The sequence below is a fragment of the Bos mutus genome, chromosome 29 (genome assembly GCF_027580195.1).
Source record: "Bos mutus isolate GX-2022 chromosome 29, NWIPB_WYAK_1.1, whole genome shotgun sequence".
NCBI classification, from domain to species: Eukaryota; Metazoa; Chordata; class Mammalia; order Artiodactyla; family Bovidae; genus Bos; species Bos mutus.
In genome coordinates this window covers 11,563,257-11,683,536 of record NC_091645.1, presented here as the reverse complement: position 1 = coordinate 11,683,536, position 120,280 = coordinate 11,563,257, and the positions used below count along the sequence as shown (strand labels likewise).

General features: G+C 41.3%; 2 protein-coding genes across 11 annotated transcripts; one reads left to right on the top strand and one right to left on the bottom strand.

The window, feature by feature from the left end:
• The first annotated feature begins 6,411 nt into the window (after positions 1–6,411).
• On the top strand, positions 6,412–64,699 carry ANKRD42 (ankyrin repeat domain 42). Of its 8 annotated transcripts, none has more exons than XM_070365194.1 (13): positions 6,415–7,467; positions 11,795–11,961; positions 21,922–22,029; positions 25,671–25,790; positions 26,609–26,744; positions 31,841–32,041; positions 35,900–36,025; positions 37,311–37,416; positions 41,369–41,544; positions 45,553–45,679; positions 53,109–53,253; positions 58,457–58,539; positions 64,030–64,699. In XM_070365194.1, the coding sequence occupies exons 1-13, from the start codon at positions 7,410–7,412 to the stop codon at positions 64,061–64,063; spliced, it is 1,587 nt and encodes a 528-aa protein (XP_070221295.1). In that variant the 5' UTR covers positions 6,415–7,409; the 3' UTR covers positions 64,064–64,699. The 8 variants fall into 8 exon arrangements, 6 of the variants coding, with proteins under 6 accessions (XP_070221297.1, XP_070221296.1, XP_070221295.1 ...); XM_070365198.1 differs by lacking the exon at positions 6,415–7,467 and adding an exon at positions 9,350–9,549 and having other exon boundaries at positions 11,798–11,961; XM_070365197.1 differs by lacking the exon at positions 6,415–7,467 and adding an exon at positions 9,350–9,549.
• Positions 64,700–65,988: 1,289 nt separating this feature from the next.
• On the bottom strand, positions 65,989–91,722 carry CCDC90B (coiled-coil domain containing 90B). 3 transcript variants are annotated; one of them, XM_070365200.1, is made up of 10 exons: positions 91,366–91,628; positions 89,522–89,665; positions 78,180–78,299; positions 76,029–76,132; positions 72,857–72,958; positions 71,840–71,881; positions 71,678–71,749; positions 71,523–71,576; positions 69,270–69,384; positions 65,989–66,199 (listed from the first exon to the last, which is right to left on the bottom strand). In XM_070365200.1, exons 3-10 carry the CDS (start codon positions 78,262–78,264, stop codon positions 66,144–66,146), a joined length of 630 nt encoding a protein of 209 aa, XP_070221301.1. In that variant the 5' UTR covers positions 78,265–78,299; positions 89,522–89,665; positions 91,366–91,628; the 3' UTR covers positions 65,989–66,143. The 3 variants fall into 3 exon arrangements, with proteins under 3 accessions (XP_070221301.1, XP_070221302.1, XP_005894698.2); XM_070365201.1 differs by lacking the exons at positions 89,522–89,665; positions 91,366–91,628 and adding an exon at positions 91,701–91,722; XM_005894636.3 differs by lacking the exon at positions 89,522–89,665.
• Positions 91,723–120,280: the final 28,558 nt, after the last annotated feature.

The following is a 120,280-nucleotide window of genomic DNA, read 5'->3' as shown; positions in this document are numbered from 1 at the left end:
CTAGAGTCCACACTGGGTAGCAGGCAAGGGTATCTATGAAGAATGAGCAGCAGATGTGAAGGCTTGTATTACACTGATGACCACAGGAGCCACTAGAAATTTTAAGCAGAGGCGATAGCCTATCTGCATCCAAGGTTGGTCTTCGTTTTTAAAGAAAGTGAATAAAAATTGAAAGATTTGTAGTAAATGCAGTGGGGAGGTCCAGTGAGAAAACTGGTCTCCACTAGATTTGAGACAAACATTTATGATTTGCGAGAGATAAAACATTCATATGTTGTATGAACAATGTCATGGAAGAAATGCTGCAGTCTAAAAATGCAGGCCAAGACTTCATGTGCCTTTTTGGGGGAAGACCATCCATAGCTTTTATCAAATGCTTATAAGTATGTCACAGTCGAGGAAGGGGACATTCAAACCTACATATGTATCGAGAATATTCAGGGAACATTAAAGACTCATAGGTGGGAAGGTGAGAAATAACCACAACTGAAGAAGCAAAAACCAGCAACTGGGAAACTGTTTTCCAGATAGGTAGTCCAAAAGGTCAAAAACAGAAAAAGTGAGAGGTATCCCTTACTGACTGAACAACAGTTGAGTATGGGTGAGAGGTGACAAGCTATTCTATGAAATTTAACTGGAGAGATTTGATTGTAGTTATATAAACAGATGTTAGCACTTAGTTTACTAACGGAACTCACTGGAGAGACAGACTGAAGACGGAAATGATGGAGAGACCAGTCTCAGCTGGAAAGAGATGTGGCAGAATAGCACAAGAGGACTTAGTCTGAGGAAGGACAATATTTGTCTTACATATTCACAGGTATCTGCAGGTGAAGTTGAAAATTCAGTTCCTAGTTTTTGATGTAGATGTCAGGTAGTGACTTAGAAGGATGGCCCTTCAACTTGGCTATGCATTAGAATCATGGTGAATGCTAAGAAGAGACTGCTTATCTCCAGTCTTACTTAGTAGATTCTCAGAGACACCTCTAATACGTAAAAAGCTCCAGTTACACCAAAACCAACGTTCTATGTCGATTACATCCCCATTAAAAAGCCATATGGTTAATTCTAGTAAATAGCCAGATCTGACAACTGATCTAGAAATCAGCAACACCTACTTTTTTGGCTGTTAAGAAAATGGAAAAGAGTTACACATACCATTAGGAACTAGAACCATTACTCTACACAAGAGAGTATAGCAAGGAAAGCTAAAGGAGGCCCCAGGGAAGATGGAATATTGTCTTTTTTTTTTTTGGTCCTGCCTCACAGCATGCAGGATGTTAGTTTCCAGATCAGGGATCGAACTTGTGCCCCTTGCAGTGGAAGTACGGAGTCTTAACCACTGGACTGCCAGGGAAGTTCCTGGAGTACTGTCTGGAAATAAGAGTTGGAAGTTTGTGAGAAGAAATAAAAGGAATATTTCACTGTTTATACCCTCTTTACAATATCCTCTGATTTTAACATAATTTACCTACTTTTAACTTCCAACTTTCATGTTCTGTAAAATACAAAGTAATTTGTTATTCAGCTAACAATAAGCTTTGGGGAGAAAAATAAGGACCTCATATATTAAAAACATAACAAAATAATGATATCAAATGTGTCGAATCTAAAAGATAAAACTAGTAAACAACAAAAACAATTTACAAATATAGAACTAGTAGTTAGCAGTGGGGAAGTGGGAAGGGGAAGAAGAAAGGTAAGAGTAAGGGATTCAGGGGTACAACACCTATGTGTACAGTCAACTACAAGCAAATACTGCACAGCACAAGGAATATGGCCAACCAACATTGACAATAACTATAAAGGAAATATAACCCTTACCACAAAAACTGTACATCACTGTTGTACATCTAACACCAAATGTCAAATATACCTCAATTTAAAAAAAAAACTAAAGGTTCTCAGAATAGTTCAACCTAAAAGACAATTTTAGATTTTCACTGTATTTTCCTGGATGGCTTTCTTTATGCCTAGTTAGCACTCATTGAATGCTTTGATGGGTTTACTCAGAATATTCAGAAAGATAGAATAAGGTCTCTAGGCATTGTTTGCAAATAGAAAGATATAGCTGACTAAAGAGGAGGCAGTCTGGAGGTGGAGACGGAAAATCAGGTAACTGTCAAGAACAGCCTGAACTTCTGTGGGAGTAGGAATTTTGCTCACTCCTATATGGGGTCAGCTCTCTGAAATAATGGGCACTGCTGGGCAGGTGGGGAAGGACAAGTTAATAGAATAAGAGCAAAAAAGCACCCATGGGGCAGCCCAGTGAGGGTTTAGAGGGGAGCACAAAAGGGAAGCCAAGAAGGTGTAAAGGCAGAAAGCAGAGATGGTTTCCAAAACCCACTTAATTCTTGTCCTGGGGTTGGCCCTACTCCCTCCTGTAGAACTAGATGGAAAGAGTTAGTTTACAGAGGATTATAGGAACAACCTGCTTTATCACCCCACTTTGCAAAAAATGAGATAGCCAATTTTACTTGTAATCACAAATTTCCTACTTACAAAGGGTTCTGATTCTCTGGAATGCCGATACCCACTTCAGTGTTCTGAAATGTTTCACTTGAGAAACTTCCTTCAGTTAGTCCCTCACTTACCTTGAAATCCTGTGCTTTTATACAGCTGGCCTATTTCATTAAAATTGCTCTCCTGAATATTATCAATGACTCCTTGCTAAAATCAGCGTCCTCTTAGCCTCTTAATCATTCTTGGCTCATATACTTCTTAAAAGTTTGCTTTATGTAAGAGTGCATGTTTTCCTGTGCTTCCTAATTTTACTTGAAAGTGAAAGTGAAGTCACTCAGTCGTGTTGGACTCTGTGAACCCATGGACTGTAGCCTACCAGGCTCCTCCCTCCATGGGATTCTCCAGGCAAGAGTACCGGAGTGGGTTGCCATATCCTTCTCCAGGGGATCTTCCCAACCCAGGGATCAAACTCGGGTCCCCTGCATTCCAGGCAGACACTTTAACCTCTGAGCCACCAGGGAAGCCCTAATTTTACTTAGGAATATCTAAAAAATAAAAAATTGATACCAGACAAAAATAGTTTCTTTTCATATCTTATTCTCTAAAGTAGCCACTGAGTTAACAATTTAGATCTTTACCAAACTTTGGAAAATTCTACAAACTAATTTTTAGAAATTAGATGAGATCACATATGTATTGTTTTGCCTTCTTTTTCATTTACTGTCTTACAACTATTTTCATTTTGATTAATGCATGGAGAGCTGCATTTCTCCTCATGTAATATTTCATTATATGAATATAACATAATTTATCTAGCCATTCTTTCCCTAATGTATATTCAAGTTTCTAATTTACAAAGTACTACAATGATTACTCAATATCTGGGTCAGGAAGATCGCATGGAGAAGGAAATGGTTCCCTACTCCAGTATTCTTGCCTGGAAAATTCCATGGGCAGAGGGGCCTGGCAGGCTATAGTCCACTGGGTCCTAAAGAGTTGGACAACACTGAGTGACTGAGCACACACAAATAATTCACTTCTGTTTTCAAAGTCCCTCATATCTGTAATATGTTCCCCTTGTTCCCGTTTTCTTTCCTTTTCTTCCTCAGATTTGCTATTTGTTCTTTTCAAACACCAGCTACTATTATGATCAATTTTATTTGTTTCATTAATTTCTGCTTTTATCTTTAATTCAAGTTTATTTTGGGAGATTTTCCTTTTTCTGCTTCTCTGTTTTCTTTCCTGATTCTTTCCACCAAATGTATATCAAAAGTGCGCTGCCTTATTCCCTCAGGGTGTTTATCCATACAACAGAGCAAAAAGGAAAGTCTTTACCATTATTATAATGTGGCTACAAACACTGGATTAATTTGGAGTCAGTCATAGTGGGTTCTAACTCCCTATCACCTAGCTATGTGATCTTGGCCAAATCTTGGTTTCTTCACCTGTAAAAATAGAAATAATAATACAGATTAAGACTATTTACAAATCATTTAGCATAAGAACTGGCCCATATTAATTAACTCAATAGATGTCTGATAAGACAAAAGGCCTCAGTTACACCATTTACAAAAATGAGAGGACTAGGCTGACTAATCTCAAATTCTCTACCAACTGAAAAATTTTGCTTTTGGCTTCACTGAGCAGCAAGTAGGATCTTTGTCCCCCAAGCAGGGTTCAGACCGGCACCCTCTGCAGGGGAAGCGCAGAATACTGTTAGGGAAGTCCCTGAAAAAATTTATGTTCTATCTACTAGTTCATTTACCGGACAATCAACCAAACATCAACCCACTCATTCACCCAAACAACAGTTAGAAAGCACTTCCCTTAAACTAAGTATTCTAGATGTTAGGAATGCCACGATGGACTAAACATATAGTTCCTATCTTCCAGGTCAGAGTCCCTAGGGGGTAGGAGTGGGCACCAACTGTTAAAAGGTAACTAATACAAGGTGATAGGAGAAGGCGATGGCACCCCACTCCAGTACTCTTGCCTGGAAAACCCCATGGACGGAGGAGCCTGGTAGGCTGCAGTCCATGGGGTCGCTAAGAGTCGGACACGACTGAGCGACTTCCCTTTCACTTTTCACTTTCATGCATCGGAGAAGGAAATGGCAACCCACTCCAGTGTTCTTGCCTGGAGAATCCCAGGGATGGGGGAACCTGGTGGGCTGCCGTCTATGGGGTCACACAGAGTCGGACACGACTGAAGTGACTTAGCAACAACAACAATAAAAGGTGATACTTGGTCTAATAAAGACCGTGGGAATTCAGAGACTTTGAGGAGTATGCACAGCAAAATCAAGACTTAGGTTGGATACCTCATGCGGGGACTCACTACTTACTAGCTGTGTGTGCTGTGCTGTGCTTAGTCGCTCAGTTGGGTCCAACTCTTTGCGACCCCATGGACTGTAGCCCGCCAGGCTCCTCTGTGCATGGGATTCTCCAGGCAAGTATACTGGAGTGGGTTGCCATGCCTTCCTCCAAGGGATCTTCTCAACCAAGGGATCAAACCCAGGTCTCCCGCACTGCAGGCGGATTCTTTACCGTCAGAGCCTGCTGCTAAGTCACTTCAGTGGTGTCCGACTCTATGTGACCCCATAGGCGGCAGCCCACCAGGCTCCCCCATCCCTGGGATTCTCCAGGCAAGAACACTGGAGTGGGTTGCCATTTCCTTCTCCAACGCATGAAAGTGAAAAGTGAAAGTGAAGTCGCTCAGTCGTGTCCGACTCTTAGCGACCCCATGGACTACAGCCCACCAGGCTCCTCCGTCCATGGTATTTTCCAGGCAAGAGTACTGGAGTGGGGTGCCGTTGCCTTCTCCAAATGTACCCTCAAAAATTAACTTTGGCGTTAAACTTCTCTGTCTGTAGAAAGGAACAGTAATACCAACCTGGTAGGTTATATTAAACAACACATCATTCGAATTCAACGAATGGAGGTTATTATTATTACAAGAGGCGATGAAAGGTAAAGAAAGGCATTTACTATATTTCAAGAGAGGAAAAGCAGGGTCAGGGGACTTTCCCAATTGTGTTCACAAAACAAAACCTGTGGCAAGGCAGTTAAGGTTGTGGGGGGGGGCGGGGAACAGGGTAAGAGGAGAATCAAAGTGTGTGATGCCCTTGTCCTTGGAGGGCAGAGAATTCTAATTTCTGTATTTTCAGATGCTAGCACAACACCTGACCCGTGTTTGCTATAAACACGAGTGGAAGAACACACGTCAAGCAACTGGGCTGCAGAGAAAGATCTGGGCCAAACTGTTCAAAGAAACCATTTTACAGTGAAACGAAATCTTGGGAGTCAGGAGATCTGGAGCAGTCTTTTGACTAAAGACCTCTCTTTTCACACTGGCTTTGCAACTTACCTGCTGTATGGCCTTAACAAATTACTCATACCTCGAATCTCCTCATCTGTAAAACGGGGAAAACACCTACCTTACAAAATTAGTGTGAGAAATTGTACCAAGCGATTATCAAAGAGGCTGGCGGTGGGCACACTCAATAATAGCACAGCACTGCAGCCGCTTAACTTCTCCATTAGGTCTTTTGTCCGTACTTATGACAGGGTAAGAATATACTTTCTCCAACGGTTCAACCGGCACCGAAAAAGTACACTAGGTTTCCAGAGGATGCAAGGCCCCGCCCGGTTCGCGGCACACACTCGGGTCACGGACGCCGACTGCAGTCCCGGATCCTCTCCACTCGCGTAGCCGAGCTCTGGCGGGCGCAACCGATACCAAGCCGTTACAGAGACGGGGCCGAGACAGGCTGGACGGGAGGCCGAGCGCCATTTCACCGAAACCCGTTCCATACCACCATGTCTAGAAGGGACGCCTCGAAAAAAATAAAGAGTACTTAAAAAAAAAAAAAAAAGAAGAAGAAGAAAGGGCAAGGAAGCCGGAAGTGACGCACAGCGGCGAGGAACCGGAAATTACCGCAGCACGCCGGAAGTTTACCCGTTTCCAGGGCGCCGGTTCCGCGTCCCGCGCCCCCCGCCCCCCAACTCTCTAACCAGGTAGCTGGTGTCGGGACGCTGGAAAGCGACTCAGTGGAGCGGGTGCTCGTCGACGGCGGCCGCCGCCACAGCGAATCTCGCGGAGTAGCAACCGAAGACGGCGGCCGCCGCACCAGCCAGCGCGTGTGGAGGATAAACGGCCGGCACGGCCGTCGCGGTGATCCGTCCAAGGAAAGAGTGAGCGAGGGCCAAGGCTCTCGTCTTAGCGAAGACAGAGAAAGAATCCGCGAGGAGAGCGACCGCCGCTGCCGGGTACCGACGGGAAAAGGAAGTGAAGACGTCGGCTTCTCCCGCGATAACTCGAGAAGGGTCAGCGAAGACCTGGGCCACGGCCGCAGCGTCTCTGAGGAGAGAGTCAGGGGAGACGGCGGCCACCGTCCCGGCAACTCTTGGGAGAGACTGAGGGGAGGCCTCAGCAGCGACGCGAGCTTCAGTGAAGTCGGAAGTCACCCAACTAGTGACTCCTCGGGATCCGTCAGAGACGACCGCGGCCTCCGCCTTCGCGGGACTTGGGAGGAAGTCCGGGAGGTCCGGGGCCCCCGAGCCAGCGACTCGGGCGAGAGGGGCAGTGACGACCGCCGCAGCCGCCTCAGTGGCTCTTGGGAGGGCGCGAGTGTGGATGGCGGCCGCAGCCTCAGCAGTTCCTGGGAAGGGGTGAGTGAAGATCGCGGCTACTTGGCCAGCGACTCCTCCGCGGTGAGCATCAGCGAAGACGCCAGCCGCCGCCGCTTCTGGGAGAGGGAAAGTGAGGACGAAGGTTCCCGCTGCCGGGCCTCCTGGGGGAGGACGACGGAGGACGGCGGCCCCGGGCCTAGCGACGACGAGGGAGACAGCCGCTGCTGCAGTGGCTCGTGGGTGACAGCGAGCGAAGACCGCCGCAGCAGCGGGGGCCTGGACTCGACGCCCCCCCGGAGTCCGAGTCGCCGCACCATGCCCGGGGTGTCCGATTCGGGACCGTCCACCTCCTCCACGGAGACTGCGACCCCGTGTGAGTCGGACCGCTTCGCTGGCCCTTGTCTCTGCCACACTCCACTTTTCTCACTCGAGCCCCTTCTTGGCATTTCCCTTTCTCACCTGTCACTCATTTCTTTCCCCTTAATCGACCTGTTTACAGTGGGTCCCAAAGCTCATCTGGTCATCTGGCCCCCATCCTTCCTCGTTTCAGCTTTCCTTACCTTTTTTTTTTTTTTGGCGCCCACTTGCGCCCATTCCTGAGACTTCGTTCCTAGGTGATAGCAACTCTTGTTAAAGTTTATGGACCCTTTTAAGTTCTTGGCATCTCTGCGGCATTTGACTCTGTGAAAATAGTATTTGTTTGTTGTTGTTTAGTCGCTGAGTCGTGTCCGACTCTTTGCGACGCCATGGACTGTAGCCTGCCAGGCTCCTCTGCCCATGGGATTTCCCAGCTAAGAACTCTGGAGTTGGTAGCCATTTCCTTCTCCAGGGGATCTTCCGGAAGCAGGTTATGGAACTCGCGTCTCCTGCATTGGTTCTTTATCTCTGAGCAACCATGGAAGCCCTGGAAATATTAGACTCACCTAATTTTCTTCCTTCCACTTTCCCGACTCTCCCTGTCTGTCTGTCTAGCTAGCTAACTATCCACGCATCCATCCATCCACCCTAAATTTTCTTCTATCCTTTCCATAAATGTTGCTTTTTTTTCCCTCCTCGGATAGTGCCATCACTGATGCTTTTTTGCTTGTTATGTTCTACGACTTCAACCCTACTGAATAATAATAATAACCCTATTATTCATTCAGTCATCCAGTAAATATTGAGTGTCTACTGTGTGCTTTTTCTTAAGGATACTGTGAGCAAAGAACACAAACACATTCCTTCCTCCTAGTGGGGAAGATAAATACTGAGCAAGTAATTACTAGCCTGATGAATATTATAAGAAAGAGTAGAGGGCCCCTGACTCCATTGTGGGATGAGGTTGGGGATCAGAGAAAGCTGCCTACTACTGAGACACAGGTAACCGTGAGAGCTCAGCTCCAGACCTCTCCTTGGAGCTGCAGACTTGCATATACAGTTCCCTTGTGGAACTCTTCCTTGGGCACCTCAAGATCAACACATTCAAAATATGATTTTGTATCATTATGTCCTCTCTGTCCTTTAGTGTTGGTTGTTTCAGTGGCCCTGTACCACTTGTGTAACTTAGTCACACACCTTGGAGTTGTCCCGTTATTCTTCCCTTATTTCACACACCAGATCCCTCCGAGTTCATTTCGTCCTGTTTGCCTAATATATGTTGAATCTGTTTCCGTTTCTGTTCCTACTGCTGTTCTCTTAGTTGAGGGTCTCAACGTCTCTGGTGGAGACTCCTGTAGATATCTTCCTACATGGTCTCCTTGAGTCTCTTCTCTTGCTGTTTTGCTCCCCAGTCCATTAATTCCCCTCACTGCAGCCAGCGTTACACATCTGATCATTCTTAGTCCTCTACTTAAAATCCTTTAATGACTCCCCGCTATCTGTTCAACTCTCACAAGTTCCAGTACATCCTGTCTCTTGTCTAATTCTAGCTTCTTTTCCTTTCAACCTTATGCTTCCACAGTAGGGTGGGTATTTTTATAGTTTCTTGAACTGTCCAGGATGCCTTTCCCTGCATGCATTTTCACCTGGAAAAATCCTGCTAATCCTTGAAGATTCATCTCAGATGTTACCTTTCCTAGAAACCCTTTTCTGCTCTCCTTCCCTCCTATCCTAGCTGAGTTAGAAGTCTTCTGCTTCCTAAGTTCTTAGGAATATTTCTGTCGTTGCTCTTACTACATTGTTTTGTAATTTGTATTTGTATATCTCTGTGAGTTCTTTGAGGATAGAGACCATGTTTTTTTTTTTTTTTTCAGGTTTCATCTTTTTAATCAACTGAGTGAAGGACATCCTAAACACTACATGAAACAACAGAATTTTTTTCTTCCAGTTTAAAAAAAATGACATACACAAGTATTTCTTAGAAAGTTCTATATAATCAAGGCAGAAATCTTGAATAAAAAACACCTATAAGTTATCATGCTTTTTAATTCTTACAGTTGGAAACTGCTTCCTAATCAGGATTCAACATTGTGTACAGGTTTTTAAAATGTTTCTAGATACATATTAGTAAAATAATCTGGCCAAACATTTCTTGTAATGTGGAGTGGGTGGATGAGTGGATGAATGAATAAACTGGAATGGCATGTGGTGAGAAAAAGGTTGTGAAATTAGATGGAGGCAAGTTATGGGAGGGCTTCGCAGGTGGTGCTAGTGGTAAAGAACCTACCTGCCAATGCAGGAGACATAATGAGATGCGGGTTGGATCCCTGAGACACAGGAAGATCCCCTGCAGGAGGGCATGAAAACCTGCTCCAGTATTCTTGCCTGGATAATCCCATGGACAGAGGAGCCTGGAGGGCTACAGCCATAGAGCCACAAAGTCAGACACGACTGAAGCGACTTAGCATGCAGCAAGTTATGGGAGGGCATAGACAGTCATACTGAGAGCCTCTAGATGAGCACTGGATAACCAGAAGCGGTTTGGAGTGTGGAGGCATGAAGTGATCAGGGTAGTGTCCTTGCATATGGTGGATTAGAGTGTTCCTGTATAAAATGGATGAAAATGGGTAGAATGTCATTTGTAGATCTTGCAGTACTTGTTTAAAGGAGAATAATGGAGATTTCAGGGTGATCCAGTGGTTAAGGCTCTGCACTCTCACTGCAGGGGGGCATGAATTGAGTCCCTGGTCGAGGAACTAAGGCCCCACTGCTCATCTGGAGAACCAAATACAAGCCCTTACGCCAAAGTTTAAAAGAAATCAATAAAGGAGAATAATGAAGGTTTGACCTAGGGGGATTAACATCATTAAACATTTACCAAGTAGTTTGGTTTTTTGTGGGATGCTTCCTTATTCCTTTGCCCGGATACATATATCTCAATCGTTCTTCAGAGACTTGCTCCACTGTTTCCTCCTCTTCCTCCTTTATTTTACCTGAACTCTTAGGATGTTACTGTCAGGCTTTTTATTGTGTCGAATTTATCCCAGTAGTTTTAAAAGCATCTATGGAAAGAAAATGTCTAAAATCCATGTCTGTTCATTGTATTATCATAATGCCTGGCACATGGTAGATGCTCAGAAAGGATTTTTGAGTAAAATGCATAGTATTTTGCTAATAGTTGGTGTAAGAAATTATTTCAGCTGTCAACTGATTTGAACTATTTACTTCTTCCCCAACTACTGTCTGTTCATGCTTAAGTACTTTCAGTGCTTCTGGTTCACAATGCACGTTAAGATATTTCACGGGACAGTAAGGCTGACGGTGCAGTCTTGATGTTTGGAACATGAAATTATAAAATATGAAACTTCATGTATGAAGTAAAAGTTGTGCCATCCCTTTCTTAGTGTAGGATATATGAGAAAGATATGAAAACCATTGATAAGATGTATCTGCCCATGTGAGATAAGGTTCTGGTTAAGTCTTTTCCACTGGAGTGTAGGCCTTTGTTACAGAGAATAGCTGGGCAGGTTTCCAAATGGTCACCTCTCTCCTCCCTCTACCGAAGACATGAAGCGATTTTTTTTTTTTGGTTTTTCACAGTGATAACCTGGTGGAGTTTTGAAGGTAAAATCTATGAAAATGAGGAGGCCTTGTAAGACTATTGCCCTGAGGAGTTTCTCACTCTTAGGCTAGTACATAACCCAGCCCCCAATAGTTTGTCAAAATTACCACTTGAGTGCTTCTGGAAGTTTGTGGTTCCAGTGGCTTCTGCTCCAGGTGAGCTGAACTTGACCACATTTCTCTTGACCTGTCTCTCCAAATTCAGGGTGGCTGTTTGCCCTGAGACCTGAATTCTGATGAGTCTAAGGAAAGTTGTTGATTTTCAGTTTGTTCAGCTTTTTTCCTGTATGAATGTACGTGATGACTTCTGTGCTCTTTACATATTAGAGCTGAAAATGAAGTCCGATTAAGATGTTATTCATGAGTATCTTTGTTAGTAAATTATTTGGAAAGCCAAAGTGACTTTGTACTTTCGGTTCAATTGTTGTTTTAGTCTTTTTTTATCTTAAATTTATTTTTTAATTGGAGGATAATTGCTTTACAATGTTGCGCTGGTTTCTGCTGTACAACAATGCGAATGAGTCATACTTCTATTTATGTATATACCGCTACCTCTTAAACCTCCCTCCCGGCTCCAGGTCGGCACAAAACGCCGAGCTGGGTTCCCTGTGTTATAGAGCAGCTTTCCACTAGTTACCTACTTTACACGTGATAGATTATATATGTCAATGCTTAGGCTTTTTTTAGTTTTGCAATATATTTTAAGCAATTTGGTTTTTCAGTAGGTGCCAGGAAGAAAGTGCATTTTGGTAGCATACATGATGCAGTACGTGCTGGAGACGTAAAGCAGCTTTCAGAAATCGTACAGCGTGGTGCCAGCATTAACGAAGTTGATGTTCTCCATAAATTTACCCCTTTACATTGGGCAGCACATTCTGGTAGTTTGGAGGTAAGAAACTATAAATTATTAAACTGGGTAAGTTTGGAGCTGTTGGCAGCTTTGTAAATTTAGCAAACAGGACTGAGGCCTTATGCTGGGCACCGCAAATGTTTTTCTTTTTTTAAATTTTATTGAAGCGTAGTTGATTTACAATGTTAATTTCTGCTGCTTAGCCGAGTGATTCAGTTATACATATATACACAAATATTTTTCTTTTCAATTCACTAACATTTGGGTGTTCTGGTTAGCTTTGTAATAAATTGTATCCTAAAACTTAGTGGCATAAAATAACTATTTATGCTTAGGAGTGAAGCAGGAATTTGGATATCAGAGACACCTTTGCTCTGCTCTATGATGTTGGGGCTCCAGCAAGAGGATTTAAAAGCTAGGGCTGGAATCTTTCAAAGGCCTGATCACACAGACATCTGGTAGTAGAGGCTGGCTGTGGGCCCTGGCCATCTTGATTCCTCTCCACGCAGGCCTCTCTGTGAGGTCGCCACATGTGGACTAGTTTGTGGTTCCTCTCAGTGTGGTGGCTGGATTCCAAAAGCAGCAGAGAGGGTGGCTTGCAGAGGATAACAGATTAGATCCTGATCTTTTTGCTGTAGTTGCTTCAGATTTTGGGCAGAGATGGAATCTCACAGATGCATTTTAAGCCCCTAAGCGCCCCTCCCAGGTGTCGTTTCTCTTCTTCCAACTCCAGAGGTAACTGTTGCTCTGAAGTTGGTGTTTATTATTACCATCTATGTTTCATGCTGTTATTACATATGATTAGATCATAGTTTTAAATGACATGTTTTATATGAATGTCATATTATTTGGATCATTCTGCAGCTTGCTTTTTTTTGTTCAACAATGTAGTTTTGACTTAATGAGGTGGTTACATATATGTACTCTGCTGCTGCTGCTAAGATGCTTCAGTCCTGTCCGACTCTGTGCGACCCCATAGACGCAGCCCACCAGGCTCCCCTGTTCCTGGGATTCTCCAGGCAAGAACACTAGAGTGAATTGCCATGTCCTTCTCCCTATATGTACTCTAGTTCATTTCTTTCAGCCATGTTGTAGTAGTCTATTCTTAGGTAAATATCAGAATGTATTCATTTTTTGGTTGATGGATATTTCGTTGGCTTTAGTTTTTCAATAGTATAAGCAGTGCTTAGTTAATATTTTAATGCATAAATTCCTTTTTTTATTGATATATCTTATCGAAGTATAGGTGATTTGCAATGTATTCATTTCTGCTGTACAGCAGTGATTCAGTTATGCTTGTATATATACATTCTTTTTCATTTCTTTTCCATTATGGTTTATCACCAGATATTGAATATAGTTCCCTATGCTATACAGTAGGACCTTGTTGTTTATCCATTCTAAATGTGATAGTTTGCATCTGTTAGTCCCTAACTCCCAATCCTTCCCTCCGCCCCGCCCCCTCTTGGCAATGGTAAGTCTGTTCTCTGTGTCTGTGAGTCTCTTTCTGTTTCATGTGCTGTGTGCTTAGTCACTTAGTCGTGTTCGACTCTTTGCAACCTCATGGACTTTAGTCCTCCAGGCTCTCTGTCCATGGAATTCTTCAGGCAAGAATACTGGAGTGGGGTGCCATGCCCTCCTCCAGGGAATCTCCCCAGCCCAGGGATGGAACCCAGGTCTCCCGCATTGCAGGTGAATTCTATTTCATAGATAAGTTTATTTGTACGCACAACTTTTTATTCTTGGGCTGTGTACAAAGCCAACTGGAATTTTCCTCATGATTCTCACTGTTGTGTGTGGGGAGCTTATTTTAGCTATTACATTTCCCTGTTGCCTGTAGGCTGCACTATGCATCTCTCTTTTTCCCCTGCCGCACAGTCTGCTTTCTATGAATATGGAGTCTCTGTGTGACTTCCTGTTTGTTTGGGCTTTTCTGCTTCTTGGAACCAAATCTGGTCCAAAGAATCTCTCTCCACCAGTTTGTGTGCCCCACTTGAACTGTGGGATTTCTCCTTTGCCCTTTTGGTGGCTCCCTCTCACCTGGGAGGAATGCGCCTGATGGTCTGTCTGTGCCTGCAGCCCTGAGTGGGGACTTCTCTCTGCTGTTTCCTCCCACATCCCTGATGGATCTACACTTTGGCAGCTTTCCCATCTATTTTATGGTTTCAGATGTCTCTTAGCTTCATCAACGATGGGATTTTCTTGCCTTTTTGTTAAAAATGATTTTGAAGAGAAGAGGAAATACTGATTTTAGTCTGCCAAATTAGTGGTTTTCTTTATGCCCTGCCAGTGGACTTTTCTCTTGTATGTTACCTCCAGGCCATTTTTAGACTTCCTTGTCTGATCTCTTCTGTATAATAATTCACAGAATTGTTTTCTCTCCAGAATCTGAATTGTGGTTTCTGCATACAGTGCTTATCAGCAGCTCATGCATACCTGACTGGCATCTCATTCAGTTGGTCTGAAACTAAACCATTATTCTTTTCACTCCCTTTCTTAGCTTTCCAGGCTAATGTTTCAAATGTCCTTTGAATCATTATTGAGTTGTCTCAGAAGCAAAACTCAGTATAAGCATTTGTCTGGATGAAGTGCCTCACGGTGCGTATGGATGTGGTGAAAACTGATGACGAGGTTTGTTGATTCTCTTCCATCTTTGACTCTTAGAATTGTCCTCTCCACCTTCATAGCCACTGCTTTAGAGCTACTTGATTTCCTTCTTGGATCGTCTACCTCTAGTTATAACTGACACACAAGATTACTGCTCTAAAACAGAAGCAGTAAACCTTCCTGAAAGAAAGTGAAAGTGTGAAAATGTTAGTCACTCAGTCGTGTCCGACTCTTTGTGACCCCGTGGACTGTAGCCCACCAGGCTCTTCTGTCCATGGAATTCTCCAGACAAGAATACTGAAGTGGGTTGCCATTTCCTTCTCCAGAAAACCTTCCTTAAGTCCCTGTAGTGACTCTCTGCTCTGTAGGATAAAGTTTGGGCTGTTTAATATGGTAGACGCCTCTTCAGCCTCCACCCCTGTCCCTCCACTCCTGTCAGACTTGTTTTATGCTCCAGTGCAGGCGACTGGCATTTCCCAAACCAGTCTACCGTTTGATATTATTGCAGACTGCCTATGAGCCATTTCACGTGTCTGGTCTCACCTCTTCCCAGTTGAAATCCAGCTCAAGTAGCACTTACTCAAGTAGCAGAGCCTTCTGTATTTCCCCTCTCAGTATCATCCAACTAGCAACTTTTCCCTCAATTTTATACACATTTGAAAAATTCTATTTATCACATGGAATTGTATTCTCTGTTAGATTTTGAGCTCTTTGAAGGTACCATTTTTTTCATTTGAGTTTTATCTTTTTTTCCCTCAATATCTAGTATAGTGTCTGGAATATTGGAGTCATGTTGTGGATTCACAATAAATGTTTGTCGTATTGCTAAGTTTGTTGAATTAAATTTATATTTTTAGTGTCTAGCACAGTGTATAGCAACTGTTCAAGAAATGTTTGTTGAATTTTAACAAAATTAAATCTAAATAAAAAAGTTTTGGTGCATTTCTTTGTTGCCATTTAAGGATCATCTCCTACTTCTCTACTTCGGTGTTGCACTAATACCTTTACATTCTGTTAACCTTTTTGAGATTTCTTAAGACTTGTAGGACTTATGTTGGTAGTATAAAATGACAACTAAATTAATAACTGGTGAAAACTGTGCTTTACTAGACTTCATTTTTTTTCTTTTATCAGATGAAATCAGCTTTTGAGCCCCTGTAGTTCAGTTCAGCCACTCAGTTGTGTCCGACTCTTTGTGACCCTGTGTACTGTAGCCCACCAGCCTTCCTTGTCCATCACCAGCTCTCGGAGCTTGGTCAAACTCATGTCCGTCGAGTTGCCATCCAACCATTTCATCCTCTGTCGTCCCCTTCTCCTCCTGCCTTCAGTCTTTCCCAGCATCAGGGTCTTTTCAAATGAGTCAGCTCTTCGCATCAGGTGGCCAAAAGTATTGGAGTTTCAGCTGCAGCATCAGTCCTTCCAATGAATATTCAGGACTGATTTTCTTTAGGATGGACTGGTTGGATCTCCTTACAGTCCAAGGGACTCTGAAGAGTCTTCTCCAACATCATGGTTCAAAAGCACCAATTCTTCAGCACTCACCTTTCTTTAAAAGGTCCAACTTTCACATCCGTACATGACTACTGGAAAAACCATGGCCTTGACTAGATGGACCTTTGTAGGCAAAGTAATGTCTTTGCTTTTTAATACGCTGTCTAGGTTGGTCATAGCTTTTCTTCCAAGGAGCAAGCGTCTTTTAATTTCATGGCTCCAGTCACTATCTGCAGTGACTTTGGAGCCCCCAAAAATAAAGTCTCTCACTGTTTCCGTAGATTTCCCATCTTTTAATTTCATGGCTGCAATCACCATCTGCAGTGATTTTGGAGCCCAAGAAAATAAAGCCTATCACTGTTTCCACTGTTTCCCCATCTATTTGCCATGACGTGATGGGACTGGATGCCATGATCTTAGTTTTTTGAATGTTGAGTTTTAAGCCAGCTTTTTCACTTTCCTCTTTCACTTTCATCAAGAGGCTCTTTATTTCTTTTCACTTTCTTCCGTAAAGTAAACTTTTAGTGCAGATATATTTTGTACTTTCAGAATTTTCTTTTTAAAAAATTCTCTTTTTTTCTATTTGATGAATCATTGTTGTCATCATACTTTAATTCATTAAATTCTTTAAAAAATAATTTCTTTTCATTCTCTGAAGCTATTTATTACAGCTTTGAAGACTAAGTTGAGCATCTGTATCCTCTCAGAGAAAGTTTCTATTTACTTCATTTTCCTGTGTATATATTACAACATTCTTGTTTTTTAATTAGGTCCCATTTGTTATTTTTGCTTTTATTTCTATTCCCTTGGGAGACTGACCTAAGCTAAAACGTTGGTACTATTGATGTCATAGAATGTTTTGCCTATGTTCTCTTCTGGCAGTTTTATGATGTCATATCTTATTTTTTTAAGTCTTTAAGCCGTTTTGATTTTATTTTTGTATATGGTGTGAGAGTGTGTTCTAACTTCATTGATTTAATGAGGCTGTCAAACTTTCAACATCACTTGTTGAAGAGATTGCCTTTTCTTCATTGCACGTTCTGGTGGATGTTTAAGATTGTATATCATAACACCTCTGGGTTCAGATTCTACTTCCTCTATCCCTCTTCCCTGGGGTGCTTGTTCTGTGTTTGTATGTTGGTTTGTTTGGACTAATTTTGTGGAATCTGTTTCCCTCACGGTTTGTGTGCACTGTTCTTTTTTTTTTTTAATTCTTTTATTTTAAAATATTTATTTAGTTTGGCTGTGTGGCTTGAGAGATCTTAATAAGTAGTTTTCCAACTGGAGATTGAATTTGTGCCCCCTGCAGTGAAAGAGCTGAGTCCTAACCAGTGGATCACCAGGGAATTTCCTTCTTATTTTTAAAGTCTGGCTTCATAGGGGTCACCCCTGGGACAGCATAGCTTAGTGGTCAGCCAGTGGTTAATCAGAGGCTGCGCTTAAATACCTTGAGCCACTAAGGCAACCACCTTGCTAATGATTCTGTGTATGGCTTGGGGAATGTCTTCAAAGTCCAAGCAGTTTACAAGTCAGCTTGCCTTTTTTTTTTTTCCATGTGTTTTCAGGCCTTAGCCAGGAATGTCCAGCCAGCTTGGGACCTCTTCAATCTTTCCTGGCTATGAATGACGTTGTACATGTACCCAACTTTTTAGACCAGAAAGATAAGTGGAATTTTAGCAAGGCTTTTGAATGTTGAGTTTTAAGCCAGCTTTTTCACTCTCCTCTTTTGCTATCATCAAGAGGCTTTCACTTTCATCAGCATTCAAAATCTTAGCAACTTAGGTTGTCTCATTTCTTGAATTTTTCTGTTGATTTTCTAGGAGGATTTTAGTTTTGTGTTTGCCCCAACCAGTATCATGACTGGTTCTGATGTTGGCTTTCCTAGATTGTTGTCACTGAGGAGTAGATTTGTTTTTAAAATGTGCCTGGGCAGGGACTTCTCAGTCTCTTCAGCAGGGCAGTGGAGCTGTCCACCTGGGTAGAACTTCTGTGTCATGAAGCTGGGGCTAAGGATGCTTGTAGTCCCAGGCTAATATGCCACAGGCTCCTCCTGTTCTTAGAATCAGCAGATATTTCTTGATACATGCTTCTCATTTTGTTATATGCCTTGCAGAATCTTTAAATTTTTTTTTTTTTTTTTTGGCCATGGCTACTTGGCATGCAGAATCTTAGTTCCCCTACCAGGGATCAAACCCATGTCTACTGCAGTGGAAGTGCAGAGTCCTAACCACTGGATGGCCAAATGGTTGTTTTTGACAGTTTTGTCGAGCTTTGTCATTTGCTTCTTGGGGAGGATTTACTACGCTCCTCACTTAGTCATTTCCGAAGTCCTGCTGATTGGTCAGTTGATTATTGACGGAGATGCAAATATAGTCCAATGGAAAGCAGTATTTTATTAAATGGTGTTGGCACAACTGGACAGCCGTATGTAAGAAAGTGAACCTTAATTCATACTTGGTACTGTGTGTGAAGATGTACTGAAAACAGATCATAAACACATGTGAAACTTAACCTTAATAAAACTTCTAGATGAAAACATAGGAACTTTTTGCAAATCATAAATATGACTAAGAACTTGTAGCCAGAATGTATGACTCTCACAATTCAGTAGTAAAATAAAAAACCCAATGAAAAATGGGCAAATGGTTTCAGTAGACACTTTCTCAAAGAGTATATATGACTGGTCATGAGCACATGAAAAAAGTGTTCAACATCATTAAATGCTAATTAAAACCACAATTAGATGCCACTACACACCTATTAGAATGGCAAAACAAAAAGAAAAACATAACCCAGAAAAATGATAATAGTAAATATGGACAAGGATATGGAGCAATGAGAAGTCTCATACACTGCTGGTAGAAGTGTAAACTGATACAGCCCCTTTGGAGAACAGTTTGGCAGCTTCTTGTAAAGTGAAACTTATCTGTGTCCTAGCAATCTCACTTGTACATATTTACTCAGGATAGAAACCTTGTACATGAATGTTTACAGTGGTTTTATTCCTCACTACCTATGCAGTGTTAGCATACACTCCATAAATATTTGTTGAGTAAAAACAAATGACTTACTGTGATTATTAGTGAGGTTGAGCACCACCCCCCTTATATTTTATCAGCCATTAATCTCTGTGATAGACAGATGATACCTAAGTTACTACCCTTTCCAAAAAATGATTTATCATAATGACTGATGTGACAGTGTATCTGAATGACACAAGAAAGAAACTTCTTGAAGGTAGACGACAAAGTTGAAAATATAAAGACAGTGACACCATATGTGGCACAGACCTCTAGTACTGTATTTGTTGAGACTTAAGTTAATTTTAAAAGATCTTAAGATTTATTTGGCTCCCTCCCCTTTTTAAATATGCTACTTATTTTCTTTTGTTATTCAGTCACTAACTCATGTTTGACTCTTTCTGATCTCATCGACTGCAGCAAGCCAGGCTTCCCTGTCCTTCACTATCTCCTAGAGTTTGCTCACATTCATGTCCATTGAATTGGTGATGCTGTCTAACCATCTCATCCTCTGTTGTCCCCTTCTCCTGCCTTCAATCTTTCCCAGCATCAGGGTGTTTTCAAATGAGATAGTTCTCCACATCACGTGGCCGAAGTATTGGAGTTTCAGCTTCAGCATCAGTCCTTCCAATGAATATTCAGGACTGATTTCCTTTAGGATGGACTGGTTAGATCTCCTTACAGTCCAAGGGACTCTGAGGAGTCTTCTCCAACTCCACAGTTTGAAAGCATCAGTTCTTTGGCACTCAGCTTTATAGTCCAACTCTCACATCCATACATGACTAATGGAAAAACCATAGCTTTGACTAGACGGGCCTTTGTTGGTAAAGTAATGTCTCTGCTTTTTAATAAGCTGCCTAGGTTGGTCATAACTTTTCTTCCGAGGAACAAGCGTCTTTTAATTTTGTGGCTGCAGTCCTCATTCACAGTGATTTTGGAGCCCAAGAAAATAAAGTCAGCCACTGTTTCCCCATCTGTTTGCCATGAAGTGATGGAACCAGATGCCATGATCTTCGTTTTCTGAATGTTGAGCCTTAAGCCAGCTCTTTCACTCTGCTCTTTCACTTTCATCAAGAGGCTCTTTAGTTCTTCTTCTGCCATAAGGTGTCATTTGCATATCTGAGGTTATTGATATTTCTCCCAGCAATCTTGATTCCAGCTTGTGCTTCCTCCAGCCCAGCATTTCTCAAGATGTACTCTGCATATAAGTTAAAGAAGCAGGGTGACAATATACAGCCTTGATGTAGTCCTTTCCCAATTTGGAACCAGTTTATTGTTCCATGTCCATTTCTAACTGTTGCTTCCTGACCTGCATACAGATTTCTCAGAAGGCAGGTCAGGTGGTCTGGTATTTGCATCTCTTTCAGAATTTTCCAGTTTGTTGTGATCCACACAGTCAAAGGCTTTGGCATAGTTAATAAAGTAGAAGTAGATGTTCTTCTGGAACTTTCTTGCTTTTTTGATGATCCAATGGATGTTGGCAATTTGATCTCTGGTTCTTCTCCCTTTTCTAAATCTAGCTTGTACATCTGGAGTTGTCAGTTCCCTACTGCTGAAGCCTATCATGAAGGATTTTAAGCTACTAGCACATGAAAGGAGCTCAATTTTTGTACAGTAGTTTGAACATTCTTTGGCATTGTCCTTCTTTGGGATTGGAATGACAACTAACCTTTTCCAATCCTATGGCCACTGCTGAGTTTTCCAAATGTGCTGATATATTGAGTGCAGCACTTCAACAGCATCATCTTTTAGAATTTGAAATAGCTCAGCTGAAATTCCGTCACCTCCACTAGCTTTGTTTGTAATATTGCTTCCTAAGACCCACTTGACTTCGCATTCTAGGATATCTGGGTCTAGGTGAGTGACTACACTATTGTGGTTTTCTGGGTTTAAGGCCTTTTTTGTAGTTCTGTGTATTCTTGCCACCTCTTCTTAATATTTTCTACTTCTGTTAGGTCCTTATCATTTCTGTCCTTTATCGTGCCTATCCTTGCATGAAGTGTTTTGTTGATGGCTCCAATTTTCTTGAAGAGATCTCTAATCTTCTCCATTTTATTGTTTTCCTCTCTTTCTTTGCATTGTTCATTTAAGAAGGCCTTCTTATCTCCCCTTACTATTCTCTGAAACTCTGCATTCAGTTGGGTATATCTTTCCTTTTCTCCCTTGCCTGTCACTTACTCTTCTTTTTTCAGCTCTTTGTAAACCCTTTGTAGACAGTCACTTTGCCTTCTTGCATTTCTCTTTCTTTTGGATGGTTTTTTGTCATTGCCTTCTCAGAATAACAGTGTTTGCTCTGATATAGAATTTTCTGGACTCATTTCAAAACCTATGGCAGAGGTTGTAAATTGGTGGCTGTTGAATGAATTTAACCACAGATATGTTTTGTTTGGCTTGTAAAGTATTGGTCAAACATAAGATTTGGACCAGCGTTTCATTCAGCGCAAAAACCGACTGGGATAGTGTAGCATTTCACCTTATGGACAAGGAAGGTGGTCTCCAGTTTTCCTCATCTTCTACCACTCCGTATTGTTTACCCAACAGTAAGGCCAGATGTGGGCTACCATATCACTGTGATTGTGCTTTTGTTTTTCTTATACCTGCGCCCTCATTCATTTGTGATGCTTCTCAGGCTGTAGTATTTTATGATGATAGACTAAGATATAAAAATGTTACATCCTGCTAACATGGTTAACATGTTAGCATGTTTACATGTTAACGTGTTTTATATCTAACATGGTTAACATGTTAGATATAAAAATGTTACATCCTGCTAACATGGTTAACATGGTTGTTAACCATGTAGTATTTTATGATGATAGACTAAGATATAAAAATGTTACATCCTGCTAACATGGTTAACATGGTTGTTTTCTTAATGTAGTGTCTTCATTGGCTCCTCTGGCATGGAGCTGATATCTCCCAAGTAACTGCAAGAGGCTGGACGGCAGCTCACATATCTGCTATCAGGGGACAGGATGCTTGTATGCAGGTAATAATAACTTGGTTACGTTTTCTGTTTTTCTTATAATTTTATTTATTTATTTATGGCTGTCCTGGGTCTTCATTGCTGTATGTGCTTTTCTCTCGTAGCGAGTGGGGACTACTCTCTGGTTGCGGCATGCAGACTTCTCATTGATGTGGCCTCTCTTGTTGGGGAGCACAGGCTCTAGGGTGCCCAGGCTTCTATAGTTGGGGCTCCCGGGCTCTAGAGCACAGGCTTAGCAGTTGTGGCTCATGGGCTTAGTTGCTCCACGACACATGGGATCTTCCTGGATCAGGGATTGAACCCATGTCTCCTGCATTGGCAGGCAGAGTCTTTACCACTGAGCCACCAGGGAAACCTTTGGTTACTTTTTTAAAAAGTCAATACATTTAATTGCTTTAGAAATTCCTTCCCTAGTGGCTCAGTGGTAAAGAATCCACCGGCTAATGCAGGATATGCAGGTTCAGTCCCTGGGTTAAGACAGTCCTCTGGAGAAGGAAATCGCAGCCCACACCAGTGTTCTTACCTGGGAGATTCCATGAACAGAGGAGCCTGGCGGACTATAGTTCATGGGGTCTCAAAGAGTCTGACAGGACTGAGCTATTAAACAACAACAAAACAAATCACTCAAACAGATTGTTTAAGATCTGAAATTATTTTCTCTCTAAAGTAGTTGGCTGTCTGTTTGGGTTGTTTTAAGGGCTGTTACAGTCATGTCCAGATTACCATGCCTAAAATTCCTCATTTAATGTATTTCCTTAGCTAGAGTTACACATTAATATGTGTCAGGATCTAGTTTATTGGAGTAAATAGGTTGAAAAAAATGTAGTGAAAGGATTGAAATTTGGAGGAATACGAAATCGTATAAGCAAACAGTCCCTAACTGTAAGAAGCCTGAGATTCTATTTGCAATGACAGGACCTTTACTCAGTGAGTTACAAAACAGTACACATCATAGTCTTTGAGTAAGATTCTCATGAAAGTATAGATGAGAAGAACTGTAGAACTTGAGATAGAGGAGTCATAAATGGAGGGAATGAAACTTCCAAATGAAACTTCAGCTAATCCTAAAAGAATGAGTTGATTTTAAGAAGATAATTTGTGAGGAAGCATTATATGTAGGGAATGTGAAAAGAAAAATAGTGATTAAATTTATTAAACACTTTTTGTCAATCACAGTCTCCCATGCATCACTTAATTTAATACAATGGTGTTTTGAGTTTCCTTTCATGTAAATTAGGAAACAGATTCAGAGTTAAGTATGTTGCCTATGTTAGTGAAAAAGCCGAAGTTTGAATTCAGACTTTGTCCTATTAACATCTATGCTATAATTCTGTGTGAAATCTTTGAATTGGAAAAGTGTGGTGTGTTCAAGGAATATACTATTGTATGAGTTTGACTGAGTGTAGATGGTTTGTTATGTGAACTGTTCTGAACTAAGTTTAGATAAGCCAGATTTGTAAAATGTCTTAGTAATAGAATAAAGATTCATTTGTATAGGAAAGAGACTTTTATATGTGTGTATATATGTGTGCATATATATATATATGCACATATTACACACATGCACATGTATGTTAACAGGGAAATGTGGTAATGAAAACAGTATTTTAGGAAGTTATTTTAGCAAGATGCATCCAGGATTATCTAGAATGAATAGTTTGGAAGCAAGAAAATCAGGAGACTTTTGGTATAATCACTAACCGTAGAGGATAAGATTAGTTGGTTGCAATGAGAAACAAATAAATTTATTTAAAACATCTTACAAAGTAAGCACTGACAAAGTATAGTGAGACTGTAAGGTTTTGAGTCAGAATGACGGATAATTATGGCACTATAGATAGGGACATCTGAGAGGAAGAGGAGATTTGGGAGGAAGGATGTTGAGTTCAGTTTGGCCCATGTTGAGTTTAAGGTGCCAGTCAGTCATTCAGGTACAGATGGTCTAGGCGGTTGAAAAGGGCACTGGGGAGCAAGATTTCAGGAGAAATAAAGCTTAGAGAAGAGTGTCTGGAGAATTGAGTTTTGAAGCATGTTTCTAGTGGGGATGGAAGCAAGTAGTGAAATGAGTAAAGAATTCAGAGGAGAAAGAGAGATAGAGAGCCAGGATGCATCGACTGCAAATGAAGGAAGAAGCTGAAGAAGTCAGGTAGTGTATCAGTTACAGAATAAAACTAAAAGGAACAACACTTAAGGAAATGCCATTGAATTGGAGAACTCTATAGTGGGAGGTTGGCTATATTTCTGGAATGATAGAGATAGCATCCGGTTTGTAGGTGGACTTTACATTCAGGCACTGAGGTGTTAATTTGAAAAGTAGGCAATGGAAGGAAGGTACAAATACAGTAGTAACTTAAGGGGGTATCAGGGTCAAATGAAGTTTTACTTGATGCTTGCCTTCCCCTAAGCACTCGTTTGAGCCATTCTCTCTGTCTTGATTGTCCTTTTCTTCCTCAAAGTGATCTCTTCATTCTTGGAGCTTTTGTGATGCTTTTGGGTACTGTGCTGTGCATTTACTTACTAAGGACTACTTTGTATAGTTGATTATCTTTGTCTCTACATATATCCTAATTCCCTAAGTTAGTACATCTTCATATTCTTTGTAGTGACGTAGTAAGCCCTTGGTATGTGGTTTGTGATGATTATTGACTGGTCTGTTAATGAGAGTCAGCCAAAATCATGGAAACTATTCTTCCTAAAACTCTTGGTAGGAATTATGACTAAGTAAACTTTAGCTGAGATACTGGTAAATATAGGCTGGTTAGAAAAGAAAAAGGTCTGAGGGAGATAAAATTGAAAAATGCTAGCTAATAATTTTTTAAACTAATTACTCTGTATATTATATAGAGGGACATGTTGTGTATATTCCATAACCCATATATAGAAACTGGGCCAAGTGTAAATTCATATGGAATCTCCTCAGATGCAGTTAGAAGTTTGATTTGGAGCTTAGAACTGGTCACTTTAATAGTGAAGTCCTTTTATTATATTAAAAACCCAGTTAATAAAAGATCCTGCTTTTGGAATAGAGGAAGTTTAAATTTCAGTTTTATTAGCTTAGCGTTAAATTATTTAAGTTAATTTTAATCTGTGCTCATGAAAAATTTATGAATTATATGTACCTGCTGCTGAGTCACTTCAGTCGTGTCCGACTCTGTGCGACCCCAGAGACGGCAGCCCACCAGGATGCCCCGTCCCTGGGATTCTCCAGGCAAGAACACTGGAGTGGGTTGCCATTTCCTTCTCCAGTGCATGAAAGTGAAAAGTGAAAGTGAAGTCGCTCAGTCATGTCTGACCCTCAGCGACCCCATGGACTGCAGCCTTCCAGGCTCCTCCATCCATGGGATTTTCCAGGCAAGAGTCCTAGAGTGGGGTGCCATTGCCTTCTCCGTATATGAGTATATGTACATACTCAAATCAAAATGTGAAATCAGTTATGAGTGTCTCCTAGGTAATCTTAAAAAGGATTTCAAGCTTTTTCTTAGGACTGGCTAAGAATTTCTTAGACTTTGCGTGTAGCACACATGAAAAAAAGTTATGTAATAGCTTAGCTATATATTAATAAATTGCTTGCCTTTAAATAATCTGCATCTGCATGATTTAGCGTCTGTGTTCACATACATTCCTTCTTATTTCTCTGCCTTCAGGCTCTTATAATCAATGGAGCCAACCTGGCAGCTCAAGATGATCGTGGATGCACTCCTTTACACCTTGCTGCAACACATGGACATTCTTTCACTTTACAAATAATGCTCCGAAGTGGAGTGGTGAGGTGTTCCTGTTAATATGTGAGAATGTATAATCATATAGATGGACTAACATTTGGTAGTCTGGTTATCTCTTCCTGACTTTTTATATCCTTCATAAGACTCTGGACATAATTTGATCTCTCTTTTTAACTTTCCCATCCTTAAACATGGGAGCAATAATTTAATTAAATCTTCAGCAACAAAAAAAACAGCTTAGTGGTACAAAATATTTCAGAGGCCATAGGTCCTTCATATGAGTTCAGAGTTTACCAGGGAAGATTTTGAGGCTTTCAAACACATCTTAACCAGCAATTGTAACCTTTTTGAATTGATATGTGTTTACCCATGTTTCTTTTGTAACTCTTAGTTCATGAACTAATTTACAAAGTGATTTATATCTCCAAAAATTTCATTTATTGTAATATTTATTTTTAAAATTGCAGTGGTTATAAAAAATAACTTCTTATAGGAATTAAATATTTTTCATTAACTCTTGGATTACATTCCCAAGATATGATTTGATCATTTGAATCCATCTTTCATTTTGTTGGTCAGGAACTTGTGACCTGTAAAATGACTAGTTAAGTACCTTTTTAGAAACAGTTTCTACGTGGCAAGTTATAATCTTTTTAAAAAGATTTTAAAATATCATTAGTATTTTATTTTAGCTCATATGTTCAAATCAGTGGTTGCAGTAAACATTTCTGTTATATTTAGTGTTTGCCTTACAGTTTTAATAACAGCTTCTTGTTCTCATTTGTAGAATTAAGCTGCTAGACTTAGTGTTTTTGCTGCAAAATGGGAAGAAACTGAGTCCTTGTGAATGTTATCTCTAGGATCCCAGCGTGACTGATAAGAGAGAGTGGAAACCTGTGCACTATGCAGCTTTTCATGGGCGGCTTGGCTGTTTGCAGCTTCTCGTGAAATGGGGATGTAGTGTAGAGGACGTGGACTACAACGGAAACCTTCCAGGTATTTGCAAAAGCAAACATTTTGACTTTTCATTAATATAAACTTTTCAAATGTTTGAATCATGTTTAAGAAGTTTAAACTGTCATCATTCTAATAGTTCCTAACAAAACTGAGGTAGTAAAATATATTTGACATGAACATTTTTTTTAAAAAATGTATTTATTTATTTGGTTTTAGTCATTCTTTTGAGTATGTAGTAATATATTTTTGTGGTTTTAATTTGTATTTTCCCTGATGACTAGGGATGTAGAACATCTTTTCATATGTTTAATGGCTGTTTAGTTATTTTCTTCTGTGAAATACCAGTGTGAAACTTCTGCATTTTTTTTTTTATTAAACTGTCTTTTTTCTAATTGAATTATAGGGGTCTTTATATATGCTAGATGCAAGCTCTTTGTCACAGGCGTTGCAACTATCTTTCCCATTTAACTATCTTTTCTATGTCTTGCCTTTTCATTCTTTTGAGATATCTTTCGATGAATAGAAGTTTTAATTTTAATGTTTAATAAGCTCTTCCTTTATGGTTAGCGTTTTCTGAATCTTATTAAAAAGTCTTTTCCTACTAGGTGAAGACACTCTTTTGTGTGTGTGCGCGCGCGCGTGTGTGTGTGTGTGTGTAAATTTTCCTCCCTTGGCAACACTGCACGGCTTGAGGTGTCTCAGTTCCCTGACCAGGGGTTAAATCTGGGCTCTGCAGTGAAAACGTGGAGTCCTAACCACTGGGTCATCAGGGAATTCCCAAGGATACTCTTATAGTATCTTCTAGGAATTTTATTATTTCATTTTACGTTTAAATCTCCAGCCCACCTATCACCGACCTTTCTGTAATGCAAGGTAAGGGGCGGTTTCATTTTTATTTAGTACTTTATTGAATTTGCCTGATCACTTCGTTCGTCTATTGTTCACTGCTCATTGAAAAAACATTCAACTTTTATTTCTTTAAAACTATACATTCTAAAAAATGTATAATTATTTTATAACCATTTATAGTATATTTTTAATAGTATAATGTAGAGGTTAAGAATGTGGCCTCAGGACTATACTGCTTATATTCAGATCTCTCTCTTAAAATTATTAATTCAAAATTTATTTTTAAAGCATCTGTCCATCAGTCCCTAGGTGCTGTGGATATCACTGCAAATAAAACAGACAAAAGTGTCTGCCTTTGTATGGTGGTAAGGGGGTAATTATTATTAATAATAATAATAAAAATGAATAAAGAAAGGCAATGCCAAAGAATGCTCAGACTACTGCACAATTGCACTCATCTCACACGCTAGTAAAGTGATGCTTAAAATTCTCCAAGCTAGGCTTCAGCAATACGTGAACTGTGAACTTCCAGATGTTCAAGCTGGTTTTAGAAAAGGCAGAGGAACCAGAGATCAAATTGGGAACATCTGCTGGATCATGGAAAAAGCAAGAGAGTTCCATGAAAACATCTATTTCTGCTTTATTGACTACGCCAAAGCCTTTGACTGCGTGGATCACAATCAACTGTGGAAAATTCTGAAAGAGATGGGAATACCAGACCACCTGACCTGCCTCCTGAGAAACCTATATGTAGGTCAGGAAGCAACAGTTAGAACTGGACATGGAACAACAGACTGGTTCCAAATAGGAAAAGGAGTACGTCAAGGCTGTATATTGTCACCCTGCTTATGTAACTTATATGCAGAGTACATCATGAGAAATGCTGGGCTGGATGAAGCACAAGCTGGAATCAAGATTGCTGGGAGAAATATCAATAACCTCAGATATGCAGATGACACCACCCTTATGGCAGAAAGTGAAGAAGAACTAAAGAGCCTCTTGATGAAAGTGAAAGAGCAGAGTGAAAGAGTTGGCTTAAGGCTCAACATTCAGAAAACTAAGACCATGGCATCTGGTGCCATCACTTCATGACAAATAGGTGGGGAAACGGTGGAAACAGTGGCTGATTTTATTCTTCTGGGCTCCAAAATCACTGCAGATGGTGATTGCAGCCATGAAATTAAAAGACACTTACTCCTTTGAAGTAAAGTTATGACCAACCTAGACAACATATTAAAAAGCAGAGACATTACTTTGCCAACAAAGGTCCATCTAGTCAAGGCTATGGTTTTTCCTGTGGTCATGTATGGATGTGAGAGTTGGACTGTGAAGAGAGCTGAGCACCGAAGAATTGATGCTTCTGAACTGTGTTGTTGGAGAAGACTCTTGAGAGTCCCTTGGACTGCAAGGAGACCCAACCAGTCCATCCTAAAGGAAATCAGTCCTGGGTGTTCATTGGAAGGGCTGATGCTGAAGCTGAAACTCCAATACTTTGGCCACCTCATGTGAAGAGCTGACTCATTTGAAAAGACCCTGATGCTGAGAAAGATTGAGGGAAGGAGGAGAAGGGGACGACAGAGGATAAGATGGTTGGATGGCATCACCAACTCAATGGACATGGGTTTGGGTGAACTCCGGGAGTTTGTGATGGACAGGGAGGCCTGGCATGCTGCGATTCATGGGGTCTCAAAGAGTCGGACACGACTGAGTGACTGAACTGAACTGAATGAACAAAACATATATTAAATAAGGATGTGTTTAGGTTCAATTGCAAAGGGAAGTACAGTGTTACAGGGATCAAGTTAAAATAGGGTGGTGAGAGAAGCCTGCATGAAGAGTTGACAGTTGAGTGAAGACTTGGAGTTGAGAGAACAGGTCTTGATATCCTGGAGGAGAAACATTTTAGGAAGAACTTGAGCAAGTGTAAAGCTCTTGAGGCAGCGTCGTGCCTGGGTGTATTTGTGTAACAGTGAGTAGTAACACCAAGTCAGTATAGTTCAAACAGAAGTGAGGAGGTTAGTAATAGATGATGAGGTTGAGAGGTAACAGGAGCCACTGAAGGATTTTTACATAAAGGTGATCTGTTTAAGAGCATCATTTTTGGCTATTATGTTCATAATACTAGATTGTAATGAGGGTGTGGGCATGAGCATTTAGGAGCTTGATGCTATAATTTAGGCTGCAATTTCTTAGCCAGAGTAGAGGGCAGCAAAGATAGTGAGAAGTGATTGGGGTTTGTGTATCTTTTAAAGATAGAGCCAGTAAGATTTGCTGATTGATAAGATGTGGGGAGTGACAGAAATAGGACTCAGGGTTTTGGCCTGACCTTCACAGAAAGAAGAGCATTTCTAGTAACTGAGATGGGGAGAGTTGTGTATGTATGTAAAAAAGGGTAAGGAGTTCAGTTTTTGACCTGTAAAGTTAGAAATTCCTATAATACATTTCAGTGTATACAACGAATAAGTAGTTAGAGGAATCTGAACTTTCAGGGGGAGTTTTCTAATGGAAAGTTCAGCTGAGAAAGTGTACAGTGGCACGTGCCAATGAAGTGTCTTTCGGATATTGTTACTTAATTGATTCTCCTGAGTTTTTCTGGTCACTTGGGCACTGCCCTATTTGTCCAGAGCCAAGATTTATACATGAATTGGACTGTTTCCCAATGGTCACTTCTCAAGAGGTATAAAGGCTCTCCTGTTGTTTGTAATTATTGCCTCTAAGCTTGTAGTACTCCAGAACCACTCCTTTATTTTTGCAGATTTTGGGGTATGGCTCTCCAGTCTAATTCATTATATTTTCTTTCAGGGATTCCTTAACATTAAACATTTTTTAAAATGTATTTAGTTTCAGTTTATTTTCGTGGCGCTGAGTCTTCATTGCAGTGCGTGGGCTTCTTACTGTTGTAGAGCAGGGCCTGTAGGCTGGGTGGGCTTAGTTGCCTGGAGACATGTGGGATCTTTCTAGACCAGGGATCAAAACTTGTGTCCCCTGCATTGCAAGGCAGGTTCTTAACCACTGGACCACCAGGGAAGCACCCCCTGCCCCCTTAACATTTTTTGTCTGTTCACAGTATTCTTGTCTGTTTTTCTTGTCATTACGACTTTAAGAAATATCTTTCCTATTGTTTTCAAGAATTTAAGAGAAGGAATGGGTGAGATAGTTTGTGTGAATAGATTGCAGTTTTGATCCAGTTTTCTTGTTTATAATAAAAGTAATATTTATAGAAAATGACAAAATGCATAGTGATAAAAATAACATTACCCCATTTGCATAATGACTGTTTTGGTTTATTTCTTCCACTTTTTTCCAAAATATTGAGATAACCCACCTATCACCTATATTACATAGAGGACTTCCCTGGTGGTGGGAGAAAGGGATGACAGAGGATAAGATGGTTGGATGGCATCACTGACTCAAATGGACGTGAGTTTGAGTAAACTCTGGGAGCTGGTGATGGACAAGGAGGCCTGGTGTGCTGCAGTCCATGGGGTCGCAAAGAGTCGGACATGACTGATAATAATATATAGAAAGGTTTTTTTCTCATATAAGCTGCACAGTTTGGATTTCGCTTTCCATGAAAATTTTTTCAGATCTGCGCTTTGGTGACCTTTATTTAGCTTTTCTAGTTCACAGTAAGTGTAACTGTTCAACCATTTAGCCTACTGCTGTGGCCTGACTTGGAGGCTACCTAAGGATAAGTATGCTGAAAAAACGGTCTGTGATCCTTGATTTCCCTGGTGGCTCAGACGGTAAAGCATCTGTCTACAATGCGGGAGACCCGGGTTTGATCCCTGGGTGGGGAAGATCCCCTGGAGAAGGAAATGGCAATCCACTTGAGTACTATTGCCTGGAAAATCCCATGGACAGAGGAGCCTGTTAGGCTACAGTCCATGGGGTCACAAAGAGTCGGACATGACTGAGCAACTTCACTTTCACTTTCATCCTTGCATCCAGAGTACGTCTCTGTTATATAAGAGTGTGTGTGTGTGCATGCTCAGGTGTCTGACTCTTTGCAACCTCATGGACTGTAGCCCACCAGGCTCCTCTGTCCATGAAATTCTTGAGGCAAGAATACTGGAGTGGGTTGCCATGCCCTTCTCTGGGGGATCTTCCCAACCCAGGGAAGGTGGTAGATGGATTCTTTATCACTGTGCCACCTGGGAAGCCCCGTTATTTAGAGTAAGGATAGTCATCTCCCTAGGAGAACTAGAATTAATATGTTATTTCTTTTTTCAAGTTATTTTATTGTCAATCTAAAATTAAATTGTTATTTTCCCTCTCACCTCTAGTTCACTTAGCAGCCATGGAAGGCCACCTTCACTGTTTTAAATTCCTACTCAGTAGAATGAGCAGTGCTTCCCAAGGTTTGAAAGCCTTCAATGATAATGGAGAAAATGTATTGGACCTGGCCCAGAGGTTCTTCAAGCAGAACATTTTACAGTTTATCCGGGGGTCTGAGTATGAAGGAAATGATCCAACAGATCAAGAAAGTAAGTAATAAATTTGAAGTGTTTTTGCATTTAAAAAGCAGAATAGAGAAGAAAAGGAAAGGAGTTATAAGGCAAATATTATATTAAAATATATTGCATATCATTGTTCACACAATTCATCCAGATTCTCTTCTTTGTATGAAATATTTTAAGCAGATATATATATATAGAGAGATTAACATAATGAACATCCTTTATACCACTAGATTTAAGAATAAAATATTAGGTTAGATATACTTGAAGTTTTCTGTTTCAGTACCATTCATTCCCTTTTCTCCATCCTCAGAGGTAACCATTGTTTTAGATTTATAATTCCATTCTGTGGTTTTATATTTAGTATATATGTACTCACAAAAATATGCAGTATCATTTTGTGAATTTTTAGAGTAGGGAACTAAACTGTTGTAACTAATGAGAAATCCTAAAATTCAATAGCTTAAATGATATAGAAGTTTATTTCTTTTATGGGATAGCTTCAGTTGGAGAGTGAATCTTGTTCTGTGTAGTCAATCAGAGACCTGTTGTCATCCTAACCAGCTCTCTCTCTAGGTGTTGCTAATCCAGCAGGAGGTGGGGAGAGAACAAAGTATAAGCTAGGATTTTCAAAGTCTAATTTGCAGTCATCACTTTTTTTAACCTCCTGTTGGCAAGAGGTTAGTCAGTCACATGGCCACACTCAGCCGTGGGGAAGCCTGGAGAATTCAGTAACCAGCTGAGAACCCTCAGCTCTGCTACAACTCTTGTTGCTATGAAAGGAAGGAGGTTTTAGTGGACAACTAGTAGTCTTTGAAACTTTTTTTTTTAACATTGATTGATTGATTGATTTTTGGCCGCTCTGGATCTTTGTTGCTGTGCGCAGGCTTTTTCTAATTGTGACGAGCTGGGGCCACTCTTCAGTGCAGCGCAAGGGCTTCTTCTGTTGCAGGGCACTGGGCTCTGGGTGCACGGGCGTGCGTAGTTGCAGCATGATGGCTCAGTAGTTGCGGTTCAAAGGCTCTAGAGCACAGCCTCAGCAGTTGTGACGCACGGGCTTGCTCCACAGCATGTGCGATCTTCCTGGACCAGGGATGAACCTATGTCCCCGGGATTGGCAGGTGGATTCTTAACCACCACCAGGGAAGTCCCTGAAACTTCTTTTAAAACTTTATAAAAATGGCATAAAACAGTATGTATTCTTCTCTGACTTTTTTTTGCCAAATGTTATGATTTTTTGGAAGGGAAGTTAAGAGCAACCTAGATAGCATATTCAAAAGCAGAGACGTTACTTTGCTAACAAAGGTTCATCTAGTCAAGGCTATGGTTTTTCCTGTGGTCATGTATGGATGTGAGAGTTGGACTGTGAAGAAGGCTGAGCACCGAAGAATGGATGCTTTTGAACTGTGGTGTTGGAGAAGACTCTTGAGAGTCCCTTGGACTACAAGGAGATCCAACCAGTCCATTCTGAAGGAGATCAGCCCTGGGATTTCTTTGGAAGGAATGATGCTAAAGCTGAGACTCCAGTACTTTGGCCACCTCATGTGAAGAGCTGACTCATTTGAAAAGACCCTGACGCTGGGAGGGATTGAGGGCAAGAGGAGAAGGGGACGACAGAGGATGAGATGGCTGGATGGCATCACTGACTCGATGGACGTGAGTCTGGGTGAACTCCGGGAGTTGGTGATGGACAGGGAGGCCTGGCGTGCTGTGATTCATGGGGTCGCAAAGAGTCGGACACGACTGAGCGACTGATCTGATCTGATGATTTTTTGAGGCTTATTAGACAGATAGATGTATTCTAGTTTATTCTTTTTAGTTTTTGTGTAGTATGGCATTTAATAAAAACATAATTATTCCATTCTCCAGTTTGATATTTAGATTGTTTACAGTTTTCAGTGTTACAATCCATGTGGTGATGAATATTCTTAAAAGTGTCCTTGTGTGCATGTGCAAGATATTCTTTAGGGAAGTGCCTCCCTACCTTTTGCACACATAGCCTACACTGAAGATGATACTTGGGTGGCACACTGGTGCCAGTGGGTGAGACTTCTTGAGGTGTACTGCCTGTCTACTCTGAAGACTGAGAGTTGAGAGCTCTGCCTTGGTAAACACTTGGGAAATTCTACTTTAGGCTTTGTTTGGTGGGATACGCCCATCTTCAGTATAAATAGGTATAAATGCTGCATTCTTCATCAAAGTGGTTGTAGTAATTTACACTCTCATCAGCAATGTTTGGTGAGAATTTAGGCGAACAATATTCAGTATTGTCAGACTTAAAAATTTTTGCCACTTAGTTGGGTATGAAGAGGTTTAACTTGTGTTTTAATTTGCATTTTTTGATTACTAATAAGGTTGAACATTGTTTCATAAAGTTACTGGCTGTTCTAGTTTACTTTTCTATGAATTGCCTGTAGAATTGTTGTTTGTCCTTTTCTAAATTACTTGAGTTCTTTTATATAGTTCTGATACCTATCTTTTATTAATTTTATCTGATATATTTTTTCTCACACTGTGACTTGTTTTTTCACAAATGATGTCCTTTTTTTTAAAAAACAACTTTATTAAAATATGATTTATGTACAATAAACTATATTTAAAGTATGCAGTTTGAGTTTTACTATATATCATGAAACCACTATCACAATCAAGATGCAAAGCACTTTCATTACCTCAAATATTTTTTCATACCCTCTCATCCCTTCTTTCACCCTGGCCTACACAACCACTGATTTGTTTTCTGTCACTATAGATTAGTTTGGGTTTTCTAATGGAAGTCTGTTGAGATTCATTTGTATTATGTATATTAGTAGTTCATTACTTTTTATTGCTTAGTAGTATTCCATTGTGTGGATGGCCCATATTTTGTTTGTGCATTCTGTCTTATTGATATTCCATTTATTTACCAATACTACAAAGTTTTGATTACTATAGTTTTATAGTAAGACTGGTAATCAGCTACTATATTTTCAACTTTGTACATTTAAAAATAATCTTTGAGTATTCTAGGTTGTTTTCTTTCCATACATAAAATTGAGAATAGCTGTTGCAGGTTGTTAAGAGGGCAAAATGAGGCAGTCCTTATAAGTGCTTACTGCCAAGCTTGACATTCAGTAAGGGTCCAGTGTGTGCAGTGGTTATCATTAAAAACATTTTATTAAGTATTTGCTATGTGCTAGGTGCCAGGTCAGTTGCATGCACACCTGTAGATGTATACACACACATATATACTTTATCTGCTTCCAGTTTCTTTTGTTTTCATCACTTCCTTATAAACGGAGTGGTCTGTGCAAATGGAGAACTTGAGACCAAGTATGCTGCTGCTGCAAAGTCGCTTTAGTTGTGTCCGACTCTGTGTGACCCCATAGATGGCAGCCCACCAGGCTCCCCTGTCCCTGGGATTCTCCAGGCAAGAACACTGGAGTGGGTTGCCATTTCCTTCTCCAGTGCATGAAAGTGACAAGTGAAAGTGAAGTCGCTCAGTCGTGTCCAACTCTCAGCGATCCCATGGACTGCAGCCTACCAGGCTCCCCTGTCCATGGGATTTTCCAGGCAAGAGTACTGGAGTGGGGTGCTATTGCCTTCTCCCGAGACCAAGTATATCTTTATGCAAAAGGTTGAAAATGACCATCTCCTTGTATTTTGTGGTGGCCTGAGAGAAACAGGGGAGATGACATGAATAGTTCTGGTACAGTATAGTCCTTTTGATATCCCAAGGGGTGGAAAGGCACATAATAATAATCTTATTACTTTTCATTGCATCAACTAAACTAATTCTAATATAACATTCTCATGATATTGAAACCTGAAATATGTGACTGATTAAGGCAGGGAAAAAGAATGAATTCCTGTGTTTACTGAAATACTAAATTTTTTTATTCATAGCTTTAGCATTTCCAGGTCATGTGGCTGCCTTTAAGGGTGATTTGGAAATGCTTAAGAAATTAATAGAAGATGGAGTAATTAATATTAATGAACGTGATAATAATGGATCAACTCTTATGCATAAAGGTAAGTTATGATTCCTGCTTCAGTTTTGACACAATTTCTGTTGAGTTACTTTGGAGAAGGCAAACACTAAGCAAGGTGTAAAACTGTCATCATATTTAATCCTTATTGTAGTTTTATGAAGCAGTAGTGTATTATTCTTATAAATATGACATCAAGGAAATTGAGGTCCAGAGGGATCAGATTTGTTTTTTAATGTTCATTAAAAAAATTGAAGTTTAGTTGATTTACAATGTTTCAGATATATAACAAGGTGATTATATTTACATATATGTACATATTCTTTTTCAGATTCTTTTCCTTTGTAGATTATTACAAGATATAGTTCCCTATGCCATACAGTAGGTCCTTATTATTTATTTGTTTTATATATAGTAGTCTATCTGATAATTCCAAATTTCCCATTTGTACCACCCCCCTCAGGTTTCTTGACTGAGGTTGCACAACTAGTAAGAGCAGAGCTGAGATTTCATTCATTTTCTTCATCATTTATTCATCAACTCTGTAGACGTCTGTTATTTCTGTATGCCAGCCACTTTCTAAGTTCTGTCCTGTCCTCCAGTCTGTTGTTCAGTGAATCTAAACTCAGATCTTTTTAGATTATTGAACTCCACCCCCCCCCGCCCCCGCACAGTTTCCCTGAGTCTTGAGATGGACTGAGGAGGAGGGGAGAAGTTAGATGAGCATATAATTGGGTGATGGGCACCAGGTACGAAAGCATACAAGCTGAGTTGTGGAGATGAAAATTAATATTGAGTGCATGTGTTTTAAGGAAAGGTAATGAACAGTTTAGGTAATCATTGAGGAGCCTGTAAATTCTGAGTTGTGAAGGTCAGAGGTATAAACTATTTATACAAGATGACAGGATTTTTCAGTCTTTCACATTCACACAGATTATACTCACATTTGGCCTGATACAGAATTGGTCAGGAGCTGTGAGTACAGTCGATGAGCACTGGATAAGGGTTAGCACAAAGCATATAGTTTCAAGTCCATTACTTATTGGCTGTGTGATGTTAAATAAATATCCTCTGTGAACTTGAGGTTTTTTGTATCTGTATGTAAAGTTCCTACATAAGGGCTGAGCATAGCAAACATTTGATTAAATATGTGTCTAATGAATGAATAAATGAAATAGAGAAGATAACATCTGGCCACCTACTTTTGTTGATTAGTGTAAGGATTAGTATTTACAAAAGTATTCTCTAGTGGTACTGTCCAAAGTTTTAGAAAATTGTTTACTGATTTTCTGTGTGTGTGTGCATTTTGTTTTGTGTGTTTTTTACAGCTGCTGGGCAAGGCCATATAGAGTGTTTGCAATGGCTAATTAAAATGGGAGCAGACAATAACATTACCAACAAAGCGAGGGAGAAACCCAGTGATGTGGCTAAGAGGTATCTCTATCTGTTTTGCTTCTGTCTTTGTTTTTAAAATTTTGCATTTATTCTCCTGTACTCAGAATTCTATCTCTGAAGATTTCTGAAATTATAGGACTCAGTCAAATGCTGATGGCATGATAATTTTCAAGCTGAACTGATGTTTGACAGCGTATCGGCTCTTCTCTCTAAAGCAGTACTTTTCAGTTGGGAGATAGTATCGTCCCCTTTTTTCGTGGGGTGGTGAATTTGGAAATGTGTGTGGAGGGGTGTTGTCACAATGATGGAGACCATCACTGATGTTTCATGAGGTCAGTCCAGAATGCCAGACATTCTATAGTGCTCAGAACAGTGGTGTACAGTGAAGAATTGTCCCACCCAAATGCTGGTACCTGTTGAGAAATGCTGTGTGATAGAAAGGAGGAATCAAAAGGAGCTGCATGGATTTTGAAACAAATTTTAATATTTGTATTTGAATTAAGTGTAACACCCATTATTGCTCACTTGGAGCTCATTTCAAATCAGGTCCTCAAGGAATACTTAGTTTATCCATTTGTTCATTTGATTGTTTTTCATTCAGCTTAACCATGTTCCAGGTGCTGTGGTTAGCATTAGAATTACTAAGATGAAAAAACTTAGTCCTTGCTCTCAACAACCTTATGGTTTTGTGGAGAGATAAATGTGCAAATTAACTTTTATTAATTATAGTTACATTATCAGTACATGTTATATATAGGATCTTCCCTACCCAGGGATTGAACCTGGGTCTCCTGCATTGTCTGAGTGACTTCACTTTCAGTTTTCACTTTCATGCATTGGAGAAGGAAATGGCAACCCACTCCAGTGTTCTTGCCTGGAGAATCCCAGGGACAGGGGAGCCTGGTGGGCTGCCATTATGGGGTCGCACAGAGTCGGACACGACTGAAGCGACTTAGCAGCAGCAGCAGCATCATTATCAACTCAGGCTAACTTTTGTCTTTATTTTTAAAAATAGATTTATCAATAAAGCACACATATTTGTACAGTACAAACTGATGAATTCTGATACATGTATATACCTGTGAGGTCATAATCACAATCAAGATAGTGAACTTATCCTTCACCCCCCACAAAATCTTGTGCACCTTTGTAATCTCTCTCCCGTCCACTGCTTTCCACTGCTGCATCCCCAAGCAAACATGAATTTGCTTTCTGTCACTAGTGATTAGTTTGCATTTGCTAGAATTTTATATAAATGGAAACATACAGTATATACTCATACTCTTATGTATGTGGCTTTTTTCACTGAGCATAATTATTTTGAAGTTCGTTCATGTGTAGTGGTTCATCTCTTTTCTTGTTGCAGTTGTTGAATTCCATTGGCTGTGGAATTCCATAGTATTCCAGAGTTTGATTATCCCCTAACCTGTTGAAGGACGTCTTATTTGTATCTATTTTTGGTGATTATGAATACAGCTGCTATATGTATTTACATACAGATTTTTGTGTGAACGCAAGTATTCAATTCACTTGGATAATAACTTAGGAGTAGGACTGCTGCTGCTACTGCTGCTACGTCACTTCAGTCGTGTCTGACTCTGTGTGACCCCATGGATGGTAGCCTACCAGGCTCCTCCGTCCATGGGATTTTCCAGGCAAGAGTATTGGAGTGGGTTGCCATTGCCTTCTCCAGAGTATCTTCCTGACCCAGGGATCGAACCCAGGTCTCCCGCGTTGTCAGCAAGACGCTTTACCGTCTGAGGCACCAGGAAAGTCAGATGCTAAGGGTGTGTTTATCTTTTTAACAAACTGTCACAGTGCCTTCCAAAGTGACCACACCAGTTTGCATTTCACAAGCAGTGGACGAGAGTTTCTGTTACCCCTTGTCTTGCCAGTATTTAATATTGCCAGATATTTTTATTTTTGTAATTACAGTAGGTGTGTACTGGTATCTTATTGTGGCTTTTGTTTTTTCCTAATGGAAAATGATTTGATGCATCTTTTCATATTCATATTTGTCATTTGTTTTCCTTTGGCAAAGTGACTGTTCAGATCTTTTGTCTAGTATTAAAACTTGGGTAGTGTTGTTTTTATTGTTGAGTTTTAAGAGCTTTTTCTATATTCTGGATACTAATTCTTCCTCAGATTTTTGTTTTGTGAAGATTTTCTCTCAGTTGTGGTTTGTTTTTTCATCCTCTTAATAATGAAGAGCAAGAATAATTTTTAGAAAATATTTCCTAATTTATATGACTGTGCTGGATCTTAGTTGTGGCTTGCAGGATCTTCAGTTTTTGTTGTAGCATGTAGCATGTATTTAAAAAAAAATAGTTGCAGCATATGGGATCTTTTAGTTGCAGGCATGCAGAATCTTTAGTTATGGCATGTGGACTCTTGGTTGCGACATGTGGGATCTAGTTCTCTGACCAGGGATGGAACTTGGGCCCCTGCATTGGGAGTGTGGGGTCTTAGCCACTGACCACCAGGGAAGTCCCAAGAACAAAAAAATTTTTTTTATCAATTTGCTCTTTTATGGGTTACGCTTTTGGTATCATATCTAAGAAATCTTTGATTTAACACCAGGTCACAGAAATTTCTTCTTTTGTTTTCTTTTAGACATTGTGCAGTTTTAGGTTTTACACTGATGTCTGTGATCCATGTTGAATTAATTTTTGTATATGGTATGAGGTATGCATCTAAGTTCTTTTTTCTTTTTTTTTTGCATATGGGTATCTAATTGTTCTAGCACCATTTGTTGAAACAGCTGTCTTTTTTCCTGAATTGCCTTTGTGTCTTTGACCAAGTTAGGTGTCCATGTATACATGGGCTTATTTCTGTACCGTATATTTAATCCACGGATCTGTTTGTCTATGTCAGTATCACGAGTGATTGTAATGTCTGGCCCACATTCTTTGTCATTCATCCACTAAAATGCTAAGTGTGAGTGTGGTGTTACATTAGTACCCTTGAATGTGTTGTAACGCAAGTACTCAGTAAGTGCTAGCTGTTAGGTTACAGTCTAATAATAGATATAATGAATTTTTGTAACCTTACAACTTCCTGTCTTTATTACTGTATCATTAATGATTTGCAGTACCTGGTGAAAGGTGAGGATATATGTGTGCATGTGGTTATGTGTGTGGGGGAAAAAATAGGGATTTTAGGTTTTTGTGTTTAGTGAGTAATTCTTCATCTCCTAAGAGAAAGCAATTAAACATTTTAATTAGCAAAACTTTGGGAAAAAAATGCAGATTACATACAGTCACAGCAGCAACTTGAAAACCAAGAGTATATTACTAGCTTCATAGAGGTGTGGAGAGATCAAAGAAAATAGGAAATGTGGACAGAAAAGTCATTATTTTTCCATTAAATTTCAAAGCCATGCTGAGTGTTTGAGGGTTGAGGAAGGATGAAGATTAGGGGGGCTAGAGCTGTAGTTTTCCCTAAAACTGGAACCAGAACTAATTCTACAGTCCAAATTAGGCCATCAGGAAAAGGTAGTGAACACAGGTAGATCAAGTAGGGTGGTTCTGGGCTTCTGCTCAGTTGAGCAGCTGTGTCTGGGGCTCCACCAAATATTCTTTTGATAGTAGATCACCTCTTTCAGTTGGATTTTTGTCACTAAAAATTACGGAATCTGGGAATTCCCTAGCAGCCTCGTGGTTAGGACTCTGCACTCTCACTGCTGAGGGCCTGGGTTCAATCCCTGGTTGGGGAACTAAGATTCCACATGCCATGTAAATTGGCCTCTCCCCAAAATATGGAATCAGCCTTTAATATGACTGCTTATCCTTCGTTTCCACTAACTATTTGAGTTTCCTGCATAGCTGGGTATGTGTCACCATGTCACCGACCTTCAGATACAGTTTTGCTTCTTTAGTGGTGGGTGAGCTGGTGAGATGATGTAGAGTGTAATTCCCTAAATTAAGTACAAACTGTGATTTAAATTTGAAAAAGATTATGGATCCTGTTAATTACTAATTCTTTTCTACAGGTTTGCCCATTTAGCAGCAGTAAAGCTATTAGAAGGACTACAGAAATACGATATAGATGATGCAAATGAAATTGATGAAAATGATATTAGGTTTTTTATAAGACATGGTGTTGAGGGAAGCACTGATGCCAAAGATGATTTAGGTCTCAGTGAGTCAGATAAAACAGATGCCAGAGGTAAGTGTGCCAACTCTTTCATGATTTTCCCTTAAAAAAAAAATACCGTAGCCAGTTTTTACCACAAATTTGGGGAATTATTCTAAAGATAATTACCATCTACAAAGTACAATACTTTGGTATTTTGGGGAGAAGTAGTACAAAGTTTTGTACTAGGGGTTGTTGAACATGATCTCAGTCCCTCCATGAGGAAAGTGATATTTTCATGCCACATAACCCTAATTTCACTTCTCATGGTGTCTGTCAGATAACCATGGCTCATATGAGTGGATGAGAACAACTGTTTCAATGGCACTCTTTGATAATGAGGAGAAAGAGAAGAAGGATCTGTTTGAATGGAGGCTAACCAAAGCAGAGGCAGGTGTAGTATAGTGAGCAGTGCTTGGGCAGTGGATTCAGACATCAGGGCTTCACCTCTTTCTAGCTGTGTTACTCTGAACCTTGGTTTCCTCACCTGTAAAAATGAGAATATTAACATCACCCTCACAGAGGGCGCTAACGAATGGGATGTGCCTAGCTCACGGCAGAAGCTTAGTAAATGTCAGTTCCCTTCCTCTTTTTTTCTTTTTTAATGATATTCGTTTATTTGGCTGAGTCTTCGTTGCTGTTTGGGCTTTTCTCTGGTTGCAGTGCGTGGGCTTCTCATTGTGGTGGCTTCTCTTGCTGTGGAGCACGGGCTCCTGAGCGTCTGGGCTTCAGTAGTAGCAGCAGTGGGTTCAGTAATTGCGGCTCCCAGGCTCTAGAGCACAGGCTCAGTAGTTGTGCTGCATGGGCTTAGTTGTTCCTCAACATGTGGGATCCTCATGGACCAGGGATTGAACCTGTGTCTCCTGCATTGAGAGGCTGCTTCTTCACCACTGAGCCACCAGGGAAGCCCAGTTCCCTTCTTCCCGATCTCTGGGAAGTATTTTCAGTTATTCTGACAGGAGGAACTAGTTGTACCAAACCTGTAGTCTCTGAGAAAAATTTCTAATTCATGTCTAAATAAAAGAACATTTTTTTAAAGAACTCCCAGAACACTGTTAGATAGAACCTTATTCTCCAGGGATGGTAGAAACCTCTTTCCTGGTGAATGCAGGATCACCTCACAGCAAGGCTCAGAGTCAATGATCTTCTGAATTTCCTGATAGCTTTATTTTAAATAGCTTTATTGAGATGTAATTCACATACCATTCAGTCTACCTATTTAAAGTGTACAGTTTAATTAAGATTTTAGTGAATTCAGATTTGTGCAACCATTATTACAATAAAATTTGTAGTATTTCTATCACCCTCAAAAGAAACCTCGTACCTATTACCCCTACCTTCTTTTCCTTACCCCCAGACCATCCCTCAGATTAGGCATCTGCTGACCTACTCTCTGTAGGTTTGTCTATTCTAGGCATTTCATATGAATGAGATGATACCATCTGTGGTCTTTTGTGACTAGCTTCTGTCACTTACCACGTTTTCAAGCTTCATGTACTTTGTAACATTATTTCATATTTCATATTTATTCTTTTTTACTGCTAAATACACTTTATATATCCATTTATCAGTTGTTGGTCATTTGAGTTGTTTCCATATTTTGGTTATTAAGAAGAATGCTGCTGTGAACATTCGTATACATGTTTTTGTGTGGACGTGTATTTTCATTTCTTTGGATACACCTAGGAGTTGGGATTGCTGCATCATCTGGTAAAAGTATGTCTGGCATTTTGAAGAACTTCAAACTGTTTTCCAAAGTGGCCACACCATTTTACATTCCCACCAACCTTATGTGAGCGTTCCAGTTTCTCCACATCTTACCAGAGCTTGTTGTTGTCTAATTGATTATATTAATAGTTGATTAGAGTGTGTAGTGGTATTTCATTTGGTAGATTTGATTGGCATTTCCCTAATGATTAGTGGGATGTTCAGTATCTTTTCATGTGCCCATTGATCACTTGTATATCTTCTTTGAAGAAATGTCTACTCAAATCCTTTGCCTATGTTTCAACTGAGTTATTTATCTTTTTATTATTGAGTTGTAAGAGAACTTCCAGATTTAAGTCCCATGTCACACACACGATTTGCAGATATTATCCTGTTCCATGAGTTGTCTTTTTTCTTAATGATGTCCTTTGCAGTGCACATGCTTTTCATTTTGATGAAATCCACTTTATCTATTTTTTATTTTGTTTGTGCTTAGATTTCTTTTTGTTGATTGTACTGAGAATTAGCAAGGACTTACTAGAATTGCGGAAAATGAGCCGGGGATTTGTAGAATTTCAGTGTCTTCTGAAATGATTTGAGCAGGAGATATTTGTGAAGTATCATTGTCAGTGAATCACAAAATTTTTAAAAGATGCTTTGGGAAAGACCATGAATGAAACTAGAACAGGTTCCTACTGTGGTGTGTTTGATGTAAACATCCTCTTACACCCTTGTCATACAGTGAGACTGCTGGTGCCTGGCTGTGGTGTTGGCAGCTAGTGAGGGTTTTGTATGTGCTATTTCCTTATCCTTATTTAATTTTATGCCAGAACAAAATCCAAAGGACTAGCCAGTCTCTTCTTGGAACACTAGGTTTTGCAAGACCACCTACAGGGAACTGGTTGGATTTCTTGTCATCCCAGAATTCTTGGAACTGAGTTTCAGTTCAGAGCATTCTTTAGTGAGTTAGGTTTAGGGTCATGGCATCATAGAACCCTGGAACCATTTGATGTTTGGCTCCTGGCTTAACACTCCTGTCACGTCATCCAGCATCCAGTTGCTTTCAGTGAAGACACTCACTGCTGCCAAGGTGGCCCATTTCTACCTTCTGACAGGGTTCTTGTGAGGATTAAAATGTACAAGGCACTTCGCGTAGTGTCCTGCCCATCATAGGCACTCCACAAATGCACGGTAACTCTTAGCACTTTTATTTCAAGTTTCACCTCTGTTAAGATCTCTCTTCCTGGAGCTAATCCTGATCAGTCCTAGCTCTTACAATCCCATAGAACAGCTTTTTCAAAACATAGCCTTCAAATACTAAAGATTAGATAAACAGTCACAATTCTTTCAATCTTATGTAACATTAAAAAAAAAAAATCCCCTTATTTGCTTGCTGGTGGTTACAGTGGATCCCAAACCTGTCTGCACATCTGCATTGTCAGAGGAGCTCCTGAGGAGTATGAAGACCTGAATTTGTAGGACTGACATGGGGCTCAAACATATGCATTTTTAAAAGTGCCCAAGTTGATTCTGATGTGTGCAGTTTGGAACCTGCAACTCTAACCAACTGAGAGATAAATCAGAGGAAGTTATTTGTTAACCTAGTTGTATGGCAGAGTTTCTCAGCTTCTGTACTATTGACATTTTGGGCCAGATCCTTCTTTGTTGAGGGGGTTCTCGTGTGTATTTTAAGATCTTTAGTAGCATCCTGAGCCTCTACATGCCAATAGCCTGTTTCCCTTCATCCTCCAGCAAGTTAAAAGTTTTCCAGATATTGTCGCATACTCCTTCTAGGAGAAAAATCAACCCAGGTTGAGAACTAGTACCAGAAAGGATAGAAAAATGTTAGTTTTAATAGTTGGAGAATAGCTCAAAGCAGCTATCAGCAAACTTCGTTTTCAGTATTATCTTTTGAAGGTACTACAAGTGACTAATGACAAAATTTGGGGATTGTATTAGTTCTGGTTTATCTTAAAGAAATCAAGCATGTTTCAATTTTTCTAACTGTCTGACATAATTAGATTATGCGTGATCGGTAGTCCTAAAACGCTGCTGGCCAGCCTCCCTCCCTCCCTGTTCATGGTATTAATAACAGCAGTAACAATGACCTCCTCCAGCATCAGTATCGCCCAGTCAGGCATTTCACTGTTTGTTCACCCTAATACTCTGCTACTGGTGTTTATCCTTCTGTGTAGACACCACCCTCCCTCCCTCCCCTCCCCCTGACCTTGCAGACACGGCTCTAGAGGAAGAATATGCTTCAGGGCCGGCCTCCTGTGAGCACATGGGCTGTTTCCTTTCTAAACTAGGTTGCTGTTCAACTCTGTCTTGCAGTGAGAGCTTTTAAGAAAATCGTAGAATTGAGACACCTCCTTGAAATTGCTGAGAGCAACTATAAACATTTGGGAGGAATAACAGAAGAAGATATAAAGCAGAAGAAAGAACAGCTCGAGTCTGCAAAGTAATGTCCTCAAAACTCTAGTAATTTGTTTTTACTTACCTTTCTACATGTCACATGAGGGTTTATTGCTGAAGAACTTGTTTTTTCATCCCACCAAAGGGTTTGAGTTTCCAACCTGTTTTCCTCTTAAACTCTCAGATGGAGAAGGTGTTAAGATTTTTTAAAAATTGTGGTAAAATATGCATAACATAGAATATGTCACCTTAACCGTTTTTAAGGTAGAATTCAGTCATGTTATGTACATTGACATTTTCACACAACCGTTCTCCAGAACTTTCTATCTTGCAAAACTAAAACATAAGGAGGAGTTGTTGTTTTTGAGACAGCTCTGCGCGGTTTTCAGCCAACACAGTCTCTAGCCATCCCTGTCATATTGGACTTCCTGTTCACAAGTGTGTGACCCAGTCCTGTGTTCATGGATGGTGGTGCCCCCCAGAATGCTCGCAAGCCTGGAGGCAGTGAGGGCCCCCTCGCCTTTCACTTCCTGCACCCAGGGTCGGCTCTCGGCACATCTAGCCCCTCTCTAGTTGATGAACAGCTGCTGAGACAGAGGGTGTCAAGTGCTTACTCCTCCCACTGCTGCTCTGCTAGTCTGTCTCCTTTACACAGTGCGCAGAGAACACAGTTAGGCAGCAGGGAGACTTCTGGTTTTAGTAAACGTGGGTCTTTAAAGAGTGGAGCACATGGGTTCTTTGCTTCCCCTGCCCTTTCCTTTCATTGGATTCTCTCCCTCCTCCTCATTAGAACCTCCTGTTTCCCTTTCATTCATCCTCTTCTGCATCTAGTCTCAGTAAGAGATCTGGTAATTTATTCAAAGTAACATCTAAGTCTTTGATAAGCTATCTTTCCATGGATATTTGAAAGTTGTGGTAAACCAAAAAAAATTTTATTTTAATAAGAGTGTCTTTGTATTTCATTAGTCACATCATACAAGTAGCTATCCACTGCCTCTGTAAAGTCTTTGAGCTGTAGAATGTTTTTAGTATTGGCCTCTGCCTAAGAGCCTAGCTGAGATTTCTTAGATCCCTTGTAGTCTAGAAAAGTATTTCACAGTGGAGCAGTTATTTCCTAGATAATGAGCTTTAAATTTTGTTCCTTTACTTCTGAGACAGATTGCTATACTACTTGTACTGTTGATACTTCTGAGCTCTGCTGTATGCTAGGCATGAGGTAAGCCTCTCATATATATTGTTTGATGCAATCTTCATACTTCCATGAGCTATTCTCTCACTATGTGGATTAGGAAACCAAGATTTAACTTACCGGTGAAGAGACTTGCATGAAGTCACAAAGAGAGGACTAAGGGCGAGGGGTGCAGCCAGGATTTGGCCTGAATCTATTGACTCCAAATCTATTAGCCAAGGTCATCACAATTTTAATAGTCTTCTTGTTATTGTTCAGTCACTAAGTTGTGCCTGACTCTTTGTGACCCCATGGACTGCAGCACACCAGGCTCCTCTGTCCTCGGTTAACTCCAAGAGTTTGCTCAGATTCATGTCCATTGAGTTGGTGATACTGTCTAACCATCTCATCCTCTGTTGCCTCCTTATCCTTTTGCCTTCAACCTTTCCCAGCTTCAGGGCCTTTTTCAATGAGTTGGCTCTTTGCATCAGGTGGCCAAAGTATTGAAGCTTCAGCATCAGTCCTACCAATGAATAGTCAGGGTTGGTTTCCTTTAGGATTAACTAGTTTGATCTTCTTGCAGTCCAGGGGATTCTTGAGAGTCTTCTCCAGCACCACAATTTGAAAGCATCAATTCTTTGGTGCTCAGCTTTCTTTATGCTCCAACTCTCACATCCATACATGACTACCGGAGAAACCATAGCTTTGATTATATGGACCTTTGTCGGCAAAGTGATCTCTGCTTTTTAATACACTGCCTAGGTTTGTCATAATTTTCCTTCTAAGGAGCAAGCACCTTTTAATTTCATGGCTGCAGTCACCATCCACAGTGATTTTCAAGCCCCGCCAAAGAAAATCTGTCACTGCTTCTACTTTTCTCCCCTTCTATTTGCCATGAAGTGATGGGACCAGATGCCATGATCTTCCTTTTTTTAAAGTTGATTTTTTAAATTAGTTTAATTGGAGAATAATTACAATATCATGATGGTTTTCCCCATACAGTGGGACTGTCCATGTGGCACTAGGGTAAAGAACCTGCCTGTCAATGAATGAGATGTAAAAGACACAGGTTCGATCCCTTGGTCCAGAAGATCCCCTGGGGAGGGCATGGCAACCCACTCCAGTATTCTTGCCTGAAGAATCCCATGGACAGAGGAGTCTGGAAGGCTACAGTCCATAGGGTTGCATAGAGTTGGACACGACTGTGCGAGAATAATTGGAGAATAATTACTTTACAACATTGTGATGGTTTTTCCCATACGTTGAGATGAATCAGCCATGGGTCCATGGGTCCCCCCATCCTGAACCACCCCCCCCACCTTCCTCCCCACCCCATCCCTATGGTTTGTCCCAGAGCACCAGCTTTGAGTGCCCTACTTCATGCATCGAACTTGCAGTGGTCTCTGTTTCACATATGGTAATATACATGTTTCAGGGCTATTTTCTCCAATCACCGCACCCTTGCCTTCTCCCACAGTCCAAAAGTCTGTTCTTTGCATCTATGTCTCTTCTGCTGCCTTGCATATAGGATTGTTGTTACCATCTTTCTAAATTCCACAAATGTGTTAATATATAGTATTGGTGTTTCTCTTTCTGACTTACTTCACTCTGTATAATAGGTTCCAGTTTCATCCACCTCATTGGAACTGACTCAAATGTGTTCCTTTTTATAGCAGAGTAATATTCCATTGTGTATATGTACCACAACTTCCTTATCCTGCTGATGGACATCCATGTCCTAGCTATTGTAAACAGTGCTGCAAGGAACATTGGGGTACACGTGTCTCTTTCAGTTCTGGTTTCCTTGGTGTGAATGCCCAGCAGTGGGATTGCTGGGTTGTATGGCAGTTCTGTTTCCAGTTTTTTAAGGAATCTCCACGCTGTTCTCCATAGTGGCTGTACTAGTTTGCATTCCCACCGATAGTATAAGAGAGTTCCCTTTTCTCCACACCGTCTCCAGCATTTATTGTTTGTAGACTTCTTGATAACAGCCATTCTGACTGGCGTGAGATGATATCTCATTGTAGTTTTGATTTGCATTTCTCTAGTAATGAGTGATGTTGACCATCTTTTCATGTGTTTATTAGCCATCTGTATGTCTTCTTTGGAGAAATGTTTGTTTAGGTCTTTTTGCCACTTTTTCATTGGGTTGTTTGTTTTTCTGGTTTTGAGCTGATGAGCTGCTTGTATATTTTGGAGATTAATTCTTTGTCAGTTGCTTCATTTGCTGTTATTTTCTTCCATTTTGAAGGCTGTGTTTTCCCCTTGCTTATAGTTTCCTTCATTGCTCATAAGCTTTTAAGTTTAATTAGGTCCCACTTGTTTATTTTTGTTTTATTTCCATTACTCTGGGAGGTGGGTCATAGAGGATCTTGCTGTGATTTATGTCATCGAGTGTTCTGCCTGTTTTCCTCTAAGAGTTTTATAGTTTCTGGTCTTACATTTGGATCTTTAATCCATTTTGAGTTTATTTTCGTGCATGGTGTTAGAAAGTGTTCTAATTTCATTCTTTTATATGTGGTTGACCAGTTTTCCCAGCACCATTTGTTAAAGAGATTGTTTTTTTTCCATTGTATATTTTTGCATCCTTTGTCAAAGATAAGGTGTCCACAGGTGCTTGGGTTTCCCTCTGGGCTTTCTATTTTGTTCCATTGATCTCTATTTCTGTCTTGTGCCAGTACCATACTGTCTTGATGACTGTACCTTTGTAGTGTCATCTGAAGTCAGGAAGGGTGATTCCTCTTGTTCCATTCTTCTTTCTCAAGATTGCTTTGGTTATTCAAGGTTTTTTGTGTTTCCATACAAACTGTGAAATTATATGTTCTAGTTCTGTGAAAAATACTGTTGGTAGCTTGATAGGGATTGCATTGAATCTATAGATTGTTTTGGGTAGTATACTTATTTTCACTATATTGATTCTTCCAATCCACAAACATGGTATATTTCTCCATCTATTTGTGTCATCTTTGATTTCTTTCATCAATGTTTTATAGTTTTCTATATATTGGTCTTTTGTTTCTTTAGGTAAATTTATTCGTATTTTATTCTTTTTGTTGCAATGGTGAATGGGATTGTTTCCGTAATTTCTCTATTTTTTCATTGATAGTGTATAGGATTGCAAGGGATTTCTGTGTATTAATTTTATATCCTGCAGCTTTACTGTATTCATTGATTAGCTCTAGTAGTTTTCTGGTGGCATCTTTAGGGTTTTCTATGTAGAGGATCATGTCATCTGCAAACACTGCAAGTTTTACTTCTTCTTTTCCAGTCTGGATTCCTTTTATTTCTTTTTCTTATCTGATTGCTGTGGCTAGGACTTCCAAAACTATGTTGAATAGTAGTGGTGAGAGTGGGCAACCGTGTCTTGTTCCTGATTTTAGAGGAAATGTTTTCAGTTTTTCACCATTGAGGATACTGTTTGCTGGGGTTTATCATATATGGCTTTTCTTATGTTGAGGTATATTCCTTCTGTGTCTGCTTTCTGGAGAATTTTTATCATAAATGGGTGTTGAGTTTTGTCAAAGGCTTTCTCTGCATTTATTGAGATAATCATATGGCTTTTATTTTTCAATTTGTTAATGTGGTATATTACATTGATTGTGGATGTTGAAGAATCCTTGCATCCCTGGGATAAAGCTCACTTGATCATGATGTATGATCTTTTTAATATGTTGTTGGTTTCTATTTTCTAGAATTTTGTTGAAGATTTTTGCATCTATGTTCATCAGTGATATTGGCCTGTAGTTTTCTTTTTTTGTGGTATCTTTGTCTGGCTTTGGTATTAGGGTGATGGTGGCCTCATAGAAACGAGTTTGGGAGTTTGCTTTCCTCTGCAATTTCCTGGAAGAGTTTGAGTAGGATAGGTGTTAGCTCTTCTCTAAATTTTTTGTAGAATTCACCTGTGAAGCCATCTGGTCCTGGGGTTTGTTTGTTGGAAGATTTTTGATTACAGTTTCGATTTCTGTGCTTGTGATTGATCTGTTCAGATTTTCTATTTCTTCCTGGTTCAGTTTTGGAAGGTGATACTTTTCTAAGAATTTGTCCATTTCTTCCATAATGTTGAGTTTTAAACCAGCTTTTTCACATTCCCCTTTCACCCTCATCAAGAGAGTCTTTAGTTCTTCTTCATTTTCTGCCATTAGAGTGGTATCATCTGCATATCTGAGGTTGTTGATATTTCTCCTAGTGATCTTGATTCCAGCTTGTGCTTCATCCAGGCCAGATGATGTATTCTGCATATAAATTAAGTAAGTGAAGTCGCTCAGTCGTGTCTGACTCTTTGTGACCCCAAGGACTGTAGCTCACCAGGCTCCTCCATCCATGGAATTTTCTAGGCAAGAGTACTGGAGTGGGTTGCCATTTGCTTCTCCAGGGATCTTCCCGACCCAGGGATTGAACTTGGGTCTCCTGCATTGCAGGCAGATGCTTTACCATCTGAGCCACCAGGGAATAGGGTGACAATATACAGCTTTGATGTCCTCCTTTCCCAGTTTTGAACCAGTCAGTTGTTCCATGTCTGATTCTAACTGTTGCTTCTTGACCCACATACAGGTTTCTCAGGAGACAGATAAGGTGGTCTGATACTCCCATCTCTTTAAGAATTTTCCACAGCTTGTTGTGATCCACACAGTCAAAGGTATTAGTCAATGAAGCAGAAGTAGATGTTTTTCTGGAATTCCCTTGCCTTTTCCATGATCCATCCACTTCTTTGTTCCCCACTTTGTGTTGAGTACATCCTAAGACATTTATTTTTTGGATACAAACTCCTGATACTAGATGTAAATGTAAAGAAAACCTGGCTAAGAATTGGTTGAGGGATGTCCTTTTGATTTTGTTATTAGTTAGATGAAACGAATCAATCATGGGGCTGATTTTCATTTCCTGTTTTCTGAATTCTAGGTTTCCATAGTTACGTTGTTCTTCCTATCCCCAGCCTCAACCCCACTCACTTCCATACTAGAGCTACTATTGTTTATTCTTAGATTGCCCTCTTTGAGACCTGACATACAAGTCAGCATGCCTTGGGAGTTCTGGTCCCCTCATCATCCCAATAAGGCAGAAAATAACTCTGGTTCAAATCCTAGCATCATTTGTCTGGGTTTATTTTCGTTTATTTTCACATTATCCTGATATGTCTCCCAACTCCTTGTCCCTGCTCCTTCCTCTCCCACCCTCATACCCTGTGGTCTGTTAATCATGTTAAAACCCAAGCAGATAAATTTCACCTATTGTTCACTGAAAAGAAGCGAGGCCCACAAATGTATATAATGTACAACTTCATTTATGAGCAGAGACAAAACTAATCTAACATGATCAGTGTTCAGAAGTTTGGGTGCTTGTGCAAAGCAAGGATTGCCTGGGGAGAATGTGAGGAACTTTCTGAGATGACAGAAGTGTTTTGTATCTTGGTAGTCATGGTGAATGCAAAGGTGTACACATTAGTGGAAACTCATTGAAGGGAATTCCCTGGTGGTCCAGTGTTTAAAGAGTCTGTGCTTCCACTGCAGGGGGCACATGCTGCATGGCCTGGCCACGAAAAAAGAAAAGAAACAAAACTCATTGAATTGTTTACTTGATATTTGTGTAATCACACAAAGTGGATTTTACATCATTAGAAAGCTGAACAAAGCAAAAGAAATCTGTTATTATAGTCCTGCTCTCTCTGTTGAGACCCTCCAATGGCTTCCCATTTCACTGAGTGAAGCCTGGTCCTCCCTGTGACCTGTACAACCCTGCTTGTTCTGGCTTCTTTTACCTCTCAGACTCTACTCCAGTCACACTGGCTTCCAGTTTTCTTCTAGTTCCCAGGCATTTCTCTGCCTCAGGACCTTTGCACTTGCTGTTCTGTCTGGGATGCTCTTTCCCTGGATGTCCACTTAATTATTTCTCTTTCCTTTGGAATTTTGCTCACAAGCCCCCTTCTCAGTAAGGTGTTCCCTGGTCACTGTGTACGAAATATTAACCCCTTCCTCTACAACATCTTCTAGACTGTCTTGCTCTATTTTTTCCCTCCCTAGTACTTATTACCTTCCAACATACTTATATTTGAGTACATATATTTTCTTATTTTCTTTACTGTCTTTCTCCCCTGCCTAAGAAAGCCCCATGAGGGCAGAAACGGCCTACTTTGTTCACTACTTTATTCCCAGGATCTAGATCAGTGCGAGCTCACAGTAGACTTTTAATACATATTTGTTGAATAAATGATTTGTTTGCCTTAAATATAATGTATGGATACTTTTCACTATTACCAGAAATAATTGCTAGTTGATATTGGTTATTGATTGAAAACAAAATTTTTTGACAGGACTATCAAAGAGCTGCAGGGCCAGCTGGAGTATGAACGATTACGCAGAGAGAAGTTAGAATGTCAGCTGGATGAGTATCGAGTGGAGGTGGATCAACTCAAGGAGATGCTGGAAAAAACTCAGGTCCCCAACTTTGTGGCTGTGGTTGGTATCCTTCTTAACACGTTTATGTTTCTCAAGAGATAGTATATAAGAGTAGCTAAGAGTACAAGCTTTGGATGGCGCTATTTCGGTTTGAATTCCAGCTACAACCATTTTTGGTTTGGACAAGTCATTTAACCTTTCTGTACCTTAGGTATAAATTGGAGATAATTTATAATTTCTAGAGTGTTCTAGGAATGAAAGGAATATATATGTGTGTGTGTATACATATATAAGAGATTAATTGAGAGTAATTATTAATTTGTACAAAATAAAAAGAAGCCAGGAAGTTTTTATTATAAATCATATTTGAGGTGGTATAGATCTGGAACAAAATTAACTCATGAGGACTTTAATAATCACTTTAAAAATACTAAAATAATATATGTCCTTGTTGTTAAATGTTAAAAGCAGGGCAGATGCTCCTTCCCATTCTGAGTTCCATTCTCCAGAAGAAGCTGCTGTGGTTTGGTCTCATATTAGACAACATTCTGTTCACCTGCAAATACATGTGTATATTTCTATATGCAAATTCAAACATTTTTCTCTGGGTTTTGGTATCTCATCTGTGCTTAATTTTCCAGAGGATATAATTAACCATCATAATTAACCCATTCTCTTCTTTTGCCGTGATCATCTGATCTCATGTTTAGCCCCTGGGGCACTTTAGTATGGAGAAGCTGGCTGGGGCAGTCCTGCAGTGTTGTCTTCTGGACACACACCTTTAATAAACTCCCACACTCCAGATCCGCCTCCTGTCCGCCTTATGGTGGGAAATCTACCGGCTCTGGTCTCCTCAGAGCAGGGATGTACTGTTCTTTACTAGCTGCCTGTATCTTTTGCTGCACACCTTTTGAGTCAATCCAAATTGATGGTCTGCATAGGACATTTTTGGGGCTTTAGCTGTTTCTGATTACTCTTTTCTCGCCCAGAAACGTGTGTTCCCAGGGTAAGTTTGACATCACGCCCTAGAGCACCTCCTCCCTAAGACCTGCTCTCTACCAGCAATGTGTAGCTCTCAGGAGTGCTGACTTGTGGTCCTGTGCTCTGGGCCCTTTGGCTTTTGTGGTCCTGTAGGTTCCACCAGTTTTTGTAAATGAGCAAATGTCACTGACCTCTCATGGAAGCTGCTTATTTTCTGTTCTGCAAAAGTTTCTGGGTCTCAATTTCCTCATCTGTAAAATGGGGATAACACCTACCCCATGGGGTATTGATGTTAGATGAAATACTGTGTGAAAATCCTGAGGTATCTTCTGTCTCCAGTATTCATAGTATTACATTCTCCCCTCCTCATATCCTTTCCTTTTTCCTTTCTTTCTTTCCATTTTCTACATTTGAGTTATGTAAACAGTGGATAAATGTGTAGAGCCCTATGCATCTGAGAGTAGAAGGAATTAGTTTATTTTGGAGTCTAAACACATGAAGTATAAATAAAATGAACTTTGGATTCTGTACTTACTTTTATAGAGGCTTCAAGAAGCTCTCACTAATCTTTCTCCTGCCACCTACTGATAAAGAGACCCATGATTGGGTCTCCATCTTAAGATTTAGTAAAATCATCTATAAAAGAATCTGCAATAGTATAATTTTAGCTAGAAAAAAATGTCTTAGGCTAGTTTGATGTAATGCACTTAAATCATTTCTTTATAATAACTGGTTTTGATAATAACTTTCTGTAGTGTTTTGTCGTATGCTGTCTCAGCTTATATTAACCCACTTCACAAGCTTGTTGTTTTCTATTCTCTTACATGTAGCCTACCTCTTCCTGAACTTGCCCAACACTTTCCCACCCCCAAGCCTTTGTTCATTTTGTTTTCATTTGTAAAGTTCATCACACTGCACACTCTTTGGGGTGCTCTTTGGTATGTGGCTTCCCTGGTGGCTCAGATGGTAAAGAATCTGCCTGCAATGCAGGAGACCTGGATTCGATCCCTGGGTCGGGAAGATCCCCTGGAGAAGGGCATGGCAACCCACTCGTGTGTTGCCTGGAAAATTCTTTGGACAAAGGAACCTGGCAGGCTACAGTCCATGGGGTTGCAAACGGTTGGACATGATTGAGCAACTAACACTTTTAATATGTGTATTGTACTTAAATAAAAATGTTTACTTAAAAAACTTAAACTAGATGGGAACTCTAATAGCTTCGGTAGAGATTGAGGCAGATTGCTGCCACAGATTGAGGCAGCACTGAACTCATGCTTCCGTCTAAAGCCAGTGTCATTTGGGAGGTCGTTGGTGTAAAGCTTTGGGCCATGCTTTCTAATCTAGAATGGCCACTGTGGAACTGGTAACATTCCATGATTACTTCTGGGTTTAACTTTCTCTCGTTTTCTGCCTACAAGGCTGTGGAACATGGTTGGACTTTGATATGTCCTCTGCTGGGCTTTTCTGTCCTGACATCCTAGCCTGTGAGCCTGTTAATGATCCTTGGAACAATCTGAGAGTTCAAGTGAGTTTATCCATGCTGAGCTATTACTGTAAGGAAGTTCTAGAAGTTTGTGATCTGTCTTTGTATTGGTTATACAGTTTTGACACTGTATTAAGACTTTTCTCATAATCAGGAAGGTGGGATTTATTTCGTTTTAGTTGTGTATGCTTCCCAGAACTTCTTAGGTTGCATGAACTTTTAAAAACAAGCATCCCATGTACCTTTGCCACCAGTTTCATGTGCAGTGCTGTTGGTCTCTTTAACAAACCTGTATATTCTTTCAGATGGAAACTGGTTAATATTTAGAATACATTTTCATAGAGGGGTTGTTGGCTAATGTACACTTAGAATTGCTTTTGGTGCCTAAGCATCATGATTTATACATCTCTCAGTATTGCAGTTCTTTTTTCCCAAGTTTGGGAGAAAACACATATTAGGGAGAAAAATGTTTCTGGCTATAATTTATGATGAGGAAATGAGTAATCTTGGTGAAGAATGTTCCCCAAATGCAAAAACATTTGGAATTTGGAACTTCCTGTGAACACTTACTGGAGGCCTGTTGGGTGCCAAGCACCTATTTTCTTTTGAACTAGTTTATGGTAAGGCTTGGTTTGATAGAACAAGTTACCTATTTGATGTTAGTTGAGGCTTTGGTATTTAATCACTTTCTAGAGTATTTGGGATTGTTACAAACCTCCTTTACGAGTTAGCATATATGAAAAATGAAGGAAAATAAATGTTAACTGTTAGCAAAAGTCTGGTAATGCTATTAAGCACTAGAAAATTGGCTGTCTCTGACAAGTAGCTTCCTATCTTTCCCTGCATTGTTTTCTTTCTCTGATTCTTAGTTGGGTGAGGTTAAACTCCTGCCCTACCTTAGTGTTTTTCTTTCATGTACATCTTTGCATTCATCCCCTGATGATCTTGAGGTCCTCCTGAAACCTGGGGGTCAATTGAGCATCTATTTTCCATTTCCTACTCCACCAGACTCCTGAGTGGGAACCAGCTCTCATGCCTATTTGTATACCTATAGCATAGTATATACAGTACATAGTACAGTTGTAGGAACCAAATGAGCAAACTTTTTGCTGGAAGACAATTGAAGAATGGTTATAACATGATCTTAGGTGTCAGACAAAATTTGGATTAAAATCCTGCCATTGACTTAGTGTTGTGACCTTGGGGAAAGTTGTTTAACGTCTCGGACTTCTGTCTCTGTATCTCTAAAATGTTGGTAATACAACCTGCTTCACCTTGTTGTATGTGTAAAGTATGAAGTACAGTGGCACCATCTGCTAAACCCCAGTGAAAGGCTTGTTGATCTTGGTCTTCAGACTGGTTGGTTGGCAAGCTTTTTCAAGAGAAGGGGTCGTATTACTCTATGCTCACCAGTGCGTGGCCACTATAAGGGATGGCTAGCAGCCAACAAAGGTTCGTCCAGTCAAGGCTATGGTTTTTCCTGTGGTCATGTATGGATGTGAGAGTTGGACTGTGAAGAAGGCTGAGCGCTGAAAAATTGATGCTTTTGAACTGTGGTGTTGGAGAAGACTCTTGAGAGTCCCTTGGACTACAAGGAGATCCAACCAGTCCATTCTGAAGGAGATCAGCTCTGGGATTTCTTTGGAAGGAATGATGCTAAAGCTGAAACTCCAGTACTTTGGCCACCTCATGCGAAGAGTTGACTCACTGGAAAAGACTCTGATGCTGGGAGGGATTAGGGGCAGGAGGAGAAGGGGACGACAGAGGATGAGATGGCTGGATGGCATCACTGACTCGATGGACGTGAGTCTGGGTGAACTCCGGGAGTTGGTGATGGACAGGGAGGCCTGGCGTGCTGCGATTCATGGGGTTGCAAAGAGTCGGACACGACTGAGCGACTAATCTGATCTGATCTGAGCAGGTTCTCCATCTATTCCTCGCTCAAGTTTGCAGCTGAGGGAAGGGACAGATGTGTGATTTTGTTTTCCCAGGTGGTGTTGCAATAACAGCAGTTTCCTTCTGTGTTCACGCACTCCTGTGTGTTAAGCTGACTGACCTCATTAGCAAAGGTGTAGGTGGGAACACCTTGGGGAGTGCCGCCTCTAGTCACGGGCTCTCCTGATAAGACATGCGCCTTGTGATGTTCCTGAAACTCCTGCTGCATTCAGATCTGTCCTGCTCAACTGAACAGAGCATTTTTGACTAGAAGAATTATTCAAAGATGACTGACATATATGAGTATCCAGTGTTTCTAGTTTTCTCTTCCTCCTGCCCAGAGCTTTTATGAAGTGAGTCTTCTGTGCTAGATACTGAGAATACCATGATGGAATGAGAAATACTCGGAAACAGTACGCGACAGGGCAAAGCAGGATACGAGACAAGAGCAGTTAGGGGATGTTGTGTGAACAGAGGATGTGCAGGACCTGGAATGTGACTCCTAGCAGAATGGGGCTTGCTAAGAATCCAGAGGGTGGCATATTAACACTTTGTGTTATTTCCTTTAGTAACATTCTGTGAAATGTTGGTCTAAGAAGCAGGAATGACAAGGTGTTCTGTACTGGGGGTGTGAGGGGAAGGCAGGGCTGGCTGATTTCTCCAGGTGCCTCCCAGGCTGATGAGTCAGCACATTATGATGCTCTGGTGCTTCAGATGTAAGAACTTACTTACACAAAATTCTAAAAGAGATGTAAACTAGAGTTGAAAATTATTAGCATGTTGAAACAGATAATGTAGAAAGATGAAAATGTATCTAGCATAGAAATCCTAAGACATCTAATTTGGCCATCTTTTCCTTTGTAGGAAGATGACATTTCCTGTGAGTTAAGCAAAGAGAAGAGGCGAGTGAAGAAGAAGGTGTCTTCTGGGGGAGTTTTTGTGAAAAGGTACTAATCAGTGAGATAGCTTTAAATAAACTTGCTTGATTTTTTCTATTTTTAAATATATATAAATGTAAATCTATATAAATTCATCTCAGAATTACTCTGATGTGCAGTTATTCCAATTCTGAAGGCAGAAATATGTTACACAGTGTCAAAGGGATTAAAATTACATGGACTCAGTTGTATTTCCCCTCCCAATATACTTTTTATATATTTATGTAGGCAAGTCAAAACTCTGTATTTGTGAATTATTAATTTTGCAAGTATTTACATAAACTTTATAATGCAGTTAGTAAAAAAAGGTTTAGTTATAGATATTAAAGATTATTAAAAGTTCTGTTATGGCTTCATAATAAATTATATTTCTTCTACTTTCTAGAGTACTATTTTACCAGTGTAGGCATAGCTTTTTTCCCCCAACTTTTCAAATGACTTTTTAAAAATAATTTATTTTATTGAGATATAGTTGATACACAATGTTAATTTCTTCTGTACAACAAAGTGGTCCGGTTACATAAATATACACACATTCTTTTTCATATTCTTTCCCATTATGGTTTATTATAGGCTACTGAATAGTTTCCTATGGTACACAGTAGTACATTGTCGTCTACCCCTTCTGTCAATATATAGAATAGTTTGCATCTGCGAGGCCCAAACTCCCACTCCATCCCCCTCCCCTCCCACCTGTGCTTGCCTTGGCAACACAAGTTTATTCTATTGGTGAGTCTGTGTCTGCTTCATAGTTAAGTTCATTGGTGTCATACTTTTAGATTCCACATATAAGTGATATGTCTCTAACATGCTTCGTTTAGTATGATGATTTCTAGGTTCATCCATGTTGCTGCAAATGGCACTATTTCATTCTTTTTTATAGCTGAGTAGTGTAGCCGTTCATTTGCTGATAGACACTTGTTTCCACATCTTGGTTATTGTGAACAGTACTGCTGTGAACAGAGAGGTGTATGTACCTTTTTGAATTATAGTTTTGTCTGCCTGTATGGAATGAGGTTTGTGACACTGTACAGGAGACAGGGATCAAGACCATTCCCATAGAAAAGAAATGCAAAAAAGCAAAATGGCTGTCTGGGGAGGCCTTACAAATAGCTGTGAAAAGAAGAGAAGCAAAAAGCAAAGGAGAAAAGGAAAGATATAAGCATCTGAATGCAGAGTTCCAAAGAATAGCAAGAAGAGATAAGAAAGCCTTCTTCAGCGATCAATGCAAAGAAATAGAGGAAAACAACAGAATGGGAAAGACTAGGGGTCTTTTCAAGAAAATCAGAGATACCAAAGGAACATTTCATGCAAAGATGAGCTCGATAAAGGACAGAAATGGTATGGACCTAACAGAAGCAGAAGATATTAAGAAGAGATGGCAAGAATACACAGAAGAACTGTACAAAAAAGATCTTCACGACCCAGATAATCACGATGGTGTGATCACTGACCTAGAGCCAGACATCCTGGAATGTGAAGTCAAGTGGGCCTTAGAAAGCATCACTACGAATAAAGCTAGTGGAGGTGATAGAATTCCAGTTGAGCTATTCCAAATCCTGAAAGATGATGCTGTGAAAGTGCTGCACTCAATATGCCAGCAAATTTGGAAAGCTCAGCAGTGGCCACAGGACTGGAAAAGGTCAGTTTTCATTCCAATCCCAAAGAAAAGCAATGCCAAAGAATGCTCAAACTACCGCACAATTGTACTCATCTCACACGCTAGTAAAGTAATGCTCAAAATTCTCCAAGCCAGGCTTCAGCAATATGTGAACCGTGAACTTCCTGATATTCAAGCTGGTTTTAGAAAAGGCAGAGGAACCAGAGATCAAATTGCCAACATCCGCTGGATCATGGAAAAAGCAAGAGAGTTCCAGAAAAACATCTATTTCTGCTTTATTGACTATGTCAAAGCCTTTGACTGTGTGGATCACAATAAACTGTGGGAAATTCTGAAAGAGATGGGAATACCAGACCACCTGATCTGCCTCTTGAGAAATTTGTATGCAGGTCAGGAAGCAACAGTTAGAACAGGAAATGGAACAACAGACTGGTTCCAAATAGGAAAAGGAGTTCGTCAAGGCTGTATATTGTCACCCTGTTTATTTAACTTCTATGCAGAGTACATCATGAGAAATGCTGGACTGGAAGAAGCACAAGCTGGAATCAAGATTGCCGGGAGAAATATCAATCACCTCAGATATGCAGATGACACCACCTTTATGGCAGAAAGTGAAGAGGAACTAAAAAGCCTCTTGATGAAAGTGAAAGTGGAGAGAGAAAAAGTTGGCTTAAAGCTCAACATTCAGAAAACGAAGATCATGGGATCCGGTCCCATCACTTCATGGGAAATAGATGGGGAAACAGTGCAAACAGTGTCAGACTTTATTTTTCTGGGCTCCAAAATCACTGCAGATGGTGACTGCAGCCATGAAATTAAAAGACGCTTACTCCTTGGAAGGAAAGTTATGACCAACCTAGATAGCATATTCAAAAGCAGAGACATTACTTTGCCAACAAAGGTTTGTCTAGTCAAGGCTATGGTTTTTCCTGTGGTGATGTATGGATGTGAGAGTTGGACTGTGAAGAAGGCTGAGCACCGAAGAATGGATGCTTTTGAACTGTGGTGTTGGAGAAGACTCTTGAGAGTCCCTTGGACTGCAAGGAGATCCAACCAGTCCATTCTGAAGGAGATCAGCCCTGGGATTTCTTCGGAAGGAATGATGCTAAAGCTGAAACTCCAGTACTTTGGCCACCTCATGCGAAGAGTTGACTCATTGGAAAAGACTCTGATGCTGGGAGGGATTGGGGGCAGGAGAAGGGGACGACAGAGGATGAGATGGCTGGATGGCGTCACTGACTCGATGCACGTGAGTCTGAGTGAACTCCGGGAGTTGGTGATGGACAGGGAGGCCTGGCGTGCTGCGATTCATGGGTCGCAAAGAGTCAGACACGACTGAGCGACTGATCTGATCTGATCTGCCTGTATGCCCAGGAGTGGGGTTGCTGATCATATGGCAACTCTAGTTTTTTGAGGAACCTCCATACTGTTTTCCATAGTGGCTGCACCAATTTACATTCCCACCAAGAGTGTAGGACAGTTCCCTTTTCTCCAGATTCTATCCAGCACTTATTTGTAAATTTTAGAAACATGTATTTACTTTTGGCTGCTCTGGGCCTTCTTCTATGTGTGTGGGGGTTTGTCTAGTTGCAGTGAGCAGGGGCTACCCGTTGTCGTGGCACACAGGCTTCCTGTTGTGGAGCATGGGCTCTAGGGTGCTCGGGCTTCAGTAGTTGTGCCTCACGGGCTTAGCTGCCCTGCAACTTGCAGGATCTTCCCAGGTGGGGGATTGAACCCATGTCTCTTGAATTGACAGGCAGATTCTTAATCACTGGACAACCAGGGAAGTCCTATAGATTTTCTCAATGATTGTCACTCTGACCAGTGAGTGGTGGTACTTCATAGTAGTTTTGATTTTAATTCCTGTAATAATTAGTGACATTGAGCATCTTTCATGTGCTTGCTTTAGTCATATGTATGTCAAATGACTTGACTGTTAAAGAACATCTGAACTTGGGAGAAAAAGACTAGTGTTATTTATTTGTTTTTTAAATGTTTGCTTATTGGACTGTGCCGGGTCTTAGTTGTAGCACGTGGGATCTAGTTCCCTGACCAGGGGTTGAACCTGGGCCTTCTGCATTGGGAGCTCAGAGTCTTAGCCACTGGACCACCAGAGAAGTTACAAGACTAGTAAGTTTTAGAAAAGAACAACTTTATAATAACAACCAAATATCTCCAGGGAAGTTTACATAAAATGAAAATCAGCTCTTGTAAAAAGAAAAAATATATAATATGTATTTGCTAAAAATACACATCTAAATAATCTGCTTTAGAATTCAGCCGTTGTTCTGTCTTGCAAGCTTTATAAGAAAGGACTAATAGACAAGGTTGATTGGACAGGATGATAATCATATCCAATGATAATCAAGCCCAAAGCCCTTGCTTCACCGGCAGCAGCCTTCTCATCACACCCCAGACTGTCCAGCCTCTAGGGCCTGGCAGATACTTTACATGGTGCTGAAGGCCATTTTGGCCCAGTATCACCAGGACTTGAATGCCCTGACATGAGTGCATCTGGTTGCTAAGACTTGTTTAGGCTTGTCAAGGGCTATAAGCAAGTGTTAAAAAGTGGCTTACCTATCCTTTCTATAACTCTTTTAGTCATTATCATGCAGTAGGCTTTCAATCTGTAGTAAAAACGGTTGTCAACATTTATTGGGCACTTTGTGTGTGATCTGTGTAAGTTCTTCACATTACTGCTTAATTCCCACCACAGCTTATATGACGGAGGTGTAGTACTTGATACATGGAGGTTAAGGAATTCGTCCAGAGTCACACAGCAACGTGGAGCTAGGATTCTAACCTTAGGAGGGAAATTTCAGAGTCTGCATTCTTCTTTATCACAACTGGAATTCCCAAGTCCAACATTTCCCTCCCCTTCGGGGACTTCACACAGCCTTACTTTTTCCTTCAAGCCTGATAACTGTAAGGGAATCGCGCCCTGGAGTAGCTTCTTCTATTCACTCAGTTTTCTCACACTTTGTTGTACTTGTTCCAGTTTTCTCAGGGCCATATCTCCGTCTGTACCAGTGAGGCAGGAAATACCAGGAGAGCGTTTTAACAGAGGCACGTACCCTTGTGGCAGAGGTTCCCTGGTTGTCCCCCAATTTCTCTTCTTTTCCCAAATTATTAGGATTTATCTGGGCTTGTGGCTACTCAGGCTAAGGGCTGACTTCTCAGTTTTCTTTGCAGCCAAGATGCCAAGTTGTGGCCGATAAGAGCGTGAGCAGAAATGCCATGTATAACCTTGTGGTCATGTCCCTGAAGGGAAACGGTTTGCCCACATCTTGCCCCTTTCTTCTTCTGCAATGCGGTACGGCAGTGAGTCACTGGACACTGCCAGGAGTGAACCTGGACACATGGAAAGAAGAGCCTGGATAGAGCCGCTAAGTACTAGAGAAATGCAAATCAAAACTAGAGTGAGTTATCAAAGAACTCAACTTGGGGATTATTCTTGTGATTAAGAGTATAAAATCTGGAGTTAAAGTCTGTGTGACTTACCCAGTGTGTGACCTTGGCAGCTTCACTGGTTCCGTGACCTTAATTTCACTTAGCTTGTTTCTTTAGCTGTAAATGGAGGATAACCACCTGCCTAAGAGGACTGCTGTGACGAACAGGTGAGTTGGTATGTATTATTTAGCGTATTCATGTTGTATAGTCAGTGTGGCTGTTTTACAGAATGACAGTCACTATTCTCAGTGTTTGTGCATAGCCGTTTCCACTGCCTCATTTTTTCCTTTATGTTGAGAAAATACTGGGACTCCAGTTCAGAATGGCTTGAAGGACAGGATCATGGAGCTCACTTCCTCCCACAAATACATCAAAAAATGCATCAACACGTGGAACAGTTCTCACAGAATACCTACAAGTGCTTGCAGATCTCATAGAACCAAAGCTCCAATCCCCACATAACTGGGAGGATGAAGGGAAAGGGAGAAGAGGAATTGGGACGGGACCTGCACGCCTGGGCACGTGCTGTGGAAGAATGCCTGTGAGGCAGGAGCCTCCTGCGGGGGCTGGCAGGCTGGCCAGGACAGGTAGGACACCTCAGGGGCTGGAGGGCGGGGTGGAGTTGGCCCACGGAGCTGAAGGGCACAGAGGGACCAACACGGAAGGTCCTGGCCACGTCCCCACACTTCCAGCCCAAGACGCATACCTGCTGGCCTGCGTGGCATCTGGGTTCGAAAACCTGGGCTTCAGCCAAGACCTGAGGAGGGGACTCAGTCTGGCTGCGCAGGGACAGCCCAGCGGGTCTGGAGCAGGGTCCAGGCCACGACTGCTTGTGCGCACGTGCAGGTGGGGCTGCAGGCTGCGCTGACGGCTGGCCGTCCCGCTGCAGTGCTGGGATGCACTCCGGCAGGCTCCTGCTCTGGTGGACTTGTCAATTAGAACCGTGTGCGTGCGTGCGCCTGGGGGCCTCTGGGCCACTCGTGGGCTCCAGAGCTGCAGCTCCAGTGGCTTGCACGCTGGTGGCTTGCTGAGTACCTGTGCTCTGAACTAATCACCAGGGCTTGATCCCACAGGAGCAGAATGGAATGAGCGCTGTGTGTAGAAAGGCTGGTCCCAGACAGGAGTGGGGAGAAGTGGCTGGGCTACCAGGGCCTGCTTCTCCTTTAATCTCACTGAACCACCTGTGGCAGGACAGCTGAGTGGTTCCAGTGTTATGCTATTGGAGCTTCCTTCACATGGAGGGAAGACATAGTCCCTCTTAAAATTTTAGCGTATTTTAAATTGTGCAAATGAATAATTTACCTGTTTAGCTCTGCATGTGGGGACCAGCATGTCCACAGCAGGCATTCTTATTTGAGTGAGTAAATGTACTGTAGAATTTATTACAATATGATCTTTACTTATTTACATACAATTTATAATGTGTTAAGAATTTTCTTAGTCAAGTGAATTCTGAGATATTTTAAATCAGAATACAAAATAATGTGTACAGAAAGTTTTGTTTTACAAACAAGTCAGCTGTTAGATCTTTGAAACAAATTTAGTTGGAAAGTGTCTGATTCTCACTCACTAGACCATATATATGGGCTGGTCTTTTGACTGCTCTACAATTTAGATTCCCTATTTATAACTAAACAAATGATGGAGGTCATTTTGAGTAACTAATGTATCATCAAACTTTAAAGTTTTGCCAAGGCATTATGAAACCTTGAAATAGTTAGCACTTCTTGGCCTTGGCTTCTTGATCTGGCTAAAACTGACGGTCTGAGATGAAATGGTATTTTGTACTTTCTTGAAATATATATCCTATTAATAGACGCCATTATCAAAGAAAATAGACCCAGTAATGGCAAAACAAAAATATAAAATTCCCCATGATTTTCTTGACAGTAGGGATTACGTGCCAGTAGACATGTGCTGGATTTTAAAAAGCTTTGTTTTATGTAGTAAATTTAAGATGGGTTCCCAAGAAGCAAGGATAAACCGGTTTTTGTGAATTAGAAATTAACAACTCTATGGATTTCATACTGAGTGTCATATACTTGAACTAGGGCACATATTGTTTTAAAATTTACTGTTTTAGTTCATTACCAAAAACCTAACTCTAGCCATATAAGTTGCTTTTAAAATCCAAACAACTTTGTTATTGTATATATTTTATATGAATACAGTAACAAGCGTGTGGGCTCGGGAATAGTTTTCAGATTTGCAACAGATACGAAAGAAATCCTGTATGATTTACAGTTCAAGTAAACATACAAAAAAACTAGTTCAGTTTCTATGAGCTATCAAAAGCATAAAGACAAAAGCCCTATCTCCAATCAATCAAGTCTGGAATGGCCTCTTTCAACATAATAAAGACATACATGAAAAACAAAGACAAAATATACCTTTCCGTTCTAAAATATTTCCTTTTAGTCTATGTACTTTAAATAATCGTGTATTCAGTTCCTACTGAATGTTCAGAGTAAATCCATCCAAGCAGTGTTCCAAGAGTCAAAGCACTGGAGTAGGAGCATGCATAGCTACAGCAATTCCACTGTTATTTCCAGAGTCGATAAAATCCCAATGCTATTGCCAGGCAAGTAAACACGGAGGCTGTGAAAAGAAGCAGCTATGTTATAGGTCATGCATTTGAGATTATCCTGCAGAGATTATTCTGTTTATGTCATTTTCAATTTAAGTTGAAAGCAAAAAAAAAAAAAAAAAATCAGGAAATCCAGCCAGTTTTCTACCTTAGCTTAATTTTCTAGGGGATGAAAAACCTAACGATAAAGGATATCCATTAGGGCATGATTAATACCAATTCTTTTAGAAGCTTCCTATATTTTACATAAGGATGACAATAATTTAAAAGTATGGATGGTACATCCATTAGAAGCTATAAACAGTGTTTCATGTCATTATTATTACATTAACAATACTACTTTAAATAATTACAAATTAATTTTAGATATAATTTTTAAGTGAAAAACTTTTCTTGCCGACATTAAAAAATTATTAAGATAGAAGAACAGACATCCATATATCCATAAGACAAATTTAATTGTCTTAAAAGTACATTTAAAGTGATTTCATAATTAAAAATTAATAAAAAATGAATTTTTAATGAAAACCCTTCAAAAACAACTCAGTGAGGTAGAAGAAAAGGCAGAAAAGGCATCAGACTTTTAAAATAGTTCATATACCACCTGTTGTCTGTGTTACATCACTCTAAAGAGAAAACCTTTCTGTTTTCCTCAAGGTGGTGAATCTGGGTGAGGCTTTTGGACTCCCTAGGTTTTTAGTTTGTTTCAACAGCCATGATTTTAGAGACTCTGAGATGAAAAGCAAACTTCAATATTAAAGACATAAGAAACAGCCATTCTTAGTAAAGCTATCCTATTTTTAATGTGTAAATTAATTATATATTATCCCATTTGATCACACTATTAAAACTTGGTTAATGACAAGAGTTCCCTAATTTTAAGAAATGGGATTAGGTCTAAGTCACAGTGGGAAGCTGGACATTTGAGGAGAAAGAGTAACACTTAAAGAATTTCTTGCCTTGTTGTCCCTGGTCAATTACACATTCTCTCATTTGATCCTGCTGCTATTTACCATGTTCCAGGTAGTGTGCTGAAGAATTCCATATATTACCTTATTTAGCCATAATTAAAACCCTATGAAGTTGGTGATGGTATTCCCATCGAATAGATGAGGCAACAAGCTCAGAGCTGTACTGTGAGCAAGCCGTGGAAGCAGGACTCCAGGCTGTGTGTACCTGACTCTAAAGTAGACGCTGTTGCTTAAAAAGAAGAGCAGTGCCCTCAGAACAAGTAGTTGTAAATCCTCAGTGAAAAAAGGAACATAGGAAATCTTCTAACTTTCTAAACAGACTTGCTAATTTCTTTTCCCACTGCCACTAAGTCTGCTAGTCTGCCTCGTGTATGTCCACTACTGAATGAAAAGCTTTCTGGAGACCATCACCGTGCTCAGACTAACCATGACACTGATCTGTAGGTGGATACACCAGAAGAAGCCGAGTGGAACAGAAGCTCTTTCTAATGGGGTGCTTTGAGATCTGTTTTCAAAGTGGGAATGATCACTCCAAACTGGGCTGATCTGGAATTTCCCCTGAGCATTACTACTGAACAGATCTCTGGTTCCAGAGACTTTTGCTATGGTTTTTGAAACTCATTTTAGCCTTAGAATCCATTTCTTCAAATGGATCTTCAGCAGAAGCCCAATATTTGAAAAAGGCAGAAACTAAGTCATTCAAGTTGAGAGGAAGGGGGTGTGGAGGTGACCGTCAGTAGGGGGCTGGGGGCTTCATCTTTACTCCTGCTGTTGCTCCAACATAATGAGTGCCCGCCCAGAAAAATCACTGATGCTATAAAGCAGCTATTTTATTTTGGACAAAAACATAAAATCTTAAATGTGTATATCTTTTTGATCCCAATTTTTAGATGTGCATAAGCAATTAATTTATATAGAAATTCTAGCATGAAGGCACAGGATGTAAATGTGTGTATGTGTATCTATTCACACATGTATATGGCTATTTGGTGCAATATTATTTTTAATAATGAAAACTTCAGAGCAGAATGTCTGTAAATAGATATTTAGGTAAATTATGGTATTTTCATATTATACAATACTATGATTTCTAGTAAAAAGATATATATTCATATGGAAAGATATTCAAGACATTTGGTTAAATTTTTAAAAGTTGTAGCCTGTAGAGTATCATCTAATTACTATTTTTAAAATCTATACTGTTCACATACAGAAGGAAAAACCTAGGAAAGATACATACTACTAATAGTAAATACATATGGGGAGGAGAAGGCTTTCATTTTTACTATATTGCTTTTGAATTATATGACCAATTTAGGATGAAAATATATTACTTTTTATAAAAAAGAAAAATACTATTCGAGGGCATTCTCCCTAACTCCTTGGGGCTCTATAAACCGGTCAGGTCACAAGGTTGTGACTCAGTATGTGACAGACTCATTCTGGGCAGTATCCCTGCTTCCTCAGCTGGATTCAAGAATGGAGGTAATTTGTACCCCTTTGTTGCTGTGGTGTTTAATGCTGCTGCTGCTAAGTTGCTTCAGTCGTGTCCGACTCTGTGCGACCCCACAGACGGCAGCCCACCAAGCTCCCCCACCCCTGGGATTCTCCAGGCAAGAACACTGGAGTGGGTTGCCATTTCCTTCTCCAATGCATGAAAGTGAAAAGTGAAAGTGAAGTCGTTCAGTCGTGTCTGACTCAGCGACCCCATGGACTTCAGCCCACCAGGCTCCTCCGTCCATGGGACTTCCCAGGCAAGAGTACTGGAGTGGGGTGCCATTGCCTTCTCCGTGGTGTTTAATAGCCTGTATCTATTTTGGTGATTTGTACCTAAAAAATATTCATTTTTTTTCATTGTGGAATACCTAGTTTAATCTTTGTATAATTTTGTATGGGTGTTTATGTGTATCTTTGATTTCTGTACACTTTTTCCTATTCAGAGGATGCAGAGCTGCCTATTAAACTTAGGTTTTCCAACTACTGCAGGGGACCAAACAATAAATCTGTTACAGCTCCTCCTTTTGTGTCACATGGCTACCTTGGGAGGTAGGAGCTAATAGGTCTGAAAACCAAATGATAGTAATTCCTTTCTCTGACAACACAGTCTTACCTGCAAGATAACGAATTGTCTCAAGCTTGTTGGATTCCATCAGGGTTTTTAAAGAAGCAATTTCAGTGTCAATTTTGTTACCAATCTCTGAAATAATTCCTCTGGTTTTGGTATCCTGTAGTAATTAAGAATAAGATAATTAGATTTTGTCTCTATGTATCATGGACAGAAATGTTGACTTTAGAAACCCTCATGTAGGGGCTAATTTTGTGTTACAAAAGTTTTAAGTGGGGAAATAGCTTAGAAGCATGGTGATATAAAAACTACATGAACATTATAAACTGACAAAAACTATTCCTTCTACTTTGATATTTGGAGACTACTAGGATTATCACAGCAGAGAAGGCGATGGCACCCCATTCCAGTACTCTTGCCTGGAAAATTCCATGGACAGAGGAGCCTGGTAGGCTGCAGTCCATGGGGTCGAAAAGAGTCGGACACGACTAAGCGACTTCACTTTCACTTTTCACTTTCATGCACTGGAGGAGGAAATGGCAACCCACTCCAGTGTTCTTGCCTGGAGAATCCCAGTGATGGGGGACCCTGGTGGGCTGCCGTCTCTGGGGTTGCACAGAGTCAGACACGACTGAAGCGACTTAGCAGCAGCAGGATTATCACATTCTGGGCACATTCCGCTAAAAACCTCATAGGAAGTTACAGGCATACGTTATTTTACTGCATTTTGCAAATTCTGCATTTTTTAAAAAAACAAATTGAAGGTTTGTGGCAACTTTGAGTCAGGTAGGTTTATCAGCACTGTTTTTCCTAAGCATTTGCTCACTCCATGTCTCTGTGTCACATTTTGGTAATTTTCACAATACTCCAAACATTTTCGTTATTACTATATTTATTGTGATTTGTGATCAGTGACTTTTGATGTTATTATTGCAAAAAGATTACTATTCGGTAATGGCAAAAAGATTACTACTCGGTAATGGCTCAGAAGATAACTGGTTAACATCTTTTTAGTGACTGTTATTTTTTAATTAAGGTATGGATATTGTTTATTGAGACATGCTATTATTGCATACTTAATAAATACAGTATACTGTAAATGTAAATTTATAAGAACTGGGAAACTGAAAAATTGCTGTGACTCCCTTTATTACAATATTTGCTTTATTGCTGTGTCTGGAACTGGACTTGGAGTGTCTCTAAGGTATGCCTGAATTTGAGACCTAAATATACAAGGATAAACTAAGAAGCAAAAATGTTAGTCACAGAACTATCACTTTATGGGTATAAAGTCCTTAAGATATCATAGTTAAAACTGTATCTTTTACAAAAGGAAAAACCAACCAGATTTATGATAAACCGACACCAATATTGAAGACCATGGCAGATATGCCTATTGAGTTAACGCTGAATGTTTCGTGCACAGAGGCTAATAAAGGGTAGGAAGAGAAGGTGATACTTAGAGCTCAGAAATTAGCTGTGAGAGAATTTGATTTCATCTCCTTTACCTGGCCAAGAAGTTAGAGAAGGGAACAGGCTACTTGGAAAGGCAAATGGTACCTGTACTTCTACTGAATTATAATCAAGAATGATGTCTCTCATGTTAGAATGTAGACCAAGTGGCTTATAACTTTTAAAAAAGGAAAAGACCAGGCTGAGTCAGAAAGCTAGGTTTTATTCAGCCATAGAGATTAAGTAATGATTACAGTTTAGGATTACTGAGAGACAAACAGTATTTATGAGTATGGAGTTTAGAATCCATGTTCACGTCCTGGCTCTACCACTTACTAGCTCTGTGACCTTTACTTCCCAAGGCTTCACTTTCCGAACTGGTAAAATGGGAGAAAGAGTGCCTGCCTCAACCAGAGGCTGATACAATAACTAAATAAATAGTAAGTAAAGTAGGATCTAACATATAATAAGCACTCAATAAATATTTACTTAAAAAATAATGTGAGAGAACTACTTGAATCTAGCACTTAAATACTATGACTCCCTGGTCTTTTTGAAAAAATAGTTCTCTTCCATATAAAAATAGTTGAAAAAAAGTGCTACCTGGAAAGCTTGATTCTGACTCAGAAGTCACAGCTCCAGGACTACCACCCACCTAGCGGCAGCTTCCCCCAAAGTACTGGTTACCTATAGTAGCAGCTATGAGGAAATGACAGGCTGTATAGGGCCAGCTTGTTCAAGTCCTGACATACAGACTGACATGCGTGAGGGCAGCTACAGAGTGACACGCCTGAGGGCAGCATGACAGCGGTAGGAAAACAGAGGAACTGTTACCCAGTAGCTTACATTTCTGGTAAATTCTGTGGTTGCTTCCATAAGTTTCTTTTCTTGATCTGTAAACTAAAGGATATGACTTATCAGGAGGTTAGAAAAAAAAAAAAAACTAAAAATGAATTTAAAAGGAATAAGTGACCGAAAAAGTACATTTAAAAGCACATTACCATATCTGTTACTCTGCTCCTTTCTAGGTTGATATCCAGTTTGTTATCTGCTCTGATTCGACTAGTTTCATTCTGTAAAAGAAAATAAAAATATTTAAAAAGTGATCTTGTCATGAATATCTGACTACATATTCCGAAGTGGGGTAAAAAAGTTTCACTTACTATCAGTTGTTGTTTAACTTGTTCTAATTCAATTTTCATTTTCTAGGTATAAAGAAAGATCACACACAATTGGTGTTAAACCAAAAGTCCATATGATTTACCAAAAAAAATCTGAAACCCTGCAAAAGCAAAAATTGGACAATCTATGGATTTCTAATATAAAATTTGATTATAAATAAAGAAAAAAAACATAGTTCATCTTATTCAGAAAATAATATGAACATTAGAAAATGTTTTTATGTTTTAATATAGAAGTCCCCCCAGTCCATGTGGGAATATGTCCCAAGACCCCCAGTGGAAGCCTGAAACCCTGACTAGTACTGAAAGCTATGTGTGTACTGTTTTTTTCTTATGTTAACTGGTGGGTAGCATACACAGTGTGAATACTCTGGACAGAGAGATGATTCATGTCCTGTGGGGATGCAGCAGGGTGGTGAAAGACATTCTCCTACTCGGAACAGTGTGCAATTTAAAACATATGAACTGTTTATTTCTGGAATTTTCTACTTAATGTTTTCAGATTGTGTTGACTACACATAAGTACAACTGTGGAAAGCAAAAATGCAGATAAAGAGGGACCTACTGTAGTCTGCTTTAATAAAAAGTAGGTTGATATTCTAATATTTTAGGCTAGTGGATAACAAAGTTCTGACTGAATTACACAAGCATTTTTCTTTTAAGTGACAAAAACAATTAAAGAACCCTCCTCCCCCAAGCCATATTACTCTCAGCTCTGAAAACATTATTCTAAACCACACTAGAAATTTATAAAATACCTCAAAGATTTCCTCCTTTATGTGACCCATATAAAATACAACTCTTTTTTTTTTTTAACAATTCTTTAAGTATGCAAAACACTGACTTATACATAGGAAGATTAGGTATGGTTGAACACGTAGTAGACTTTTACCTAAAACTTATTTAATAACCACATGAAACTGTTTTTGGGTCCTATTCACCAAGCAGAATACTTGTGATATCAGTATTTTATTATTAATAAATTGAGACTTGTATCACCTGGTTCTCTGCTCGAAGATTTGCAAATTCACTTTTCTCTAGGATGACCATGTCTTTCCTGATGGAGTCCAAATGAGCCATTAGCTGTTGTACTGTTATTTCCTGAAATGCAAAATTAAAGTCATCTGCTGCTGCTAAATCACTTCAGTCGTGTCCGTGCGTGCGACCCCATAGACAGCAGCCCACCAGGCTCGTCCCTGGGATTCTCCAGGCAAGAACACTGGAATGGGTTGCCATTTCCTTCTCCAATGCATGAAAGTGAAAAGTGAAAGTGAAGTCACTCAGTCGTGTCCGACCCTCAGCGACCCCATGGACTGCAGCCTACCAGGCTCCTCCGTCCACGGGATTTTCTAAGCAAGAGTACTGGAGTGGGGTACCATTGCCTTCTCTGTAAAGTCATCTAGTGGTCTATATAATACCATCCCCTTACATGGAACTTCATGAAACTTAAAAAACTGTAGTGGGGCGCTCTCTGTCCCCCTTCTAATGTCTGTGTCAGAAGCTTTCTGTCTTTTTATACTTTAATAAAACTCTGCCACACACACACACACACAAAATTATCTTTTTACAAGGTATAATGTTGCTTGGCTAAGTAAAAAAAAATTTAAGCATATGAAACCTATATATCTGAGATATCCAAACAAAAAACAGGAGATTCAAGGAGGAGAAGGATTTCCCAGTGAAGAGAAACTAATGTCTAGGTCTTTTCCATGAAAGAATCCCAATAAATTGCTTACTTAACCTCTAAGAGTTCTTCAACAAATAATCTCATTTATTTAAAAAACATCTACATGGGAAAGTTTTTATCTTTCATTGCTTTAACTCTGAAGGGTTTTCTACCATTGGAAATTTCTAGGATACTAGATAAGACTTAGAAGTCAGGTAATAAAATAGAAGTATGGTTTAAATTAGCCCTTGTCAGCATAACATAATTAGTTTTGTTTAAATTCCTGAGTATCTTTCCTATATTTGGCAATACAAAGAATTTTTGAAAGGAAAAGTGGGCCTGCTAGCGAGGGATATTTTTGTACAAATGATTATTTTTTGGCTGTGCAACATGTGAGATCTTAGTTCCCCAACCAGGGATCGAACCTGTGCCCCCTTCAGTGGAACCAGAGAGTCCTAACCATTGAACCACCAGGGAAGTCCCTGTATAAATGATATAAAGCAGGCTTACAAAGAAAATCTAACTTTTACCACTAAACTTCTCAAAATCATGTAGTTTGCTGATTCATCTTTTATCCCTCTTTATCAAAAAGCAGATAAGAGTATAGCCTTGAAGAATCTCTATAACATGGTTCATAAAACAAAAAAAAACCCAAACAAGATCACTCATGGAACTCCCACTCTGTCATAGTCTATGGCCGGGGTGCACTGTTGGGGTCATAGTCCTCTGCTGACCAATTCAGGGAGAAAGGCTATTTCAAAACTGACTTTTAGAAAACAGGGGCTATAATAGTTCCAGATACATAACTAAGAAATGACTTCCAAGGGTCTGGAATGCACACATCATCTCCAAAAACAGCCCTCAGATGGCAGTCACATAGAGTGGAAGTTAAAAATGTGAGTTCTGGAGTCAGACTGCCTGGGTTTGAATCCAAATACTGTCATTTACTCTGAGACTCTGGGCAAGTTATTTATTAATGACTTTGAACTCCTCTTTGGTGTAATGGAAATAACTACCTATACCTTATAGCACTGTTTTCAGGATTAAATGAGAAAATGCACGTAAAACGTTCACAGTAGTATTTGGAGCACAGCTAGCACTCAATAACAGAGAAGGCAATGGCACCCCACTCCAGTACTCTTGCCTGGAAAATCCCATGGACAGAGGAGCCTGGTAGGCTGCAGTCCATGGGGTCGTGAAGAGTTGGACATGACTGAAGCGACTTAGCAGCAGCAGCACTCAATACATGTAATAAGACAGAGGCCTAATGGCTGAAGCAGGACAGTGTGACTCCAATGAATGTTCTGATGTGCAGGAAGTTTTGCTTTAAATATTATTCCTATATAAAATTAAAAGTATTTTTTATTATGTACAGTTGACATCCCTGACTGTAATACAATCCTTAACCGTCATCTTTTATGCAGTTATGCTTGAAATATGAATGAGGGGCACCTCCCTGGTAGTCCAGTGGTTGAGAATCTGCCCTGCAGTGTTGGGGGGATGTGGGTTTGATCCCTGGTCAGGGAACTAAGATCTCACATGCCTTAGGGCAGCTAAGCCCGTGTGCCACAACTACTGAGCCAGTGCACTGCAACTAAGACTTGACACAGCTAAATAAATAAATACTTAAAAAAAAAAAAGAAATATTAAGGAGAATTACCTCAGAAGTCATACAGAAGTGGCTTCAAGGGGCTGTCAGTCTTGTTCCCCCAAAATATGATTATGAAGCACTTCTAAGGCATTAACTATATTATTATTTTTGTTTTAATCTTTAATAAACATTTTATTACAGAATAAATATACTCATTCTGTATGAATATAATAAAGAATAGTAAGGAGAGAGAAAAAAGATCCTTTCCTAAGTGATCAATGCAAAGAAATACAGGAAAACAGAGTGGGAAAGCATCTTAAGCCAGGTGACACATGAAGTCCTTCCCAGCCATGCAGGGCTTCTCCTGCAATGCAGGAGACCTGGGTCCCATCTCTGGGCCGGGAAGATCCCCTGGAGAAGTAGTATGGCTACCCACTTCAGTATTCTTGCCTGGAGAAGTCCATGGACAGAGGAGCCTGGAGGGTACAGTCCATGGGGTCGCAAAGAGTAGGACACGACTAAGTGACTCACACTTCCCAGCCTTGTAAGTAGCTTTCCAAGTTTGTGAAAATTAGCCAGCACACACACACGACTGCAGTAAAGTGGTCAGCTCCTCTACTGTGGTGGGCTTTCTATGGGGAAAGCCTTGTTTCACTAACCGTCTACCACCATCTCATGTCTCAAATAAAATAATTATCTTACACAATGAAAGATCTGACAATTTCATTCTGTGTGTTACCGTAATTTTGTGATGACCATTCTAACTCCTCAATCTCTCTGGATACTGACTTTACTAAAGGATTCTGGTCCCTTTAGAGAGAACAATAAGGAAGATGCAGGTGTGTACGGAAGGTGGGTTATGAAAAAGATTATCTTAATGAGACTATCAGAAGTGATAAAAATGAAAATATTACCTGCTGAGCTTGAGTGACCATCTCCTTATAGATAGTATCGAGGCTGACATTTGATAAAGTGGTTAATGCTGATACAATTGTTTCTGCTTGTGCTTTGTCAAATCCTATAAACAGCAAATAGGTATTTATATTTTTTAAAAAGTGCACATCCATCTCAAAATAGACTTCCATCATTTAAATTTTCATAAAGTTGACTCTTGAACAACATGGATTTGAACTGACTAGGTCCACTTAAGGCTTCCCTGGTGGCTCAGAGTTAAAGCGTCTGCCTGCAATACGGGAGACCTGGGTTCGATCTCTGGGTCAGGAAGATTCCCTGGAAAAGGAACTAGCACCCCACTCCAGTATTCTTGCCTGGAGAATCCCATGGATGGAGAAGCCTGGTGGTCTACAGTTCATGGGGTTGCAAAGGGTCAGACACGACTGAGCGACTTCACTCACTCACTCAGGTCTATGTAGATGCAGATTTTTCTCAATAGTAAATACGAATATACCAAGCAATCTGTGGTTGGTTGAACCCATGGATGAGGAATTGTGGACAGAGGGCCACTATAAAGTTACAGGCAGATTTTCAACTGCGCAGGCAGTCGGTGTCCCTAACCTCTGTGTTGTTCAAGGGTCAACTGAAGCCTTTTGAAAAAACAAAAAGGTTATAATTAAAAACCAACAGATTATACTAAGTTACTCTCTAAAAGCACTCTCCAATTTTAATTCCACTGATCCATTTCCCCATATCTACATCAACATTGGTATTACTGGTCTTTTTTTTTAAGTATATAATTGGTATAAAAATGGTATTGCATTGTTATTTTTTATACTTAAAACTTGCATTTAAATATCTTTACACATGGGCTTCCCTGATAGTTCAGCTGGTAAAGAATCCACCTATAATGTAAGAGACCTGGGTTCGATCCCTGGGTAGAGATCTCCTGGAGAAGGGATAGGCTACCCACTCCAGTATTCTTCTGGGTTTCCTGGGAGGCTCAGACAGTAAAGAATTTGCCTGCAATGAAGGAGACCTGGGTTCGATCCCTGGGTGGGCAAGATTCCCTGGAGGAGGGCATGGCAACCCACTCCAGTATTCTTGCCTGGAGAATCCCCATGGACAGAGGAGCCTGGTGGGCTATACAGTTCATAGGGCTGCAGAGTCAAACACGACTGAGCGACTAAGCACCACAGCACATCTTTACATATATTTATTTTTCTGTGAGCTATTTATGGCCTCTGTCCATTTTTCTATAAAACTGCTTAACTTTTCTTATTGATTCATATGAATTCTTTGTATATTAAAGCAACAGGCTCATTGTCACATATGTTGCTAACATTTTTAACCTTATAGATATCCTTTGATACACAGATTTAAATATTTCTGTGGTCACATGTCTTTACTTTCATTGCCTTTCAGTCTTATGTCTTGCTTCCTTACTCTATTAAAGTCTAAAAATATTTCTGTAATATTTTTTACGGTTTTCTTTTTTCTTTTACATTTAGCTTTTAATCAATCTAGAATTTATTTTCAGTAAAGAAATTTATTCCAATAGCCAGTCATTTATCATAACTCATTTATTAAAGTCCTTCCTTTCCCTAATTTGTAATGCCTTTTTTATTGCTTTCTAAGATATATATATATACACACACACCTTACAATGATATATATATTCATATATGTGCACACACTCGTTTCTGAATGCCACTTTATTCCTTTAAGTCAACTCTTCTATTTCTATAGTATCACATACTTTAAGTAACTGTTTTGATATCTGGTAATTTTTTGTGACTGTTCTTTGATTTTTTCTAATTTTTAATAGAAAATAAAAATTTGTTTTTCTTTTTTTCTGTTGTGCTTGTACTTCCACATGAACTTAATATCAGCCTAGAAACAGTGGTTGTTTTTTGTACATAATTGGAATCATTCTGTACACGTAATCTTATACAATGCTGTTTTCACTGAACATATCTTGAGCATTTCTCTTTTCAGTAAATATTCTTTTAAGTTATACCATTTTCATGACTAAAATACTCTACTTATGGACAGGTTTTATATTTAAATAATGACTTGTAATGGTTGATAACAGTGATATTGTCTTGATTAGGTAATCTATTATGAGTGTTGTTAACATTCTCCTTTCAAGAGGGATCCACGTTTCTCACCATGAGCTTCCAAGTCCAGGACCAATGCATGTGTATCAAAAGTTAATTTCCTTTGTTCTAAAGGAGTTATGTCCACTCGCCTCATATCATATCCTTCCTTGGTTTTGGTGGTGAAGAAGTCTGAAAGGAGAATTATTTTTCTGTAGTTAACAGAAGCATCACACTCTAGCTTCTAAAGCATTTCCCCCATAAACCTATAATATAGTTCCAGCTCTTCTGCTCAGGAATTCTGTAATTTCAAGCAAGATAACTCCTGAGTCCATTGTTCTTTTATCTGAAAAAAGTCTCCAACATTATTCTGTACCTAGAAAACAATCAATAAATGTTTTCTTTTAGTATTCTGAAATTTTAAGAGTCAGTTTAAATAATATAATATATATCAAGGACTTTGGATATTACTGCCACAAAACTGCCCAACTCTCCTCAGAAGTCTTTCATAGAGCTATAATAATTGTTTATACATATGCCCCCATCTAAAGTAGTTTTCTATCCTCCCACTGTTAAACATCCACATTTTATTTCCTACACAGTTCTTAGTTCTAACTGGAAATTACCTTATTTACTGTTCGTCTCTCTGAACCAGAATGTCAGCTCCATGAGGCCTCGACTGTTTTCATTACTGTATCTTTAGCACCTAAAACTGGGGAAGGAAATGGCAACCCACTCCAGTATTCCTGCTTAGAGAATCCCATGCACAAAGCCTGAGCCTGCTGGGTGACAGTCCATGGGGTTGCAAAGAGTCAGACACGACTTAGCAGCTGAGCACAGTACCTAAAACAGTGCTTGGCAGTTAGTTGGGTCATGATATTTTATTGTTGAGCCAATCCGTGAACTGGATTTAAAATCCTGGAGTATTTAGTGGTATCAACATAAAAGACCTAAGAAGTTTTTCTTAGTTTTGAAATAAATGTCCTGTTTCAATTACTCTCGATTTTTAACCTAGACACAAAATGGTCCTGTTTTATCTACTGCTGATGATTTTATTAAAAAGTGAACTCTGACCACACAAAACTTTATTGCTATTATTATGTATTAAGTAAAATAACTGCTAATTAGCATAAACACTAGTTAAACACAAGGTACTATACTAGATACTTTATATTCTACCAAGGCCAGGTGGTATTATCCATCTTTTTAGATAAGAATATCAAGCCTAGGAAAAGTAAAGCCTAAGGTTTTGCCTAAGGTCATAGAGTCTCTGGCAGCATTGGGATTCAGACTGGAAACGCCCTGTTTCCTCACGCTGTCCTTTTTATCCTAAGTCACTTAAGACATCTAGGCACTTCAAAGACAAAGCTGCAACCTCAAGTATCACTTATTTTGCTAGTACAGTATATGGCGAATGTGATTCCTTCCCATGTATCTTGCCAGTCAAAAACCATCTGCATGCTAGGCATGTGTTGGGCACAGGGATGATGAGCAAAACCAGACATAACAGATGTCTTCACTGACTTCATAGACTGGAAGGCAGGAAACAGATTTTTTCTTTTTTAATCTAAACATAAACTCTAAATTCAAATAATGAAAAAGTAATGTCCAGTCCTTTAGACTAATTCATTCAAGTACTCAGATGAGTTCTGGTAACCAGATATAAAAGGAAGCAAATGTAAAGGTGGAGCAATTCTGCACGTGTGCACACACACAGAGACACACATTAGCACAGAGGTCAGCAATCTCCCTGGCTTTGAGTGCCATCTGGAACAGGGGCCCCAACCCCTAGGCCATGGACCAGGTGCCAGGCCGTACGGCAGGAGGGAGAAGCAGGTGGGCAAGCGAGGCGGCATCTGTGTTTGCAGCCTCTCCCCTGCCCGCGTTACCACCCGAGCTCTGTCCCCTGTCGTATCGGGTGGCAGTAGGCTCTATCCTCGTGGGAGTGCAGACCCTACTGTGAACTGCGCGTGTGAGGGGTCTAGGCTCCTTGTGAGAAACTAACACCCAATGATCTGGTGGACAAGTGAGGCAGTGATGCCAGTGCTGGGGAGCGGCTGCAAATACCAGTTACCATTAACAGCGGCTTGACTGCACAGAGACCATAAGTCAACTGCTTGCAGACTCATATGAAAACCGTATCAGGGAATGTCAACTGGCAATTCAGCTGCATCTGGTGGCAAGCTTTAAGTCAGAATCCAGTATTCTAGTCCATGCGTGGCCTGTCCATGATTTACCACTTCTGCACTTGATCATCTTACCTTTTCCTTATCTTCTAAATTTTTAAACACGTTCATATCTGCTAATTCTTGCATCTGTCAATTCTAGCTTGGTTTCAAATGGTTGATTTTTCGTCTTCATTATGGGGTTATGATTTTTTCATGCTTGATGATTTCTGATTGGATACTAAAAAGATTGTTACCTTGTTTGGTGGTGGATATATCTGTATTATAAATATTCTTGAACTTCATTCAGGAATGCACTGAAATTACTTAGAATTGGTTTGACTTTTCTCCTTATATACATATAAACATATGTGTATGTGTGTATACACACACACATATATATACGTGTATGTGTGTGTGTATATAGATATATGAAACATCCAGGAAGATTGAAAAAAAAATCTGGAGAATGGTAGGTTCTATAATACTGCTACAAAGGTAGGAGAGTAGATACAGGGAATAGGGCGAATGGAGGAGAAAACCAGACTGACCAGACTGTGAGGATCATGGCTTGCAGTGCAACGGTATTTAAAGTTTATCCTATAGGCCAGTGGTTCTCAACCTTATTTGTGTATCAGATTCAGCCATGAAGATTTTGAAAAATAAATATACCTAAATATAAGTTTTGGAGCTACTTGTGTAGTAGTTTTGAGGTACAGGCCAAGCCTATAATGCTTTAAAATCTTAACAGGCAGGACTAATGCAGTCAAATTTCTAAGTCAAAGCAGCCACTATTGGTCAAAGTTCTATGAAAACAGTAACAAAATGAATATGCTCTTCAACATTTGTATTGTGTGCGTTTTCTAGCTCTTCAAAGAAAGTAGAATAAAAAACGTAAAACTGAAGCACACTGTGGAGTCCATACATAGCTGCTGCTCTTCCTGCCTCACTCACAGTGGTCTGCTTTCTTTCCTAAGTAGTAAGCCTGCAGAGGCAGCTGGCTTGTAATATTTTGTGTGGACATGTGAGTTACGTGTAAATCACATGCAAAGAAACAGAATCATTTCTTAGATGGCCCAACTGAAGAATATTTTATCTTAGGGGAGACATCAAGATGGCAAAATAGAAGAGGGTAGAGCTCACAGAACACACAATTCTCACAAAACACTCACTGAACACTAGCATATCTCATACAGTCAAAGTTTCAAGAAAGGTCATCATGTACTGTGGTGGGATTAAAGGGGAAGAGAGAGAGAAAGAAAAGAATTGGGATGGAACCGGTGCAAGAAAAAAGTTCCCTCACTCTGGGAACCCCCATCACTGGCTAGGCGATCAGCTGGGACAGAGAGGGTGCTGCAGAGGCTCAGAAAAGAGAGAAGCAGAGGCCTGCGTTAGGCAGGCGGAGCTGGTCCTGGCCACCTCACTCGCCCCAGCCTGAGACACGCATCTGCCGGTGTGCCTGGGGGCGGACAGATTGTGGAGAGGTCTGCCCTGTCAGTCCAACGGGGCTGGAGTGTGGTCTGGGTTGCAACTGCAAGTGTGCACAGGATGAAGCCTGGTCTGCCACAGAAGCCCCACGGTAAATCCAAGTGCGAGGGGAGGGGCAGCCTCGGTTTCAGCAAGCCCACAGCAGGTGTGGCTCTGACTCGACTAGCGTGGGGAACACACAAGTGCCAGCAAGCTGCCCACACCCAGAGGCAGGGCTGAAATCTGAGCATGTCTCCACAGATGCGTGACTGGCAGACTTATGATACTGGTGTCTTTGCAAGCTCAGGAGCCAATTAGAAAACTCATTTGCTGAGATGAAAACCAAACTAAAGGAATAAACTAAATAATGCAGAACAAAGAAGTGATCTGGAAGATGGAATACTGGGACTCACCCAATCAAAACAGCAGACAAAAAGACAAATGAAGAAAGATGAAAGCAACTAAAGACCTATGGATAATATAAAGTATGGCAATCTGTGCATTATAAGGATCCCAGAAGGAGGAGAAAGAGAAAAGGGGACTGAAAATGTATTTGAAAAATTGAAAAAATTATGGCCAAAAACCTCCTAAACCTAAAGAAGGAAACAGATATCCAAATACAGGAAGCACAGAGGATCCTAGCCAAGATAGAGAGACCTGCACCAAGATACTTTATAATTAAAATGGCAAAAGGTAAAAAGAGGACTTTAAGGGCAGCAAAAGAAAAAGAATTAGGTATAAGGGAACCCCCTTAAGGCTACTGGCTTATTTCTCTGGTGGCAAGATACATTCAAAGTGAGGGAAAACCGTGCAACCTAGGATACTCTACCTAGCAGTATTACCATTCAGAATAGAAGGAGAGAGAGAGAATTCCTCAGACAAGCAAAAACTAAAGGAATACAGCAACACTAGACCTATCCTAAAAAAAAAAAGTTCCTAAATAGAGAAGCAGGAATCTAGAGAAAAGAGAAGCTCAACACTAGGAAAGTAAATCATTTAAATAAACCAGTACACAGATTAAGAAGAAAAATTTAAGAAAGAACAGGCTGCAAGTGTCAGACATTTTTTCTCTATCAAGCGGCAGGAGGAAACAAACAAGTGTTAGGTTTTTCCCCCTTTCTTTACACAAATTTAAAAAGAGGTTTCTTTTAAAATTCTGTATTGCCATAACAACACTTAGTTACACCTAAACTTTTCTCAAACCTTGAGAATGCATTTTTCTTCCAAAATGTTTGTCTTAAGCTATTCAACTAAGACTCAGAACCAAGTTGACAAACCAGTATGTTTTACTCATGCAAGTGTTCTCTTAAGCTATGTTAGTGGGACTGTATTTGCTTGGAAACCTGCCTTTCTTCAAGATTCATGTCAATCATTTTATGGCCTGGGACAACTCACCTTGTGCCAATGTTATCTCAAAATGTATGCTGTGGGTGAGGGGCCTGGTGCCAGTCTCTGAGTTTTGAGACATTTCCGTTCTCTAATTAGCAGTCTGCTGGTAGCTGTAAAACATCTGGCTAAAGACTAGCAGGGGGGCACTCTTTCTGCCCCCTTCTGATGTCTATGTCAGAAGCTTTGTCTATCTCTTTTATACTTTAATAAAACTTTATCACACAAAAGCTCTGAGCTATCAAGCCTCGTCCCTGGCCCCAGGGTTAATTCTTCTCCTCTATAGGCCAAGAATCCCGGTGTCTTTCACGGCTCAGCAACAACCTTTCAAAAGTAACTATAACTACAATGAACAGAAAAGGATAACCATGAAGACATAAAAATAGGACATCAAAATCACAAAATGTGGGCAAAGGGAATATGAAAATGTTGATCTTTTAGACCATGTTTGAGCTTATATGACTACCAATCTAAAGCAAGAAGATACCGTAATGGATTAACAAACTTGGAAACCAGGTAACCACAAATCAAAACCATACAATAGATTCACAAACACCAAGAAGAAAGGTAGTCAAGCATAATACAAAAGAAAACCATCAAGCCACAAAAGGAAACACAAAAAGCAAGAAAGAAACAAATACAAAGTCAACTGGAAAACAAGGTTTAAAATGGCAATACATACATATCTATCAATAATTACCTTAAATGTCAATGGACTAAATGCTCCAATCAAAAGACTTAAGAATGGCAGACTGGATAATAAAACAAGAACCAACATTATGTTGTCTACAAGAAACCTACGTTAGGGCAAAGACACACACGGATTCAAAGGGTGGGGATGGAAAAAGACACTTCATGCAAATGGAAATGACAAGAAGGCGGGAGCAGCAAAACTCCTATCAGACAGAAATGACTTTAAAACAAAGGCTGTAACGAAGGATAAAGGACACTATATATGATGATAAAAGGGTCATTATAATAAAATGATATTACACTAGCTAGCATATGTACACCCAATATAGGAGCACCTAATACATGAAACAAATACTGTCACAATCGAGAAGCTGGCAGGAGTATAGGAACAGCAGAAGACTTTAACACGCACTGGCATCAGTGGGCAGACCTTCCAGACAGAAAATCAGTAACGCAAGAGGTCCTCAAGAACACAACAGAACAGTTAGAAGCAACTGATATCTTTGGGATATTACATCCCCCCCCCCACATGATTTTCAAGCACACATGGAATATTCTCTAGGACAGACCACGTATTAGGATACAAAACAAACCTCAATAAATTTAAGAGGATAGAAATTATTTCAAGCATCTTTTTTGACCAATTATGGTAAGAAATTAGCAATCAACCCCGGGGTAGGGGGGGAAGAGAAGGAAAAGATTACATGGAGAATAAATAATATGCTACTAAAAAAATAGGTCAACAATGAAATCAAAAGGGAAATATAAAAATACCTTGAGACAGATGATAATGAAAACACAACCAAGCAAAATCTATGGATACAGCAAAAGCAGCTCTAAGAGAGAAGTTCACAGAGAAACGCCTTCCTCTAAAAAAAAAAAAAAAAAAGAAAGACAAGAAAATGAGAAATTTCAAACAACCTAAGCCACCACCTAAAGGAATTAGAAAAAGAAGAGCAAACCTAAAGTCAGTAGGTGGAAGTAAAAAATAAAGATCAAAGAAAATGAGGAATTCTCTGGTGGTCCACTGGTTAGAATTCCCACAAGTCATGTGGGAATAATGATAAAGAATAATAAATAATAATAAAGAATAAAGAATAAAATAATAATAAAGAATAAAAAAATAAATAATAAAATAATAATAAAGAATAAAAAATAAAGAATAAAGAATAATCTAAAACAAACAAAAAAAAAAACCCCAAAGTTGGTTTTCTGAAAGGATAAACAATATCAACAAATCTGGCCAGACTCACCAAGAAGAAAAGGGAGAGGATCCAGAAAACAGAAAAAGAAAATGAAAGAGGAGAAATAACAACTGAAACTGCAGAAATACAAAAACCTGTAAGAGAATACTTTGAATAATTATATGCCAATAAACTGGACAACCTAGAAGTGAACAAGTTTCTAGAAACACGGAGCCCCCAAAACTGAATCAAGAGATAATATGAACAAAACAACTGCTTATATGTGAATTAGAATGTATAATTAAAAGCACTCCCTGCAAACAAAAGTTCAGGATGGGATGGTTACACTGGAGAATTCTACCAAATATACAAAGAAGAACTTATACTGATCCTTCTCAAACTCCTCCAAAAGACTGAAGAAGAAGGAACACTCCAAAGGTCATCCTATGAAGTCACTATCACCCTGATACCAAAACCAGACAAAGACATTAGCAAAAAGGAAAATTACAGGCCAATATTTCTGATGAATATAGATGCATAAATTCTCAACAAAATATTAGCAAACTGGATCCAACAACACATAAAAGGATCATATATCATGATCAAATTGGTTTCACTCAGGAACGCACAGAGAAGGCAATGGCACCCCACTCCAGTACTCTTGCCTGGAAAATCCCATGGACAGAGGAGCCTGGTGGGCTGCAGTCCATGGGGTTGCTAGGAGTCAGACACGACTGAGCGACTTCACTTTCACTTTTCGCTTTCATGCATTGGAGAAGGAAATGGCAACCCACTCCAGTGTTCTTGCCTGGAGAGTCCCGGGGACGGCCGAGCCAGGTGGGCTGCCGTCTCTGGGGTCGCAGAGAGTCGGACACGACTGAAGTGACTTAGCAGCAGGAACACAATGATGGTTCAACACACACCAATCAATGTGCATTTCTGTACATTAACAATGAAATATCAGAAAAGGAAAGTCAGAAAACAGTCCTTTTAAAAGCCGCATCAAAAAAATAAAAACAAAACAAAACATAGGGATCAACTTGACCAAGGAGGTGAAAGAGTTATATGCTGAGAATTATAAAACACTAATAAAACTGAAGGTGATTCAAAGAAATGGAAAGAAATCCCATGCTCTTGGATTAAAAGACTATTGTTAAAATGACCATAGTATCCAAAGCAATATACAGATTTAATACGATCCCTACCAAATTACCCATGACATTTTTCACAGAACTAGAACAACTTCTATATAAATTTTAAAATTTATATAGAACCACACACACACACGCACACAAACCCCTCAGAATTGCCAAATTAATCCTGAAGAAAAACAACAAAAAACAAACAATACTATGACGCTACAGAAATTTCAGCAGTGTGGCACTGGCACAGCAACAGACACACGGGTCACTGGAGCAGGACACAGAGCCCAGAAGTAAACCCACAGCCCTCTGATGAATTCTCTTTGACAACTGATGCAAGAACACGCAACGGGAAAAAGAGAGTCTCTTCAGCAAGTGGTGTTGGGAAACCTGGCAAATCAATGAAATTAGAACACTCCTTACACAAGAAAATACTCAAAATGGCTTCAGAATACTACTCAGTCATAAAAAAGGGAAATAATGCCATTTGCAACAACATGCACGTGCCTAGAAAACGTCATACTAAGTGACACAAAGACAAATACTGTATGATATCGCTTATATGTGGAATTTAAGAAAATGGAGCAAATGAACTTATTTATAAAACAGAAAAAGGTGCAGAAAACAAACTTGTGGTTACCAGTGGGGAGAGGGGAAGGAGAAATCAGGAGATTAGGATTGACATATATACACACTACTATATATAAAATAGATACTAATAAGAACCTACTGGAAAGCACAGGGAACTCAATACTCCATACTGACCTATAGAATCTAGAAAAGAGTGGATATATGTATAGCTATAGGGGCTCCCCAGGTGGTGCTAATGGTAAAGAACCCACCTGCCAATGCAGGAAACTTAAGAGACTCAGGTTTGACCCCTGGGTTAGGAAGATCCCCTGGAAGAGTGCATGACAACTCACTCCAGTATTCTTGCCTAGAGAATCCAATGGACACAGGAGCCCGGTGGGGCTACAGTTCATAGGATCACAAAGGGTCAGACACAACTGAAGAGACAGCACACACACATATGTGTGAATAATTCACTGTGCTGTACAGCAGAAGCCAACGCAACACTGTAAATCAACTATATTCTAATAAAAATGTAAAAGGAATTTGTAAACAAAAAAAGATTATATACAAAATGGAATATTACTCAGCTATAAAAAAGTATGAAATAATGCCATGTGCAGCAACATGGATGGATCTAGAGACTATCATACTAAATGAAGTAAACCAGAGAAAGACAACTATCATATGGTATCACCTACATGTAGCATCTAATAAATGATACAAACAAACTTACTTACAAAACAGAAGCAGGCTCACAGACATAGAAAAGAAACTTAAGGGGAATGAGGGGGAATGAGTGTGAGAAGGGATAAATTAAGGGTTTGGCATTAGCAGATACAAATTGCTATGTATACAATCAAATCAAATATGTTTCAATAAAAATTTTCAAAACAGAAATAAAGTATAATGGAAAAGAATCTGAAAAAGAATATATAGTATAGATGTGTATATATATAACACCATTGCTGAAACTAACACAACCTTGTAAATCAACTATACTTGAATTTAAAAATTAAAAATATTACTAACTGTAGAGTTGCAACACTTCAGTGACATAGCTGATTATTAATATATATTTTTACATGCTGGTCTGTTGACATATGCTTTGCTAGTTCCATCAAGATGATCAGGATTAATATATTAAATGATAAACTAACACAAGATCTATGGACTCCACATCCAGCGGCTGACTTCTCAGGGACAGCCAAAAAATCTGTTTTTAGAAGCTCAGTGTTTTTGATGTTCTGCTAAGTAAGAGAAATAGTAATGAACTAGGAAACCGCTGGATCATGGAAAAAGCAAGAGAGTTCCAGAAAAACATCTATTTCTGCTTTATTGACTATGCCAAAGCCTTTGACTGTGTGGATCACAATCAACTGTGGAAAATTCTGAAAGAGATGGGAATACCAGACCCCCTGATCTGCCTCTTGAGAAATCTGTATGCAGGTCAGGAAGCAACAGTTAGAACTGGACATGGAACAACAGACTGGTTCCAAATAGGAAAAGGAGTTCGTCAAGGCTGTATACTGTCACCCTGCTTATTTAACTTCTATGCAGAGTACATCATGAGAAATGCTGGGCTGGAAGAAGCACAACCTGGAATCAAGATTGCCGGGAGAAATATCAATCACTTCAGATATGCAGATGACACCACCCTTATGGCAGAAAGTGAAGAGGAACTAAAAAGCCTCTTGATGAAAGTGAAAGTGGAGAGAGAAAAAGTTGGCTTAAAGCTCAACATTCAGAAAATGAAGATCATGGCATCCGGTCCCATCACTTCATGGGAAATAGATGGGGAAACAGTGAAAACAGTGTCAGACTTTATTTTTGGGGGCTCCAAAATCACTGCAGATGGTGACTGCAGCCATGAAATTAAAAGACGCTTACTCCTTGGAAGGAAAGTTATGACCAACCTAGATAGCATATTCAAAAGCAGAGACATTACTTTGCCAACAAAGGTTCATCTAGTCAAGGCTATGGTTTTTCCATTGGTCATGTATGGATGTGAGAGTTGGACTGTGAAGAAGGCTGAGCGCCGAAGAATGGATGCTTTTGAACTGTGGTGTTGGAGAAGACTCTTGAGAGTCCCTTGGACTGCAAGGAGATCCAACCAGTCCATTCTGAAGGAGATCAGCCCTGGGATTTCTTTGGAAGGAATGATGCTAAAGCTGAAACTCCAGTACTTTGGCCACCTCATGCGAAGAGTTGACTCATTGGAAAAGACTCTGATGCTGGGAGGGATTGGGGGCAGGAGGAGAAGGGGATGACAGAGGATGAGATGGCTGGATGGCATCACTGACTCGATGGACGTGAGTCTGGGTGAACTCCGGGAGTTGGTGATGGACAGGGAGGCCTGGTGTGCTGCAATTCATGGGGTCGCCAAGAGTTGGACATGACTGAGTGACTGAACTGAACTGAGGAAACCAGCACCACTGGTCACAAAACTTACATAACATCTTCCTGTGCCTTATTTTATCTTTAAAACGGTAATTTAACTAGATGAAAACTAAGATCCTTCCCTGAGTCAGAGGTCAAGGTTTTTAAATTCCTTGATTACTGACTTGAGGCAAGTTTAAACTACTTGAACACAGTAAACATTCAATAAATATTTGTTTAGTGATGAGGGACTCAAATTATATTAGCTCTGAAAGTTTACAAAAAATTGAGACTGGGATGATTTCCCAGGGTTCAAAAAACGTCCGTTTTGTACAGTCCATCATAATGTGTATGTATGCTAAACTCCATGGGGTCTCAAAAGAGTTGGACCACGACTGAGCGACTAAACACACACACGAACTAAATACCTTTGTTGTTGTTCAGTCGCTCAGTGGAGTCTGACTTTTTGCAACCCAATGGACTCTGGCATGCCAGATTTCCCTGTCCTTCACCATCTCCGCAGCTTGCTCACTCATGGCCATTGTGTCAGTGATGCATCCAACCAGCTCGTCCTAAGTAAGAACAAATACCGTGCCAAGGACCCTGGGCACTAAACAGCAGTCTTAGAGATGGGGGGGGGGGGGGCGGTCAATAACGGCAGTCTTGCTGTGTGACTAAAATGAAACGAGCAAAACAGCACAAAGTTGTGGTGCTGGCATCCCGGTTCCCCCGGCACTTAAGATTTAAGGTGAATAGAGAGCGCTGAGGTTAGCACGAAGTACCTACTCTGCAGACAACCCCAAAGGGTTTAAAAATTGTGGGGAAAAGATTCTGGAAACGACTCTCAATAAATTCAGTTGTCCAACACACACTGGTGACAGGTGCACCTGCCCGTCAACCACTGTAGCTTCCCGTGATCACGTTCCTTTTTCTTGAAAGGCGATTGCCAAGTACTGAAAAACCACAGCGTAAATAAAGCGTTTGTTGTTCAGTCGCTCAGTCGAGTCCGACTCGTTGAGACCCCACGGGCTGCAGCACGCCAGGCTTCCATGTCCTTCTCTCTGAGTTTGCTCCCGAGTATGGAAAACTACAGCGAAAATAAAGCGGACCTGAACTAAAAAGCCTCTTAATGAAAGTGAAAGTGGAGAGTGAAAAAGTTGGCTTAAAGCTCAACATTCAGAAAATGAAGATCATGGCATCTGGTTCCATCACTTCATGGCAAATAGATGAGGAAACAGTGTCAGACTTTATTTTTGGGGGCTCCAAAATCACTGCAGATGGTGACTGCAGCCATGAAATTAAAAGACGCTTACTCCTTGGAAGGAAAGTTATGACCAACCTAGATAGCATATTCAAAAGCAGAGACGTTACCTTGCCCACAAAGGTCCGTCTAGTCAAGGCTATGGTTTTTCCTGTGGTCATGTATGGATGAGAGAGTTGGACTGTGAAGCAAGGTGAGCGCCTTAGAATTGATGCTTTTGAACTGTGGTGTTGGAGAAGACTCTTGAGAGTCCCTTGGACTGCAAGGAGATCCAACCAGTCCATCCTAAAGGAGATCAGCCCTGGGTGAATTTGGAAGGAATGATGCTAAAGCTGAAACTCCAGTACTTTGGCCACCTCATGCGAAGAGTTGACTCATTGGAAAAGACTCTGATGCTGAGAGGGATTGGAAGCAGGAGGAGAAGGGGACGACAGAGGATGAGATGGCTGGATGGCATCACTGACTCGATGGACGTGAGTCTGGGTGAACTCCGGGAGTTGGTGATGGACAGGGAGGCCTGGCGTGCTGCGATTCATGGGGTCGCCAAGAGTCGGACACGACTGAGCGACTGAATTGAACTGAAGTGAAACGTGCGCTGTAGATTACCAAATGACCTGGGCTCGAGGTAGGCACCAGAGTTAAAACAGTGTAAGTTGAACAAACCGCGAAAGGTGACGGCCCTCTCCGGGCACAAACTACACACCTGCGAGGGGGCGGGGACGACCAGCCTCCCTTGACAGAGAAGGGTTGAGAGAGACACCTGGCGGGGCTCGAGCGAAAGAGCCAGGCGGGAAGACAGGCTTTCGGGCGCTGGCGCTCGCGTTCTGGGCCCTCGCGCCTCCCGCCTCAACCTCTCGGGGCGAGGCTCGGCAGCAGGGTCTCCAGGCCCCGGAGTGGGCTGGAGGGAGGCGGAGGCACCCTCGCCTTCCTCTCGCCCAAGCTGGCACCAACCACCGACACCACCTCCCCACAGCGAACACAGGCATCGGGCGGCACGGTGCCTTTTCTCACCTCTCCGCAGGGTCGGCGAAAAACGCCCACAGGGGCTCGAAACCTCAGAACGCAGGAGCGGACGAACCCAGCGCCCCCACATTTCACAGGTTTTCCAACCGGAGGCAGCCGGGTGAGAAGACCGGGCGAATCGCGCTCAGCCTTTCGGGCAACGTAGTTCTGGCGCCAAGAGGATGCCGGGAAATGTAGTTTTCGGCCTGTGGCGTTTCTAGGGGACTTCCCGGCACAGGCTCGCACCGCGCGCGGTCTCGCGAAGTTGGCCCCACCCCAACCCGTGCACGCCGTTACCGCCCTAAGAAGCGGAATCTTGTTTGAGAACCTCCCGACGCCCGTACCCTGGCAATGAGGTGTACAGCTAAACGGCCGACTCCCGCCAGAGAGCCAGCGGCCATCACCGGTTTGGGTTGGACGACAGGGTAACGTCCAACCCCGCGGCAACCTGGGACGTGCAGGCCCTGGCCGCTGAGCATGCCGGGAGTTGCGCAGAGCACTTCTGGGAAGTGTAGTCCCCCCAAGGTTCTCGTTTCTCATTTCTTGCTGCTGCAAATCTGGCTGCTTCGCCCTCTAGTGTACGGGAGGACCATATTTATTCGGTTTAGTTGCTGTCTTGCTGTTGCTGCTGCTGCTGCTGCTGCTGCTAAGTCGCTTCAGTCGTGTCCGACTATGTGCGACCCCATAGACGGCCTCCTACCAGGCTCCTCTGTCCAGGGATTCTCCAGGCAAGAACATTATTGAATTCTCTCGTTTCTTGGGACGACCTGATTGATATATCACCATTTTATCTCGCTCAGACCTTAGTTACTCCAGAGTTTTCCCCACATGGTAAAGTGTTGAAAATAGCAGCACACAGTAGTTGTGGGGTTCAGATGCGGGGATGTATTCTTTGTAAATTCTTCTCTGTTAGCGTAAACGGTAAAGCATCTGCCCGCAATGCGGGAGACCTGGGTTCAATCCCTGGGTGGGGAAGATCCCCTGGCGGAGGGCATGGCAACCCACTCCAGTATTCTTGCCTGGAGAATCCCACGGACAGAGGAGCCTGGTGGGCTACAGCCCATGGGGTCGCGAAGAGTTGGACACACTGAGCAACTAACAAAACAACAAAGTGGTAATCAATCGTCAGGTTTTAGTGGCTTAATTATGCTTATAAGAATGTAAAGTTACCACTCAATCTACGGATTTGTTTTCAGAGCTTTGTGTCAGCTGCATGACAAGCACAGTTCTAAGCAATGAGACACATTAAAAGAACAGGAGTCCCTTCGCTGTACAACTGAAACTACCACAACATTGTTAACCGGCTATCAGTTCAGTTCAGTTCAGGCGCTCAGTCGTGTCTGACTCTTTGCGACCCCATGAATCGCAGCACACCAGGCCTCCCTGTCCATCACCAACTCCCGGGGTTCGCTCAAACACGTCCATCGAGTTGGTGACGCCATCCAGCCATCTCATCCTCTGTCGTCCCCTTCTGCTCCTGTCCCCAATCGCTCCCAGCATCAGAGTCTTTTCCAATGAGTCAACTCTTCGCATGAGGTGGCCAAAGTACTGGAGTTTCAGCTTTAGCATCAGTCCTTCCAAAGAAATCCCAGGGCTGATCTCCTTTAGAATGGACTGGTTGGATCTCCTTGCAGTCCAAGGGACTCTCAAGAATCTTCTCCAACATCACAGTTCAAAAGCATCTACCCCAATGCAAAATGAAAAGTTTAAAGTAGGGAGGAAAAAAGAAAAGAACACAACTCCTGACAGGGCTTTAACAGTGTATGGAGAGGAAATATAAGTGATTATTTAAAAATTGAAAGACAAAGAACAACCCCTCCTCAAAAAGAGTTAATCTCACAGTTAAAAAAAAAAAAAAAAAGTAAAACAGAAGGATATACCATTATTATCTGTTAAAGATTTTCTAAAAAATAATGATCAGTTCTACCAAATAAACCATCAGATACGGTTGCTCAAGCTACTGGCAGGAGTTTATGTTAGTACAACGTATTTGGAAAACAATGTAATAATATATAAACTCTAAAAATTGAATAGCTAGTTTCACTTCTAAGAATTTACTCTAAATTACCTTGTAGCTAAGATTTTTTTTTAAGTTTTTATTATTATTTATTTATTTGGCTGCACAAGGGATATTTTAATTGCAGTATGTGGGATCTAGTTCCCAGGCCAGGGATTGAACCTGGGGCCCCTCCACTAGGAGCGCAGTGTCTTAGCCACTGGGCCACCAGGGAAGTCCTTGAGGCTAAGATTTTTTTAAAATTTTAGCTCTTGCAGTGTTATTTATAATAATGACATATTAGAAATAATCTGGTGGCTCAGATGGTAAAGAATCTACCTGCAGTGCTGGAGACCTGGGTTTGATCCCTGGGTTGGGAAGATCCCCTGGAGGAGGGCATGGCAATCCACTCCAGTATTCTTGCCTGGAGAATCCCCATGGACAGGGGAGCTTGGTGGGCTACAATCCATGGGGTGGCAAAGAGTTGGACACGACTGAGCGACTAAGCACAGCACAGAGATAATAAAGATATTCAGTCACTTCAGTTGTGTCCAGCTCTTTGCGACCCCATGGACTGTAGCCCACCAGGCTCCTCTGTCCTGTATTCAGTAACCTGCAGAAATATTCCTAATTGGAATATTATGCAATTATTAAGTATTAAAAAAACTTAGTGACAAGAAAATGTTTAATTTATGTACATATATAAATATAGTCCCAATATGATTTTAAGTCTCTTAAATGATATAAGTAAAGTCAACAGGTATTATTAATAAAAATAACTCCAGCTGCTCTTTAGGAGCTCTCAGTATACTGGAAGATACAGACCAGTGAGAACACAAAATTTTTATTTACCTTAAATTCAATAATGGTTATGAAAAAGTGTACCTCTTTAATATTAATACACATTATTATTTGTGTTACTATAAAATTCTCTCCCCAACGTACATACACAGTGTTGATGTTGGGGCCAATCATATTCCTTTTTGTGGAATTAGCAATTGAATTCAGGGATTCTTAATCATCTTCTGAAGTTTGCTGGAACTACAGCAAGTGAATTTGGGAGCCCACACAGCCTCATTTTGCCAAAGAAGTACAGAGGCAGGAGCAGGGATAGCAGATGGAATGAGTCCAGGTGGTATTCAGCTAATAGATTTAGCCACTTCCTGAGTCCCTTGGACAGCAAGGAGATCCAACCAGTCTATCCTAAAGGAAATCAGTGCTGAATATTCAGTGGAAGGACTGATGCTGAAGCTGAAACTCCAATACTTTGACCACCTGATGCGAAGAACTGACTCATTTGGAAAGACCCTGATGCTGGGAAAGATTGGGGGCAGGAGGAGAAGGGGACGACAGAGGATGAGATGGCTGGATGGCATCACCGACTCGATGGACGTGAATTTGAGTAAACTCTGTGATTTGGTGATGGACAGGGAGGCCTCTGGCATGCTGCAGTCTGTGGGGTCTCAAAGAGTCGGACACAACTGAGCGACTGACCTGAACTGAGACCGGGCAGCCCAGGTGGTGCTAATGGTAAAGAACTCCCCTGCCAACACAGGAGATGTAAGAGCCGTGGTTTGATCCCTGGGTTGGGAAGATCCCCTGGAGGAGGGCATGGCAACTCACTCCTCTGTTCTTGCCTGGAGATTCCCATGGACAGAGGAGCCTGGTGGGCTACAGTCCATGGGGTCGCAAAGAGCTGGACACAACTGAAGTGACTGAGCATGCATGTGAGACCTGCCTAACGCTCTTGTGTTCCCAAACTCTCCACTGCTCCTATTATTTGTCTGCTGAAAGTCTTATTTGATAAAAAATATTTTTCCATAAATGTGTTAATATTTTCTCGTGTGTTAAGAGGAATAAAGGAGCTAATGCAGATAAAATACTTAGCATAGTATATGGTACATATAAATACTCAATGAGTTGCAGCTATTTTTAGTACTAAAGCCTGTTGACTTTGCTCAACATTGGGAGGCCGCTCTCCACAGGTCTGTCAAGACTCTGCATGGCTTGTGCACAGAGGCCTGTCTGCCTTTTGTTATGGGCTTTCTTTTTAAGGACGAGAGAACTTTGCAAGACAGTATAATGAACAGTCTTGGGAAGTACAGTTTCTCCCTCTGGAGTGAAAGGCTTCAAGTCTACTGCCTATTATAAAAGATTTGGGTTTTTCTAGCTCAAGGTTCGTCTCTGTAATGCAATCCACTGCACACGCAGGCACATGCCAGGGCCATCTGCATCATGCCATGAGACTCAGGGGGAGGGGAACTGAGGCAAATATGCAGATGCTCAAGTGGTTTGTTAGCCTCAGGTCTTCTGCCAGCGTCCGGGCAACTGTGGCAGGCTAACTTATTATCTTGCAGATAGGTAAGATCTCAGACCCTTCATAGTTCCTGATGATCCCTGCCCTTCACTGAACAATAAAACACTTTTCATTCTTTTAATTTTGCTCACAAAAATATCTGCCCACTTTAAGTTTAGCTGTTGTGAGGAATGTAAAGAAACATAACTCAGTTCAACAACTATTTGAGTTCCTACTATATGCAAAGATTTCTGCTCTTCCAGAACTTATAATATAACCAGGAGAACATAACAAACATTCTAATCCCTTGCACAAAAGGCAGTCATGGATTGTGAAAAAGTGAAAGTGTTAGTCCCTCAGTTGTGTCCCACTCTTTGCAACCCCGTGGACTGTGTGTAACCCGACAGGCTCCTCTGTCCATGGAATTCTCCAGGCAAGAATATTGGAGTGGGTTGCCATACTCTTCTCCAGGGGATCTTCCCGACCCAGGGATCAAACCCACGTCTGTCTCTTGCATTGCAGCAGATTCTTCACCGCCTGAACCACTAAGGGAAGTAGAGCCGTTTAAATGGTACAGAAAAAAGAATATAGTTCAGTTGAGGATGATACTTTTTGGTCATGGTTAGCAAGAGGAGGTAAGATTTGAGCCCTGCTTTTAAAGGTATTAGTAGGTATTGTCGGGACAAGGTCTGGGAGAGAGTGCGGGAGTAAGCAAGGACATTTAATTAATCTCCGCGCTTCTTCCCACTTTGGAGCATCTGTCCGTGGTGTTCTCTCAAGTTGGACCCCTTTCTCTTCCTCTTTACCTGGTTCATTCCTTCCTAGCCTTCAGATCTTAGTTTAAATCCCACCTACTTGTGTGTGTGGGGGGCGGTTGCCTGCTCTCTCTACACATAAACCTCGTGTATTGGTTATGGACTCCTATAACACCGCCCCCTGCCGGGCTTCCTTGATAGCTCAGTTGGTAAAGAATCCACCTGCTATGCAGGAGACCCTGGTTTGATTCCTGGGTTGGGAAGATCCACTGGAGAAGGGATAGCTACCCACTGCAGTATTCTAGGGCTTCCCTTGTGGCTCAGCTGGTAAAGAATCTGCCCGCAATGCGGGAGATCTGGGTTTGATCCCTGGGTTGGAAAGATCCCCTGGAGAAGGGAAAGGCTCCCCACTCCAGTATTCTGGCCTGGAGAATTCCATGGACTGTATAGTCCATGGGGTCGCAAAGAGTTGGACATGACTGAGCGACTTTCCAACCTTCCCACATCACGGCACTTCTTCTACGTAGCCTCCGTGATAGCAGAGACACATCTGTCATCATTTTCGCCAACACCTACCATAATGCCTGGCCCATAACGAGCCTTTAATAAATAAGTGTTTAATGAATGAATAAACCTTCAAAATATAGTCATAGTTTGGTGAGAAGACTTGATAGATCAGGGCACTGGAGTCATTTGGAAGACGGAGAGGAACTGGGGCAGATAAAACTGAGGAAAAAAAGAAAAAAGGACCAAGGAATTCGGATTTTACACAGTAGACTCTCAGGAGATTTCAAAAGCTTCTGAGCCCAAAGGGATAAAAGTTTGAGCACTTTCTAGAAAGCATATGAGCCATTCACTAGGCTAAAGAATCACTGCTGCTCCCAATGTCTGATGAGGGGGGTCTGGCCGTGAAAATGCTCCATCTTGAAAGCAACCTAGTTAATCTGTATCTCCAAGGCCAACAGGCTATCAAGGAAGAGGGTCCTGATTTTTTCACTGTGAAGGGCCACTTTTAGTATGTTAAACACTTTAAAACGTACCTTGTACTCTTTACCCACCACATATATAAAATTATTACCTATTTTCCTATTTTCAATTAATTCAAGACATAGGTAGCTACCGTTTGGCAAATGGGAGATAAGCAGTGACAATCTAACCCCGAGTCAATACATTCCAGCTGAAGGTAAAAGTATTTGCGAGCTTCTTTGGCGGGTTCCCGTTTCATCTCCAGTGACAGCACAGTTTCTTTAGGCATCCTGAATTCCCTGGACACTTGACTCCAGTACCCTTTCCTCTGAGGCCCAGAGGTCTGGGGACCCAGCTTGGACGTTAAGTGCGTGAGATGGCTGGAGGTGCAGCGCTTGTGAATTTAAGAAGAGGGGATGCAGCCTGGGCCCCTGACATCGGTCAGTGCTTTTCTCTTTGAATAGGTGTTGTAAAGGAACCCCAGTGTCATTTTTAAGGCAGGGGGATGGGGCGCTGAGAGACTGGTGGGCCCCAGTGGGCTCCATTTCCTTCCTTAGCTTACCTGGAGCTCTCGACACTAGAGGGCGGATGTGGACTGAACAGAAGAAAACCCTCTGTCCTATTTCTGCAACGCATTTTACAGTTTTTGTGTAATCCCTGAGTCAGAGGAGCCCATTGTCACAAAAGCTTTGTGTCATGTTAATATCACATTTTTTCATGGCTTGAAGGTGACCACCAATCCTTGCCTCCCACACATCTGGGGAGAAATCTTTTTCCTGATTGTACTAGGGGCCTGGCAATGTCACCCCGTTACAAGTTTGCTGATTACAATGACTTAAGGAAAGAATAATGGAAATAAAAGAAAAAAAGAACTGCTAAAACATTATGTCCCTTGCTATGTTACATCATATTTGATAGTGTCTCTCATTGATTTTTCATTGATTCCTTCAACTAATCCTTATTAAGCCATGTTTATGGTGCCAGGCACTGTGCTAAGCCATGAGAATGCAGAAATAAGACACAGTCCTGCCGTCTGTAGAGGATATCCAATCACCTCTGGGTCTTCTATGGGAAAATGTCCACCCCCTTTCACAAAGAATTCCCCATCCACTTCAAAAAGAAGTGGGTCTTCCCTCAAAAGGTTAAACACAGAATTACTGTGCTGCTAAGTCTGCTAAGTCGCTTCAGTCGTGTCCTACTCTGTGTGACCCCATAGATGGCAGCCCACCAGGCTCCCCCGTCCCTGGGATTCTCCAGACAAGAACACTGGAGTGGGTTGCCATTGCCTTCTCCAAAGTCATACAGAATTACTGTATGACCCTGCAATCCCATTCCTAGATGTCTATTCAAAGAATTAAAGCAGATACTCAAACAAATACATGTATACACATATTCATAGCAGTACTAGTCATATTAGCCAAAAGAACAGTCCAAATGTGCCTATCAAAGAATGAATGGATAAGTAAATTGTGGTATATATGTATGTGTATATATATGTGTGTGTGTGTATAAATATATATATATATATTTGTGTGGGCTTCCCTAATAGCGCAGTGATAAAGTATTCGCCTGCAATGCAGGAGACACAGGAGACTTGGGTTTGATCCCTGGGTCGGGAATATCCATAGAGGAGGGCATGGTAACCCACTCTAGTATTCCAGCCTGGAGAATCCCATGGACAGAGGAGCCTGGTGGGCTACAGTCCTTAGGTCCCAAAGAGTCAGACCCAACTGCTGTGACTGAGCGTAGTGCACACAGCATGTATATATGAATGAAAGGGATGGGTGGCATGTATGAAAAGGGTGGGTGTTTCCCTGAGGATAAAGGCATCCTCTACAGATGAACAGAATAGGTACAGGCTGGGTATGAGAGAATGTGGAGTGGAGAACTGGCACCTCTCCAGATGGCTGTGGGCAGGACACACGGGAGGCAGCCTGGGGTAGAGGACCTCCTCGGGGCCAGAGACTCAAGACGGCACTGCATCCGGAGGTGGAGCTCCTCCCTTGAAAAGCCGAGCGACACGTGTCATGACGTGTGTCCTCCTGCTCAGGGACTGTCGAAAGGCAAGCAGAACCGCGCACCTCTTTAAGGTGGAGCAGTTTGTAGATATTTGCACTGATGTATTAGGAATCATGGCCACTAGAACCATAAAAATAATGACTTTGTGATTCTGTCAGCACTTATGGCCTGAACTTGGAACTAGGACAGAAAGGGAGACATCTATAAAGCAAGCCACGGGGGGAACTTCCTGCCTGTCCAGGGGTTAAGGCCTTGCCTCCCCAGGCAGGGGGTGCAGGTTCAGTCACTGGTCAGGGAGCTAGGATCCCACAGGCCTTGCAGCCAAAAAACAAAAGCATAAAACAGAAACAGTATTGTAACAAATTCAATAGACTTTAAAAATGGTCCACATCGGAAATTCTTTAAAAAAAAAAAGTTACCAGGATATAGTGTACAACACGTGGATAATAGTCAATATTTTGTAATAAATACAAATGGAATATGACCTTTAAAAACTGTGAATCACTATATTGTATACCTATAAGTTATATAATATTGTACATCAACTATACTTCAATTAAAAAATTGAAAACGTCTTTAAAAAGAGAAAGAGAGAGTCTGAGAATTCTCAAAATTTCAAGACTAGCAGGTGGCCATTAGAGATATATGTGGGACATATGTCCTGTGGGCTCAGAAAAGGATAATAATGAAGAATCAGGATGACAAATGAAGACCTTCCAGATAGAAAGAGGGCAGAAATGTTCTTTGGACATACCTGGCTAAGCATCAAAGGGTTCCACCATTCCTGAAGTTACCTTCCTATCCCACAGAGTTGTACGTTTATGCTTAAATAATTTGCATAATAATTTGTATGTAGTTTATTTCATAGGTTAGTCTCGTTTATTCTCGACTTTTTTCCAGCCATGATAAGGTTCCAAACTTTGAATCATGCAGATAAGATTCTGATGTCCAGAATGGGCAGATCAATTACTCAGCTTACGGATACAAAAATGCAATCTGAATATAGGTTTTTTTCTATATAGGCCTTGCAAGAAACACTATGTTGTCATCTTGGTCAAACGGTTGCTGAGATGTCAGTATGGCATTTGACAAGATAGCTGCCTCTTAAGTACAAGTGCCTGTGTGTGCTTAGTGGCTCAGAGTGTCCCACTCTTTGTCACCCTTTGGACTGTAGCCCATCAGGCTCCTCTGCCCATGGGATTTTCCAGGCAAGAATAGTGGAATGGGTTGCCATTTCCTCCTCCAGGGGGATCTTCCCCACCTGGGGATCAAACCCACATCTCCTGTGCTCCTGCATTGCATGTGAATTCTTCACCCCTTGAGCCCTACAGGAAGCCCTCTCATGGGCACATGCTAAAGGTCTAGTCCTTGTTGCTGTTGTCCGGTCGCTCAGTCGTGTCTGACTCTCTGCGACCCCATGGACTGCAGCAAGCCAGGCCTCCCTGTCCTTCACTACCTTCAGCAGTTTGCTCAAATTCATGTCCATTGAGTTGGTGACGCCATCCAACCATGTCATCCTCTGTCTAGTCCTCTTCCAGTTTAAGTTATCCAGACAGTTGTCATGGTCACCCCTAAATTTAGCAGCACAGCACAAAAGAGAAACATGTCCTCTTGAAAATTTATATCCTCTTGGAAGAGTAGGTACTGAAGGCATTCACATCTGGGTCTGAAGCACAAAGTCTGTGTCTTTGGAAAATAAGTAGTTTCTTCACAGAAAGTCCCAACAAGGAGGAGAAAACCCTGAAACCCATCTTGCCTTTGCTTACAAATGATCAAACAGTAATTATCACCTTTAAGGGGTAATTGTTCAATTGTACTAGAGTGGGATGCTCCAGCCCTCTTTCTTCTGCCGACACGGTAGAATTGCTCTGAGGATGGAACGGTGCTCCCAGCACAGCTTGCTTTGAGCTGGTTCTTTTTATAGTTAAACTCAGGTCAGGGAAAGGTGCTGTATGGGCTGGCCCTCTCCGGTCTGCTGGGGTGTCAGCTTCTGAAGCTCTTTCCTCCTCACAGCTGAGCCCTTAGATCGGCCCCTGCAGCCACAGACCCAGCCCTCAAAGGAGCGCCCACCTCGACCTAAGGCATGAGGACTTGGACCTTTCTTGTCTGATCCTAGGACCCGAACAGGAAGCCTGATGGTTCTCAGATAAGCTGCAAGGCAGATGAAGTGGGCAATCTGTCCTGAGATACTTTCACGAGGGCAGGATGAGGGTGCACTGCAGTTATAGGGCTCTCCCGTGGGGACGAGGGGAAGGAAGGAAGATATCACACGATGAGCAACTGCTGTGCTCCAGGCACTGTGCTCATAGTCACCTCAGTTAGGCAGCGGAATCCCAGGTAGGGGAGGTACAGTGGGCAGAAATGACGTGGATACAGTGTCCGGGAGTCTTCCAGGTGACCGAACCTCATCTGGCAGTGCTAAGGTCGTGAGCTCTGTTGTCGGGCTCACTATATCTGGAGAAAGAAAGAAAGAGAGTTGCTCAGTCATGTCCGACTCTTTGCGACCCCGTGGGCTGTAGCCTACCAGGCTTCTCCGTCCATGGGATTCTCCAGGCAAGAATACTGGAGTGGGTTACCATTTCCTTCTCCAGGGGATCTTCCTGACCCAGGGATCGAACCTGGGTTTCCTGCATTGCAGGCAGATGCTTTTAACCTCTGGTCTTCCCTGGTGGCTCAGAGGTTAAAAGCATCTGGAGAAGTGACTAGCAAAAACCAGCCAAGAGAGCAGGACCCAAAGTGGACACCAATGCTGAGAATGACTTGTGAGTAGTTGGGGTGCGTGCTTGTTAAGTCACTTGTTAAGAGTTGTGTCCGACTCTTTGGGATCCCATGAACTGCAGCCACCAGGCTCCTCTGTCCATGGGATTCTCCAGACAAGAATACTGTAGTAGGTTGCCATGCCCTCCTCCGAGGGATCTTCCCAACCCAGGGATTGGACCTGCATCTTTTATGTCTCCTGGATTGGCAAACATGTTCTTTACTATTAGTGCCACTGGGGAAGCCCCAAGCAGTTTGGGTGAATTTAGATAAAACAGTTGTGGGACTGAGTATTCTAACACATATAAACGGAACCTAGAAAAATGGTACTGAAGAATTTATGTACAGGGCAGCAGTGGAGAGACAGACATAGAGAATAGACTTATGGACCTGGGGAGAGGGGAAGAGAGGGTGAGGTGTATGGAGAGAGTAACATGGAAACTTACATTACCATATATAAAATAGACAGCCAATGGGAATTTGCCGTATGGCTCAGGAAACTCAAACAGGGGCTCTATTATCAACCTGGAGGGGAGGGATGGGGAGGGAGATGAGAGGGAGGTTCAAAAGGGAGAGGATATATGTATACCTGTGGCTGATACATGATGAGGTTTGACAGAAAACAGCAAAATTCTGTAAAGCAATTATCCTTCAATAAAAAATAAATTAAATGGTTGTGGGATTGAGACACTGTGTGGGAGCCCAGGAATTTTTCTCCCCCTAGTTGTAGATTGTCATGGGAAGCAGGCAGGGGAATGGTGAGACATGAAGCAGGAGCAAGACCCCGAAGGATCCTGTATGTTGCACAGAGAGGTCTCGACTTTCTCCTAGGGCTCCGGGAGGAGACTGGAGGGCTTCAAAGCTAGTAGGAAAGAATGTGCCCGCCAATGCAGGAGACTCAAGAGACTCGGGTTTGATCCCTGGGTCAGGAAAATCCCCTGGAGGAGGGCATGGCAACCCACTCCAGTCTTCTTGCCTGGAGAATCCCATGGACAGAGGAGCCTGGAGGGTACAGTTCATGGGGTTGCAAAGAGTGGGACCTGACTGAGCACCAGAGCACAAGGGTGTGATTTCATCTGGAAGTGGGATCTCATGTTGGCTGCCCTGTCGAGACAGGAAGAGGAAGAGGCAGAGTACAAAGGTTGCCGGTGGACACCAGACTCCATGCTGGGCTTATACTATCTTTGCTAGACATTTTTTTTGTTGCTAGTGGTAGAAATTCCCCTTGAGTACCAACTGTGTCATGCATCCTTTTCTAACAGACTTGGGGCAGATGGTTCCAGATGCCGACTGGAACTGCTGAAACGGGGGCTTGAATAGAACCAGGGCTCTGGCCATCTAATTTTTTCTCACTTCTGCCTGCCAGCTCTCCAAGGTAGAGCAGAGCAGTAGTCCCCAACCTTCTTGGCACCTGGGACAAAATTTTGTGGAAGACAATTTCTCCATGGTTGGGGGCGGGGATGGTTTCAGGCACATTACACTTATTATGCTGCTGTTGATCTGACAGGAGGCGGGGCTCAGGCGGTAATGTGAGCAATGGGGGGCAGCTGTAAATACAGATGAAGCTTCTCTCCCTCATCCACCGCCCACCTCCTGCTGTGCCGCCCAATTCCTAAGGAGCCAGTACAGGTTTGTGGCCGGGAGGCGGGGACCCACGGAATAGAGGCTATGATAATGGATTCTGGAGCCAAATGACCTTAGGCTTTGTTCCTTAATAGCTATGTGATATTGAGCAAGTTACTTAACCCTGCTTTGTCTCAGTTTCCTTCTTTGTAAACAAAAAGATAATCCTGTTGTTTCCTCCTGGGGTTGTTGTAAGGGCTAAATAGATTATGGACTAAATGGACTACAAGCACATAAAGGACTTGGCGTAGTGCCTGGTACATAGAAGGTACTTAAAAAGTATTAGTTGTTATTATGATTATTTAGTAGCAATCTGGCTTTTTTTTTTTTTTTTTTAATGGGAGGAAAACAGCCTCTGACAGCTCTGAAGTTTTGCATCTGGCTTTGGCTACCAGAGACTGATTGAATTTTCTCTGGACTTTCTCTGCAAGTCCAAACGCTGATGAGAAAAGATCCACAAGCCAGCTTGAATTTGTTTTTTGTTGTTGTTGTTCGGTCACTGAGTCATAGACGACTCTTTGCAACCCCAGGGACAGCAGCACACCAGGCTTCCCTGTCCTTCACTATCTCCCAGAGTTTGCTCAAACTCATGTCCATCGAGTCAGTAATCCCATCCAACCATTGCATCCCCTGTCACCTCCTTCTCCTCCTGCCCTCAATCTTTGCCAGCGTCAGAGTCTTTTCCAATGAGTCAGCTCTGCACATGAGGTGGACAAAGTATTGGAGCTTCAGCTTCAGTCCTTCCAGTGAATGCTGCTGCTGCTGCTGCTAAGTCGCTTCAGTCATGTCCAACTCTGTGTGACCCCATAGATGGCAGCCCACCAGGCTCCCCCGTCCCTAGGATCCTCCAGGCAAGAATATTGGAGTGGGTTGCCATTTCCTTCTCCAATGCATGAAAGTGAAAAGTGAAAGTGACGTCGCTTACAATGAATATTCAGGGTTAATTTCCTTTAAGATTGACTGATTTGATCTCCTTGCAGTCCAAGGGATTCTCAAGAGTCTTCTCCAACACCACAGTTCAAAAGCATCAGTTCTTCAGTGCTCAGCCTTCCTTATGGTCCAGCTCTCACATTCATACATGACTACTGGTAAAATCATAGCTTTGACTATATGCGCCTTTGTCAGCAAAATGACATCCCTGCTTTTTAATATGCTGTCTAGGTTTGTCATAGCTTTCCTTCCATGGAGCACACATCTTTTAATTTGATTTTACTCATGAGCAAATCAGCCTGGCCCAAAAGTCAAAAGCCATCATTGCTCCACTTTGACCTGTGGTTCCAAAGATAGCTACAAGGACCACCAGGACCAAGCCCCTGGCCCCTCTAGTAGAGGAAAAAGCAGAATCCCCAACACCCTCAGGTGATGGGTAGTATGATGGAGGCACTCACCGAATCCACTAGATTCTCTCATTTCAGAGGATACGTGCCAAGGCCTTTGGGACCTCTGAACTTGAGAACTCCTCTATAGCTTCATACTCTTCCACAGAATTCAGAAAAAATATTAATACAACCGAAACATCAGTCTCAATTGGTAGACGTGACAAAGAGCGTGCTTGGCTCCTGAGGTCTCAAGCTCCCACTTGACAGCTGGTGCCTGAGCCCTGGTCTCCAGTCATCAGTGATCAGCCCTGCCCCTGGGTCTTTGGCCATTCTCCCTACTCGGCCTTCCTCTTTCCCGTTTTAGAGGACCTGGCCTACCTCTCCTGATGCCTCCAGACTCCTTTTCTGGGGTTCAGGGACTAGACTCTAATCCTTTGCCCACCCCTTCTCTAAGAGAGTGGGATAAAGGCGAGAGTGGACAGGAGTCACCACCACAGTCTGTCCCCTTCCTCCTCCGGGATCTTGTTTATGCTAAACCCTCTCACCAGCCTCTTGATTCCATGATCCTTTCCTGTACTCCAGACTCACAGCAACTGTGATTCAAATTCTATCCTCAACAAAACTCCAAGTTTACCCTGTCTTGGACCTCAGGGTAGTTTGAAACTGTTCGAAATGGAGAGCATTAAAATCTGTCAATGACAAAAGTGTCCATAATACAGATGTGGAGAAGTCCATCCCATCTCTACGCATCGACTGAAGTTTTTTTTGTTGTTGCTGCTGCATTCGCTTGATTTTGATGTGGCGGGAAAGCAGTGTGGATGGTCAGAGTGGGGAGGGTGCAGGGGGAGACAGCAGGCCACGTTTTGGAGCTAGTAAGGGTTAGATGCGTCTGAGCCTCAGGGTAAATGGAGAGATTAGTAGGAGACAAAGTTGGAATGGCCGCAAGTCCTCAGAATCTTTAATAAAACAGTAGTGTTCTCGTCCCCAGCAGCTGCATAGGGTTAAGATTCCGGGTATCCCTTGCATGGTAGTCAGCAATGAGTAAGAGTCTTTGTTATGAAGAAATAGGGTAGAGTTGGTGGGAAACCTCCATAAGGTCCTGCTTGTTTTCACTTTGAACCCATGATCCAGGCTGTGTAGACAAAGTATGGCCCAGTCTGCATTCATGTTTGCAGTCTCATCTATGGGGTCGCACAGAGTTGGACACGACTGAAGCGACTTAGCAGCAGCAGCAGCAGCAAAGCATGTTCTTCAGCTAGACTTTGCCGCACACTTATTTCCCTCAGGAGTCTTGTGTGTTGGTAGGAGGATGGGATACTATGTCCAACCACCTGCTTTGATAGGTTGTTGAAAATACACACCGTTTGGGATTCCCTGGTGGTCCAATGGTTAAGACTTTGCCTTTCAGTGCAGAGGGTGTGGGTTCAACCCCTGGTAGGGAAGCTAGGATCTTTCATGCCTCTTGGCCAACCCCCCACCCCCCCAAAACATAAAAACAGAAGCAGTATGATAACAAGATTTACCAAAGACTTAAAAATAAATAAAAAATAAGAATTAAAAAAGAAAATACACACCCTTTTTCATTTATTTCTTGTGATACTTCTATAACTAAGTATTCTCATCCCCATTTTACAGATGAGAGAACTGAGGTTTAGTGAAGTTAAATAGCTTGCTCATAGTTTTATAATTAACTATGGTCATAATTGGAATGAGACTTCCCACTGGTTTTTCAGACATGCTCCACCACAGTCAGCAAATGAAATAAGTAAAGCAAAATGTTTTCAAGGAGCTGGTTGGGAAGTTATTTCCTACCAGGATCTTACCCTGGCTGTCCTTTTAATATTTTTATCTTCTTTGGGTAAAAACAGCACAGATTTATAATTTCAACTGCTGCAAGATCTGTTCCCAAATGAAAATAGCCATGACATCTTTTTATACAAATATATATGCATCCTTCCTGAACTGATATGTTTTTACCAGCCTCCAGATACTGGAGTGAAGTGGTTTTAGGAAAATTGTTTTTGGCAGCATTTGCTTTTGAAATAAACGCATTATTGTTATTTTTAAAATCCTTTTGATAAAGCTCCTTAGTCAAAGCAAAGATTTACTTAACTGAATTTTCCTGCAGAGGTGTTAGATATTATGGCAGTTGCAGCCTCTCAGAGTATAGTCATCATGTTCTCCCAGCTGAGGTGAAAAAAAAAAGTCAAAAGAATTCCACTATCTCAAGAAAACAATTATCTACATTTTGGTTTATTTATTTGCAATGTTTTTTTCCTATGAGTTCTTTTCTTTAAAGCATAATTGCCATTAACAACAGTGTATATACAATTATAGCCTACTTTAAAAAATGTAATATTGTCTGTTTATTAACTGCTTAATATAAATTCTTCCTGGTCACCATTTTCTCATGTGGGTACAGAAACTTTGAGCCTTCTTTTATAAACAATATAAAATGTTTACATTTTTTAAGATAGATTACCAGAATTGACATTTTTGGATCAGAGTATATGCATTTATTATTGCTCCTTAGATACATTGCCAAATTGTTTTATAAATAAGTTGTATAAATTTATTCTGGCAGTTGCACTATTGAAAATACCAGTTTCCCTGTAGCCTAATAAACACTAGATCTTATCATGACAAAACCCATTTTTTTCTTTTCTAATTTTACATATAAAATAGCACCTCACAATCATTTTAGTCTTTATTTCTTTGGTTATTAATGAGGTTGATTATTTTTTTAGATACTTTTTTACTAGTTGTAAGTCCTTTTGTATGAACTTCATGTTCATACTCTTTATCCTGTTATTAATTGGGCTCAAATTAAAAAAAAAATTCTTTGTGTAGTATATGGTATAGGATTTTTCACTGATCTACTAGAGAGATAGTAATCCTTCCTCTAATACATGCTGTGAATATATTTTCATGACCTGTCATTTTTTCTATGTTAATTTTTGAAAATAGTTTTATCTGTGATGGGTCTTCCTTGCGGCATAGGAGCTTTCTCTACTTCCGGCGTGTGGGCTCAGTAGTTGTGGTATGTGGACTTAGCTGCCCCAAAGCATATGGGATCTGAGATCCCAGGGATTGCATCCTTTCCCCCTGCGTTGGAAGGTGGAGTCTTCCTCACTGGACCATCAAGGAAGTCCCATGACTCTTTGGTAGTATGTATTATTTTTTTTTTAAAGCTTCAAATGGAATTTTTCAAGGAGGATTGCTGGGTCCATGAAGTATCAAAAAATCATGTCACAGGAAACAGGATTGAAGAGACTGTGTAGCATAACTTGGAAAAGACCCGGGGAACAGGACTGCATTCTTCATTTATGTGAAGAGCTGCGGTATTAAAGAGGCATCAAACCTCCTCCGCACAAGTGAAGCGCAATAACCCGAGTAAATGACAGGAAGTTGTAGGTAGCAAATAAAACATGATACTGATTGTGTTCTGCACGCCAGACTGTGTGCCAGGCATCCATTAATCCTCACTGCTTTCAAGGAGAAACTCTTACAGCTCTTTTCCAGGAAGCTTAGGGGACCTGCCTTAGGTCATGCGGCACCAGTGGCAGAGGCAGGCTCCAGCCCGGGTCTGGGACGGAGCCCAGATCCCGTGATCATCCCTCGGACTGTGCGATGGCGGCGGGTCCCTTCCACCGGCAGGGCCTCAGTTTCCTCATTAGAGCTTGAGAGGTAGAGCAGATGTCCTCTAGGACTCAGTCCAACTTGAGAGGGGCAGGAGGGTGCTGGGGGGCAGTAGCTGCTCCCCCACGAGCTCCCCCAGTCCTGGCGGACCGAGGAGGAGGTCAGAACTGGAAGGAAGCCTCCCGATCTCTCTCCTAAGAAAACAAGGCACGCGGCTTTCTATTAAACACGCTTCCTACCAAGATATGCTGCTTTGCTTTTCAACTGCGCCCCTTCAGTTTCCTCCAGACCCTGAGACTTTTGCCATGAAAGGGAACAAGGGAAAGCCCTACTGTGCACACGAAATAGTCTGCATGAGGGGTCCTGTCTTAAGGTCATGTGAAACGTTAGAGTTACCTTTAAAGACAGAGAACTTAATCTTCCAAACAGTCATGGCCTTCCTGGAGCTATTGGAGTAAATTGGATGCTTCTAGTAGGAAAAGTGTGGTGTGTTGTTGTTGTTGTTTTTTTTTATGCCCAAACTTAATTAAAAGCAAATGAACTAACAAAACCAGCTCTAGGCGTGGGATGGAGACCAGAGGAGAAACCACCCACACAGAGTGCAGAAGAAATTGAGAAGTTGTTTACATCTGAGTGAGCTTCCGTTTTCTTATCTGTACCATGAAAATACCATTCTTCATTGATTCTAAGACACGTTTTCTTTTTAACTTTATTGGCTGTGAAACTGGGATGCATGGATTAAAATGGTGGGAACTTTTCTTTCTTGCTGCTGCTGCTGCTAAGTCGCTTCAGTCGTGTCCGACTCTGTGCGACCCCATAGACGGCAGCTCACCAGGCTCCCCCGTCCCTGGGATTCTCCAGGCAAGAACACTGGAATGGGTTGCCATTTCCTTCTCCAGTGCATGAAAGCGAAAAGTGAAAGTGAAGTCGGGTACATAAATCAATGGAACTTGTATAAGGGAAGATGTCTCATACAGGATTTCGTGAATTACATGAGATAATATATACTTTGCACATTCACACAGAGGGTAAGGTTTATACTAAGTAGGATCAGAGAGAGGTTAAGCGATTTGCCCAAGGCCACACAGCTGATAGATGGTAGAGCTGAGATATGAGCCTAGTCTGTCTCCAGTGCTTGTGTGCCTAACCAATATACTATACTGCTTCTCATGTTAATTGATTTATTATTCGCCACCCCCCACCCCCACCGCCTGCAGTTTTATAGAATTTTAAGGGGGAAGTAAATACATGTGCTTACTCTTAAATTTTGGGCTCATCTTTGTGTATCTCTCATGGAAGCTCAGATTCTTCTGTATAAACCACTATAGTATAGTGGTTGAGAATGGGGCTACACCAGTCCTAGTATCACAGGCTGTGAAGGTTATTTAATATAGTGTCAGTGTTCTTATTTGTGTAATTGGCATAATAATAGTGTTTTCTGTAAGATTGTTTTAAAGAGGGATAAATGCATTTAAAGCATTTTCACAGTGCTTGACACCATGTGAAAAAGTAGTATTTATTGAGCTATTATGTAATAGCATTACTAGAACTAATAGTATAGCATAACCAGAATTATTTTTATTTCCTACATATGCATCTTTCAGGCCCTCTCAGCCCAGGTCAGACCCTAGAGCTTACACAGCAGGAGAGTAGGCGGGGCTGCTTTCGCTTAATGTCCTTTTCTAGGCTTCTGGAATATTGGTGATGCCAGACCTGGATCCTGTCATTTAGTAGAAACAAAGCTGACAGCAGTCTCACCCCGTGACCTTTTCCATCATATAAAACCGAGACAAAGGACACTCACCCAAAGAGAAAGATTAGATTAGGCAATTTACCGATTCATGGAATTCATCAACTATCCTGTCCTTTCCCTTTCCGAAGAGCTATGTCCCCACCTGCCTTCTGCAGGCCATGCCCTGGGCAGGCCAGCCTCCCTGTCTGCAGAATTCCCTGCAGTAAGAGACCCTGCCCAGGGCCTAGGATGCCACTGGAAGTCAAGGTAGAGGGCTCTTTCTGCTGCTAAATGGTGTAGCTGCAGTCTATTTCATTTCTCTTGGTCTCAACAAGGCAGCTTGGAGGGATGAGAGAGAGGCAGAGGCAGCTTTTGGTGTCAGAGTTCTCCGACTTACCTGCACCCAGTCTGCTCAGCTCTCCCCATGTCCCCAGAGAAGCAGAAGAAGAGGGACTGTGATTGACAGCTGGGAGAAAGCAGGGCTGGGAGCTGTGTCTACCTCATGGAGCACCCACGGAGAAGAAGGTTCTAGTTTTTCTAGCCTGTGAATAGTCCTGGGCTTATTCTCTAGAGCATTCAGTTGGGACTCTAGAGAGAAGGTGAAGGGAGAATTCTGCCTTTTTTTTTTCTTTTTAACGCATTAATTTTATTATAAACGTTTGTTTGGAAATAAAAAAAGTAGGGAAATCTATAGAGTTCAGAATTAAATTATTCTCTAATACCATGTCCTAAAGATAACCACTGTTAACCATTTAGTGTATTTCTTTTCTATTGTGCTGCAATACTTTTTGGTTATACTTGAGACATCTTTCCAAATCAGTACATATGGCTCTATTTCATTCTTCTTACTAAGTAATATTAAATGACTTAGGTAAGACATTCTCCTTCTATTTATTTATTTTTTCTTTTGGCCAAACTACTTGCTATGCAGGATCTTAGTTCCCTGACCAGGGATCGAACCTGTGTCCTGTGAAGAGGAAGCTCAGAGACTTGACCACTGGACTGCCAGGGGAGTCCCAAAACAGTCTCCTTGTAACTGGTGTTCCTTTAATGGACACTTAAGTTGTATTTTTTTTTTTTCTATTTTAAACAAAGCTGCACCAAAGATTCCTGTAGATATATCCTAGTGCATATGTGAGAATGTTTGTAGGAAGAACTCCTAGAGGTGTAATGGCTGTGCCAAAGAGTTTACACATTTAAAATGTTGAAATAGATTGGCTATTTGTTGTTCAGTCGCTCAGTCATATCTGACTCTTTGCAACTCCATGCACTGCAGCACGCCAGGCTTCCCTGTCCATCACCAACTCCCGGAGCTTGCTCAAACTCATGTCCATTGTCTTGGTGATGCCATCCAACTATCTTGTCTTCTGTTGCTCCCTTCTCCTCCTGCCTTCTATCTTTTCCAGCATCAGGGTCTTTTCCAATGAGTCAGCTCTTCACTAATCACTCTGTGATTAGTTTCAAAAATTTGCATACTTTTAGGAGAGTGTTAATGTTCAATACCCCTTCCTAGCATTGCTGTTGTTATGTCACTAAGTCATGTCCAACTCTTTTGAGACCTCACAGACTGTAATATGTAATCACAGATTGGAATCAGCTCCTCTGTCCATGGGATTTCCCAGGCAAGAATACTGGAGTGGGTTGTCATTTCCTTCTCCAGGGGATCTTCCTGATGCAGGGATCAAACCGGCAACTCCTGCATTGGTAGGCGGGTTCTTTACCACTGAGCCACCAAGGAAACCTTCTTATCATCATGCAACCTGTGAATTTCTTCAAGCAATAGCTCCTGGGTTCTCCAGAGATTTGGACAATTCTCAGTAACTCTTTCCCTGCACATCAACACGCTTTTTTTGTGTGCCTGCTATGGATGCAAGGATGGGAAGTTGAATAATACTTCATACTCAGAGGAATTTACAAATAGGAGAAGAGACAAGTAAATGAAAATTAAAAAATAACGGGCCAGGTGTCAGGATGTGAGTTAATACTGAGAGGGCATGGAGAAGTGAGCAAATGCCTGTCTCTGGGGGCCTTTGGGGAAGGCGTCTCAGAGGAAGTGGTTCTTGACGTATGAGTAGGAGTTCTGGTAAAGAAGTGAGGAAGGGCACTCCAGGCAGAGGGACTAGCATGTGCAAAGCTGGGGTGCTCATGTGCGGACTGTGGGATGGCTCCACGGCCTGTGGGCTGGCCAGGGGCAGTGGGGAGAAGAAATCAATTGAGAGAGAGAAGCTGTAAAGGACTCTGAAGGCCCCAGGAAGGAGAGGTTGTCCCGATCAGGTGGAGAAGGCCAGAGGGCAAGAGCCTGGATTCAGGAAGCGTGATTAAGAGACTAAGAGTGATTAAGCATGGGGTCAGGGTGACTGTGCCCAGGACAGAGAGGAGAGAGCAGGAGGAACGGAGAACATTTGCACACGTTGCTCTGAGATCTCAGACGCAGCCTGGCTTGGTAAGAATCAGCTGTAGAGGCTGTCATCTGGGGCAAATTTATTACACTGGATGGCTAATAAAACGATATTGATTTCATTTTGTTTTGCAACAAGCAATCCCTCTGCTGGGAACAATGTCAAATCTGATGTGTCCAAGTGGAATGAGCAATAAAACTGCTAGCTTGATTCACCTGAAAACTGCTGTCTCAGGCTCAGAGCTGCTTGCACTCTGTGATGGGCCAAGGTGAGGCCTTTATTGGGCTATAATTCCTGTCTTGATTAGGAGGTCTGACCCTGACCTGGGCTAGAGAGATTGGAGAGGTTGCAGGGAGAGAAAATTAAAGGGGAGGGCAATAACCTTGTGAAAGACAAAGCCAGGAGTTACTGTCATTCATTCATTCACTGAAGCTGTATGAGAATTTACTCTGTGCCCAGCAGATTGTGGGCCATTAGAGACACAAAGTGTTTGTCCCCCAGGGACCTGGTCTAGGACCAAAGCCATAAAGCTTACAGATGGGTTTGTTTGGCCTGGTCAGATCTCGTCTCCAATAAAACAATGGAGCTCAAGATGTTTGTTCTGGGAGCCCTTCTCTTCTCTCCTTTTCTTCATCCAACCCCGCCTCAGGCTTCCCCACTGACAGTGTCGTAGTTCAGTGGCTAAGTCATGGCCAACTCTTTGGGACCCCATGGACTGCAGCACACCAGGGCTCCCTGTCCTGCACTGTTTCCCCAAGTTTGCGCGAACTCATGTCCACTGAGTCAGTGATGCCATCCAACCATCTTCATCTTCTGCCCCCTCTTCTCCTCCTGCCCTCAATCTTTCCCAGCATCAGGGTCTTTTCTGATGAGTCAGTTCTTTGCATCAGGTGGCCAAAGTACTGGAGTTTCAGCTTCAGCATCAGTCCTGCCAATGAATATTCAGGGTTGATTTCCTTTAGGATTGACTGGTTTGATCTCCCTGCAGTCCAAGGGACTCTCAAGAGTCTTCTCAAACACCACAATTCAAAAGCATCAATTCTTTGGTGTTCAACCTTTTTTATGGTCCAACTCTCTCACGCATACATGACTACTGGAAAAACCATAGCTTTGACTATATGCATCTTTGTCAGCAAAGTGATGTCTCTGCTTTTTAATATGCTGTCTAGGTCTGTCATAGTTTTTCTTCCAAGGAGCAAGCGTCTTTTAATTTCATGACTGCAGTCACCATCTGCAGTAATTTTGGAGCCCAAGAAAGTACAATCTGTCATTGTTTCCATAATAGTGGGTTTATGTCATTTCTGTTCTCAGCCAGCTCCTCCTCATTAAAGTGTCAACAGATGATCAGAGCATTTCTAATAATAGCTTAACGCAGAATCCATTCTGATTTCCAAGGTGTGAGAGAGAAAGCCTGGGAAAAATATCTGGTCTTGGCAAAACCAATACAAAATTGTAAAGTAATTAGCCTCCAATTAAAATAAATAAATTTATATTAAAAAAAATATCTGGTCTTGGTTCTGATTGATCCTAGCCTCACTGCTCATTAGTCTTGTAATTTTGGAAAAATTGTTTAACTTTTCTGAGGCTCGTTTTATTCACCTGAAAGTAGGAAGCTCCATAATTCCTGTCCTGCTCTTCTCATGGGATGGTTGGCAGGCTCAGTAGGACATGGTAGATGTGCTTTGAAAATTGTCGAGAGCAATACAAAAGCCAGAGCCTGTAATGACTCCCGGTGCTCTCTGTTGCTCAGAGACCGAGATTGTTCCTGCAGGGGGCTCCCAATGTGCAGGCCACCCTGCTCTGTGCCCAGCTCTCGAGGGACTGGACACATCACACACAGTTTGGTTCACCTCCTGCCAATCAAAGATGGTGGGATCTGAGGCTCTAATGGGGTTGAACTAATTTCTCCCAAGGAGATACCTGTGTGAAGGCCAAGATGAGTGAGACCTAAAAAGGAATCCCTGAAGATTTCTCTGTAGACGGCAGGATAAGAGTCATTACACTTGAGCTATAGCAGGAGAGATTAGGTCAAACATTGGGAAGAATATACTGGGTTAAGGGTTGGGAGTCACTGGACCGTGCAACCTTGGAACTTTCTAAGACCTAGGTATTTCCCCTGCTGACATGTTGTGTGACTTTGGGCAAATTTACTAAATTTGCCATTTACTAAATTACCAGGGGTCTCGGGGCCTCCATTGCTTCCTAAGTGTTGTGCAGAGGTAATATGCTGTATATGCCAAAATGTGGGCTGAACTGAATCTTCTTTTTGGGAACTTGTTCTGATAAGAAAGACGGAGGCAGCTCTTCTTGTTTAATTTGCTGGGTAGGAGATAAGTTAGACAACTAGAATCCTAGTATCCTGCAAAGCCCCTATGGAGAATTCACTTTGAAGATAGTTAGAAAAAAACTTTGTAAAAAACCAGCTAGTGATTCTGAACAGAATGTAACTGTTGAACTGCTGAAATGCTCTTTGGGCTCAGTTGGAAGAGATGAAAAAGACTTTTAGCAGGCTGCATATCACCGCCTTGAGTTTTTCCCTACAAAGTGTTTGGTAAAAAGAAAATTTTACCTAATTGTTCAGGACAAAAAGAGAACTAGTAAGGAGTTTGAGACTTACGCTTAAATATAAGGAGTTTGAGACTTACGCTTAAATATGAGAAGGAGACGTACGCTTAAATATGAGAAGGCATGTCTATTGCCACTGATAAACATATCTTTATAGAAGGGGAGGGCTTTAGCTCATATGGTAATGAATCTACCTGCAATGCAGAAGACATGGGTTCAATCCCGGGTTGGGAAGATCCCCTGGAGAAGGGAATGGCAACCCTCTCCAGTATTCTTACCTGGAGAATCCCATGGACAGAGGAGGTTGGTGGGCTACAGTCCGTGTGGTCACAGAGAGTCGGACACGACTGAGGGACTATGGTTCTGATTCCCAGGTGGCGCTAGTGGCAAAGAATCTGCCTGCCAATACAGGAGATGCACGATATTTGCGATCAATCCCTGGGTTGGGACAATCCCCTGGAGGAGGAAATGGCACCCTACTCCAGAATTCTTGCTTGAACAATTCCATGGAGAGGGGAGCCTGGCAGGCTACAGTCCATGGGGCCACAAAGTATCAGACACGACCGAGAGACTGAGCGTGCATAGAAGGGGAATGAGTTTTTGATTGATTAATCACATCAGGGGTGGAGAGGCTCCTGTTGTGTCTCTCATCAGGAGCACTGGTGCTGAGACCTCCCCAAGTCACGCTCATTGAGTGACGTCACAGGGAGCACGGTTGTGATTAACAGTGATGAAGATGGTGGTGGTGGTGCCGGGAGCGGGCCTTCTCTGGAAAGTGTTTTGTATGGATGACCTCACTGAATTCTCATCACCACACGATGTCTTCTTAGCCTCACTTTATAGATGCAGAAACTGAGGTTAGTGAAGGTAAATACATTACTCAAGGTTGCCTTTCTAGGAAGTGGAAAAAACCCAGGCAATCTCACCCAAGAGCAACAACTAAACATATTGTCTCCTAATCCGAATTATATTCTAGCTTCTGCTCTAATCAGGACCGTAAGTTATAAAATATTTGAATTAAATTGAAGTAGTGTATGGAGATTTCTTTTCTTTTAATGCTGCCAGATGGCTGAGTTTTAAACCTCCTTGAAGAGAATCTCTGACCTTTCAAACTAAGGCATCTTATTGCTTGCAAGATACCTTGCATTTTGGAAAAATAAATTTTTGGAATAATGTCACAAGGTAGGTACTACTATCCCATTTAACAAATAAAGAAATTAAGGTTCAGACAATTTAAATCCTTTTTCCTCAAATTTTAATGTATATATAAACCCAATGGGGATCTTGTTAAAGTCAGATTCTGATTCAGTAGCTTGCAGCTGGAGATTCTGCATTTCCAACAAGGTATTACAGAGGTTGCTCGTCAGGGAGCAAGATAGGTAACCTGCTCGGATGACATAGCACAGAAGAACAAAACCCTGAAAGCCTAGTCTTGTAGCACTATCGGGTGGCTTCGGAGGTGCGGTGTTGGTCGTATTAAAAAGACATGGTTGCCCTTTGTCTGGCGGGACAGGCAGCTGCACAGACATCTAGACCTGAATCTGGCTTTGACCGCTTGTGCCTCTGGGTCATGCTTATCTCCCCTCTGAGCCTCAGTTTCTCTCTCTGCACAGTGTTAAGGGTGAATTACATGACTTCCAAATTGTCTGAGTACCAGGCACATCATGAGGAGAAGTGCCTGGGATGCAGGCTGGAACCCTGGATGGAAAGATCTTTCCCTGAAACGGGAACATTGAAAGGAATGATCTTAGAACACACATCATTTCTGAGAGAACTTCCTGCCCAGGATCAGTAGGAAAACTATTTTATCTGTGAGAGAGGAGAATGATTAATGCTTCTCAGTGTGCTGATTTTCTAAGGGAGTATGATTGAGCCTCAGAAACCTGGGGGGCTGGAAGGTCCGACTCCCCAGGCCGTCATTTAGACAGTAGGGAGGGAGCAGCCGCTGGATCTCTATCAACCTGGGGGATACCTGGGAAGGTAGTCTCGATTCTCTGAGACAGGAGCCAGATGGGGAAGGCCATTTGTTTATCTTCTTTAGAGAAATGGCTAAGTGGTTTTCTCATTTTTTAGTTTTTGTTTTTTTTTTTAAATAATTAATTTTTTTGTGGCTGCCCTGGGTCTTCATTGCTGCTAACTGGCTTTCTCCCTAGTTGTGGGGAGTGAGGGCTACTCTTTGTCAAATGTGAGGGCTTCTCACTGCAGTGGCTTCTCTTGTTGCTGAGCACAGGCTCTGGGTGTGCAGGCTTCGGTAGCTGTGATACAAAGGCTCCATGGTTGCGGCTCGAGGACTCCAGAGCTCAGGCTCCGTAGCTATGACCAAGGGGCTTAGTTACTCCATGGCGTGTGGAATCTTCCTGGACCAGGGATTGAGCCTGTGTCCTCTGCGTTGGCAGGTGGATTACTATCCCCTGTGACACCAGGGGAGTCCTAGTTGGGTTATTTTGAGTTGTAGGAGTTCTTTACATATTCTGGATATTAACCACTCTTCAGATATATGATTTGCAAATATTTTCTCCCATTTCATGGTTTCCTTTTTTACTCTATTGATTGTGTCCTTTGATGCACAGAGGTTTTAAATTTTTTCCAGTTTACCTCTTTTTACTTTTGTTGCCTATACTTTTTGGCATCATATCCTAAAAATCATTGCCAGATCTGATATCATAAGGTTTTTCCTGTTTCTTCTAAGAGTTTTATAGTTTGAGACTTTGATCCATTTTGAGTTAATGCCATTCTTTTGCATTTTGTTGTTAATATCAGTTATCCCAACACCATTAGTTGAAAAGTCAACCTGATACCATTGTTGAAAAGTCGTTTCTTTTCTTCATTGAATGCTCTTGGCACCCTTGTCAAAAATTTCTGGAGTCTATTCTGTTCAATTGATCTGTGTTTCTCTTTTTATGTCAGTAACACTGCCACCCCCGCCCACTTTTTAATACCACACTTAATGGTAAAGAGTCTGCCTCCAATGTGGGAGACCCGGGTTTGATACCTGGGTCGGGATGATCCACTGGAGAAGGAACTGGTAACCCACTCCAGTATTCTTGCCTGGAGAATCCCATGGACAGAGGAGCCTGGCAGGCTACAGTCCATGGGGTTGCAAAGACTCGGACATGACTGAGTGACTTCACTTTCTTAAAAAAATTTTTTTTATTTATTTAGTTTTATTTGGAGGATAATTGCCTTACAGTACTGTTTTGGTTTCTGCCATACAAAATGTGAATCAGCCATAAGTATACATATGTCCCCTCCCTCTTGAGCCTCTCTCCAGTACCACACTCTTTTGATTATTGTAACTTTGTAATGAGAGAAGGCAATGGCACCCCACTCTGGTATGCTTGCCTGGAAAATCCCATGGACGGAGGAGCCTGGTGGGCTGCAGTCCATGGGGTTGCTAAGAGTCGGACACAACTGAGCGACTTCACTTTCACTTTTCACTTTCATGCATTGGAGAAGGAAATGGCAACCCACTCCTTGTTTTTGCCTGGAGAATCCCAGGGACCGGGCAGCCTGGTGGGCTTCCGTCTATGGGGTTGCACAGAGTCAAACACGACTGAAGCAACTTAGCAGCAGCAGCAACTTTGTAATAAGTTTCAAAATCAGGAAGTATAAGACTTCCAACCTTGTTCTTTTTCCAGATTGTTTTGGCTATTTGGAGTCCCTTGATATACCAAATGAATTTATGGTGGAGTTTTCTCTTTCTTAAAAAAAAAATGCAATTGGGATTTTGATAGGGATTGCATTAAATCTGTAGACTGCTTTGGGTAGCGTTCACATCTTAACAATATTAAGTCTTCCAATCCATGAATACAAGATGTCTATCCATTCATTTGTGTCTTTAATTAGTTTGGCAATGTTTTATTGTTTTCAATGTAAAACTCTAAATATTTTAAAGATATTGTTTAATCTTTATAACAACCTAAAGAGGTAGGTGCTATTATAATCTTCATTTATAAATGAGAATACTAAACCAGTCCATCCTAAAGGAAATCACCCCTGAATATTCATTAGAAGGACTGATGCTGAAGCTTCAATACTTTGGTCACCTGATGCAAAGAGCTGACTCATTGGAAAAGTCCCTGATGCTGGGAAAGACTGAGGGCAGGAGTAGAAGGGGATGAGACAGAGGATGAGGTTGTTGGATGGCATCACTGACTCCATGGACAAGAGTCTGAACAAACTCTGGGAGACAGTAAAGGACAGGGAAGTCTGGCAGGCTGTAGTCCATGGGCTTGCAAAGAGTTGGACATGACTGAGTGACTGAGCAACAACAATAATCAAGTGGCTAGTAGGTAGAGGGGCTAGGATTCAAATCTTGGCAATCTGGACACAGGTCCTATGCTCTTGAATGCTTTACTCTATTATTTAGACAACTTTTGGAAACCTGCAGAGGGAGATGACAATAAGCAAAGCTTTCAGTACCTCCAGAAGAGCTCAGGAATTGAAAGTACCAGAGACCTCACAAGGAAGAGGTGAGGGGTGAGGCTAAAAACAAGAGGGTTCTCTTCTGCACCCTAATCAGTTGGACAACCACCTCTCACATCCCAGCAGGCAAGGGGAAGCAGTTCACTCTTTGGAGAAACTGAATCATGGCTCTGCACTCAGGGCACCAGGGGCAGTAGAGGACAGGCATCTTTCTGAAAGCAGTAGAATTAAGTGAAAGTCTACCTGTTGGATGGTGAGGCACAAACCGTCTTATTTCTACTGGGCTATCAGGAAGCAGACTGTCAGACAAGGATAGAGGAGAAGAGAGATGAAATTAGAGGATCAAACCAGAGTTCTACTAGCTGATTAATTGGTGTTTCCACAGGAAATGAGGAGAGGGAAGAAATTATTCAAAAGATAAAGCAAAAATTCT

What these genes read in the sequence shown, in the direction of transcription:
- ANKRD42 (XM_070365197.1), top strand. Translation starts at nt 9,489, where the DNA reads ATGCTTTTTAATTCTTACAGTTGGAAACTGCTTCCTAATCAGGATTCA. An exon ending in GGATTCAACATTGTGTACAG is followed by an intron (nt 9,550 to 11,794) that starts GTTTTTAAAATG and finishes TTGGTTTTTCAG; the next exon opens with TAGGTGCCAGGAAGAAAGTG. An exon ending in TGATCCAACAGATCAAGAAA is followed by an intron (nt 32,042 to 35,899) that starts GTAAGTAATAAA and finishes TTTTATTCATAG; the next exon opens with CTTTAGCATTTCCAGGTCAT.
- CCDC90B (XM_005894636.3), bottom strand. Translation starts at nt 91,447, where the DNA reads ATGTGGGGGCGCTGGGTTCGTCCGCTCCTGCGTTCTGAGGTTTCGAGC. An exon ending in CCACAGAATTTACCAGAAAT is followed by an intron (nt 69,385 to 71,522) that starts GTAAGCTACTGG and finishes TAATTACTACAG; the next exon opens with GATACCAAAACCAGAGGAAT. An exon ending in GACAATTCGTTATCTTGCAG is followed by an intron (nt 66,200 to 69,269) that starts GTAAGACTGTGT and finishes TTCTTTTCACAG; the next exon opens with CCTCCGTGTTTACTTGCCTG.